The sequence below is a fragment of the Nelumbo nucifera genome, chromosome 1, assembly GCF_055504915.1.
Source record: "Nelumbo nucifera cultivar China Antique chromosome 1, China Antique-T2T, whole genome shotgun sequence".
NCBI classification, from domain to species: Eukaryota; Viridiplantae; Streptophyta; class Magnoliopsida; order Proteales; family Nelumbonaceae; genus Nelumbo; species Nelumbo nucifera.
Window position 1 is genome coordinate 153,075,186 of NC_142649.1, and position 121,896 is coordinate 153,197,081.

The window sequence follows — 121,896 nt, forward strand, 5'->3', positions numbered from 1 at the left end:
TTTGATTCATGTTCCTGTGGTGTGTTTCTGTGTAATACCCTTAAACTTGACACTTAATGAGACTTGTGTTAGTTTAGAATGTTCACAGCCATTGGGTAAGTCTGGGGAGATTTATCCTGCCAAGGCTGACACTGGTGTGCGACCAACTATTGGGGTGGCTTGTCTCAGCTACCAGGGTGAGACCCGAAGCACATGTAGTGTAGGATTAATAGAACCTTTGAACCGGACCAGATTTCCAGTATTGCCCTGGACCTTGGAGATAGATGGGCAAAACTGAAAAGTTACACCTAACCCCTAGACTCGATTATGATACTACACTAGGTGTCGGATTGGGCTGTCTTTGATGTACCAATCAGTGATATCCTTAGCGGGGGTTAAAACCTAGGTATGTTGGGACAATCTGAGAATTCATCTGAGTGGGTGATCATAGTGACAGGATCAGCCCCTTTGTCGGACAAAGGTAATGATCGGGGATGCACTACCAAGACTGCCGGCATCCGATTTCAATTGTTGAGATTTTGTTTTGCAAAATATATTTATATAAAGATATATATATATATATATATATATATGTTATGGTTTCGAAATGATTTGCAAAAGGTTTTAATTCCCGGGATCCATGTAAGCAGAGAGTGCAACACTATTCCTTACAGTTGGGGGAGAGGTCCTCCCCTATTGGGCAGTGTTTGATCATTATGGGCTGAAAGGTTAAGTGTAAGACCTTTGAGGATAATACCTGATGGGCTAATCTTGCATCTGCCCACAAGTCCCTGGGTGTTACAAGGTGGCTTGGCCCAGGGACCACTTAGGGTAAGTGTTGGGCCCATAGAGCCATAAGATGGGTTTCAGGGGGTGCACTGTCCATAATAGTGTATTCGGCCAGGCCTTGTAACAAAGGCTGGGCTGAACCCATGTGGCTGATGTGTAGATCAATGTTTGGGTCCCACGCCATACAAGGAAGCCCAACTGGGCAGCAGTTTGGAAGGCTAAGTGAGTACATAACCTTAAATGGGCCTTAAGCCCATTTCGAACTGGGCTGATTTGATCAGTCAATTAAAGGGGGCGAATTCTGAGATGGATCAGCTGATAGGATTGGGCCTAGACCCTATCCACTTAGAGAGTCCAAGATCTAAATGAGATTTAGATCTTGAAGCCTCCTAATTAGATTAGGAGATGGCTGATCTAATCTGTAGATAAGATAAGGGTTATCCCTTATCACTTAAAGGGACTTCTAATCCAAATATGATTTGGATTAGCAACTCCTAATGGGATTAGGAGCTGATCCCTTTAAGATTATGAAAGAAAAAAGGGGCGGCAACAGTTAGTGGTTGATGTTCAATTTTCTTCAGAGCTGAAAATCACAAGAAGAGAGATTTCTGCACCCTGCGAATTCTCTCTTGCCGCCTCCTTCCTGCCGCCGCCATCACCTTCAGTTCGATCTCCAGTTCTTGGGAGAAATCAAGATCTGATATTGATTCCAATCTTTTGGGAAAAGATTGGTTGGAGCTGTACACACAAGCCATCCAGTTGATTCTTGCGAAGGGTCAAGTTCTTTTGGAAGAACATTGTTGATTCTGCTCCATCCTGCACTGCGCCATTTTCAGTGGGAGCAGATTTTGGATCCTTCCTTGGGCATGAACACCTCCATTGGGAGATACTGTTTCTCCGTATCAGGTACATCCTCCCTCCTACTCCTTTTGGTTAAGATCTGGTTTGGTTCTTGATTCAAGTTCGATTCCCTGCAAAGATGGGAGAAATTTTTGAAATTTGCCCTATCCATTCCGCAAGACTTGGGCATCCATGTGATGGATATCCCATCCCTTCATCCTCAACCATCGAAACCAGTTCAAATGGAAGATGAAATTGCAGAATTTCTTAGGATCAAGTTTTTAAGGAGTTTTGCAGAGTTCGCACAAACCAGAATTCCCATCAAATCTAGATTTCAAGACTTGGAGGAGGTAGCCAAAAAGCTTCCTGAGATCTCACAATTGTCCATCGAGCGACAGAAACTCAGGAATATACTTTACGATCTCAATGAAGTATTGAGTGAATGTCTTACACTATCAAAGAAACGCGATCGTCTGTCTCTATGGCGAGGGATTATGGTTCCGTCCAAAAGCTAAGACAAGATTGGTTGACATTAAAGCATGACTCCAACAACTAATTGCAACCCAAATACAAGTAAACCCAGATCCCCCTCCTTCTAGTAGCCCACATGATGACAGAGTGAGGTGATCAAAAGACATTGTAATTAAACGGTGGAGCTCTCGATCAATAGACACATCAAAGGTTCATGGCTTTGATGACAAAATGAAGGAGATGGAGGAATTGATGGTGGGTTCAAGGCTGTAGGAATTGTGGGGATGGGTGGTATTGGTAAAACTGCACTTGCCCAAATTCCAATTGATCTTCAACACACAAGAAGTGAAGAACCACTTTTGTCTAGATATGTGTATCTCAAAAGAGTACACAAAGAGAATGGCATGTGATGAGGGCGGATTTGGCCCTCCAATGACATTGTGACACCTGGCACCTCGTGACAAGTAGGTGCAGCCTCATGACAACTAGACAGCTCACCACAGGCAGCTCGCCACTTACAAGCAGCTTGCCACTTACAGGCAACTCGCCACTTACAGGCAACTCGCCACTCACAGGCAGCTCGCCACTAGACAGCTCGCCACCATGCAGCCTGGCACCTTACAGACAGCTTGCCACCAAGCAGCTCGCCACCAGGCAGCTTGCCACGAAGGGCACTTAAAGACAACTCGCCACCAGGCAGCTTGCTACCAAGCAGCTCGGCACCTCACAGGCAACCCACCACCAGGCAGCTCGCTACCTAGTCAGGCCGACCTCTGCGTGACAACCCTGAGGAGCTCACCACCGTACCCCGCATCTTACGGGATCGTACCTTAACGGCTATATTAGCTCACCCACTCCCCGATTTAGGCGGAGATGGGCAACCTTACCGGTTGGTGGCATTATCCCCACCTAACACGAAAGCGGATCCCATCACAATGAGGATCCAGGAATTGCTCCACCAAACCCGCAAGAACTCCAGTATATGAAGACCTCACCCCCCAGGGGCGAAGGTATGATGCGTAATCTTTGCTCTCTAGCTCTCTAACTCTCAGATATCATCTTTAAGCTCTCTAACTCTTATATATCATCTTCAAGCTCTCTACTACTAAGTGCTAACTTAGCCATCGAAGTGTCCCCTCCGGGTAAGCCACCCGAGTATCTCTGACTCCTTTCTTGCAGGAACCTCAGTTCTCGTCATTACTGGTAGCCAGATCGTCTCCAGCAGGGAGCAGCCGGATTATGCCACATCATTTGGCGCTGTCTGTGGGAAACACTACAAAAAGCTAAGTTCTCATCCTACAAAAAGCTAAGTCCTCACTTTTTAGAAATTGAAGCTCTCGCTTTATAGTTTCCATTTCTTATGAACTCAAAAACTATGCAGGGAGCTAACAGACTAAGCAGCTCTACCAACTTTACTTTCAATTCAGATAAAACCTCATCAGTCCTCTTCGCAAGGTCCCCTCTACAAAGATGAGCTCTTCATGGCTTCCGCGGGAGTTGGCGGCCAACAGAATACATGGGCGCCCTTGCTGTTCGAGCCTTCCAAGGCTCCCGTGTGAGTTAGTGACCTAAAGTTAGTAGTGCTGCCCCCAAAGGTCGAGCTCCTAGTAGCTTCTTGTAGGAGTGGGTGACCGACGTTACGAGGCTGATGCAGCGCAATCTTAGCTCTAAGGCGCCCACCCGGCGGCCCGACGTGGCTTGACGCGACCTGGCGACCTACGCGCAAACTGGCAGCCTAGCACATGCGCCGACCTGGCGCGACCTGGCGCAGGCGCCGACTTGGCGGCCTGGCCTAGGCGCGAACTGATGAACTGATAAAAGACTTCCTCATCGCATAAGTCCCAGTCGCCTCTTCAACATGGGCACCTAAGTCCCAGTCGCCTCTTCGGCATGGGCAAGCTAAGTCTCAGTCGCCTCTTCAGCATGGACACTGATGTGGCGTAAACCGGCTGCTCCCTACTGGAGACGATCTGGCTTCCAGCAACGACGAGAACTGAGGTTCCTGCAAGAAAGGAGTTAGAGATCCCGGGGTGGCTTACCCGACGGGGACACTCCGATGGCTAAGTTAGCACTTAGTAGTAGAGAGCTTGAAGATGATATCAGAGAGTTAGAGAACTAGAGAGCAAAGATTACGCATCCTCTTTTTGGCCCTAGTGGGTGAGGTCTTTATATACCGAAGTCCGCACGGGTTTGGTGGAGCAGTTCCTGGATCCTCGCTGTGATGGGATCCGCTTTTGTGTTAGGTGGGGATAATGTCACCAACCGGTAAGGTTGCCCATCTCTACCTGAATCGAGGAGTGGGTGAGGTAATATAGCCGTTACAAGTCATAATCCCGTAAAATGCGGAGTACGGTGGTGAGCTCCTCGGGGTTGTCACGCGGAGGTCGGCCTGACTAGGTAGCGAGATGCATGTAAAGTGCCGAGCTACTTGGTGGCGAGCTGCCTGAGCTCGTGTTCTTTAGACCCGACCTGCTCTGAAAGTCGAAGTGCCTTAGTACTGAGGTGATCTTACACCGAGGTAGGCTTGTCTCGAGGTGGATTCTTTCCGAGGTGGTCCATTTGTCCGGGTTCGATCTGTAGCAGACTCAATATCGTTATCCTGGTCGCGATCTGATACCGAGGTGACTTTAGTTCGAGGTATCAGGGTACCCGAGGTTGCTTTGTAGCGAACTGATTTGTCACTTGTGTCGAGTCACGTCCACGTGCCGATCTGATCATGTTGAGTTGTCACTTATGCTGAGTCATGTCCACGTGTCTCTCTGTTACGAGATCGGGCCAATTTTTCCTTCATCAATTGCCCCCCGCTCCCCGAGCTAGGGGTCTTGACCTGGTGCGGGGAGTTCACAATGTGACAAGTGGGCTTGGCTCGAAATCTAGGCCGCTCTGTCAGATAGGTCGCGTGCGGTTTACGCGCGGACGTCATGCGATCTATAAATTCCGCGGACGCCAAAAAATGCACTAAACTATTTTCGACCTCGAGGGTCGTGCAACTGGTTTTCTTAGGAGCCATTAGATTGCTTTGATCTCGACAGTTGCTTCTTCGGTACAGTGGCTATAAATAGGGGGGACCCGAGACTCATTTTTCTCGCCACAAATTCACAAGTCTGTTCTGAGGTCGCGCTGGATCCTTCAACTCTCTTTTCTCTTTGTTTTCTGAGGTCAGCCTTCTTTTCGGTGAGTCCGTGTTTTCCCGTTCTTCCTTTGTTTTTTAACCATGTCCAATTCTAGCGAGGCTGAGGATGCCGTGGTGCAATCTGCAGCCCCTACTGGGGAGGTCAACTCGCCGTAGGGTGATTCCCCTCTTTTGTCTTTAGTGGAAGCTTCTGCTCCCGAAGTTGAGCCATCTCGGCTTGGGGAGACCGGAGTTCAAGAAGAGGGTCCATCCCCTAGGATGGAGGCCCCATCTTCTTCCCGGGCTCGGGATCCAAATGACTTCGGTCCTTCCACCCTAACTTCTGATAGGCTAATGTACCTTGTAGCTCGCTATCGTCTTCCCGATAGCTTGGTTTTTAGCCTTCCCTTAGGTCAATACCCTAGGGCTCATGATCACCATGAGCTTCACGGTCTTTAAGGAGCAGCTCGTGACCGGGCTGCGCTTCCCACTTCACCCTTTCATTATAGAGGTAGTTAGGTTTTTTAACATTACCATCAACCAACTACATCCGATCTCTATTTGGAATATAGTTGATACTATCTCTTTGTTCCACACATACAACCAGCCTCTGTCCTTAGATACCTTCAGCTCAATTTGTGCGACCAAGCGAGACTCCACTTATCTGCACGGGGACATTAGACAAAGCTATTACATCTCACCTTGGCCCGGTTTCAAAATCATGTTCGGCTGTCCGAACAAGGTTTCCTCCTGGAAAAAGAGGTATTTCATTGTCCGAAATCCTGAAGGGTGGTCTTTTCCAACCCACTGGAGGGTAGCTATCAAGGATCCCGGGGTGAGCTTGGATACAAAAACTAGGGCAGTCATCAACTCGTGGAGGGACCTCGGCCTCGAGATGAAGGATTTCTTGGCCGAGGAGAAGCTTGTGCGAGGCGGTTTGAGCCCTCCTGGTAGGTTTTCACCTTGGTTCTTTTTTTTTTAGAGTTCCTTTTAATTCACATATAACCTTTTGTTCTTGCAGTTGCCATGCCGGAGGTCGATGCCAGGAATCTCTTAAAAAGTATGCAAAAGGGGAAGAAGAGGAAGGCGAAGAAGCCTCGTCAAGAGGCCAACCCTTCAACCCCTTCCCCGTCCGAGGTCCACACCGCGGAGCCAATCTCCGCCGAGCTCCCCCAGGAGGAAGTTCGCCCTCACCCTCTCGTGGTGGTTCTGGATGAAGAAGAGGGAAGTGCTCGGTAGCAGGAACTAGAGAGCACCCCAGCGCCTGAACCGGAAGTTGCTCAGCCTCCCGAGCTGGCGAACAGTTCCAGACTTCGATACGAGCCTCCGAAAAGGAGTATCCTGACTCATCAGTTCGGGATTCACAAGAGTGAAGAGGCCATCTTCTCCGAGGAGGTCGCGGATTGGGCCGATATGCCTACGACTCGGCTTGGGGGTCGGGCCGCCAGCCACTGCATGGTGGTAGGTGCTTTTACCTTATACTTTTGTTTCTTTGTGAATTTTTCAAAATGTACTTACCTCAGTTTTTTCTTGCCAGGTGAACTCCGTCATTCACGCTCTAATGTGTCAGTCACAGATTCGTTTGAGGCAGCTTCAGGAAGCCAAAGAGGAGGCACAAAAACTGCATCGCGAACTCGATAAAGCTCGGGGCGAGGTGCTCCAGACCAAGAAGGGAGCTTGAAGCCAGAAGGATCTAATTCTGGCTTTAACTAAGGAAAAAGAGAAGCAGCAGGAGCGGATCTCCACATTGACTGAGGAGAACTCGACGCTGATCGAGGAGAGAACAAGGCTTCAACGAGAAGTTGAAGATCTCAAAGCGACAGTTCAAGAGTGAACTCGGATCTTCGACACCGCTATTGAAGAGGCACGAAGCCAGGCTGTTGAACACTTCAAGCAATCCTTGGAGTTCCACGATCTCCAAGTTGAGTATGGTTCGGGCTCCTATCACTTCGGCTTCAAATTGTGCAAGTATGTGATGATAAAGAAGTTCCCCGACCTCAATCTCAAAGCCATTTCCGCATATAAGCCTACTCCCGAGGATGTAAAGGCAATAAACGCAGAGCCCAGCTCATCAGAGGAAGGGAGTGACGACGAGGTCTAGGAGGAGTGCCCCTCGAACCAGGAGAACGTGGAAGATTGTATGGAGACCGACCCCACTGACAAATCTTAAGTGTGATCTTTGAGCTTTCTTTTCTTTTCTTGTATTGAATGTACACCCCGAAGCTGCCGAGCTCGGGTTAGAACAAAATTTTTGTACCTGCACCTTTTTGTGAATGAAATACCAATCTTTTGAGTAATCCTTCATGTAAAAGATATTCTAAGTATAGATAACTTTCGATCTGGGCAACAAATGTGTAGGTTACCCGAATTGTCGAGCTACTGAGCTGGACAATAACTAAGGATAACCGTAATAGAAAATTTCTAAGTGTTTGTCACCCCGAACTATCTACAAAGGCTTAGTAGTGGTAACTCCTCATAACGTACGCTGAGGTGAGCGACATCGCGGGGTATATACTCGTCCTGTCTGCGCATAGGCTACTTATTTGGATGCCGGTTGTCCCTTACGGGTCCGACCTGCTCTTATGTGTCGCAGTGGTCTAGACATTGTAGGGCTTATGCCCGAGCTGTCTATGCCTCAGGTATTCGAAGCAACTTGCCTATGCCTGCGAGGCAACCAGGTGCCGAGGTCCCCGCCAGTTTGGTACTTTAGCCCTTAGGCTCTGGGAGCGACTTGTAGTCCACTCTCCTTGACTTTTCCCATGCTGGTGAGGCGGTTGGGTCTTGTGCAGTATTGTAGTCCTTAGGCTTTGGGAGCGACTCGTAGTCCACTCCTGGACTTTGCCCATGCCGAAGAGGCGATTGGGTCTTATGCAGTATTGTAGTCCTTAGGCTTTGGGAGCGACTCGTAGTCCACTCCTGAACTTTGCCCATGCCGAAGAGGTGACTGGGTCTTAGGTGCCCATGCCGAAGAGGTGACTGGGACTTAGCTCGCCCATGCCGAAGAGGCGGCTGGGACTTAGCTCGCCCATGCTGAAGAGGCGACTAGGACTTAGGTGCCCATGCCGAAGAGGTGACTAGGACTTAGCTCGCCCATGCCGAAGAGGCGACTGGGACTTAGCTGGTGCCGAGGTCATTTGTTAGCTCGACCTTTTAGTCCTTGGATTTCTGGGAGTGACTCACGGTCCATTCTTCAGTTCGGAAATCACAGGTAGTATCGCCTTAGATTGCTGATGTTCCATGCTCGAGGTACTTGCTTTCCTTCTAGGGTTTCGAGCTCATATGTAGCTTCCCCAAGTACCCATTTTACTCGGTAGGGACCTTCCCAGTTCGGCCCGAGCTTACCTACACTGGGCTCAGGTACCATAACTTTTCGAAGGACCAGGTCCCCGACACGAAAGTGTCGCTTCCTGACCCAGGCATTATAATACCGAGCTACTCTTTGCTGGTAGGCTGCGATCCGGATATATGCGAGGTCTCATACTTCTTCCACCAGGTCGAGGTTGGTGCGGAGCTCGTCACCATTTTCTTCTTCGTCTTATGCTTTCAGGCGTAATGTAGGTACCTCAATCTCAGCTGGGATTACCGATTCCATGCTATAGGTGAGGTTGAAGGGGGTTTCACCTGTGGCGGTCTTGACGGTGATTCGGTAAGCCCATAGTATGTTGGGCAGCTCGTCTACCCATAGCCCCTTAGCTCGGGCTAAGCAGCTTTCAGTCCATGGAGTATGGCTCTGTTCGTTACTTCTGTTTGCCCGTTCGCCTGATGGTGTACTACCGAAGTGAAGTTCTGCTGTATCCTCATCTCGACACACCAGTTTTGGAACTTATTATCTTCGAACTGCTTACCATTGTCAGAGATGAGCACTCGAGGTAGTTCGAAGCGGCATACTATGCTCTTCCAAAAGAAGTTCTGTACGGTTCAAGTTGTGATTGTTGCTAGGGGTTCCGCCTCTACCCACTTTGTAAAGTAAATCACTGCTACCACCAAGAATTTCTTTTGTCCTGTCGCTGTCGGGAATGGTCCAAGAATGTTGATTCCTCACTGTGTGAAGGGCCATGGGCTAGTGAGGTACTTCAGGTCGGCAGCAGGTTGGTGAGGGATGTTGGCGTGCCTCTGGCATTTATCGCATTTCTTGACAAGCTCGAGTGCATCTGCCTTCATCGTGGGCCAGTAATATCCTTGTCGTAGCGCTTTCTGGGCGAGAGCCCTACCCCCCAAGTGTCCACCAACGCAAGTAGGGGATCGTGTAGGATCTCCGGTACAGCCATCCATCTATCATGACGTACTTGGTTGTTTGTCGCTCTACCCTTCTGGCTACGTTGCGATCTGTAGGTCGGGTTCCGTAAAGCAGGTAGCTCGCGAGTGGATCAATCCATCTCGACTCTATTTGTGCAACAGGAGCGACCTCTTTTGCCCCCTCCCCCCCGAGAATGCTGGGCCGAGGTAGGTTCTCTATGTACACGGTCCTCATGGTGTTGCTGCTCGTGCTGGCTAACTGGGACAGGGCATCAGCCTCGGTGTTCTCAGACCTTGGAATCTGCATGATGAAGTATGATTGGAATCTCCAGTTTCACCCCGCTTGGCCCGTGCAGAATAGCGCTAGCTCCACTTCCTTGTTGATTGGATGAGTCGTCTACATGGAGGATCCAGGGCTCCTCGTCCCAAGTTGGCCTTGCTCTAACTAGGGCCGTTTCCGCACTGGTCGATCCTCCTTGTGGTCGAGCTCAATCAATTCGAGGGCTGCGGTGCTGAAGGTGCATTCTGCCATGAAGTCGGCCAAGGCTTGGGCCTTAATCGCTGTTCGAGGCTCATACCGAAGGTCGTACTTGCTGAGTTCAATGTTCCACTTCGTTAGTGTGCCAGATACCTCGGGCTTGAGTAAGACTTGCCTCAGAGGTTTGTTTGTGAGGACTACGACTGTGTGAGCTTGAAAATACGGGCAAAGCTTCCGAGCTGATGTGACCAGTGCGTATGCCAACTTCTTGATCTCTGGGTACCTGGTTTCGGCATCCTACAAAACTTTACTCACATAGTAGATAGGTCGTTGGACCCGATCTACTTCCTTTATTAGTACCAAGCTGACCACTTCATCGCTCGCGGAGAGGTACAACTTTAAAACATCACCCTCCTCGGGTCGGGTCAGAACCGAGATACTAAGTAGGTATTTCTTCAGCTCGTCAAAGGCGAGCTGACATTCTTCAGTCCATTCAAAGTCTTTACTTTTCTTAATTGCCTTGTAAAAAGGCAGGCATCGATCTGCTGACTTGGACATGAAGCGACTTAGAGCAGCCATACAGCCATTCAGCCTCTGAACCTCTTTCAACTTGTGAGGTGGTTTCATATCCAGGATAGCCTTTATCTTTTTGGGGTTTGCTTCGATGCCACGACGGTTAACTATGTAACCCAGGAATTTACCTGAGGTGACACCAAAGACACACTTGTTAGGGTTCAATTTCATACTATACTTGCATATAATTTCAAAAACACATTGCAAGTCACTTATTAAACAGTTCAAAAATTGGGTTTTGATGACCATGTCGTCTACATAGCATTCAACCTTATTGCCAATCAACGGCTCAAATAGTTTGTTGACAAGTCTTTGAAAGATCGCCTCGGCATTTTTTAGCCCGAAGGGCATGACATTGTAACAATACAATCCTAGCTCGGTTTTGAATGCTATTTTTTCCTCGTCGGTGGGGTCCATCTTGATCTGGTTATAGCCCAAGTATGCATCCAGAAAACTCAGCAACTCATGCCCTGAGGTCGCATCCACTAGAAGGTCGATCTTAGGGAGTGAGAAACAATCCTTCGGGCAAGCTCGATTCCAGTCGGTATAATCGATGCACATGCGCCATTTACCCTTGGCCTTTTTTACCAGAACGGGGTTAACCACCCAGCTCAGGTAATGGACTTCCCTGATGATCGGCTGCAAGGAGTTTCTCGACCTCCTCATCGACTATCCTCTAGCGCTCCGGGGTGAGCTTGTGTTTTTTCTATCTAACTGCCCTAACTAAAGGATCAGTATTCAATTTGTGAGTTATTATTTTTACATATATACCAGGCATCTCTGCCGTGGACCATGTGAATATATCTAAATTTTTAAGTAAAAATCTTACCAGCCGAGAGAGGAGAGGCTCCTCGATCACTGCTTCGATCTGGAGGGTCCTAGCTGGATCTTCTGTTGAGATCGGGATGTGGATCGTCCCTTCGGTTGGCGTAGCTCGCTCCTCGAAATACTCCACAGGCCGCTCTAGCTCGAGGTCGTCTGCCAGCTTGGCTTTCCCTTTGAGGGTGGCAACATAGCACTTGCGGAACTCGAGCTGGTCACCTCGCACTACCCCAACTCCGAAGTCCGTGGGGAACTTCATAGCCAAGTAGTAGGTGGACACCACTGCGCGAAGCACGTGGGCGATAGGCCGACCTATAATGGCATTGTATGGGGAGGGAGTCGCGACCACCAAGAAGGTGTGCTCGAACCTCGCGATGCTAGGCCAAATGCCAATCTCCACAGGTACTGAGATTCGCCCTAGGGGCCTGACTTCTTCTCCGCTAAAGCCTACCAGGGGAGTGCTTGTTGGCTTGAGGTCACCTTCCTGGAGCTGGAGCTTGTCGAATGCGTCTTTGAACAGGAACAACTTGAACCTTCGGGTTGCGAGGGCCGGGGTGGACTGGCTCTGGTGGATCGAGTATCTTCCGACCTGTTTACTTGCTGCAAGTGAGAGGAACAACTTGCCTTTCCCTCCTGCTATGAGATGAGACCTGGGAAGTCTCTCCCCGGCGAGGAGGACGGCTGTTCTGACGACGTGGCTTGCTTGGTGTGATCGGACACTGGGGCGGGGCTGGCTGTTGATTCTACTATAGCGGTGGAAACTGCTACTGGTAGATTTGGTGCAAAACCTGCTATTGGTAATGCTGGAACTGTTGGACCTGCTGCATTTGGGCTTGAATAGCACGCACACAGTGTACCAGGTCATTTAGTTGGTTCTGTCCGATTCCAGGGGGAACCACAGAGGGTTCAACGAAAGTCGCACCAACTACAGAGGGAAGTGGGGCGTTCACGGGCACAGTAGGTTGAGGCACAGTTAGTGCTGGGATCCCACTCACGGAGAGCGGTATGGTGAACTGACCTATGCAGACAAACAGGAACTAAGGTTGCCCCCCGGAGACGTTCGCTTTGTTGTGTTGTCTGGCATTGCTGGAGGAAGCCATGGATTTGATTTTGAGCTTGAGATTTTGGAAATTGAAACAAGGGCAAAGATTACGCATCCTCTCTTCGCCCCTGGGGGGTGAGGTCTTTATATACTGGAGTCCGCACGGGTTTGGTGGAGCAGTTCCTAGATCCTCGTTGCGATGGGATCCGCTTTCGTGTTAGGTGGGGATAATGCCACCAACCGGTAAGGTTGCCCATCTCCACTTGAATCGGGGAGTGGGTGAGCTAATATAGCCGTTATAAGTCATAATCCAATAAAATGTGGGGTACGGTGGTGAGCTCCTCAAGGTTGTCACGCGGAGGTCAGTCTGACTAGGTAGCAAGCTGCCTGTAAAGTGTCGGGCTACTTGGTGGCGAGCTACCTAGTGGCAAGCTGCCTGAGCTCGGGTTCTTCACACCCGACCTGCTCTGAATGCCGAAGTGCCTTAGTACTGAGGTGATCTTATACTGAGGTAGGCTTGTCTCGAGGTGGATTCTTTCTGAGGTGGTCCATCTGTCCGGCTTCGATCTATAGCGGACTCGATACCGTTATCCTGGTCACGATCTAATACCGGGGTGACTTCAGTTCGGGGTATTAGGGTACCCAGGGTTGCTTTGTAGCGAACTGATCTGTCACTTGTGTCAAGTCACGTCCACGTGCCGATCTGATCATGTTGAGTTGTCAATTATGTCGAATCACGTCCACGTGTCTCCCTGTTACGAGGTCGGGCCAAATTTCCCTTCATCAGGCACCTAAGTCCCAGTCGCCTCTTCGGCATGGGCAAGCTAAGTCCCAGTCGCCTCTTCGGCATGGGCACCAAAGTTCCAGCTGCCTCTTCGGCATGGGTGAGCTAGTTCCAGTTGCCTCCTTGACATGGGCACTTAAGATCCAATCGCCTCTTCGGCATGGGTGAGCTAGTCCCAGTCGCCTCTTTGGCATGGGCACTTAAGACCCAGTCGCCTCTTCGGCATGGGCACCTAAGTCCCAGTCGCCTCTTCGTCATGGGCAAGCTAAGTCCCAGTCACCTTTTCGGCATGGGCACCTAAGTCCCAGTCACCTCTTCGGCATGGGCGAGCTAAGTCTCAGTCACCTCTTCGGCATGGACACTTAAGACCTATTCACCTCTTCGGCATGGGCGAGCTAGTCCCAGTCACCTCCTTGGCATGGACACTTAAGACCCAGTCGCCTCTTCGACATGGGCGAGCTAGTCCCAATCGCCTCCTTGGCATGGGCACTTAAGACACAATCGCCTCTTCGACATGGACAAAATCAACAAGTGGACTATAAGTTGCCCCCAGAGCCTAAGGGCTACAGTACCGAACTGGCAGAGCCCTCGGCACCTTACGGGCAGCTCGCTTCCAAGCATCTCCCAGAGCCTAAGAAACTGAATCAGCGCTTACGAGCTCGTCAAATTACAGGCCAAAAGGAGAAATTTACTCCCTTCGCCGAGTTACTTTCAGCTCGGGAGTGGGGGGCAAATGATGAGGGTGGATTTGGCCCTCCAATGACATTGTGACACCTGGCACCTCGTGACAACTAGGTGCAGCCTCATGACAACTAGACAGCTCGCCACCATGCAGCCTGACACCTTACAGACAGCTCGCCACCAAGCAGCTCGGCCCCTTACAAGCAACTAGCCACCAGGCAGCTCGCCACCAAGGGCACTTACATACAGCTTGCTGATGAACATACAATTAATCTATAATTTATGAGATCTTTGCATGGATTGTTATGCCGGTTTTATTTAATTTTGCCCTAATTTAGCTTAATGCTAAGAAAAGATTTCAGGGGTAATTAATCCAAGAAAAAGAAGACAAAAGGTAAGAAAAGAATGACCAAAAAGACCAAATTCAGCCCGACCCAGTTATGGAAGCAAGAGAGCACACTTCGGCCCAAGAAGTACAAGTTGATTCCTTGAGAAAACCCAAGAAAAGAAAACCTAGCAAAGAGTAAAATTTGGCCCAACAAAGAAGGCCCATTCTCAGCCCAAAAGAGCAGCATAGAGTGTAGCTATCATGTGCTAAGAGGGAACCTAAGTGCAGCCTAAAGAGCTAGGGGCTACAACCCTTAGAAGGCTTTCAAGAGAACTCTAGAAAGTTCAAGAAGGGGGTGTAATACACCCCATTCTAGAGGCTTCAAGAAGGGGCAAGAGCCCCCTTGAAAATTTATATATGAAGGCCTCTAGAAGGGGGGAAGGTGTTTAATTGCTTGAGAGAAAGGCTTTCCCACTCCTATAGGTTTGAACACCTTGAAGAGAAGAGAAGAGAAGAAGGGTTAGGCGCAAGGAGGAGAAGAAGAAGGGCTGAAGGAGTTCAAGTCAAGTTAGCAAGAAGAGAATGTGAGTTCGAAATTGGGGGTTTTTGATTCAGAGATCTATTGTAATAATTCCATTCTAGTTTCATTTTCCTTTGATTCGAATTCAGCTTCCTTGTTGTAATTATTTTTTTCTTTCTCCCTCTTCCATTCTTTCTTGATGTAATTAAATTTGTAAAATTTCAGTTCAACAATCAATTTCGTTTTGATTCATTCGAATGTGTGTGAATTGTTCTTGAAGTTTCTTGAATAGGGGTTAATTGTAGATCAATTCAGCCAATTAAACTTTCAAAACTCATATCTGAATTCTCAGATCTAAGATTGCAAGATCTGAATTGCTTGAAAGAGAATTCAGATCTGCAATTTTTAGATTGGCCGATTTGATCTAAAGCTTGGAATTCTTAGAGTGCTTGAGAAAGACTCTAGGAAGTCAGATCTACTATTCAAGAACTGAATTGCATGCAAGGTTAGAGATAACTTGCACAATTCAGTTGGTGATCAATTCAGATTTGAATTGATGCCTTAGATGTGTTTGAAGAAATGCATGCATGAATGATTAGATTCTTGCTAGAGATAGAAGAACCATTACTTATGCATAGGATGAACATGCGCTTGAGAGAGGCTGTTCATGACCTTGGGGTTATACCAAGCAAAGGCTCAATCACAATCTATTCGAATGATTCAATTTGATTGATTGCTGAATTCTGAAATTAACATTAACTGTTTATTCTTCTAACCTGAATTGAAGGTAATTGGGCCAATAATTTAGATAGATTTTAGTTTAGGATTTTTAGCTTTTGAATAAAGTTTTGATTTATTGTTGATCGAAGTGACCAATTTTGTATTGGTAATTATTTCCTAAATCCTCGTGGGAATGATACTTTATTCACTACTTTACTATTTGAATGGCTAGTGCACTTGCTAGTGTCACAATGAGCCGCACATCACTTGCCACCAGGCAGCTCGCTACCAAGCAGCTCGGCACCTCACAGGTAGCCCGCCACCAGGCAGCTCACCACCAAGCAGCCTGGCACTCATAGGCAGCTCGCTACCTAGTCAGGCCGACCTCCGCGTGACAACCCCGAGGAGCTCACCATCGTACCCCGCATCTTACGGGATCGTACCTTAACGACTATATTAGCTCACCCACTCCCCGATTCAGGCAAAGATGGGCAACCTTACCGGTTGGTGGCATTATCCCCACCTAACACGAAAGCGGATCTCATCACAGCGAGGATCTAGGAACTGCTTCACCAAACCCGCAAGAACTCCAGTATATAAAGACCTCACCCCCTAGGGGCGAAGGTATGATGCGTAATCTTTGCTCTCTAGCTCTCTAACTCTCAGATATCATCTTCAAGCTCTCTAACTCTCAGATATCATCTTCAAGCTCTCTACTACTAAGTGCTAACTTAACCATCAGAGTGTCCCCTCCGGGTAAGCCACCCCGGGATCTCTGACTCCTTTTTTGCAGGAACCTCAGTTCTCGTCGTTGCTGGCAGCCAGATCGTCTCCAGTAGGGAGTAGCCGGATTACGGCACATCAGCATGGAAATCGAAATCAGAAAGGAGATAGTGACGAGGATTCTGATGCATCTAGGGATTGATTGTCTGGACAATAATCTTGCGGAACAACTCTTCATTCTTCATCTACAATTGATGGGGAAGAGATATCTAACTGTTTTTTATGGCGTCTGGGACACAGACGAGTGGTATGATCAATTGTAGTTAGATTTGGGCTTGCCTGAAGGAGTTCAATGGAGTAATAGCATCGGAAATGGATTGCCAAAGGATAGCGACGGCCAAGTTGTGGTCACAAGCAAACTTGAAGTTGCAGTTAAGAAGATGGTTGGGGAGAACAACTTGCTTCACCTTTCGCCTTGGAATGGGGAGACTTGCAGGCCCATCTTCAAGGACACTTCTGAAATTCCTGGAAGCAACTATGATCATCAAAGTGTGGATGCTATGAAGACTGAAAACAAATGAGCAGTGTGCGTTAATGGCGAAGCAGTTGATGAATAGTGTGCGTCTTGAGGAAGAAGATGAATAGTGTTCGAGCACTGAGAGAGGGCTATTTTAGTAAAAACAGATGCACAGTAATTCATAAAAGGGTAAAATGGGTATTTTGAAAAAATATCTATCTCTTTAATGTTTTTCGTCTTGGTCATTTGACGGAAGGTTGGCATTTGTTGAATTTTTTAAAAATAGAGAGGAGGCTTTTGTTGAATTAAAACTATAAGGAAGGTTTTTATGATTATCAAAAACTTTAGAGAGGTTTTTGTATTTTACCATTGCCCTTAATATCAATAAAAATAATAATTTTCATATAATAAGGGTGTATAATACTCTTATTCGTCTTCCTCTGCTAATGAAGAAAGAGTTCCATGTGCGAAAGAAGAGTTTCAATGTTTTAAGAGATGAATCGATATAGCCGCACGATTCCTCACCATGAAAAAGGAAAGGAAAAATTCTGAAATAAAACCGGTAAAAATCATGAAAAATCCCAGGATTTGGACATCGACCTCCCCGAAGGTTCGAAAACACAGTTGAAACAGGTTGAAACCACTCCTGTTTTCAGGAAAATAACTTAAAAAGGATATGGACATCGACCTCCTCTACGAACTACTGTTCCAACGCCGAAAAATTAGGAATTTCTAGTGATAAACCGCCTAAAATGAACTTCCCTGAAACCACTCATGTTTTCTTCTCCTCTCTCCTCTCTCAAAGCAGTCAATGAGATGTAAAACAAAAACCGCACTCCTCACAGTTCATCGATTTAGCTCTTGGCTTCACTTCGCCCAGTCTCTCACTCTCATGGAAACCTCCAAACCCCCACCGCCATTGCGTCCTTCAAGTAACGAAACCACTTTCACCTCATGATTCTCATCGTTTGTGTTTTCGAATCCAGACCCTGAGATTTTTCAGTTTGGCACAGGGAATTCTTTCTTTGTTAGCTAAGGAAGACGAGCAACAGTACTACCTGCCCTTAATTGACATTTTTCCCAAAAAAAAGTTATCTTATTTTAATTATTATATGAAGGGCAAAAGGTTGCCCTTATCGACTAGAAGCCCTTTCATTTACTACAAATACCTCCTTTGTTAGGGATCCGTCAATTAACTTTGGAAAAGACTGTTTAAAATTTATTAAGGGCTCGTCTGGTTTGTAATCGGAATTGGAATCCGAATTGGAATGGCCTATTTCGCTCTTGATTGTTTGGTTCAGACCAGAATCGGAATCGGATTTTGATTTATGCTATTTGGTTCATTAAGAAACCGAAATCAAAATCAGCCATGATTTTCAATTTTACCCTTAATAAAAATAAAAAAGCAGAAAATATATGAAAATACTAAAAATGTAGAAATTTTATAGGAAATGCAGAAATTAAATAACTTTGTAGAAAACTATTTTTTATGCTGTCCTGTTTCATTTTTATTCAACACAGTTGTTATCAAACGCTACACAGTTGACAGAAAACAGAAAATATTCATTTTTATTAAAAGACAAAATTGACAGAAAATATTCAACTTCATCTACACGGTTGTCACAGTTGACAGAAAACAGAAATTACAATAAAAAAATATGGGGGAATATCGTGTTTCATTGCGGGTGTGTATGACATTTTGGTCGCATGAAACACGACATGCGAATGGCACCCCCGGAATGGGAATGACATTCCTTGGGGTGGGGTCAGGAATGAGCATTCCCCCATATGGGGGAATCCCATTCCGCCTAGAATGGGAATGGGATTCCCATTCCGTTTAACTAAACATTTAGAATGGGAATGAACCATTCTGCTTTCGATTTCAGACTCTTATTCTCTTGAACCAAATGGATCATAAATCTTCAAATTACCATTTTCTTATTTATTTGAATGATTTATGATTCAATGAATTCTAAATATAACATCGAAGTCCTCTCAATTTATCCAATAGATGTTTGTAGATTCCTAGCTGAATTAAATATTCAAATAAAATGATAGAGGCTTTTTTTGATATATATATATATATATATATATATATATATATATATATAAATTATTATGATTTTGTTTAGCTTTTATTGATTTACTGGAGAAAGGAGTGAACAACTTTTATATTTTAATATGAAAGGAGACATTCATGTCATTGAAATGAATCAAAAATTTAAAATAACTTTTTTTCTATATCAATGAAATGATTCTTGGTATTTTAGTTGGTTTCGTTTGGAGAAAATGGAGATATTTTTTGTCAATTAGGGTTTAAGAGAAAACAATTGAAAGCAAATAAGAAAAGGTTAGCATTTTGGTAATTTAATGCATTTCATCATATGACTTAATAGTTAGGGGTATTTATTGCAAAGTGAAAATTTAGGGGGCCTTTTGTCACAAATGAAAGTTTAAGGGAGTATTGTCACTAATCCCATATTAGAAGTGGGTCTTTGTAACTCTTTTTTGGTAAATTGCTAAAACCTCTCTTGCACTTTCTAGCAGTTGAAGTTAAATACCCTGGTTTCAGCAATTTACTCTTTTTTATAAACCATTCCAACATGATTTGTCAATTTGTATATGCACAGTTCAGACATGGTGCTGGTGGGTCCCAATCCTATACTGGATCCCAGACTCGTGGCCAGATGTGAATTCAAATATGCTACCAACATATGCTCACAGCATTGTCCCAAGTAGCTATGGCAGTTGCACATCAACAACATCTCTCCATGTCATTACAAGGGAAATTTTCATAGCCAGTTCGAATAGTGTTGGCTGTGTCTAGTTGGTACCAGATCCCTATTCATAAGATGTGTGGACACAAATCATGTTAAAAGCATGTTGGGAGAATATCCAATGTAGGTGGATTGGATCTACTAAACAAGAATTGCATCTCCAATCTTGAATCCTAAGTACTTAAAGTAGGATAGAGCTAGATGGAGCTACCAAAATTATGGTAAACTACAGATTATCACTGTGTACTTTTGGGAGTGGTGACACTTGTTTTATTTGAGACAAAGGTGCTGTTTGGTTCCATTGTGTTGTTTTTAAAAAACAGTAACGCAATGGCTTGTCATTTTCTCAAGAAACAGTAACACATGGTACTAATTGGTTCCATTGTTGTTTTATGAGAAAATGAAGCCATGTTGGTCATCACGCCTTAAAACGTTTTGAGAAAGAAATGCCAAAATGGTGTTTTCTCATATGGGCCGCTTTTTGAGAAAATAATGATGTTTCTTTTTATTTTCGAGAAAAATGACTAACCAAACAGTATATATCAATGCATTTTTTGGCTCCCCCCTGGGCTCATTTTCTCTAAAAATGGCAATGGAACCAAACACCATAAACACCCCTAAACTTTTAGACTCCAAGGTTTTGTCCCCTCGCATTTTATTAGTTGACTTCAAAAAAGATTTTCATGTGATTGTCACATACTTATTATGCATTTTTAAATTCATAAGTTACCCTTTTTCTTAATTTATAAGACCATTTTGCTCTTTCTCTTGAAAACCTTTACTTATGTTTCTCTTCTTCCTCACTTAAAGTGGGCAAGAAAGAGATCATGTGCTTTGTTCTACCCATTTTTGTTATTTTAGAATGTCCTCCTCTCCTCTATACATATCTAGGGATGCTCATAAAAAACCGAAAAAGTGAGCTGAACCGAGCAAACCGAATAAAAAAATGTGGTTAACCAAATTTGGTTCGGTATTTCTAAAAAACTGAGAGATCAGTTCGGTTTTTGGTTAACCTAGAAAAAATTGGCAGTTAATCGAACTGACCGATATGTATATTTATATGTATATTTTATATACATTTTTAATATATCTCATATATTATCTATATATTATATACAAATAATGTATTATATACATCTGTTATATATATTTATAGTATTTATAATATAATATACAAGTTTATAATATATTTAATGTCATTTATTATTTATGATGTAATATTTTATATTTATTTATTTATAGTATATGTTATAAATATAAAAAACCAAAAAGCCAAAGAACCAAACCGGTCAACCAGTTAACCAGTAGTATCGGTTCGGTTTCAATTTGGGGATATGGAAAAACTGGTAGGACCGGTTTGGTTTCAAAAGAACCCTATAGTTCGATTAATCGAATTGTGAGCACCCCTATACGTATCTTGAAAGGTCATTTTAGTAAATAAATATTTTTGTCAATTCATGGGTATTCACTTTGTGGTTCAAAAAAGGGTGGTGTGTTTTAATACCATACCACATCTTTTTTAAAATGAAAATATTGGTTTTTAACCATCATGTGCACTTTGCTAGGTATGGTTGTGGTGCTCAGATTCGCACAAAAAGACAAAACCAAAATTCAGACCCCCAATTTTTTTAATAATAAAAAGCATGCTAAAAGCTTCCCAAAAACCAAAATGTGAAAAAAGAAACTAAAGAAAAAATAAAGTTTCAGTCGTTTCTAAGTACCGATACGATACGACCGAAACTCGTATTGTATCGACTTTGAACCTTGCTCAAGATGTTAATTTTTTGTGATTTGCATGTATAGAAACAAATTATCTATCATCATTTAACTTTGGTTCTACAACTATTTGTTTATCATATATAAAAGATAATAGGGCAAATTAATTTCTTAAACTATCCCTATTGTTTAGTTAATTGACTAACTATACCCTTACTATATATATATATTGTCTTAAACTACCCCTATTATTTCTCACAATTGACATCATCATTAAGTGCTAACGGAAAAAATGAAATGTTAAATTTTCCCTCCACTATTCCTCAAATTTTCAAAATAAAACCCAACTGATGAAAATTTTCAAAAAAAGGAAGTAGATCGTTTCTCTGTCTCCGTCTTCATTTCCGTCTTTGTCTCTGCCTCTGTCTCCGTTTCCGTCTCCATCTATTTTTATGTCTCTCTCTCCATTTCTTGCCTCGATCTCTACCTCTGTCTCTACTTTTCATCTCAAAGTAGAAAAATGAACATCTTAGTTCCCAGTTTGAAGAAACAAAGTCTTAACTAACATGAAAAGAAGAATAGTAATAAAACGGTGATGGCCTAGTAGAGACTGAGATAACTTATTTTGAACTGTGTCGAACCCTGCAACCCATAGCATGATCAAACCCTTCCTCTTCTTCTCTTTCACCTCGTTTGTGATGCCAATGGTTCTAGTTATAGTCCTCTATGTTATCCATTGAATTGTAGCAACGGTCCTACAGTAGGGTACCCATTTTGGAGTGGCGACGTTGTTAATCCCATGATTTGTTGATGCCTAGGCCTTGGTTTCCACTACAATGACTCAAGTACTGGTCCGATGTTTCAACTGCCCAACAAAGTTTTTTACAACCTCGATATTAAGATCGATATGGAAATTGTTGGGATTGTGTCTTATTTTACAACCGTTGGATTAATTTTAATCTAACGGGTGTGGTCCCTTTTTAGGTTAAAGAGGTTTTATATATAAAAGCTTTCTTTTGTATGTAGGGTTAAGGCTTTTGGGGTAGAAAAGGTGTGAGAGAAAAATATAGAGTGCTCTTGGTGTGAGAGTGGGTTTTTTCTCTTGTTTTGTTCTTCGGGTTGAGGAAAGAGAAAACAAGTGCACAAGGGTAAGGGTTGGTTTGGGCAGCAAGCCACAAGGTACTTGTAATGTTCTCAGTTTTCTTTTATAGTGAAGAATAGATTTCGTCTCTCCCGTAGACTTAGGCGGTAAGGCCAAACCATGTAAATTTTTGTGTTCTTTGTGGCATGTGCTTTTATTTGTCTTTGCTTAGATTTCATCTTTTTTGCTTACATTATATTTCTCATACTTGTTATTTCAAATACCTTGTTATTTTATACTGTGGGTGATTGTTGTGAGGCCCCAACAAAGTGGTATCAGAGCTCCCAAGTTAGCGTTTACAAGGTGTTTATAAAATTGCTTGAGAGAAAATGACAACAAAAGGTACAGGTTCTCAGTTCCAAATTGAGAGGTTTGATGGAAAAGGCAATTTCACCCTATGGAAAAGAAGGGTAAAGGGCATCCTAGTTCAACAAGGCTTGGCTAGAGCGTTGAAGGGAAAGGATGGGAAGCTAGAAGACATGAAGGATGCTGATTGGGAGGACATCGAGTCAAGGTGTGTTAGTACAATTTGATTGCTCCTTAATGATAACATCATGTTTAACGTTATGGAGGAAGATTCTACACTGAAATTATGGGATAAGCTGGAGAAGCTTTATTTAGGAAGAAGCTTAACGACAAAGCTATATCTGAAGCGACAGTTATACGGGCTGAAGATGGAAGAAGGTGGGAATCTCCTAGAATACTTAAATGTGTTCAACATTATCTTGGATCAACTAGGGAAAGTTTATGTCAAGATGGAGGAATAAGACAAGGCCCTTTTGCTTCTTACCTCACTTCCTGATTCGTATGAAAACTTGGTGACAGCATTGCTATACGGGAAAGATACAGTGAAGCTAGAAGAAGTTACTACATTTCTTCTATTCAATGAGGTTAGAAGGAAGTCCAAGTATGAGAATAGGCAAGACTCTGCGTTGGTCACGGTGGGAACGGATCAAAAAGGAAGGTTGTCTGACAGGGGATCTAAGAGCTGCAGGTCTAGATCCAAGGCTAGGGAAAAGGGCAGGATATAGTGTTACAGATGCAAGGAATTTGGTCACATGAAGAGAGATTGTCCTGCACGGAAAAGGAATGGGGATGAATCCAGAAGCGTGGCAATTGCATCTGATGATGATGGAGATGTTCTCACAATCTTTGAAGGTATGTGCAATTTTTTCTCGAAATGAAGGGGTTTTAGATTCTGGTTGTTCTATGTATATTTGCTCCAGGAAAGAATATCTTGACACGCTCCAAGAGAGGAAGACAGGTGTTGTCTCCTTGGGTGATGGATCTACATGTAACATCACAGGTGTTGGGACAATGAAAATCAAAATGTTTGATGGAGTGGTTCACACTTTGGGTGGTGTGGCATATGTTCCAAAAATGTGCAGGAATCTAATATCACTTAGTTGGCTAGACTACAAGAGATGCAAGGTTTTTGCTGCAGGTGCAGGGAGAAAAATGCAAGGGGTTGTATCATCTAGTTGGGAGTACAGTGGTTCTCAAGACCTTGATGGGATGTTGGAAATGGAATACACAAGGTAATGTGGCCACACAGAGGGTCTCTTTTGCAGATAGAGTGGAGACAAATGTTGCAAGTTTCCAAGGTATAGATGATGGTGAGAGGAAGATTCCTGTTGGAAGAGAGGAAGGATCAAGGTCCCTCTCTGAAGTTAACTAGGATTATTATCTTGGGTACAGTTACACAAGTACATTGTCCGTCTTGTTTGATTTAGGTGGTTTTAGGACCGAATTATTCAGGTTATGTGTGTAGATGGTGGTGTTTACAAGGCCAATAGAGGTTTACGGTATTTGCAAACAAGTGGAGACATAAACAGTATATCTCCAAGGTGGTTGAAAAATAAGCCAAGGTGGGGATTGTGTCTTATTTTAGAACTGATGGATTAATTTTAATCTAATGGGTGTGGTCCCTCTTTAGGTTAAAGAGGTTTTACATATAAAAGCTTTCTTTTGTATGTAGGGTTAAGGCTTTTGGGGGAGAAAAGGTGTGAGAGAAAAATACAGAGTGCTCTTGGTATGAGAGTGGAATTTTTTCTCTTGTTTTGTTCTTCGGGTTGAGAGGAAAGGGAGAATGGGTGTACAAGGGTAAGGGTTGGTTTGGGCTGCAAGCCACAAGGTACTTGTATTGTTCTTAGTTTTCTTTCATAGTGAAGAATAGATTTCGTCTCTCCCATGGACATAGGCGGTAAGGCCAAACCACGTAAATCTTTGTATTCTTTATGGCACATGCTTTTATTTGTCTTTGCTTGGATTTCATCTTTTTTGCTTATATTATATTTCTTAAACTTGCTATTTCAAATACCTTGTTATTTTATACTGCGGGTGATTGTTGTGAGGCCCCAACAACAATTACACTTTCAGAGTTACTATATAAAACAGTGTGCCTAATTGCAATCTTGTCATTGGTGTAATTGACAGGTGAAAAAAATCCAATGGAGATGCTAAGCTCGTCCATACCATCTCCAATAGCATAGTGAATCGCAACGAGTATCCTTGGTTCCATGCAGATGTTACCCTCTGAGCTTTGAAGGGTCCTTGCCTGGAATTAGTGAACACACCTTTGTACATGTCCAGACATGCAAGTGGGGGGCTCAACCAGACGTTGTGCCTTAGTCGAAACCATTGAGAATTGAGACTGATAGATCTTCTTTCTAAGGCAAGAAAATAGCCTGTAATTTTATTTGATTTCAACGCATACCTGGTTCTGTACAACCCCAGGTTTAAATACAAAAGCCATTCAACAATTTTTCCTAAACTCAAGGCCTCAACGTCTAGTGCTTCCTTAAGTTTAGCAACTCACTATCCTATACTTTAGCAACACTCCTAGCCTATTCAACAGCAACTAACGCAACTATTGTGAGATATTTTCTCACTTATTTGACTACTTCTTATGCACCAACAGCTAACAAATATGCATATGCCACATGTTCTGCTAACAAATATGCATATGCCACACATCCTGCAAGTCATGCAACGTCCTGCTAACAACAACTAACAGCTAACAGCTAACAAATATGCATATGCCACACGTCCTGCAAGTCATGCAACGTAATTTCGATATCGTGGGTTCTTGACATGGGTCCTTGCTGACCTTCTCAACATATCATTACCCTCCCCTTGAAGTGGAACCTTGTCCTCAAGGTTCAGATTAATGAATTGGTCCTTCAACTGCTGAGTATTTTCCCATGTCGCATCTTCCCTTGGAAGATTCTTTCATTGCACCAAGCTTTCCTCTACCAAGCCAGACCCTTTTCGAACCTAGTGTGTATCCAGGATAGCCTCAGGTACCACCACTACATCACCATCATCATTCATTGGTGGCAATTCAAAACCAACAGAGTTGTCATCTCCCACATATTTCTTGAGCATTGAGACGTGGAAAACAGGATGAATACAAGCATCCTCCGACAACTTAAGCTTGTATGCAACTCTACCAATCTTCTCTTCCACTCGATATGGCCCGAAATACTTGCTGGCTAGCTTTTGATGGGCTCTTTTATAAGTAGTGTGCTGATGATATGGCTGAAGCTTAAGCAATACCAAATCACCCTCTTGATAATCGACTTCCCTTCTCTTTGAATCTGCCATTTACTTCATTTGATTAACAACAACATGCAAGTGAGACTTTAGTTGCTTGAGGATGTTGTCTCTTGTCTCCAAAGCCTTGTCTACCTCATCAATAGGTGATGTGCCAATTGAGTAATATGGAATTGCCGGTGGAGTCCTCCCATAGAATGCTTGGAAGGGAGTCATTCCAATTGAGCTATGGTAAGTAGTATTGTACTAGAAATCGGCCCAAGGCAGGTAAGTGCTCCATCTTTTCTGCTGCTGGGATATAAAGCAACGCAAATACTGCTCCAAACATCGGTTGACCACTTCGGATTGTCCATCCGTTTGGGGATGGTAGGACGTACTCATGTGTAGCTTGGTCCCTGACAACTTGAAGAATTCATGCCAAAAATGGCTAACAAAGATGGGATCTCTATCACTGATAATAGATTTTGGCATCCCGTGAAGTTTAACCATTCCTTCTATAAATCTGTCAGCAACCTTTTTAGCCGTATATGGGTGGGATAGAGGCAAGAAATGAGCAAACTTACTCAAGCGATCTACAACGACCATGATTGTGCTTTTCCCTTGTGAAAGTGGAAGCCCTTCCACGAAGTCCATGGTTATGACGTCCCACACTTGACAAGGAACGGGCAATGGTTGCATGAGTCCGGCTAGGGAGAGGGTTTCCGACTTATTTTTCTGGTACACTGCACAAGCGGCGACATACTTTTGAATCGATTGGTGCATGGATGGCCAATAGAATTGCTGCGCCAAGCGTTTGTACGTTCACAGTACTCCAGAGTGACCTCCATAGGGGGTGTCGTGGAATGCATGGAGATGTTTTGGTATGATTGGAGAGTCCGATGGAATAACTACCCTGTTCTTATAACAAATCAGCCCGTTGCGTCACATGTATGGAGCTCCAGGTTTGTTTGTAGCTTGCTAGCTGATCCGCACCATATAAGGGTGCTGTTGTGTCTCTCTTTTAATCTCGTCCCATAGAGACGCATGAGAAATATATAATGTGTGTAAGCTAGGACTCTCTAACCTTCTTGACAAAGCATCTGCGGCTGAATTTTCTTTTCCCGGCTTGTATGAAATCTCATAGTCATATCCTAGCAACTTGGACACCCATTTTTGTTGTTCAGGCGTGGTGATGCGCTGCTCAATCAAATACTTAAGGCTTCGTTGGTCTGTTTGGATATAGAATTTGTGTCCCAGAAGATATGGCCGCCATGTTTTGATTGCTTGTACGATGGCTAGCATTTCCTTAGCGTAAGTGGACCAAGCTTGCTTTGCAACTCCTAAGGCTCGACTCATATAGGCTATGGGCTTCCCTTGTTGGCTTAGGACTGCTCCAATACCTTCCCCTGACGCATCCGTCTCTATGACAAATGGTTCATCAAAATTAGGCATGGCCAAGGTTGGGGTCGACGACATGGCTTGTTTTAAAGCTTCAAATGCATCTTTGGCTTTTGCCCCATGTGAACTGGCCTTTCTTAAGTAGATTAGTGAGAGGCCGGGCTATAATTCTATAGTTTTGCACGAACTTTCGGTAGTAACCTGTAAGGCCTAAGAAACCATGCAATTCAGACACAATAGTAGGCTCAGGTCATTCAATCATAGCTCTCACCTTTCCAGGGTCCACTTTTACCCCTTGTACAGAGACAATGTGACCCAAATATTCGATCTCTTGTTGTCCAAAGGCACAATTGTGAAGTTTAATAAAGAATTGATGGTGTCTCAATACATCGAAAACCTTTCGAACATGCTCAAGATGTGTTACCCAATTCGAACTATAAATGAGAATGTCATCAAAGAAAACTAGCACAAATTTTCTTAAGAATGGCCAAAAAATTGAATTCATAAGAGATTGAAAAGTTGAGGGGGCATTACATAGTCCGAAGGACATGACCAAATATTCATAATGGCCATTGTGTGTGCAGAAAGCCGTCTTGTGAGTGTTAGCAGGGTGGACTCACACCTGGTGATAACCGGATACCAGATCAAGCTTAGTAAAATAAGTTGCTCCATATAGCTCGTCTAGCATGTCTTCCACAGTTGATATTGGGAATCTGCCCTTGATAGTGACGGCATTAAGGGCCATGTAATCTGTGCAGAATCGCCACGTCCCATCTTTTTTCTTTACCAACAAGACGGGCGAAGAAAAGGGGCTGGTGCTAGTCTTGACTATTCCCATGTTGAGCATGTCTTGTACTTGTTTCTCTATCTCGGCTTTTTGAAAATGAGCATACCGATAGGGCCATACATTAACCAGCTCGGTCCCTTCCTTGAGGTTGATTTGGTGGTCACTCATGAAGGAGGTAGCTGCTTTGGTTCCTGGCACAAATCCTCAAATTCTTGCAATAGTGGTCGCATCTCTATAGGAATTCCCTCATCTGCAATCATCTGTAAACAAACAACAAATAAAGAATTCCCTTGCTTCACTTCTTTTGATATGGTTCTGAGTTTGGAAGGTTGGATTGGCTTATGATCAATTCCTTCTAGGCGATGGTGACGTCCTTCCCACGTGAAATCCATTGTCATTCTTTTCTAGTCACACATAATCGTGCCTAATTGTTCGAGCCAATGGACCCCTAGCACCATATCCAATCCGATTAGTGGTAAGGAATAAAGAGTTAGGGTGAATGGGATACCTTGTAGCCACAATCTAACATTCTTGAACCTCCCCTGACATTTGAGGGGTGCACCATTGGCCACCTTCACATTAAAAGGTTTGGTTGGGATTGCTGGAAGTTGCAATAGCTCTGCAACTCTATCGTTAATAAAATTGTGTGTCGACCCACTATCAATGAGCACAACTAGCTCGTGGGAGCCGACTCTAGCCATAATTCTCATGGTGCGAGCAGTGGACCATCCCGTGAGAGCATGAAGTGAAAATTCGAGGCCTTCTTGTACCTCCTCATCCTCCTCTAGGTTTCCTTCTAACAGCAGCAACTATGGAGCTTTACACTTGTGTCCAGGAATGAATTTCTCATCACAGTTGAAGCAGAGTCCTTGTCCATGTCGTCTTTGCATCTCTTCCCATGATATCTGCTTCATTGATGAGGCTGGCTTAGGGTTGGTCGAAGTCGAACTCACCATAGCGGTAGCAGGAAGCCTAGTCACCTTCTTTTGCCGACATAATTGATCATCCTTCATCCTGGCTAGGCTAATGGCTTCTTTAAGGGTCTTTGGCTTAAACATTCTAATCCCATCAGCAATTTCTGTCTTGAGGCCGCCCATAAACGTACCTACAAGTGCCTTTTGAATCCAACCACGAACCCTGTTTCCCAATCTTTCAAATTCTCGCTGGTAATCCCGCAAGAACCTGTCTGTCGAATCTTGGATAAAGATTCATCGAAATCTTCGCAATCTGTTGATCCAAATCGCGACCACAGCTCCTCTACAAAGACGTCCCACGTAACTTATTTTCCTTCCTCTTGGTAAGCTCGATACAACCACTGCCGCCATTGATCTACTTCGTTTTCAAGATGGAAGGAGGCCAAGGGCACTTTCTGTAGCTCTATAGTGTCTTGAAAACTGAAAAATTGCTCTGCCTTATTGAGCCATTCAATGGGATCTTCTCTCGCAAACTTGGGAAATTCCAGCCTTGCGAGTTTTGAAGAAAACATGGGGCGGTCTCCTCCTGCGTGCTCACGACCTCGATCACTTGAACAATATCCACTTCGCTTAGAAACTTGGTTGGACTTGGGTTCCGGTTGTATCACGACAACTTCAGTGAGATTGCTGATCGCAGCCTCAAGTCGCTGCAACTTCTCACCAAATCCCAGCTCCAAACGGGTGAAACTTTCTTGCAAACTTCCAACACTTGACTCTAGACTCTCTATTCGCTCCTTATGGGTTCCCATCGTAAACCTGGCTCTGATACCAATCTGATAGATTTTCTTTTCAAGGCAAGATCTAGTGCTCCCCAGGTTTAAATACAAAAGCCATTCAACAATTTTTCCTAAACTCAAGGCCTCAACGTCTAGTGCTTCCTTAAGTTTAGCAACTCCCTATCCTATACTTTAGCAACACTCCTAGCCTATTCAAAAGCAACTAACGCAACTATTGTGAGATATTTCCTCACTTATTTAACTACTTCTTATGCACCAACAGCTAACAAATATGCATATGCCACACGTCATGCTAACAAATATGCATATGCCACACGTCCTGCTAACAACAACTAACAGCTAACAAATATGCATATGCCACACGTCCTGCTAACAAATATGCATATGCCACACGTCCTGCAAGTCATGCAACGTAATCTTGATATCATGGGTTCTTGACATGGGTCCTTGCTGACCTTCTCAATGTATCAGAGACCTTGCAACCCTTACAACCTCTAAGATACATTCAAAATTCCAAAAAGAAACTAACTCAAAATTTTCACCTCGTAGCAAAGGGAACAAAGTAATTAGAGAAGACTACACAAATCGGACACTAAAGCCATCAAATTGTCTTCACTCTCAACACCATCAACACCAAGAACAAGAAAAATTAAAATACCAAAGTAACAAACAATCCGGAAGAACAAAACAAAATATATAGAACTATTCATGAGTTTGCACTGTAATAGTGAGTAGATTGATTTTGAGATCAGCCATTTCAAAGTCTTGATTAGCATTCCTAGACTGTTTGATTTCACCTAATCTGATTAAATTAATAGAAGAAGCTCCGTAAATTCTTTAGATAGTTCGAAAGCACGTAGGATTAGACTATTATAACTGTAGCCCGAGGATTTTAGATGGTGAGAACTCAAAATGTTGGTAGAAATGCCTAAGCTGAGAGAGAGAGAGAGGAGGCAATGCAATTAAGAACCAAACCTATGGTTCAATGATCCAATTATCAAATGTCTTCTTCCTACGCTGCACTTTTGATCTCTAAGCTCAAATGCTACATTAGATTTCGCGGTGGAAGATTATGACAAGAGCACACCAAGAAGCCGGCTAGAGAAAAGTTGATACTTTAGTGCTGAGTGCCCGACATTGCATGCATTGGATCTGCACCGCTGCATGGATCTCTCGTTATGTGGGATCACTACTAAACAATAAGTGGACCCCATAACAGTGGTGGTAACAGTCTCGCCCATGGGCGGTGATTCTTACCTGACTTACAGAAGAGGGATGGAAGGCAATATTGGACTTTAGAAAACTTTAATACATCACGTGATATCACATATGTATGGATTTTGACGAAACATTAACAGTGCTAATGGCAGAGGTAAAGCTAGTCAATCATCAAAAAACTTAAGTGTACTTTAAGACAATATATAAATAGTAAGGGTAGTTTAAGAAATTTGCTCAAAATAACATATAGTATATATATATATATATATATCAACATACTATATATATATGGCCCAAGATACATAGAATCACTTGGGCAGTGTTTGGTATGGCTTCCGTTTATTTGATAAACGGTGCCATGTCATTGCCATGTGGGCATTTGTCCGATATTTCGTATGCCTATTTATCTTGTAAATGTTTGTCTTGATTCACATGAAAGCCAACTGTTGGGGGAAGCTTCATTTTAACGTTTCCCCCAACACAAAGGTGTTTATTTACTATTCTACTTATGTGGTGTCTAATGGTACCTAGTGGCGTCTAACTATTAACAAATACTAGAAAAACATTTATCAACCACTTTTTCTCGATTTTAAAGACAGATCAAGTAGAAACATTTATTTCATAAACCAAACATATACTTGGTCACATGAGCCTTCTTTTTTGAACAATGTGGTTGTGTTAAAAAAATGGGGATTTTACTAATTCATGAAGCAACAACAAAATAAAAATGCCTTCCAAAACATTGATTGTATTTATAAACCACAAAAAGAATACTCCTTACTTAATGGGTAGGAGTCAATGTTTTGGAATTGTAAGTTTAGGAGATAAATGCCACAAATGAAAGTTCAAGGGCACTTCGTCATTACCCCAAAGCACAAGATGGTAATCTGTAATTTACCCAACCATTGATTGTCTCAATTCATATAAAACATTTCGATACAATTCTATTGTTATATATTCACCATATTAAACAAAAATAAATGTAAAAATAAGAATTACTTTTATCAATGATGAAAATGGAATACATGATTTAAAATCAACCGAAAAAGCAAATGGTTTTTCCATCCAAGGGGTGGGTTTGCAGTTAAACTATCCATGTCAAATGGATTAACACATGATGTTATTATTAAATAATAACATACATAAAATTCTAGAAAATGTAGAAATTTGTCGATAATTTTAGGTACATTCTATAATATTATATATTCATCATATAAAAATGTGTGATTAATGAGAATTATTTTCATTAACGTTAGAAATGGGATAAAAATTAGGATAAAAAAATAAAGGGCATTAATGTCTTACACATGACCCGACTAACCATGTCAAATGGTTCAATAATTTAATTAGCTAGGTCATTATAGGCAAGTGGTTTGGTAGGGATGCAAACAGATCTGATCATATTTGAATCAAGGTATACTAAAATTTGATCTAATCTGAAGATTAGGCCGGATCTCATAAATATTGATTTGAATTTGAATCTGACCAAGATGTCAATTATTCGGATCTGATACAATCCAATTTAATTTAAAAAATAATAAATTATTAAAAGAAAAAGAAAATACAATAGTTGAAATAAAAAACAAAAAATATAAGTATTTTTTCAACTATTTCCATCATTAATAAGTTTACAAAAATTCAATACAAATAACATATTTATAAATAAGTAACAAATAATATGTATATTATATATAAATAATATATATAAACAATATATATATATATTATTTATATATATATAAATAATATATATACTATATATATAAATAATTTATTTGACCACAATATTAAAAATCAATGTTCAAACAATATATTGGAATTGCATTTCACCTTGGTAAATAAGTAATTTTTAGTATCTCATAAATTAAATAATAAAAAACAAAAATATAGAACTTTATATAAATTTTATAATAAAGAATTTGGCATCCCATTCAATTCTGATGAGAATTTGGCATCACATTCACAATGTGAGATATCAGATTAGCTTCAGGGATCAAAGGGTAGAAAGGAATGAAAAATATTTGAAAGAATGATATCTAAGCCTTCAGATTTGAGCTCAGCTAGTTGTAGATCTGAATGCATGTGGGTTCAGGTTTGAGTTCAGATGAATTCGGGGAGTAACAGCACCATTTGATGCATCTGACTTGCCTCATTGATGAAATATAAGCCATAAATGGTAAAATCAGATCTGAATTACATGAGAATCTGAGGCAGTATGAGTACATGATCTGAAATTTCTTTGAACTTGATGTTTTGTTATCTTTTAAATCTCTTGCACCCGATCTGAATTGATGTTTGGATTAGATTAGGACTGATGTTTAAATCTCTTGCAGCAGTTAATAATTCCAAACATTGCAGATCTGATTTTTCAGGTCTTAGCAAGTGTTTGATATGCATAAGCTATACAGGTTTGGGCTTCAAATGTAGAGCTTAAAATCCTTAAACCAAGCCTAACTCTGATATCAGCCCTAACGCATCACAGATTTGATAGATGTATATTGCAGTGTATACCAATGAGTGTGTATGAGATATACAGCTCAGATCTGAATTATTATTTGTTAATTTCTCTGGACTAACAATACCAAAGACTTGCAGATCTGAACTCAACTAAATTGGATCTGAATTCAGATGTTGCAATCGATGGATGTAGATAAAGGAACCTTGAATAAGATGTTGGTTTAAATATGCTTTTAGTATAATCGGTTTCATTTATTCATGATAGGATGTAGGTTTTTGTATTCCAATAATTCACTTTACATTTTCAGTTGTGATAGGATTAGTTATTTATTTTCTTTTGTGAATATTGGCCTTTTTATTGCTTTGACCTTAACAGTTTATGACAAGCAGACCTGAACTGGAAGAGATCCTTTACGACCCGGAGATTGAACGGACTCTCCGTGTCCGTTTGAGAGCTGCTAGGCAAGTCAGACAAGAAGCACAAGAAGTTCAAGAAGCTCAAGAAATGGCTGAGCAGAGGACTATGATGGACTATGCCAAACCCACTCTCATTGGAGCTGCCTCCAGCATTATCAGGCCCAATATTGCTGCTAACAACTTTGAGATCAAACCTGCCATCATACAAATGATTCAAAACACGATGCAATTCTGTGGATTGGCCCACGAAGATCCCAATGCACACATTTCTAACTTTTTAGAAATTTGTGACACCTTCAAACACAATGGGGTAAGTGACGACGCCATTAGGTTGAGGTTATTCCCATTTTCTTTGAAGGATAAAGCCAAAGCATGGCTGAATTCATTACCGGCAGGATCAATAGCTACATGGGATGAAATGGCCAGCCGTTTTCTCTCTAAATATTTTCCCCCTTCTAAAACTGCTAAAATGAGGAATGACATCACTACTTTTTTCCAGCAAGAGGGGGAATCTTTATATGAGTCATGGGAACGATACAAGGAGCTATTAAGAAGAGTTCCTCACCATGGCCTCCCCATTTGGCTGCAAGTGCAGACTTTCTATAATGGTCTTACTGACTCAAATAAGACCATATTAGATGCTGCAGCCGAAGGATCCATAAATAATAAAACTCCTGAGGTTGCCCATGCACTTATTGAGGAAATGGCAGCCAACAACTATCAATGGCATTCGGAAAGAACTCAAACTAGGAAGCAGCAAGGCTTGCATAATGTTGACACTTATACAACACTATCTGCACAAATAGGAGCACTCAGTAAGAAAATAGATGAAATGCAGATAGCTGCCATGCATGTGCAGCCTCTTAATTGTGAATTGTGTGGGGGAGGCCACATCAGTACAGACTACCAAGTTGGAAATCAGTTCAGACCATCTACTGAACAAGTTGACTATGTCAGCAATTCGTCAAGACAGCAGAGTTACCAAAGTCACCATACTTTTCATCCAGGATGGAGGGGGCATTCAAACCAGTCCTGGCCAAATCAACATACTTCCAAGCCGTTCCACCAGACTTATCATCAGCCTGAACCAAAATCCAATTTGGAGGAACTGATGACAAAATTTATAGCGGGTGCAGAAACTAGGTTCCAGAACCAGGAAGCCTCAATCAAAAACCTGGAAAACCAAGTGGGGCAATTGGCACAATTAATCTCTTCCAGACTGTCGGGAACTCTTCCAAGCAACACTAAAGTGAATCCACGAGAGCAGGTGCAAGATATTACCTTAAGGAGTGAAAAAGAGTTGCCCGAGGTAGAAAAGAAGAATTGGGCTGAACCCAAGGCAGAAACAAGCCTTGGGACCAGACAACAGAAGACGAAACAACCAGAAGCACAACAAGGGATGCACCAACAGCCACAAGTTCCATTCCCTAACAGGCTGAAGCAACAAAAATTGGAGAAGGAATTTGGTAAGTTTCTTGAAATATTTAAAAGTTTACATATTAATATTCCTTTTGCTGATGCTTTAGCCCAGATGCCACACTATGCAAGGTTTTTGAAGGAATTATTGGCAAACAAAAGGAAACTGGGAGATGTGGCTACAGTTGCGTTAAATGAGGAATGTTCTGCTATCCTTCTGAACAAGCTGCCTCAAAAACTCAAAGATCCAGGGAGTTTCACTATTCCTTGTACCATTGGCAGTTTAAAAATTGAAAAAGCTTTATGTGACCTGGGAGCTAGCATCAATTTAATGCCATATTCTATCTTCAAGAAATTGGGGTTGAATGAACCCCAACCCACTAGAGTGGCATTACAATTGGCTGATAGATCCATTAGACATCCTAGGGGATCATAGAAGATGTGTTAGTTAAAGTTGAAAAATTCATTTTTCCAGTTGATTTCATTGTGTTAGACATGCAAGAAGATGTGGAGGTCCCGCTTATCCTAGGGAGACCTTTCCTGGCTACCGGGAAAGCAATGATTGATGTCCAACAAGGACAACTCAGCCTTAGGATACAAGATGAGGAGATAATTTTTAAAATGTCTGATGCGATGAAACATGCACCCTCTAGTGATGATTCTTGTTTTATGATTGATGCCATTGAATTGACAATTGATGAATGCTTCCAGGTAAGTAGAATAATTGATCCTCTTGAACTCTGCCTCCAGCAGGGAGAACTTGAAGAAGGAGAAAATGAAAAAATAAACCTCATGATAGCATACCTGAACGATAAGCCTCAATTCAAGGGAAAGGGGTTTTCTTAAATTAGAGAACTTAGGCAAATTGCCTGGACCATCAGGTAAGCCATCACCCCAAGAACCCTCCACCCTTGAACTGAAGCAATTACCATCCCATTTAGAGTATGCTTTCCTTGAGGAACCATCAGATCTCCCCGTGATAATTTCCGTAGCGCTGAATCCCTTACAAAGAGAAAAATTATTAAGAGTGCTGCGGGAACACAAAAATGCTATAGCTTGGAAGGTAGAAGATATAAAAGGCATTAATTCATCAATCTACACTCACAGAATTTTGATGGAAGAGGATAGCAAGCCTTCCGTTCAGCCCCAAAGGCGCCTGAACCCCAACATGAAAGAAGTGGTAAAGGCTGAAATAATTAAGTTGTTAGATGCTGGGATCATTTATCCTATTTCTGATAGTTCTTGGGTAAGCCCTGTGCAAGTTGTGCCCAAGAAAGGGGGTATGACTGTTGTTCCAAATGAGAAAAATGAACTCATCCCTACTAGAACCGTCACCGGATGGCGTGTGTGTATTGACTATAGAAAATTAAATGAAGCCACCCGGAAGGACCATTTCCCTCTCCCATTTATGGACCAAATGTTAGAGAGGCTAGCCGGGCATGAGTATTATTGTTTCTTGGATGGATATTCAGGGCATAACCAGATACCAATTGCACCAGAAGATCAAGAAAATACCACTTTTACTTGCCCATATGGAACCTTTGCATACCGAAGGATGCCCTTTGGGTTATGCAATGCCCCAGCAACCTTTCAGCGATGTATGATGTCTATATTTTCTGATATGGTTGAAAAGTTTATTGAGATCTTTATGAATGATTTTTCAGTTTTTGGCTCTTCGTTTGATGCATGTTTGAATAATCTGGAACAGGTGCTTACTAGATGTAAAGAAACACATCTTGTGTTGAATTGGGAGAAATGTCATTTTATGGTGCAAGAAGGCATAGTGCTTGGACACAAGATCTCTCAAAGAGGTATAGAAGTCGACAAGGCCAAGGTGGAGGCAATTGAAAAATTGCCAACCCCAACATCTGTTCGTTCTTTGAGAAGTTTCTTAGGACATGTCGGATTCTTAGGAGGTTTATTAAGGATTTCTCAAAACTTTCCAAGCCATTATCTACCTTGCTTCAGAAACAAGTGACTTTTGAATTTTCAATTGAATGCCTGCATGCTTTCAACATCTTGAAAGACAAATTGATCCATGCACCTATCATGGTAGCACCAGATTGGACCCTCCCATTTGAATTAATGTGTGATGCGAGTGATTTTGCTATAAGAGCTGTTTTAGGACAAAGAATGAACAAACATTTTCAGCCAATTTACTATGCTAGCAGAACCTTGACTAGACCCCAACTCAATTACACCACCACAGAAAAGGAGCTGTTAGCAGTAATATTTGCACTTGATAAGTTTCGTTCATATCTGATATTATCCAAGGTTGTTGTCTACACAGATCACTCGGCATTAAGGCAGTTGCTTACCAAGCAAAACTCAAAACCAAGACTGATCAGGTGGATCCTTTTATTGCAAGAGTTTGACATTGAGATTAGAGACATGAAGGGTGCTGCAAACCTGGCTGCTGACCATCTCTCCCGGTTGAACACGGTAAGCTCAAAAGAGGAGATAACCAGCAACATTTGAGAAGAATTTTCGGATGAGCAGTTGTACTCAATACAGAAATACTCATATCCTTGGTATGCTGATTTTGCTAATTATCTAGCTGCACAAGTCCTTCCTCCTAACCTTTCATATCAACAGAAAAAGAAATTCCTTTCTGATGTAAAATACTATCTGTGGGAGGAACCCTTTTTGTATAAATTGTGTGTAGATCAGATCATAAGGAGATGTGTCCCCGAGGAGGAGATGGAGTCGGTACTCTAATTTTGCCATGATAAAGAAGCAGGAGGTCATTTTGGAGCTAGTCGCACTGCAGAGAAGGTTTTGCAATCAGGTTTTTATTGGCCCACACTTTTCAAAGATGCCCATAGGTATGTGTCCACATGTGACAAATGCCAAAGATCGGGAAACATTTCCCGACGGAATGAAATGCCCCTTTCCAATATTTTAATTTGTGAAATTTTTTATGTTTGGGGTATAGATTTCATGGGACCTTTCCCGAATTCTTTTGGAAATAAGTACATCCTCGTTGCAGTTGACTATGTATCCAAATGGGTAGAAGCCATGGCTTTACCCACAAATGACTCAAGAAGGGTGGTACACTTCCTAAAGAAGCTATTCTCCCGATTTGGCACTCCGCGAGCTATAATTAGTGATAGGGGAACTCACTTCTGCAATAGCCAATTTGAGAGGTTAATGCAGAAATATGGAATTACACATAAATTAGCTACCCCTTATCACCCTCAAACCAGTGGCCAAGTGGAGTTGGCTAATAGGGAACTCAAAAGAATTCTGGAAAAGACCGTAGCATCTGCCAGAAAAGATTGGTCCATCAAATTAGATGATGCATTATGGGCATACAGAACTGCATTTAAGACACCCATTGGCATGTCCCTCTACAGATTGGTCTTTGGTAAAGCATGCCATTTACCAGTTGAATTAGAACACAAGGCCTATTGGGCTCTTAAATTCTTAAATTTTGACATGCAGGCTACAGGGGCTAAAAGGCGGTTGCAATTGAATGAATTGGATGAATTCAGACTTGCCGCCTATGAGAATGCCAAAGTTTATAAAGAAAGAATAAAAAACCGGCATGATAAGAACTTGCTGAGACGAGACTTTTATGTAGGCCAACAGGTATTGTTATATAATTCCCGTCTCCGCTTGTTTCCAGGTAAGCTGAGATCCAGGTGGTCTGGACCCTTTACCATTTCACAAGTTTTTCCCCATGGGGCTATAGAACTCACCCACCCGGTTCAGGGCACGTTTAAAGTAAATGGTCAGCACCTGAAACCATATTTAATGGGTGGTACTGTACCCCCTCCATCCACTGTTTATCTTGATAACCAATAATCTTTTATGCTTGCTCATGAACAGGTTAAGGAATCTTTTTGTCATTTATCTTTTTAGAATATTAGTTAGTAAAATAAAGATCTTTTTCTCAAAATTCCAATTCTTTAAGGACTCAGTTCATCCTTTTCTTTTCTTCAGTTTGCTCTAGCAAGTGTGATTCCCTAACACTACGAACATTGAGGACAATGTTCATCTTAAGTGTGGGGGAGTGAGCCCGAGGCTAGGGTATGGGGGCTGAAACCATGCACCTCATTCACCCCAACACACATATGCAGGCAATGACATAACCAAAAAAGACTGGAACCCCTCAAGTTCATTACTATTTATTTGATGATTTTTAAGAAGGAATTCAATGAGTTGAGGGAAACTGATGTACTTGTTAAGTTTTTATTCTTGTGAATGACCCAATTTGATATATGCATGAGAAAAGAGGAGCTAAATATGCTTTTCAGCATGACTAGCCCTAACTATCTTCATGTGTATGGAAGCCCTTGATTTCATGGTTAATGGTCAAGAGAGCTAGTGCACATCTGAAGTGCTGATTCTTGAGGTTCAATAATTGCAAAGAAGGACAAAAGCCCAAATTGACTCCGCTATTCTGAGCTGAATAGTAAAACTAGCAGCTTAGAACATGAGTCCTATTTACCTACCTCAAGCAAGTGACCAGTGTGAGATGGAGCATAAGATGCACTCACACCAAAAAAAAAAAAAAAGAGAGAAAAGGAGAGAGAAAAGTGTGTGAGATGGAGCATAAAATGCACTCACACTGAAAAAAAAATAGAAGAAAAGGGTGAGATGGAGCATAAGATGCACTCACCCCTAGAATTAAGAAATTGTGGTGATAGCTAAGGTTCAAAGGGGCACTCTAAAGTTGAACTCTCATTAAGATTTAGTTACAGATGTGAAACTTAGTGAAATTTGATTATTAACCTTGACAATTAAGGAGCTGATTTATATATGAATTAGGAGTGAAGGCTAGACTATGATGAAATTCATATTCTCCTTTCCTTTGATCTTATACATATCTTAAATAGTAATTTACAAGAATAAGAGTTGAGCACTTACAAAAGTTCCCCAACTACTCAATGAATTTCTATCTTGAAAAGTTCACCAGGTAAATGGTGAGAACAAAAGGGGGGAATGTTCAGTTTATGGCTGATGTCTTTGCTTGAGAACAAGCAAAAGCTTAAGTGTGGGGGTATTTGATGAACTTACAATTTATCTATAATTTTTGAGGACTTTAGCATGGATTTTTATGCCAGTTTTATTAATTTTTGCCTTAATTTAGCTTAATGGTAAGAATAAGTTTCAGGGATAATTAATCCAAGAAAAGGAAGGAAAAAGGCAAGAAAAGAAGGTTCAAAAAGACCAATTTCAGTCCAGCCCGGTCGTGGAAGCAAGAGAGAGCACTTCGGCCCAAGAAAAGCAAGTGAATTCCTTGAGAAAACCCAAGAAAAGAAAGCCTAGCTATGAGTAGAATTCGGCCCAGCAAGGAAGGCCCATTCTCAGCCCAAAATAGCAGTTCAATGTATAGCTATCATGTGCTAAGAGAGAGCCTAAGTGCAGCCCAAATAGCAGCCCTTAGGAGGCTTTCAAAAGAGCTCTAGAAAGTTCAAGAAAGGGGTGTAATACACCCCATTCTAGAGGCTTCAAGAAGGGGCAAGAGCCCCCTTGAAAAACTATATAAGGAGGCCTCTAGGAGGGGGGAGAGGTGTTCAATTGTTTGAGAGGAAGGCTCTCCCACTCTTAGAGGTTCGGCCACCTTGAGAGAAGAGAAGAGAAGAAGGCTAGGCGCAAGGAAGAGGAAGAAGAAGGGCTGAAGGAAGTTCAAGACAAGCAAGCTAGAAGAGAAGGTGAGTTTGAATTGAGGGCTTGTGATTCAAAGATCTTTTGTAATAAATCAATTGTAGTTTCATTCTCTTTTGATTTGAATTCAGTTTCTTTGTTATATTTTCTTTCTTCTTTCTCCTTTTTTCCATTCTTCCTTGATGTATTTCAGCTTGTAAAATTTCAGTTCAATAATCTAATTCTTTTTTATTCATTCAAATGGTCATGAATTGTACTTGAAGTTTCTTGAATAAGGGTGTTATTGTAGATTAATTCAGCCAACTAACCTTCAAAACTCAGATCTGAGATTGCAAGATCTGAATTGCTTGAAAGAGAATTCAGATCTGCATTTTTCAGATTGGCCGAATGGATCTAACGCTTGGAATTCCTAGAGTGCTTGAGAGAGACTCTAGGAATTCAGGTCTACTATTCAAGAACTGAATTGAGTGCAAGGTTAGAGATAACTTGCACAATTCAGTTGGTGATCAATTCAAATTTGAATTGATGCCTTAGAAGTGTTTGAAGAAATGCATGCATGGGGATTAGATTCTTTCTAGAGATAGAAGAACCGTCACTCATGCATAGGATGAACATGCGCTTGAGAGAGGTTGTTCATGACCTTGGGGTTTCACCAAACCAAGGCTCAATCATGATTTATTCGAATGATCCAAATTGATAGATTGTTGAATTCTGATATTGACATTTACTGCTTACTCTTCTAACCTGATTTGAAGGCAATTGGGCCAATATTTTAGATAGATTTTAGTTTATAATTTTTAGCTTTCATTAAAGTTTTGATTTATTGTTGATCAGATAAGAAGTGCCCAATTTAGTATTGGTAATTGTTTTCTAAATCCTCATGGGAACGATACTTCACTCACTACTTTATTACTTGAGCGGCTAGTGCACTTGCTAGTGTCACAATGAGCCACACACCAAGAAGAGAGAAGAGAGGTGAGTCGTGTGACTGAGAGCCCTCTTGAACATAGGGGGCGAAAGAATGATTTTATTATTTATACTAGTACAGTCGAACAATATAAGCAGAGGAGAAATTCCAACAATACCCTTATGGTACTAAACCTGAATACATAAACAACTGTCAACAAACTTCTCAAGATCAGCCTTCCTTCTTACTTGGGTGAATTGACCAACCCCTTCTACAGGGCCCCTGCGACCTTTTTTATAGAGAAGGGTGGACACAACTGGGAATAGGGAGAAAGATGGGGGCGATAGCTAGGTTTTAGCAAAGTTAGGGATGCCCTAGGGTTTCTAATGGATGACTAAGATGGTTTTGGGGTGATCCTATGGCTGAAGAATAAGTGGTGCCCTATATTGAATGGTTGGGATATAAGATGGAGGGAGTGGCTGAGATTTGGAGGTGAGGGTCTAAATGGTGAGGATTAGCGTAATAGGTGGCACCCTAGGGTTTAAAAGCTATAAAGGAGAGCCCTAAAATGAGTGGTTGAGATTAAAAGAGGTGAAGGGTGGAGATTAAACACCTAGGGGCGGCTAGGGTTTGCTAAGAGTGAAAAGATTAGGTTAAAAATGCTCCCTAGGGTTTACTAAGGAGAGGGGAGCATGGTAATATAATAGGATGGGCGCCAACTGGGTTTAGCAAATAGGAGGCGCCTTCCTGTTCTCAGTTCTTTACAAAAACACCCCTCCCAAAAATTGCACTTTAGCCTAGAAAACTTCCCAATTTTCTACATAATTTGCATAGAGACCCTCAGAGGTCACATAATTGATTTTAACTGGGAAAATGGTACACTTAAACTACGCTAAGGCCAAAAATACCCCTGAATTGATGCCCCTAAGGCATCAAAATGCAGGGTTATCACATACGAACTTGAGACACCTGAAGGCAAAATGGTTCCCTAGGCATGGAACATAGACAACTTGCGCCGGTATTATGCCTAAAAGAGGCTTTCAAATAGCTCGCCAACACCAGATAACAGCTTGCCCAATGGTAAGCATAAAGCAATAGATAAACCCAAAACCACACAACACAGCTAAGTCACACGAAACAGCCAAGCATAGGACATTAAAAGAAACAAACCCCTTTATTTCTGAGAAAAAGAAAAAAGGGGGAACCAGAACCCCCGACAAGAGGCAGGCCAAGTGGCCGCCTATAAAAAAAATGGTTTCATAAGTTCGGACAATACAGGGCATGCAGACCCCAAGATCTTAACAGGAGCATAAAGCCCCCAGAACAACTGAGAGAATCACCAAAGACCACCACAAATTCCTCGACCGAGCTGAGAAGCAGGCTACTCGTCACTGCCAGCATCATCCTGAGCCTCCTCGCCATCTTCCCCTTCAAACCCCTCTTCGTTGTCTTCCTCCTCCTATTCCTGGGTCAGTGGCTCATTGCCACCTAGGTGACGAGCTCGAGCGACACCTTCTGTGAAGTAATGGAGCTGACATCAAGGTCGGGGAAAAGAGACTTAAGATAGTGGTGACACAGCTTGAAACCCCTCTTCATCAAAGGGATACCATCCAATGCCCGCTGGTTCTCATACACAGGGGACTCCAAGTAAGAAGCAACTGCCTCTGCCCTAGCCTGCTCAGCCCATGGGCATTCCTTCTTGGAACACTTCGACCTCACCTCAAACAGCTCACGCTGCAAACGTTGACACTCCACATGCTCCTCCTCCGAGTCCAACTTGAGCTTCTAAACCTCGGCATTAAGCAAACTAACGTTGGTCTGCAAGCTAGCTTGCTCCTTCTGGCTAGAGTAAGCACGATCCAGCAAGGCCTGGCCATAAGAGTTCGCCTACAAAAAGAAAGACAGGAGTAAGGCACCTCAAAAAAAAAAAAAAAAGAAAAGAAAAACAGAAGGCACTTGCACTAGGTCATCCAAGCCCCAGCCTCCTCAAGGTCCATCTCGGTGATCCGCTGCATATCCGTCGGAAGAAGAATGCCCCTACCAATCTGAAATGCCACTCGGGTATCACTCAACCAATCAATCACTTTCACATCAAGAACACAGGGAATAAAAGGAGGGACATTGGAGAGATAAGGGCCCGCCTCTCGTGTAGGCTGAGGGCTAGAAGAATCCTGCTCTATAAGCATCGGGTCCCCCTCCCCTTCCAGGTCGACAATGGGAGGAGTCCCAGAAGAAGAAGCTCTACCCCTCGAAAGCTTGCACTCAGCTCGGCGCTTCTTATAGGAAAAACTCCGCTCAGCATCAGCAGACATCATGGACGCCAAGCTCACCATACCTACAAGTATCAAAGAGTATCAGTTACCAAATCAAAAGGAAGAAATAAATAGATAAGCGACCTGAACTGAATGTGCAATAAGTGGCCATACATCCGATCCACCTATTCGGTTCAGGCCCGTCTGCACGAGCATCGGCTCAATCAAAAAATCCTCAATTCTAACACGTTCTCAGATGAGCTGCTGAAAAATGGCCCGCCACTTGTCATCCTTGCACTCAGGAACCTTTTGAGGACTACTATACCAGGCAGTACCATAGCCCTAGCCACCTTCCTTCTCAAGAAAAAAGAATCGCTGCCTCCAATTCCTAACCTTGTTCGGGAAGTTAAAAATTTTTCTCCCACTTTAGAAGGGATGATAGAAACAGAAGGGACCCGAAACTCGCTTCATGTGCACCAAAGCCAAGAAGGCCTCGATGCTTAGAGGAAAGCCACGAAGATGGAATAAACTGATCAACCCAATCAGTGTCCTAACCCCATTAAGGGCGAGTTGGCCTAAAGACACCCGATAACGCCTCAGGATTGCAACAATGAAAGGATGAAGGGGAAAGAGAAAACCAATCGCTAAGGACTCCTCATAGACACATAGCCCCTCGTGGCCATGTTCCCAAGGATAGTTACCAGGACCAGGCACGATCTATTGGTACTCGTTTGGGACCTCATACCTATGACACAACTCTACTATATCTTCCTCTGACAATTGGGTCCCCCCAAACAAACTCGTTGCAGCCCCAACTTCTTCCCTCTTCTCAAAACACTCTTTATTGGAGGAGCTAGACTCCTCTGACCCACTACAACAAACTCTACTCTCAGAAGAATTGTGAGACATGTCGAGAATGAAGTACTCACCAGAAAATGCTAGGAGGGACTCGAAATGACAGCTGTCAAACTTGGCAAAGGAAGAAAATACAACTTGCCCACAGAGAACAAAGCTTGCCTTAGCAGTTCAACCACAAAAAACTCAAAACTCTGGCCATACGCCTATCCTCAGAAAAGTTCAAAGAACAATGACAAAGTGGGGACCTCGAGGGCCCCTATATTTAAAGCTTGCAGGAAGAAAGTCAACGGCCCGGATTTGGAAGCAATGTAACAAGAGAACACCTCCCATGATCGAGTGGTGCTTGTGCCTGATAGGCTATTGGCAGTTGTGAAGGGATGAGAGATCCATCCCATGGACGCCGAAAGATTGCAGAATAAGGGGCGAATTTCAAAAATTTTTCTCTCCCTTCAACTGGGAATCACATTCCCTATTTAGAAAATCATATTTTCAAGGATCATTCTTGAACCTTAAACTGAACCAGATCTGAACCAAAAGGAGTAGGAGAGAATTATACCTGATACGGAGAAGTAATATCTCCCAACAAAGGTGTTCACGCCCAAGGAAAGATCCAAAGACTGCTCCCACTGAAGATGGCGCAGTGCAGGATGGAGCAGAATCAGTAGTGTTCTTCCCCAAGAACTCTGTCTTTCGCAAGAATCAGTAGAATGGTACGTAAACACAGCTTCCTTTCAATCCTTTCTCAAAGAACTGATGTCAAGATCCAATCTTGACTTCTCCCACAACTGGAGATCAAACTGGCAAACAGGGCGGCAAGAACAGGGAGGCGGCGAGAGAGTATTCGCAGGGTGCAGAATTCTCTCTTCTTGATTTCAGCACTAAAGAAAATCTGATGTGTTGTTTCTTAGGCTGCCGCTCCCTTCTTTTGTTAACCTAAAAGATCAGCTCCTAATCTAATTAGGAGCAGCTTATCCAAATCATATTTGGATGAGATTTCTCTTTAAGTGATAGGGATAAACCCTTATCTTATCTGCAGATTAGATTAGCTTTCTCCTAATCTCATTAGGAGGTTTCTAAATCTGAATCACATTCAGATCTGGACTCTTTGAGTGGATAGGGTGAAGACCCTATCCTATCTGCTAATCCATCTCAGAATTCGCCCATTTAACTAACTAAATGAATAGCCCAGTTCGAAATGGGCTTTAGGCCCATTAAGCTTATGTGCTCACTTAACCTTCCTAACTACTACCCAGTTGGGCTTCCTTGTATGGTGTGGGACCCAAGCATTGATCTACACATCAGCCACATGAGTTCGGCCCAGCCTTTGTTACAAGGCCTGGCCGAATACACTATTAAAGACAGTGCACCCCCTGAAACCCATCGAATGGGCTCTATGGGCCCAACACTTACCCTAAGTGGTCCCTGGGCCAAGCCACCTTGTAACACCCAGGGACTATGGGCAGATGCAAGATAGCCCATCAGGTATTATACTCAATGGTCTTATACTCAACCTCTTAGACCATAATGATCACACACTACCCGACAAGAGAGGACCTCTCCCTCGGCTGCAAGGAACAGTGTTGCACTCTCCACTTATATGGATCCCGGGAATTAAAACCTTTTTGCAAACATTTGAGAAACCATAATATATATATATATACCTTTATATCTCATATAAAATATACTTTACAAAAACAAATCTTCACGGTTGAAATCGGCTGCCGGCAGTCTTGGTTTCCATCAGTGAGAGTGCATCCCCGATCATTACCTTTGTCCGACAAAGGGGCTGATCCTGTCACTATGATCACCCACTCAGATGAATTCTCGAACTGTCCCAACATACCCAGGTTTTGACCCCCGCTGAGGATCTCACTGATTGGTACATCAAAGACAGCCCAATCTGACACCTAGTGCAGTATCAAAATCGAGTCTAGGGGTCGGGTGTAACTTTCCAGTTTTGCCCATCAATCTCCAAGGTCTAAGGCAATACTGAAAATCTGGTCCAGTACAAAGATTCAATTAATCCTACACTGTATGTGCCTAGGGTCTCACCCTGGCAGCTGAGACAGGCCACCCCAACCGACTTGGTGGCACCACAGTGTCAGCCTTGTCAGGATAGGTCTGCCCAGACTGACCCACTGGCTGTAAACATTCTAAACTAACACGAGTCTCATTAAGTGTTCAGTTTAAGGGTAATACTCAGAAACATACCAAGGGAACATGAATCAAATATGCACTTTTATTCATTTACAATAAACTCATAAAGTACATCATTCTGATTGAAGCTAAGGGCATACAAAACTATCTAACAAGTTGTAGATAGGCACCCACCAAACTTGTCAATGTGCCAATCTCGAAAATTAAAAAAAAAAAGGAGGGGGCGCGCGTTTTCAAAATTTAAAAAGCCCGCTATTTCGCGCTAGAAGACTTCACCAACCGCGCTAGACGAACGAGCTGAATCGACAACAGTGACTTGAACCAGGCCGGCTGAAAAGGCGAACTGAACCTGAGAACAAAGCAAGTCAAACCAAAACGCCCCAGAAACTTCTACTCTCTTTGCCTACTAGGTAGTCACTCGAGAGTGAGGGCAATTAATGAGGGGCATTTTGGTCAACCCACTTGATGGTGGACACGTGGACGTTGTAAGCAACATAGCGTCCAACTCAACATGACATCTCACCACCTCAGCACGTGGCAGTTTATAATAGGTGCATGGCCGAGCTACCAAACTACAAGAACAGCTTGCCAAACTATGCACCACGAGACCTGTAGGCAACCTGTAACCGCCGTAAAAATTTTGAAGGGATGAGAGATCCATCATATGGATGGCCGAACCCTACAGGAAGGTTGGGTGAAATTTCAAAAATTTCTTTCTCTTTCATTTGGGAATCACATTCCCTATTTTAGAAAACTGCCTTTTCAAGGATCAATCTTGAACCAAATCGGACCAAATCTAAAACCAAAAGGGAGGAGAGGGATATACCTGATACAAAGTAATACTAACTCCCAATGAAGGTGTTCATGCCCAAGGAGAAAACCAAAAACTGCTCCCACTAAAGATGGCACAGTGTGAGGTGAAGCAGAATCAATAGGATGGCTCTTCAGCAAAAACAAAATTCTTTAGCAAGAATGTAGTGGATGGCTAGTGAGCATAACTTCAGATTGCCTCTTCTAGCAAGAAGCATTATCAAGAACGGTTCTTGATCACTCCCACGAGTAGAGATCGAACTGGGTAGGGGCGACAAGAGTAAGAGAGAAAAGAGCATAAGACAAAAGCAATCAAACTGTGTAGTCTTCTCTCTGTATTCAACGAACTGTGAATGTGTCTCTAGAGGTCCACCCTGCTCTCCTATTTATAGCCTTAAAGAGAGAATCTCCTAATCCCATTAGGAGTTTCCTAATCCAAATCTTTTATTTGGATCTGGACTCTCTTTAAGTGATAAGGATAATCTCTTATCTTATCTACATATAAAGATCAGCCTTCATAATCAAATTAGGAGTTCCTTTTGTTGGACAATGTATGCCCTTAGCTCCAATCAGAATGATGTACATTATGACATTTAATGTAAATGAATAAAGTACATATTTCATTCATGTTATTATGGTGTGTTTCTGTATAATACCCTTAAACTGGACACATATGAGACTCGTGTTAGTTTAGAATCTTCATAGCCGTTGGATAGATTAGGGGAGATTTATCCTGCCAAGGCTGACACTGATGTGCCGCCAAGTTGGTTGGGGTGGCTTGTCACAGCTGCCAGGGTGAGACCTAAAGTACATGCAGTGTGGGTTTTTTATGCGTGCAGAATTTATACATAAAATTCTAATGTTTATGATTAGTTTTTGTGCTGATTTGTGTCAAGTTTTCCCCAATTCAACCTAATTTTAGGAAATCCTCAAGGGAAACCAGCTTAGAAGAAAAAGAGCATAAAACAAAGGAAAAAGGAACTGATTTGAAGGAAATCCAGCCCAGCTAGAACAAGAACCCAGCTGAGAAGTCAAGAGAGGGTCATTCGGCCCATGAAGCCCATGCTGCACTCTTGGGGAGAGCCCAAGGAGAGAGCCTAGCCTTAGCCTTCCAAGGAGCCTATTCGGCCCAGCAAGGAGGAGGCCCATGTGCAACCCATTTGCAGCTCCTAAGTAGCCCAAATTGCAGCCCAAGAGAAGCTAGGGGCAGCAACTTCTAGAATGCTCAAGAGCAGCCCAATGTGCAGCCCAAAGAAGCTAGGGGCAACAAATTCTATAGAATTCAAGAAGAGGCTAGGAGCAGCTACTTCTAAAATGGTCAAGAGAAGTTAGGGGCAACAAACTCTAGAAGGTTCAAGAGAAGCTAGGGGCGACAGCTTGTAGAGAGTTCTTGGAGAGCTATTTAAGGAGGTCTCTAGGAAGGGAGAAGGGGTCCAACACTTGATCTCAAACTCTCCTTGAGTCCTTGAGTTTGAATTCTAAGAGAGTAGAAGAGAGAGATAGGCGCAAGAGAAGGAGAAGAGAGGAGAAACGAGCAGCTTCAAGAGAAGAAGAATCTGAATTCGAAGGGGGAGAAAGCAATTGGAGATCAAGGTTTCATTCTCACTTGATTTCTGCACAACTTGGTAATCGAATTCAGCCAAGATCTATGTACTCCATCAAATTTTCTTTTCTTGCTGTGATTAAAGCATCTGTTATGTAATTTCAAATCTGTAATTTGTTTTCTAAGATCATTTGAATAGATTGGATTCATTCTTGTAGCTTCTTGCTTGGAATTTTAATTGTGGAACTATTGGCCGAACTGATATTCTGAGATCTCATATCTAAAATTTCAGATCATGAATTTACAAGATCTGAATTGCTATTTTGCAAGCTTAGATCTGTAAACTCAGATCATGAAATAGTGATATCCGAACTGATATTTTATAAAATCAGATCTGTGATTTCAGATCATGATCTTGTAATATTTGAATTACTTGAGAGAGAATTCAGGTAGCTTCAATTCAGTCTAACCGATTTGTTCCTCCCTGGAAATCCTAGAGTGCTTGAGAAAGGCTCTAAGATTTCAAATCTGCCAATCAAGAGCCGAATTGAGTGCAAGGTTAGAGATAACTCGCACAATTCGATTGGTGTTCATTCAGCTGAGTTGATGATCATCCAGTTGAAATGAAGTCCTAGAATTAGTAGATCTGAATGCATGTATGGTGATTAGATCGTTGATAGAGATATAAGGATCATCACTCATGCATAGATTGAATATGCACTTGAGAGAGGCTATTTATTGCTTTGGGGTTTCACCAAACCAAGGCTGAATCCTATTCTACTCGAATTGCCTAGAAAACTAGTTGCTGAATTTATTTTTCTATGCATCTTTAGCATGTCTCCTCACTTGCATACAAGGTGTTTGGTCCTGTTAGAGATAGCTTTGTAGTTAGAATTTCAGATTTTCATTAGTATTACATATCAACTGATCAGATAATAGTAGACTGATTTATTACTATTAGTTGCTACATAAGTCATCATGGGAACAATACTCTACTCACTACTCTATTACTTGAGCAGCTAGTGCACTTGCTAGTGTAAGCAAATACGCATCAAGTTTTTGGCACCGCTGTCGAGGACTTATTGCAGCAATATTAGGAACTATAGCCATTGTTAATCTGATTTTTAATTCTGTGCATTATAGTTCAGATTAGTATGCATGAAACTCCATTGCTGATCTAGTTGTTTTTCTTTCCCATTGATGATCTACTTCATCTTTGATTGTTGATTTAGTCTCAATAGTAGAGCTGCATTCTAGTGTGTATATTTCATAAAAATAGTGTGGTTCAGATCTGCATACATTAACTGTCATTGCTGAAATCATAATGCATATCTGAGCACACAAGAAAAAAAAATTTTAAGACTATTGTTTTAGTTTTAGTAGTGTAGTTGTGTTCTAGTTCTGCATATTTTATAAAAGAGTGTGGTTCAGATCTGTAATCAGAGTTCAGATCTGAGTACATAGAAAAAAAAAATATAGATAAAAATAGTATGAATCAGATCTGTATACATTCACTGTCATGGCTGAAATCAAAAAAATCAGATATGAGCACACCGAGAAAAGAAAAGAAAATATAGCAATTCTAGTAGTTTTAGTAGTGTAGTTGTGTTCTAGTTCTGCATATTTTATAAAAGAGTATGGTTCAGATTCTGTAATCAGAGTTCAGATCTGAATACAGAGAAAACAAATACAGATAAAAGTAGTATGAATCAGATCTGTATACATTCACTATCACGGCTGAAATCAAAAAAATCAGATCTGAGCACACCAAGAAAAGAAAAGAAAATATAGCAATTCTAGTTTCAGTAGTTAACTAATTTCAGTTCTGTATTTTGACTTTTAGTAGTGCAGTTTCAGTAGTTCAGACCTATATACATTGTTTTATGCCTTTCTAACTTCAGGCCTGAGTTGATAGATTGCTGATTTGATAGAACTTTATAGGTTGCTTTTCTCTTTAGACTTTGATTGCTGTTTTGGCCTTGGTAGTATAGCTGATTTGTAGTTCAGTATACTTTATAAAATTCTTATAGTTCAGATCTATGTAAATTATTCTTCATTGCTGAAATCAGAAATCTTAGGCTGCTATTCTAAGTTTCAATCTTGTATATTAGTTTGGTAGTGTGCAGTTTTCTTGATTTCAGTCTTGAATATCAGATTTCAGATCTGTCTGTAGTACTCTTCAACTTGCTAATTGTTATTGTGCTTGAAGCTTTGTATTCTTAGATAGCATTCAGTCTTTGCCTTGTAAATTGCTGCTAGATTAGGATTACTGATTGTTTAAATTATTTACATTTTTGACTTGTGTACATTAGTCTTTTTATTGCTTTGACTTGTACAGTTTATGACAAGCAGACCTGAACCAGAGGAAATCCCTTACGATCCGGAGATTGAAAGAACCCTCCGCATCCACCTAAGAGCTATTAGACAAGTTAGAGCTGAAATTGAAGAGATGGCTGAACCAAGGACTATGATGGACTATGCCAAACCAACCCTAATCAGGGCTGCCTCAAGCATTGCAAGACTAGCCATTGCTGCTAATAAATTTGAAATCAAGCCAGCCATAATTCAAATGATCCAAAATATAGTTCAGTTTTGTGGTATGGCTCATGAATATCCAAATTCTCATATAGCCAATTTCTTGGAGATTTGTGACACTTTCAAACATAATGGGGTAAGTGATGATGCTGTTAGGCTGAGGTTATTCCCATTCTCCTTGAAAGATAAGGCCAAGGCTTGGCTGAATTCATTATCGGCTGGATCTACAGCCACTTTGGATGAAATGGCTAGCCGATTCCTCTCTAAGTATTTCCCTCCATCCAAGATAGCAAAAATGAGAAATGACATCACCACTTTCTTCCAATAAGATGGAAAATCTTTATATGAGTCATGGGAACGTTATAAGGAGCTATTAAGGAAGGTCCCTCACCATGGACTTCCTATATTGCTGCAAGTGCAAACCTTCTACAATGGCCTAACCGAAGCCAACAAGACCATCCTAGATGCGGTAGCCAGGGGCTCCATCAACAATAAGACCCCTGAAGTGGCCCATGCACTCATAGAGGAGATGGCAGCCAACAATTACCATTGGCATTCAGAAAGAACACAAGAGAGAAAGCAGCATGGCCTTCACAATGTGGACACATACACAACCTTATCTGCTCAAATAGGTGCACTTAGCAAAAAAAAATTGATGAGATGCAGATAGCAGCTATGCATGTGCATCCCTTGACATGTGATTGGTGTGGGGGAGGCCACATCAGCACTGAATGCCAAGTTGACAATCAGTTTAGGCAGTCCATAGAACTGGTTGATTTTGTTGGCAACTTTCCAAGGCAGCAAGGAAATCAGTGCCATCATGCAGATGGAGGGGCCCGAATCAGTCATGGCCCAATCAGCAAGGGCCGAAGCCCTTTCCCCAAAATTTCCATCAGTCGAAAAGGAAATCTAACCTAGAGGTGTTGATGACCAAGTTCATAGCCAATGCTGAAACTAGATTCCAAAACCAAGAGGCTTCAATAAAGAACTTGGAAAATCAGGTTGGGCAGTTGGCACAAATGATTTATGCAAGAATGTCAGGTACTCTACCAAGCAATACAGAAGTTAATCCACGAGAACAAGTGCAGGTTATCACTTTAAAAAGTGGTAAGGAGTTGCCGGAAGTAGAGAAGAAGGCAAGAGATGAAAAAAAGGCAGATGCAACCCTTGAAACCAAAAACAAGAAGGAGGAGCAATCTGAACCGCAACAAGAAAGACACCTACAGCCGCAAGTTCCCTTTCCCAATAGGTTGAAGCAACACAAGTTGGAAAAGGAGTTCGGTAAGTTTCTTGAAGTGTTTAAAAGTTTACATATTAATATTCCTTTTGCTAATCCTTTAGCCCAGATGCCACACTATGCAAAGTTTTTAAAGGAGATATTGAAAAACAAAAGGAAATTGGGAGATGTGACTACGGTTGCTCTAAATGAAGAATGCTCGGCAATCCTTCTTAACAAGCTGCCCCAAAAGCTTAAAGATCCAGGGAGTTTCACTATCCCTTGTACTATAGGTAGTTTAAAAATTAAAAAGGCATTATGTGACTTAGGAGCTAGCATAAATTTAATGCCATATTCGGCTTTTAAGAAATTGGGACTGGGAGAACCCCAACCCACTAGAGTTGCATTGCAATTGGTTGATAGGTCCATCAAGAATCCTAGGGGGATTATAGAAGATGTGCTTGTTAAAGTAGATAAATTCATCTTTCCAGTTGATTTCATTGTATTAGACATGCAAGAAGATGTTGACGTTCCCCTAATCCTATGGAGACATTTCCTAGCTACGGGGAAGGCAATGATTGATGTCCAACAAAGACAACTCAGCCTTAGGATTCAAGATAAGGAAATAATTTTTAAAATGTTTGATGCTATGAAACATGCACCCTCTAGTGATGATTCTTGTTACAAGATCGATGTTATTGATTATGCAGTTGATGATTGCTTTCAGGTGAGAAGATTGGCCGATCCTCTTGAACTTTGCCTACAAAAGGGAAGTTCTAAAAAGGGAGAAAGTGAAGAGATAAACCGCATGGCAGCATACCTGAATGCCAAGCCACAATTCCATGGGAAGGGATTTCTCAAGTTGGAGAATTTGGGCAGACCACCAATACCAACAAACAAGCCTTCAACTCAAGAACCTCCCACCCTTGAACTGAAGCAACTACCACCGCATTTGGAGTATGCTTTCTTAGAAGCATCATCAGCTCTACCAGTAATTATATCAGCAGCCTTGAGCCCATTGCAGAAAGAAAAATTGTTAATAGTGTTACGGGAACACAAAACAGCATTGTCTTGGAATGTAGCCGACATCAAGGGCATCAACCCATCAATTTGCATGCATAGAATTCTGATGGAAGATGATAGCAAGCCCTCTATTCAGCCCCAAAGATGCCTCAACCCAAACATAAAGGAGGTGGTGAAGGCTGAAATCATCAAGCTCTAAGATGCCTGAATTATTTATCCTATCTCTAATAGTTCTTGGGTGAGCCCCATGCAAGTAGTTCCCAAGAAAGGTGGCATGACCATTGTCCCAAATAAAAAAAAATGAACTCATACCAACTAGAACCATCACCGGGTGGCGAGTATGCATTGACTATAAAAAGTTGAATGGATCCACATGCAAGGATCACTTTCCTCACCCATTCATAGACCAAATGTTAGAGAGGTTGGCCGGGCATGAGTACTATTGTTTCTTGGATGGTTATTCGGGTTACAATCAGATCCCAATTGCACCGGAAGACCAAGAGAAGACCACTTTCACTTGCCCTTAAGGTACCTTTGCCTATAGGAGAAAGCCATTTGAGTTGTGTAATGCTCCTGCAACTTTTCAGAGGTGTATGATGTCGATATTTTCTGATATGGTTGAAAATTTCATGGAAGTTTTCATGGATGATTTTTCAGTTTTTGGCTCTTCATTTGATACATGTTTGAACAATTTGGAAAAGGTGCTCAGGCGGTGCAAATAGACACGTCTAGTGTTAAATTGGGAGAAGTGTCATTTCATGGTGCAAGAAGGCATAGTGCTTGGGCATAAGATTTCACAAAAAGGTATAGAGGTTGATAGAGCTAAGGTGGAGACAATTGAGAAGTTGCCACCACCATCATCCATCTGTTCTGTGAGAAGTTTCTTGGGACATGTCAGGTTCTATAGAAGGTTTATCAAGGATTTCTCCAAGATAGCCAAGCCATTGTCTACGTTACTTCAGAAAGATGTGGACTTTGATTTCACAGCCGAATGCCTACGAGCATTCAACACCTTGAAGGACAAGCTAATCAATGCACCCATCATGATAGCACCAGATTGGACACTTCCATTTGAACTAATGTGTGATGCGAGTGATACAGCCGTAGGTGCTGTTCTAGGACAAAGAGTGAACAAACACTTTCAGCCGATTTACTATGCTAGTAGAACCTTGAGTGGAGCTCAACTGAATTACACCACTACAGAAAAGGAACTACTAGCAGTAATATTTTCTTTTGATAAGTTTCGTTCATATCTAATTTTGTCCAAAGTAATTGTATATACAGATCACTCGGCATTGAGGCACTTACTCACCAAAAAGGATGCAAACCGAGGCTGATTAGGTGGATTCTACTGCTGCAAGAATTTGATATTGAGATTCATCACACGAAAGGTACCGCAAAGCTAGCTGCTGATCATCTCTCCCGGTTAGACAAGGTAGACTCAGAAGAGAAGACAATCAGCACCATCCGAGAGGAATTTCTGGATGAACAGCTCTACTCCATTCAGGAAGATTCATCACCTTGGTATGCTGATTTTGCAAACTATCTTGTTGCACACGTTATCCTTCCTAACCTTTCATATCAGCAGAAGAAGAAATTCTTTTCTGATGTGAAATACTATTTGTGGGAGAAACCATTTTTGTACAAGTTATGTGCAGGTCAAATCATAAGGAGGTGTGTCCCCGAGGAGGAGATGGAATCGGTGCTCAGATATTGTCATGATAGAGAAGCAGGAGGCCACTTCGGGACCAACCGCACTGCAACCAAGGTCTTGCAATCAGGTTTTTATTGGCCAACATTATTCAAAGATGCCCATAGGTATGTATCCGCCTATGATCAATGTCAGAGAACTGGTAACATTTCCTGACAGAATGAAATGCCCCTCACTAATATCTTAATCTGTGAAATTTTTTATGTATGGGGTATAGACTTCATGGGACCTTTTCCGAATTCTTTTGTGAATAAGTACATCCTCGTTGCTGTTGATTATGTATCTAAATGGGTGGAAGCCACGGCTTTACCCAAAAATGACTCTAGGAGGGTAGTACAATTCTTGAAAAAGCTATTCACCCAATTTGGCACACCCCAAGCTATAATTAGTGATAGGGGAACTCATTTCTGCAATACTTGATTTGAACGCCTGATGCAGAAATATGGGGTTACGCACAAATTGGCTACCCCTTATCACCCTCAAACCAGTGGCCAAATCGAGCTAGCTAACAGGGAGCTCAAAAGAATTTTAGAGAAGACAATAGCCTCTGCTAAGACAGATTGGGCAATCAAGTTAATAATGCATTATGGGCTTATAGAACTGCATATAAAACACCCCTTGGCATGTCTCCATACAGGCTAGTTTTTGGCAAAGCATGTCATTTACTAGTTGAGTTGGAGCATAAGGCATATTGGGCACTAAAATTTTTAAACTTTGATTTACAGGCCACAGGAGAAAAGAGGCGGTTTGACGGGTTGTCGAAGCCCTCAAAATTAATTCTAGTCCCACCTTAAAACAAAATTGTAGTAACAGTGGTACCAGGTCAAATCCCACAATGAGCTAGTAATTAATTTCTCAGCCGAATGCGCAATTTAAACAGTGGGAAATTTGAATAATTAAAATTTTAAAATAACAAAAGAGCAAATAACAACTAACAAGGAATATTCAGTCTTACCAACTCTGATCCAAGGGTTTGAATTGAGTCAACTGGTCATCAATCATAGGTAAACTTCAACAGTCTTGCAATTCAAATATTTAACCTTAAGATTTATTAGGATAGCCATAATAAACCTTGTGTTTTCCTAAATTAGTTGACCAAGCCCAGCATTCAATCAACACTTATCATTAACCGACTGGGTACGATAGCGTTCCATATCAATTAATGATAGCAATAACCTTTGTGAAAATAATTAAACCAAAATAACAATAATTGAGATAGCTACAATTATCGAATCGTGTTTCGTTGATTCCCCTTAGGTTAAAACATACCCATACATTAGTCAAAGGCTGTCACGAATAATTGACCCATGTAGGATAATAACCTAATTGCTACTTGTACCACTATTCGTGACGATTACGGATCATCGAACCATGGAAAGCAGTAGGAAGATCAACATTAATTAATTTGTCAGACTAATTAACATTAACATCCATAAGAACATGCACAAGAATCAACGAATACTTGAATTAAAAGCAAGAATTTAAATTAAACACATAACCTCCTGATGACACAATCGAATCAACAATCCCCCTTGAATCAGAAAAGAAAAGCTTAGCTGCTCAGGGTTGTCAACTCCCTCTTGCTCTGCTTCCCAGATGGATGGACTGATCTTTTGAATTGATTGAGTGATTCAGTGATTGAGTGATGCGTAAAGCTGGTCCCCCCCCCCCCTTTATATAGCTTTAGGAGGAGGGGTTCTCTCCAACTCCTCTTAGGAGATTATCCTCAAAAATAGAAAGTCCTAACCAGTTTTGATCTAATCCAATCCTATCTCTTATCTAGTAATCTAATATCAATCATCTTATCCTTCTAGGATTACATTTGAAATTTGAATCTGATGGGACTCTTTATTCTTGAATTCAAGTTGGGCTCTTTAATAACTTGGGCCGCTACAAGGCTTTCCTGTGAATTGGGCTTCAGCTGTGAACTGGGCTTTACTACGAATTTGTTTCGACTTCGGGCCAGATTTTGACCATGATGCAGACCGAATCTATCAAAACCCAAAACATGAGAGTTATGAAGTTCTCCCTCATCTTTCTAGTGCTTCTTGAATCATCCCAATCGGAGTCTGGAGTTGAGAGTTATGCCCCGATTACTTAACGGTTCCAAAACTATGCAAAATCATCCGATTAGCCTTGTTTTCCTCCATTTGCCTTCTTGCTTGCCCTGAATCGAAATACAAGAGTAATGAGTCCAATTAAGTGCTAATTTAATGTAAAAGAATAAATATTTGGGGATAAAAATATGATACTTTTTATTCCCATCAATGTTGCAGCTGAATGAGTTGGAAGAATTCAGGCTGGTCGCCTATGAGAATGCCAAGGTTTACAAAGAGAGAATTAAAAGATGGCATGATAAGTACTTGTTGAGACGTGACTATCATGTGGGCCAGCAAGTGTTGCTATATAATTCCTGTCTCCGATTGTTCCCGGGCAAACTGAAATCTAGATGGTCTAGGCCTTTCACCATTACATAGGTTTTTCCCCATGGAGCTGTAGAGGTCACCCACCCAACACAAGGCACATTTAAAGTGAACGATCAGCGCCTGAAGCCATACAGAGTGGGTGGAATAGTGCCCCCTCCATCCACTATTTATCTAGACGACCGATGACCTCCCTAAACAGTCAAGCTTTAGATGCTTAGTCATATACTATCTTAATTGGTTCTGCTTTTATCATTCCTAACATTTTCGTTTAGTTTAGTTTTCTTTTAGAATGTAAATTGAATAAAGTTGCTAATCTCTCCTCCTAGTTTGAAGTGATTTCTAGCAGAAGAGGCTTCCCACCAAAAGAACTATTGCAGAATTTACGAATAATCCTCAGGAAAGTCCTCTAAACCCCTCGTATTACTTGATATTGCTCTCCATGTAATGCTGGATTTATTGTTACTCTCTCACACCAGGAACATTGAGGACAATGTTCATCTTAAGTGTGGGGGTGTGAGGCTGGAGCCATGCACCTCAACCATCCCAATACACACATACAGGCAATGACATAACCAATTAGACTAAAATCCCCCAAGTTCATTATTGTTTATTAGGTGAATTTAAAAGGGGGATACAAAGAGTTAAGGGAGACCAATGAATGTGTCAGTCTTTATTCTTGTGAATGACCCAACTTAGCACATGCATGAGGATAAGGGAGCTGAATATGAATTTCATCATGACCAGCCCTAACTACCTTCGTGTGTATGAGGCACTCGATGGCATTATTAATGGTCAGTCGAGCTAATTCACATCTGAACTGCTAATGCATGAGCTATTCCGAGCTGAATAGTAAAATTAGCAACTTGAAATATGAGTATTGTTATCTACCTCAAGCTTGTGACCAGTGTGAGATGGAGCATAAAATGCACTCACACTAAAAAATTGAGAGAAAGAAAAGAAAAGAATTCGGTGACGGCTGAGGTTCAAAAGGAAAAAATACAGTTGAACACTCAATGAGGTGTAGTTATAGAATTGAGACCTAGTTCAAAGTGATGGTTAATTTTGGCGGTCAAAGAGCTGATCTACATATTGAACGGGAGTGAAAGCTGGAACTTGAGAAGAAGAAGAGAGGAGAAACGAGCAGCTTCAAGAGAAGAAGAAGCTGAATTCGAAGGGGGAGAAAGCAATTGGAGATCAAGGTTTCATTCTCACTTGATTTCTGCACAACTTGGTAATCGAATTCAGCCAAGATCTCCGTAATTTCTCCATCAAATTTTCTTTTCTTGCTGTGATTAAAGCATCTATTATGTAATTTCAATTCTATAATTTGTTTTCTAAGATCATTCGAATAGATTGGATTCATTCTTGTAGCTTCTTGCTTGGAATTTTAATTGTGGAACTGTTGGCCGAACTGATATTCTGAGATCTCAGATCTAAAATTTCAGATCATGAATTTACAAGATCTGAATTGCTATTTTGCAAACTCAAATCTGTAAACTCAGATCATGAAATAGTGATATCCGAACTGATATTTTATAAAATCAGATCTATGATTTCAAATAATGATCTTGTAATACTTGAATTACTTGAGAGAGAATTCAGGTAGCTTCAATTCAGTCTGGCTGATTTGTTCCTCCTTCTTGGAAATCCTAAAGTGTTTGAGAAAGGCTCTAAGATTTCAGATCTGCCAATCAAGAGCTGAATTGAGTGCAATGTTAGAGATAACTCGCATAATTTGGTTGGTGTTCATTCAGCTGAGTTGATGATCATCCATCTGAAACGAAGTCCTAGAATTACTAGATCTGTATGCATGTATAGTGATTAGATCCTTGATAGAGATATAAGGATCATTACTCATGCATAGATTCAACATGCGCTCGAGAGAGGTTGTTCATTGTTTTGGGGTTTCACCAAATCAAGGCTGAATCCTATTCTACTCGAATTGCCTAGAAAACTATTTGTTGAATTTATTTTTCTATGCATCTTTAGCTTGTCTCCTCACTTGCATACAAGGTGTTTGGTCCAATGTGTTAGAGATAGCTTCGTAATTAGAATTTTAGATTTTCATTAGTTTTACATTTCGGCTTATCAGATAACAGTAGACTGATTTATTACTAGTAGTTGCTACATAAGTCCTCATGGGAACGATACTCTACTCACTACTCTATTACTTGAGTGGTTAGTGCACTTGCTAGTGTAAGCAAATACACATTAGTTTTCTTGAAACCCTAAACCGAACAAAAATTCCAAAATTACCCTGGACCTTAGAGATAGATGGGCAAAACTAGAATGTTACACCTGACCCCTAGACTCGATTCTGATACTACACTAGGTGTCGGATTGTGTTGTCTTTGATATGCCAATCGGTGAGATCCTTAGAGAGGATCAAAACCTGGGTATGTTGGGATAGTCTGAGAATTCATTTGAGTGGGTGATCATAGTGACAGGATCAGCCCCTTTGTCGGATAAAGTGAATAATCGGGGATGCACTCTCTCTGATGGAAACCAAAACTTCTGGCAGTCGATTTCAACCGTTAAAATTTGTTTAGAAAAATATATTTATATAGAGATATACATATATGTATTATGGCTTCAAAATGTTTGCAAAAGGTTTTAATTCCCGAGATCCATGTGATCATTATGGGCTGAGAGGTTAAGTGTAAGACCATTGAGGGTAATACCTGATGGGCTAATCTTGCATCTGCCCATAGTCCTTGGGTTTTTATAAGGTGGCTTGACCCAGGGACCATTTAGTGTAAATGTTGGGCCCAATAAGAGCCCATGGTGATGGGCTCAGGGGTTCACTGTCTCTTATAGTGAATTCAGCCAGGCCTTGTAACAAAGGTTGGGCTGAACCCATGTGGCTGATGTGTAGATCAATATTTGGGTCCCACGCAATATAAGGATATCCAACTGGGCAGCAGTTTGAAGGATAAGTGAGCACATAGACTTAATGGGTCTAAAGCCCAATTCGAACTGGCTTAATGAGATTAATTAAAGAGGGGCGGTTCTGAGATTTAGATCAGCAGATAAGATAAGGGATTGTCCTTATCCACTCAAAGAGTTCAGATCCAAATAGAGATTTAGATCTAGAAACTCCTAATTAGAGGAGCAGGGTGAACCTCCAGTTCATCCTTCAGTCTTATTGATTCAAGAGAGAAGACAACATATAGTTGGACTGACGCCATCTTCTGCTCTTGCCTTCTCCTGCTATTGCCACCATTACTAGTTCGATCTCCACCTGTAGAAGTGATCAAGAAGAGCTCTTGATACTATCTTTTGGGAGAAAAAATAATCAGAAGTCGTGCTCACCTACCCTCCATCGCGTTCTTGTTGAAGAATTCAGTTCTTGCTGAAGAACCATCCTACTGATTCTACTCCACCCTACGCTGTGTCATCTTCAGTGGGAGCAGTCTTTGGTATTCTCCTTGGGCGTGAACACCTTCGTTGGGGGATACAATTACTCCGTATCAGCTATATTCCTTTGCCCGACAAGAGATGACCTTTCCCTCGACTACAAGGTACAGTGTTGCACTCTCTACTCACATGGATCTCGGGAATTAAAACCTTTTGCAAACATTTTGAAACCATAATATATATATATGTATATATATATATGTATGTATATCTTTATATAAATATATTTTGCAAAAACAAATTTCAACGGTTGAAATCAACTGCTAGCAATTTAGGTTTCCATCAGAGAGAGTGCATCCCCGATCGTTCACTTTGTCCAAAAAAGGGGTTGATCCTATCACTATGATCACCCACTCAGATGAATTCTCATACTATCCCAACATAACCAGGTTTTGACCCCCTCTAAGGATCTCAATGATTAGCATATCAAAGACAGCCCAATCCGACACCTAGTGCAGTACCATAATCGAGCCTAGGGGTTAGGTGTAACATTCCAGTTTTGCCCATTTATCTCCAAGGTCCAGGGCAATACTAGAATTTTGGTCTGGTTCAGGGTTTCAAGAAAACTCACATTGCATATACCTCAGGTCTCACCCTGTTAGCTGAGATAATCCACCCTAACCAACTTGATGGTACATCAGTGCCAGCCTTGGCAGGATAAATCTCCCCAGATCTATCCAATGGCTGTGAAGATTCTAAACTAACACGAGTATTATAAGTGTCCAGTTTAAGGGTATTACACAGAAACACATCACAATGACATGAATCAATTATGTACTTTATTCATTTACAATAAATTTCAAAAGGCACATCAATCTGATTGGAGCTAAGGGCATAACTGTCTAATAGCTCCCACTTGCACTTAGGTTCAAAAGGCGCATCAATCTTCCGCTAATGCTACTTTCTTAATCAAGACGTCCCCTCTTCCAACCATCTCCCGTAGTACATGGTACTTCCTCTCGATGTGCTTCGACTTCGAGTGGGCTCATGGCTCCTTAGCCTGAGCAATGGCTCCAGTGTTGTCACACAACAATGGAATGGGTGATGTGCTGGATGGAACTACTCCTAATTCCTAAATGAACTTCTTCATCCAAGCGGCTTTCTTGGAAGCTTCACTTGCGCCATTGTATTTGGCCTCGGTTGTGGAATCTACGGTGGACCCCTATTTGCTGCTTTTCCAGAAAATAGCACACAATCCTATCATAAAGATATAACCAGATGTAGACTTTCTATCATCTGGATCTGACTGGAAATCGGCATTAGAATACCCTTGGATCAGTAGTGAACTACCATCGAATACCAGACCAAACTCTATTGTCCTTCGAAGGTATTTTAGTATGTTTTTCACAGCGGTCCAATGCTCCTGCCCTAGGTTAGATTGGTATCTAATTACCACACTCACTGCCTGAGAAATGTTAGGACGAGTGCACAGCATGGCGTACATGATGCTCCCTACGGCTGAGGCATAGAGAACCTCTTTCATGCCCTCAATCTCTTCGGGAGTCTTGGGAGACATACCTTTGGAGAGAGTGATTCCATGCTTCAAAGGAACATTTCATTTCTTGGAGTTCTCCATGTTGTATTTCTTGACTATTTTGTCTATGTAAGTAGACAGGGATAATCTATTATCCTCTTCGATCTATCTCTATAGAGTCGAAGACCCAGTATGTAGGAGGCTTCTCCAAGATCTTTCATGGAGAATTGTTGTGAAAGCCACACTTTCACCGTAGTTAACATTCCTACATCATTCTCAATGAGTAGAATGTCATCTACATACAGAACCAAGAACGTAACATTATCCCCACTGGTCTTCCTGTAAACGTAGAGCTCATCTGGATTTTGCTCAAAGTCAAACTGTTTGACAGTAGAGTCAAACCGGATGTTCCAACTCCTAGAAATTTGCTTAAGTCCATATATGGATCAGTTGATTTTACATACCATGTGTTCCTGACATGCAGCTATGAAACCTTGCAGTTGCCACATATAGATATCTTTAGTAAGATCTCCATTCAAGAACGTGGTTTTGACATCCATTTGTCAAATCTCATAGTCATGGTAAGCTACTATAGCTAGCAGGATCCTAATGGATTTAAGCATGGCCACATGCGAAAAGGTTTCCTCATAATCGATTCCCTCTTTCTAAGTGTACCCTTTCGCCACTAGATGAGCCTTGTAGGTCTCAACTTTACCATTGGGGCCCTTCTTCCTCTTATAGATCCATTTGCAACCAATTGCCTTTACCCCAAGGGGCAGATCTACTAGAGCCCAGATTTCATTGGTCTCCATGAGTTCATCTCAGCTCTCATGGCATCTACCCACATCAAGGAATCTATGTCCAACATAGCTTCCGTATAAGTCACGGAATCCTCCTCACTGGTCGTGGCTTCCACCAAGTAACTTTCTTGGTCATAGCCGAAACGAATTGGAGGCCTAGAAACCCGGGTAGATCTCCTAGGTTGGTTATTTTCAAGAGCTGGTGGGACATCTCCCAATATCCCTGGGCTCTCCTCATCAAGAACAACTTCCTAATGATGATTATCCAGGATGTAATCTTCTTCTAAGAAGTGGCATTTCGACTGCATAACACCTTTTGCTCTTTTAGATCATAGAATAACTAACCCACAGAGCCTTTGGGGTAGCCTATAAATAGGCAACGGCTAGTCTTGGATTCCAATTTGTTAGCACTCATTCTTTTAACATGTGTCGGATAACCCCAAATCTTCAAGTGTCTTACACTTGGTTTCTTACTAGTGATCGGACAATAACCAATAAAGTTTGGTTCCTCCTTTCTGACACACCGTTTAACTATGGTGTAGTAGGAGGAGCTAGTTGTGATACTATCCCATTGTCCTTTAAGTAGTCCTTGAATTCATCAGAGAGATACTCGCCACCTCGATCTGATCAAAGGGTCTTAATTTCTCTCCCTAACTGTTTCTCGACTTCTTGTCTGAATTCTTTAAACTTTTCAAAAGATTCAGACTTATCTCTCATTAGGTACACATAACCATACCGTGAATCATCATCGGTAAATGTTATGAAATAAACGTGCCGGTTACGTGTCCTAACATTCAGGGGGCCACATACATCACTATGTATAAGGTCAAGTGTGCATGTAGATCTTTCAGGCTTACCGATAAATGGCCGCTTCGTCATCTTACCCTAAAGGCAAGGTTCACAGGTTGGAAGATCTTCTACAGTTATAAAATCCAAAGAACCATCATTTACCAACCTTGTGATACAATATTTATTAATGTGGCCAAGTCGGTAATGCCACAGGCACGTGGGATTTATTGTATCATGAGTTCTCTTCTTGGGGATTATTTTAGACATAGTTTCGATAAGGTTTGTTTCCAAAGAAGGATAGAGAACATAGAGACCGTTCTCAAGTTCTCTGTATGCGAGGAATTTGTTATTCCGTTAAATAGTAATCACATTACTGAATAAGATAGAATAACCATTCATGCACAATTTTGAGACAGAAATCAAATTTCTTCTTAAATTAGGTATGAAAAGACAATCTTTAAGTACAATAGTTCATTCTCTGAAAACTAGTTCTATAGTTCATATGGATGTAGCTACAACTGTTGCAGAAGTCCCCAAGTAGAGCATTACTTCTCCATCACTCAGTCTTCTGCTTATCTTGAACCCCTACAGTGAGTTACACGCATGAGTTGAAGCCCTAGAGTCAATACACCAGGAAGCAAAAGTGACCAAAAAATTGGTCTCTATGATAAAAGATTCAAAATTACCTTTCTTCTTAGTCTCTAGAAATTGAGGACAGATCCTCTTCTAGTGGCCGGTTTGTTTGCAGTAGTGATAGACATCCGATGCCTTATCCTTCTTTTTCCTTTTAGCTTTTCTACCTTTCTTCTGAGCCTTCCTTTTAGCCTTCCACTTTTTCTTGCCTGATTTGCCACCTTCAACAAGCATGGCTATCGGCTTATCCTTCTTAATCAATTCTTCAGCCCTATACAACATATTGTTGAGTTCCTGAAGGCTAACATTTAGCTTATTCAAGTTATAGTTAATGATGAACTGATTGAAGGACGGAGGCAAGGAATTGAGGACAACATCAATTTTGGTGTCATGGTCTAGCCCTGACCCGAGAACCTCCAGTTCATTAATATAACTCATCATCTTTAGACAATGGTCATGAACCTGTTGGTTCTCTGTCATCTATGTGGTCATAAACAATTTTAAGACCTTCTGATGAATAGAATGGTTCTGCTCTTCATACATAGTCTTCAGACTATGCAATATATCCTTCGACACTTCAATCTTATCGAATTGTCGATGTATCGAATTATCTAAAGAGGCTATAATATAACACCGGGCAAGAGAGTTTTTCTCTTCCCATTCTTGATACTCTCTTCGTCAGGCCTCAAAAGCCCTATCACCTGGACGATCCAGAGCCGGGTTCTTAGCAATTTTGTCCAATTTGTCAGACGTCAAAACCAGCATAAGGTTTCGGAACCAATCAGCATAATTAAGGCCATTGAGTTTGTTATCATCCAACAATTTAGTGAAGTTTTCGTTTGCCATTTCTGGTAAAGGCAAGGCAGATTTGTAAGTCCACAACCTAATTTATTCATGTTATCACATAGATATGGCTTTTAATCTATGTTTCATTTCCATTTTGGGCATCTCTGAGATTCCCTTCAATCTCAGTGATGGAGACAGTTGTGTCTCTAGAAATGTGGGAAACCACATAGGGTGCACGGAGCCAACTATTTCAGCTGCAAAACCCCATCACCTTCTATGAAGGATCTCATCCACTCATCTTATGAGCTTTTCCTTTGGCCTTTGTCAAACAAGGTTCATAGCCATTTTAGGTTAAACCTTTCTGTCTAGTAAGTGCTCATCCATTATGTTCGCAAACGCCAAGGTACCGTGAGAGAGTCTTCCATTTTAGGATAGGCCCCTCTCACATCGGTCTATGATGCCCCTATCATCTCATGAAGCAATCCAGCCAACTACATTAGCAGATGGATAGCCCAATTTTATGGTGCATCCCCACCCACCAATACAGTCAACCTTCATACTAATGATGGAAGGCCTTTAGAGAATTCATTATATGAAATTCCTTATCACATGCACTTATGCTTAATGGAGGGATCGAAAAAACTCCCTAGATCTAATTTAGGTCAAACCAAAGTGGCTCTCACTGGCTTTCATAAAGCCATATTCAAAGTGGGCCCAAAACGGCTAGGGTTCCGGGGTGTTCCTCTTGGGGAGAAACTGAAGCGAGCCCCACTGAGAAAGGGAGATCATCCAATGATCTTAAGAGCACCATGGCAATGATGTACATTCATCCATGGTGTTCGAAAGAGCCATTTTCGCATTAACATGGGCCAAGCACTTATTGCCCATGTACGCAGCACATCACTATACATCACATGCATGGAATCCACAATTGATCCAATTAATTAAATAACTGTAGAACCCATAATTAGATTTAAAAAACTTTCAGCCCATTTAAAGCCCATAACATTATCAAATAATATTATCTAGGTATATGGACTGAACTACAAAGAGCAGTTCGACCCATATAACTTTTATGTTGAATTGGGCTAAAGCAGTTTTCACAATCCAAAACTGGGTTTTATAGATGTGGGCTGAATTGCATCTTGCGATTAATCATCAACTCCTTGACCCATATAGGAAATTTTAGGGTTGAGAACAGCCCCCATTGAACCATAGATTCGGTCCAACCAGTTTGGTCCAATCTGGTTCAAATGGGTCTAGGGTTTCATGTTTAATTCAAGATTCAATTCAAGAAGATGATATGAAATTAAACAACTGATGCAAGACAGTCAAGAATGAGTAAGAAGGCTATTCGTATGACTGTTACCCTACAAAACAAAGGTCAGTTCGCAGTATGCAATTTCCAAAACTGCAAATCACAGATTGCTAAACCCGAATCTGCAAAATTCTCTCCTGTGCATTTTTTGCTTCGTTCTTGAATGAAATAAAATAGAAAACCTAATTTTCTATTAATATTACATCAGATTTTTAATGCCTATACATTCTGTCCAAAATTAAAAATAATAAAATTAATTACAGACCAAGAATGAATAGAACAAATCAGCAAGTGCGCAAATTTCTTGCGCTAATTAAAGAATTCGATCTCCACCATACGATCAGCCCAAAATCCAAGAAATATATATAGAACAATTCTAAATATAAATCAGATTAATAAATATTTAATTTCAGATCATTCACCCAAAAACTTGGAACCGATTTCCCAGAAAAATGTTAACTACGCAAATCGGGTAGAATGCCTTCTACCCATTCGTGCAGATCCAGATATGGTTTAATTTGGTTCAAGATTTGAACCTGGCTCTGATACCACTGAAGGGATGAGAGATCCATCATATGGATGGCTGAACCTTATAGGAAGGTTGGGCGAAATTTCAAAAATTTCTCTCTCTCTCCCAATGGACCGGATCTGAAACCAAAAGGAAGGAGAGGGATAAAACTGATACGGAGTAACAGTAACTCCCAATGAAGGTATTCACGCCCAAGGAGAAAACCAAAAACTTCTCCCACTAAAGATGACACAGTGTGAGGTGAAGCAAAATCAGTAGGATGGTTCTTCAACAAGAACCAAATTCTTTAACAAGAATGTAGTGGAGGGTTGGTGAGCACAACTTCAAATTGCCTCTTCTAGCAAAAAGCAATATCAAGAACGGTTCTTGATCACTCCCACAAGTGGAGATCGAACTAGGTAGGGGCGGCAAGAGCAAGAGAGAAAAGAGCAAAAGACAAAAGCAGTCAAACTGTGTAGTCTTCTCTCTGTATTCAGCGAACTGTGAATGTGTCTTCGGAGGTCCACCCTGCTCTCCTATTTATAGCCTTAAAGAGAGAATCTCCTAATCCCATTAGGAGTTTCGTAATCCAAATCTTTTATTTGGATCTAGACTATCTTTAAGTGATAAGGATAATCCCTTATCTTATCTACAGATAAAGATCAGCCTTCCTAATCAAATTAGGAGTTCCTTTTATCCAAATCTTTCTTTAGATCTGGACTCTTTAAGTGGATAAGAATAATCCATTATCTTATCTACTGATCCAAATCCCAGATCCGCCCCTATTTAATTAATCTTATTAACCCAGTTCGAATTGGGCTTTAGGCCCATTAAGTTTATGTGCTCACTTAACCTCTTAACCTGTTGCCCAGTTGGCTCTCCTTATATGACGTGGGACCCAAACATTGATCTACACATCAACCACATGGGTTTAGCCCAGCCTTTTTTACAAGGCCTGGCTGAATTCACAGTAGGAGACAGTGAACCCCTGAGTCCATCACCATGGGCTCTTAATGGGCCCAACATTTACACTAAATGGTCCTTGGGTGCAGCCACCTTATGAAAACCCAAGGACTGTGGGCATATGCAGGATTAGCCCATCAGGTATTACCCTTAATGGTCTTATACTTAACCTCTCAGCCCATAATGATCAAACACTGCCCGACAAGAGAGGACCTCTCCCTCGACTGCAAGGTAAAGTGCTGCACTCTCTACCCACACTACATATACCTCAGGTCTCACCCTAGCAGCTAAGACAAGCCACCCCAACCAACTTGGTGGTACATCAATGTCAGCCTTAGCAAGATAAATCTCCCCAGATTATGTACTTTATGAAGGAATTATGTATCAATTATGTACTTTAAGAAGGAATGAGAGATCCATCATATGGAGATCCGAACCCTGCAAGAAGGTTAGGTGAAATTTCAAAAATTTCCTCTCCCTTCATCTGGGAATCACATTCTCTTTTTTAGAAAATCTGCATTTTCAAGTATCAACCTTGAACCCTAAATCAAACCAAATCTGAAACCAGAAGTAGGAGAGAGAAATACCTGATATGGAGAAACAATATCTCCCAACGAAGGTGTTCACACCCAAAGAAAAACTCCAAAGGCCGCTCCCACTAAAGATGACATAGTGAATGTTGGAGCAGAATCAGCAGTGTTCGTCCAACGAACCGAACCCTTCATAAGAATTCGCTGGAGGCTGTGAGCACAACTTCATATCAGCCTTTCTCCAAAGGCTGATATCAAGATCCAATCTTGATTGTTCCTGCTTGAAAGAGGAGATCGAACTGGTAGTGTGGCAGCGATAGCAGGAAGGAGGCGCTAGAGAGAAAATAGAGTAGTGATGCTATGTTCTCTCTTCGGTAACTCTTGCTCTGAAAGTGAGGATCTGATTATCCAAGAGGTTGTCGCCCCCTTCTCCTTTTATAACCTTAAAGGGATCAGCTCCTAATCCCATTAGGAGTTGTTGATCCAAATCATATTTGGATCTGAATTCCCTTTAAGTGATAATGATAGACCCTTATCTTATTTGTAGATTAGATCAGCCCTCTCCTAATCTTATTAGGAGGTTTCCAGATCTAAATAAGATTTAGATCTAGACTCTCTCAGTGGATAGGGTTAAGACCCTATCCTACCTGCTATTCTAATCTCAGATCCGCCCCTTTATTTAACTGATCAAATCAGCCCAGTTTGAAATGGGCTTTTAGGCCCATGAAGTCTAAGTGCTCGAACTGCTTCCAAACTGCTGCCCAGTTAGGCTTCTTTGTATGGCGTGGGACCCAAACATTGATCTACACATCAGCAACATGGGTTCAGCCTAGCCTCTATTACAAGGCCTGGCCGAATTCACTGAAAAGACAGTGAACCCCTTGAAGCCCACCACATGGACTCCTAATGGGCCCAACACTTACACAAAGGGGTCCCTGGGCCAAGCCACCTTATAAAAACCTAGGGATTGTGGGCAGATATGCAAGATTAGCCCATTAGGTATTACCCTCAATGGTCTTACACTTTACCTGTAAGCCCATAATGATCATGCACTGCCCGACAAGAGAGGACCTCTCACTCGGCTACAAGGAACAGTGTTGCACTCTCTACTCACATGGATCCTGGGAATTAAAACCTTTTGCAAACATTTTGAAACCATAATATATATATAATATATATATATATATATATATATATATATATAAAATATATTTTGCAAAACAAATTTCAACGATTGAAATCAGCTGCCGGCAGTCTTGGTTTCCATCAGAGAGAGTGCATCCCCGATCATTACCTTTGTCCGACAAAGGGGCTGATCCTGTCACTATGATCACCTACTCAGATGAATTCTCAGACTGCCCCAACATACCCAGGTTTTGACCCCCGCTAAGGATCTCACTGATTGGCATATCAATGACAGTCCAATCCGACACCTAGTGCAGTATCATAATCGAGTCTAGGGGTCAGGTGTAACTTTCCAATTTTGCCCACTAATCACCAAGGTCCAGGGCAATACTAGAAATCTAGTATGGTTTAGGGTTTCAAGTAAACCTACACTGCATGTACCTCGGGTCTCACCCTGGCAGCTGAGACAGGTCACCCCAACACTTGGCGGCACACTAGTGTTAGCCTTAGCAGGATAAATCTTCCCAGACTTATCCAACGGCTGTGAACATTCTAAACTAACACGAGTCTCATTAGTGTCCAGTTTAAGAGTATTACACAGAAGCACACCACAATAACATGAACCAAATATCTACTTTATTCATTTACAATAAATGTCATAATGTACATCAATCTGATTGGAGCTAAGGGCATACACTGTCTAACACTTTATTCATTTACAATAAATGTCAAAAGGTACATCAATCTGATTGGAGCTAAGGGCATAACTGTCTAACAAATTTAGCCACTAACGACCCAACACTCCCTCAAACTGTGGAAACAACTCCGTAGAAAGCTCAAAGACGTTGGTCAATGACACCTGAACACCTAGTAACTATAAAAAGAACCCAGGGACATTCAGAAAGGTATGTGCACTAGAGCTCTTGAACTCTCTCAAAGATTCTCATTAAATCCCCTCTCTAACTTAAGCATCGGAGTGTTTTCTTGGGTAAAATATACCCAGGCACTCTAACCTATCTCTCTTTACAGAATCTCTCGGCTCGGTCTTCCAGCTCAGCATCACAGCTCGCCGCTGACAGGTCTGGAATCGGTTCGAGCCACATCATCAGACATAAGGGAGTGAGCAAATTGTGCATCATCAACTACTATAATTGATAAATTGGTATATATACTACTATAAAAAGCATGAATGAGATTGTGAAACTTTTTAATTAAAATGCCCATATTTTTAATTTTGTCCCTCTCTAATTATAAAGATAGAAAATATAATTTGAACTACTACTTTTACCTCATTTAATTTCCTCCCACTAAAACTTATATTTATTGTACTAAATCTAATTCTCTCTCATTAAATCCTATATTTAAATTAAATTTATCTCTAATAAATTCTATTAATTGTTTTTCCCAACAAGACAACTCCATTACAAGAGATCCCACCATCACTCATCCACTCCATTGGTATTTCCATTAACGCAAGCTTATATATATAAAACAAAAAAAACTACATCCTCCCCCCTTCAACTAGTTTGGTTCCTCAACCTCCAATGTCCTTCTTTTTTGCATTGGAAGGGCCCTTAGTGGTTATTCCCTTGGAGGTAGGGGTGTTCACGGGTTAGTCCGATTTGGTTATAGAGTGTTTGGCCAACCAAATCGACCTGGTTGGGTTAGGGAGTTGGTCAATCAAAGCCGACTGACTAATAGTGAAAACTGACCAACTCTATATCAGTTTGGGTTAGTTTTCTATTTGATTGATCGGTTCAAAAGATTTAAACTTAAAAAAAAAATTAAAATTAATTTTAACTTTTAAGGATTATAATAATATTTTTAAAAAACAAATTAAAAAATTTAAATTTGCAATATAAAATATTTTAAACTAGGAAATATGGAAAAATTTCCACTTTCTTGTATTAAAAAATTATATTTAATTGGTTTTGGTTGATTTACAAATGGCCAAACCAAAACCGACCCGACCTGATCAGGTTGGAAAATTAATGAACTGAAGCCGATTGAAAATATTGAAAAACCGACCAACTTGGATCGAGTTAGCTCAAGTTGGTTGGTTTCATCAGTTTGATGAACAACCCTATTTGGAGGTTATCTTTGCTCGTTAACTTCAACGTAGGCATATCCTTCAAAGCATTCAACTGAGAGACATGTAATTAGGTTGAATTAGCTTGCTTCAACACAATATTGGGTATGTATCCATTAGTAGGGTATTTTGGAAGACATTTGTGTCCTTAGTTCAAAGCGAAAAATGTCCCATTAACTTAACATACCAAATATTAGCTATGTTTGGTTCCATGGGCATTTATTGAAAAAATGCCGCCACATCAGCACAATATAGGCGTTGGCATTTATTGTTTATGAAACCATTGTTTGGTTTCAACATTTATCAATTAAACACTGAAAAACAAAAATACTTTGATTTAATATTTATGTGCATTAGGTGTTCTTGTTTCCCCCAACGCCTAGGCATTTATTGAAATGAAGTGCTTATGTGACACACTTTAAAAGTAACTTTATGGGGTGTTACTTGAAATGCCCATAAAAACCAAACAACAAAAGCAATAAACGTTCAAAGCAATGTTTTTTCAAATACATGTTTATTTGACAAACACCTTGTCACTAAAACGCCATGGAACCAAACACATACATTGCTCCATTGATCCCTTGTATTTCAATGAAACATAGGGGCACATGCACTAGGAATAGGAAAGGCCTAGGTGGCCAAGTAAACTTTGAATCAAGATTTGCTCCTTACAGAGCACATCTCACACTGACCTCAAAATACACCCCATTGTGTATTGGGAACATCTTCCCATGAATAAAAAACACATAAGTATGAGAGATGTTTCTGATGTGCAGCTGAAACATGTGTGAGGTTGATGTGAGGAGCATATTTGAACTCGTAAAATTCAAGCCAATCCACTTGACATGGACTTGGTGAATTGGGATCTGCTCCTCATAGAGTGCACCTCACATGGACCTCACAATCCCATCTTACCGTGTATTAGGAACATCTCCCCATGAATAACAAAACAAAGGATGGAAGATATTCCCAATACACGATGGGATGAGGCTGTGAGATGCACTTTGTGAGGAAAAGGTTCGGTCTTGGACTTGGTCATAAGGTGGAATCAGGATTTGCTCCTCACAAAGTTCACTTGACACCGACCTCACACCACTATCCCATCTTGTACGGGAACATCTCCCTATGAATAACAACACTAAGGGAAATGTTCCCAATGTGTGTCTGAAACGCATAGTGAGATTGGTGTGAAGAACGCTCTGTGAGGAGCAGATCAGGACTCCATAAGGTGCCAATGGAACCCATGTGCAGCACCTGGGTGCTGTTACATTTTTATTTTTTTACTATTTTGAAGGAATTGTTACAATTTTGGTGTGGCTGCCATTAGTGAACAAGAATTTTCTTTTAATATTCGGTGATAAAAAAACGAGAGGGAGAGAGCGGAGGGTGAGAGGGGAATTATGCTGGGGGCTAATCATGGGCCAGGCCCAGGCCTCGCTTATCGCCTAGCAAAAGGGCTTATATGCAAGCCAAGCCCATTTTAACCCACAAACAGGCCTAAAGTATAGTCCCAACTCTCAAGCTGATATTGCCCAACACAAAGCCCAATCATATATGTGTTTAGGGTGGACAGGACCGGGCTGGGTTTAGATGAAAAACCTTGGCCCAAGTTGAAAATTGCGGGCCTGACTAAAGATTATTATCCCTACTCCCTAGGTTTTGCAATGTGCAACTGGTCATACGTGCAGCACCACACGTGGACGTGTTCAAAGGAAATGGCACACACCACTTGTGTTGACTGCAGATTCAGACTTCATCAGATAGTCATTCGGATCAAAGTTGACATGATAGCCATCACCAGAATTCGATTTGCTCGGAGCAAATTGCTCCTCATGGAGTGCGTCTCATACCAACCTTACAGAGAGTCTGAATCAGCTGCTAACAATTTAAGTTCCAACACCTTACCAACTACATCTGACACTCTACGTTTCCTATATAACGGGTCCCACTTTTTATGGTGGTTCTAGTTTTATAGCCAGATCAGATGTACGGTATCAGTTCAAAGTTGATAGAGTGTTGGAACTTATTTTGTTGATAGTTGATAGGTGATTTCAACTCAGAATTGGATTTCTTACCAACAAATACGTAACAACACCCTCCCAACAGGCATCTCACCTTGAGATTGGGACCTATAGAATGTATGGTGTCAGATCGTGTTGTTCACGAAGTAAAAGATTGTGATAGATACGTACTATTTATCAACTAAATGGTGGATACGTAGTGTACATGATGAGAGTGAGCACACTGAATCATGTCTTTTCCACATTATCTGTCTCTAACACGTGGCATCTTACAGAAGCTCCATCCTCGGCACTGAAAGGCGAACCTCGATCGCAACTCGCTGATGTTCAAGCTTCTAGCAGGTACCATTCAATCGGTACCTTTCTCCTTGTGCTGGAGCTTCAGAAATCAGAGGTAGAGCAATAAGAACAGTCTGTGTCTGTCTGGTTATATTTAAACAGCAGTAATACACATGGAGAGGAATCTGTGACAGAGGAAAGCTTGAGAAAAATGCAGGGTCTCGTTCTCCAGTCTCCAGTTGTTTCAAGAGGGAAACTCCCCTTATTGGCTTCCGTCGACTCCTTGCCACACTCCACCAGTCTACCCACAAGAAGAGCTTCACGTTCTTGTAAGTTCTTTTTTCTGCTCATAGGTAGATGTTTAGTTTGTTGTTTTCAAACAAGTGGAGTTCTGAGATGCATTCGGATTCTCAATTGGAGAACTCCGAGGTTACTCTCGATTGAATCGTAGCACCAAATTCTATATTATCCCATTTGCTCAATTGGGTGTTAGAAAAGTTATAATTTCATAGGATTTTCCGTTTATATATAATTTTATAGTGAAACAAGTATGATTGGTACTGTAACAAAACAAGAATCCATCAGATAAGTAGTTAAAACTCAAATAAAACATTTGAATGTTATTGTCAATTAGAATCAATTGAAGTAGGAAATGGGTGCCCCGCTCATTCTGCTGCTGCTTCAGTGGCGTATTTATTCAAGTTTCATTGGGAACTTTGGTCTTAAATATTCAGCTAAAAGGACAAGAAATAAACAGAAGTGTTGATTTTCAGCCTTTTAGTCTTGAAGACATGCCCCGCTGCTCAAGGTTTGGGCCATGAAGTTGAACTGTTAATGGGATGGGTGTGATTCCAATACAACCTCTAAAGGAATTCACTAATTGAAGACTAATCATTGGATATTACTAAATGACACGATACTTCAACCAGTCTAATCCAGTTTATATTCGTGTAATCGGATCTTAATAATTTGGACTTATAATCATAATTTCTAGTTTTCTCTTATTCTAATTTTCTTTAAATAAAACCTACTTTACTAATAGATTTCCTACTTGATGTGGTCAGAAGAGCTGTCACATCTGTAAACCATCGCAGAGAAAGATGACTTGATCTCTTACAGGATATCAGAGGCACGGGTTATCCTGGCTCTGATGAAAGTAAAATTTCCATAGTAAATATCCCTAGCAGATACATATTTCCATAGTAAAATTTCCAATTGTAGTGCCAGTCTTTGATAATGTCCTGTGGCATTAGTTGATTTTAGTTCGAATTTACAGACACATATTTACGATAGATTTGACACATCAATTTTGCCTCTGAATGATGCAAAATTAGAAGGAAACATGTAAGAAAAAATGTTATCATCATCATCCAAGCCTTATCCCAACTATATGGGGTTGGCTACATGAATCCTGTTTTGCCATTCCATTCTGTTTAAAGCCATATCCATTGTCCATTGTTAAATGGTAGCAGCTCTAATAGGTGATGGAATAAAGGTGGCTCTTTGAAATGGTTGTCTTGATGAAAGGCCATTAATTTGAGGAATAAGAAGCAACACATTACATTAGTTGAAGGCCGTTAAAAGAGGTTAATCCTGAAAAAGCATGATAATGTTGAATGGAATACCTGCTAATGGAGGATGCAACCCTTGACAGTTGAATGATGAATTGTGATTTACATACTGATGGGGCTTGGGCCAAGTCTCTTGGATGATGATGATGATTTGCAGGATGCAACCCATATGTCAACTGCAGCACAACAGGGATGATTTTTTTTAATAAGCAACAGAGATATTTCATTAAAGATACTGCTCATAAAACAGAACAGCGGGCCAAAACTTTATGAGGGAATCTAAAATAATACAAATTTAGCCCATAGAAAGGTATTACAACAAACAGAAAGATATTACAAATTACAAGCCGGCCCTGGACATCCCCATTCAAGTTGATTCCTTGCCACTCTTGCCTTGGCTAACAAATCTGCAAGTCCTTAGCACATCTAGGCACCCAGTTGAATGAATTATTCAATATAGAGCTAAAAATTGTGCCTTTCTTTCCAAGGAACCATAACTTGATTTCTCAAACAACAAATTATAGTTTGACAGTCTCCCTCAATCTCCAAATTCTTCAAACCTTTCAAACTCATCAAATTTAAGTTGATGGTGCTACCCAAACACAATTGGCCAAGGAAGAGAAATGTTTCCACACCTGGGATGCAAAGGTACAATGCACAAAAAGGATGCATTTTGAATGAACAGAAATTGTGAACTGCATCGTGATATTCTTCATAAATCATTAGATTTGAAACAGCTTTTTAAAACGTCATCTTCAGATTGTTTGACATGCAACACAAAATTTGTTATCTTGTTTGTTTAGCAAGAGTGGTCCGTAATTCAGGCACATTGGAACATTTCCAAATCTCTAGTTACATCTTTTCCATCTGCTTATGCCTATCCTTCCAAAATAGGCAACTATTTGCCTAGGCAATCCATTTTGAGAGTGAGAGATTGGATTCTAGCTAGCTCTGCTAAATTTGTTAGATGATTCTACTTTTAATTTTCTTTTCTTTAAATTTTAGAGACTGATTAGGGGAAAATCTCTGGTTTGATAGTATTTGAAAAGATTCCATGGTAGAGTGAGAGTGAGTCCTATGGTGAGAGACACTCCACACTCCATTCCATGGATTAGAGGTGGCTAGTCATGTTCCACCCTTTCTTTTCCTTATTATTGATTCATTTTTTTAAATAACCATTACAGTTTTGGCAGTTCTTATTCCTTGTCTTTGGGTTATATTATACTGCACTACTGTAACCAAGTTTGTTTCTAATTACATTCTTTTATCAGTGATAGAATTCAGGTATATAGTGTTCTTATATTTCGAAATAATAAGGAGAAGAGGAACCTGTAGAAACAGTAGAGAGAAGAGAAGAGAGGAGAAGAAGAGAAGAAGAGAAAACAGGTCTAGTCGAACTAGAGAACTGCTTTCTCTAGTCGATCAGGTTTTATTTATACCTTTCTAAAAAACAATCAGAATTACTCTTGTGCCCTCACTTAAGTGAGAGACACATCAGCTAACTTAGGACCTACTTGTAATTACATCCAACATATAACTTAATGTAAATTGCCTATACTACCCCTCTACAGCTGACTCTAACACTCCCCCTCAAGCTGGTGAGTATATGTCATATAGCCCCAGCTTGTTACATATATAGTCCACTCTTCCTTGACTCAACCCTTAGGTAAACAAATTTGCCCATTGATTTCCTGTGTTCACATTATTGTACTTATTATTCCACTAAGCATCTTCTCTCGTACAAATAGGCAATCAACTTCTATATGCTTTGTTCTTTCATGAAACACTAGATTAGAGAAGATATGAACTGTAGCTTGATTATCACAAATATAGCTTCATAGGAGTGTCAATTGAGTTTCCCATTTCCTCTAGGAGATGCTTCAACCACACTAGTTCACATGTTGTGTGTGCCATGGCTCTATATTCAGTCTCTACACTGCTTCTTGCTACCACTGTCTACTTTTTGCTCTTCCATGTGACTAGATTGCCACCAAGAAAAGTGCAATACCATGTAGTGGACCTTCTGTTAGATATGGAACCGGCCCAGTCATCCCTCTATCTCAAGACTTCCTCCTCTCTTATATAACAAACCACGACCTGGAGCTCCCTTCAAGTACCGTACAATCCTTAGAACCGCCTCCTAATGTGGAATTCGAGGATTCTGCATAAACTGACTCACTACACTAACTGCAAATGAAATATCAAGCTGACTGATGGTTAGGTAAATCAACTTACCTACCAACCTTCTATACCTTCCAAGATCTTCAAACTCCTCACTTGCATCCAAGGTTCAAAGTATCGATATGTATCGGCCGATACGTATCGTGCTGATGGCTTCCCGATATGCCTCTACAGGGGGTGTATCGGGGTTCTGACTGGTTCAGGGGGTGGAGGAGCCTTAAACCGGACCCCCTGAACCGGTTTTGAAAAAAAAAAGCCTACAAAACACTATTGATATCGCCCGATACGCTCCTACTAGCGTATCGATATTTTGAACCTTGCGTGCATCACTACTCAACTTGACATTCAGTTCCATGGTTTCAGCTAGTCTGGCACCTAACAACCCTGTCTCCTCTAGTAGATCAAGAACATATTTCCTTTGGCACAAATTAATACCATGCTTGGACCTCATTACTTATGTCCCTAAGAAGTATCTTAGTTTGCAAGATCCTTTGTCTGTAAGTGATCATGCAAGTAAGTTTTCAACCTATCAATCCTTGGTTTATCACTGTCGGTGATAACAATATCATCTACATATACCACCAATAAAATCTTCCCAGCACTAAACTGATAACTAAATATGGAATGGTCAACCTGACACTGTTTCATGCCAAATTTTTTCACCACTACATTGAATATGCCAAACCATGCACGGGGAGATTGTTTAAGCCCATAAATAGCCTTCTTAAGTCTACATACCACCACCCTCCCCCTGAGCAACAAATCCCGGTGGTTGCTCCATGTACACTTCCTCAAGGAGATCACCATGTAAAAAAAACATTCTTGATGTCAAGTTGAAATAAGGGCCAATCATGCATAGTAACAAGGGAGATCAAAACACGAACGGAGCCAATTTGGCAACAGGGGAGAAGGTGTCTGTGTAATCAATACCATATAACTGTGAATAACCTTTGGCAACCAATCGAGCTTTCAACCGCTTAACACTCTCATCAAGTAAATACTTAGCAGTGTACACCCACTTACAACCTACAACATGCTTTCCAGGTGGAAGAGTGGTGAGGTTCCACGTATGAGTATGAGTTAGGGCCGAGAGTTTTTCCTCCATTGCTTGGCACCACCCTAGAAAGTAGAGAAGTAAGAGCTTCTTAAACATCCTTGGGAATAGAGACAGAGGATAACATAGACATAAATTGGGATGGGAAGCTGAAAGGTGAGATACAAAAACATAATTGGAAATGGGGTGAAGAGTGCAAATATGTTTACCTTTCCGTAAAGCAATAGGAAGATTAAGGTCAGAAACAGGGGTGGGGCTAGGATGGGAATAACTACTACATCTGTCGATGGTGACGAAGCTGGGGGAGGAGCCAATACCTAATGATGCATATACACTTGCCGGATGGGTGGTCGTTCAATAGGAAGTTGCATTGGAGGTGAAGACTTAGTCACAACTAGAACAAGAGGAATGGGGTCCTCAACAAAAACTGGAAGACGAGGTGATGAAAGAGAAGAAACATCCGACCCGGAGAGAAAAGCAACAGACTCAAAGAACGTAACATCGGGACACACAAAAAAACGCCGGGAACTGGGGTTATAACACTTGTACCCTTTTTGAGTCATGGAATAGCCAAGGAAGATACATTTAGTGGATCGAGCATCTAACTTGTCCATTCCAGGCCCAAGATTATGGAAAAAACACACACACCCAAAAAGCCTGGGAGTAAGAGGAAAAGGAGACAAAGTAGGAAATAAAATCAAGAATGGAGAATGACCTTCAAGGATGGACATGGGCATGCGGCTAATAAGGAAGCAAGATGTAAGTACAACATCACTCCAAAAGTGTTTGGGAACATTCATATGATGCAAGAGGGACCGAGCAATTTCTAAAAGATGATGGTTCTTTCTCTCAGCCACCCCATTTTGCTGAGGGGTGTAGGAACACAAGGTTTAATGGATAATGCCATGTTGTTCCAAATATTCCTAAAATGGTGTGTAAAATACTCATGGCCATTATCAGAACGAAGAATTTTAATGTGTACACCAAATTGATTGTGAATCTCAACATAAAATTTTTGGAAGATAGAAAACAATTCACTCCTTTCTTTCATAATGTAAAGCTGTGTCATCCTTGAATAATCATCAACAAAAATTACAAAGTACTTGTAACCATTATAAGACACTACTCTGTTTGGACCCCAGATGTCCGAATGGACTAGAGAAAAAGGACTCGACATATGACTATTAATTCTAGGACTAAAGGGAACACGATGATATTTTCCAAATTGGCACGACTCACAATCCAAAGTAGAAAGACGACTCAACGACGGAACAAGTAACTTAAGAGCTTTAAGAGACGAATGACCAAGTCTGCAGTGCCACTGAAGAGGAGAAAGAGATGTCTGAAGGGTTGTTGTCAAACCACCTCCATCAAGATAATATAGTCCACCAGTTTCATGCCCTCCACCAATCTTCATCCTCGTCTTGAGATCCTGAAACACACAAAAAAAAGGGTAAAAAATGATAGAGCAATTAAGAGACTTAACCAATTTACTAACAGACATCATGTTAAAGGAAAATTTGGGAACATATAAAACTGAGGATAGGGATAATGAGTCTATGTCAACATTATCAACACTACATATGGAAGATGTAGAACCATTAGCAAGAGTAACAGATTGTGATGTGGAGGATGGAGAAAGGGAGGAAAACACACCTGGAGTTCCAGCCATATGATCGGAAGCTCTAGAATCGATAATCCAATGGGAAGGTTTTGATACCAGACAAGTCATACCTGAGTGTTCAAGGGTAGCCATGTTCTACTAAGATGTAGCTTGAGTGAACCATTCATACTCATCACGCGGAACACTCATCATCTCCTTTGTGGAGGCATCTGTAGATGTAGAAGGTATCTGATCAGTTTGTTGAGATTCCTATCTTGAACCACCACCAGTTACCGTTGCATTATTTGTCCAGGTCGAAGGTGGGTCGTGTAGATCATAACAAAAGTTGATGGTATGTCCCTCCATACCACAATGTGTACACCTCCTCTGACCATTACTACATCCTCTGCCACGGGCTCCCCTTGAGTCTCAACCTCCAACACGATCACCACCACAACTGTACATGCCACCACCACGACCAGGCTGACCTTCCCGAACTCCTCCTCTAACTCCACGGCCTCCCCCTCTCGTTGCTGCAAACGCAGACCTATCTGATATAGTGGAGTTCTCCGTGGGTCCAACTAAGATCCTCTGGAGACAGGAAACACCTCCTCAAGAGAGGGAAGAGCAGACCCACCTAGTATTTGTGCTCTTACCGGTTCATATTCAGACTTCAACCCTACTAAAAATCTGGTCTCATCCAACTGCTCCTTCTGTTGTTGCTGAATTTTGACATTAGATGTAAGAGGATGATACACATTCAACTCATTTTGCAGATTTCTCATACTAGCATAATATTCCTCAAGACTTTGATTCCCTTGTTGTAGATTGAAATACTCTTCGTATAGTTGGTAAACCCTAGTAGTGTTGTCTTGTCCAAAATAAAGCTTCTTTGCATGACCCCAAACCTCCTTGGCTGTATCTAAAAACATGAAGTTCATGCTGATTTTGGGCTCCATACTATTCCATAGCCATGTCATAATTTGCGCATCATCTTGCTCCCACTCATAATATCCCCTTGAGAATCAGTTGGGGGTTTATCTTCCCTCACATGCTTCACTTTCTTCTTAGCTTTTAGAAAAACTTCAACAGATTTAGCCCAAGGCACATAATTCTGACCATTCAGTTTGGTAGATATCATCTGCACATTCAAATAATCAGAAGGGACCATCACACTAGGCTTGCATTCATTGCTGTCTCCCATGACTGCACAAGGAAAAGGAAAGAAATTCTACCACTAGTCTGTCACTCCACTTCACTAATTAGTCACCACACTACACACCACCGACTGATTACTACTAGGGTACTTACTATCATAGGTTTCAGCAACAACACTCACTGTTGTTCACCACTGCTGTCTTCCACTTTCAGCACCATAAACCATCACAATACACCTCATGAATAGGGAATTAGATTCTGCAACACATCACAATCTGTTCCTTACTGCTACACCCATGAAGCCTACCTATCTGAACCCCCGCCAACCAGTCTCGCACTGTCACTCAACTTCACACCTGAAACCTGCCCTCTTCGAACCGCCAAGTAGAGGGTTTTCTACCAACCACACAAAACAGCAACAACTCTACCCATTGGAAGCATGAAAACCTCCAGAACAAAAAAAAAAAAAAAAAAAAAAAAAAAACGACCAGTCCTTTTTAGTCCCTTTGTGAAACTCCTATTGACTAATGAGAAATCTGCAAAACCTTATCGTGGCTTTGATACCATGATAGAAGTCAGGTATATAGTGTTCTTATATTTCAAAATAATAAGGAGAAGAGGAACCTATAGAAACAGTCGAGAGAAGAGAAGAGAGGAGAAGAAGAGAAGAGAACACTAGTCAAACTAGAGAACTGCTCTCTCTAGTCGGCCAGGTTTTATTTATACCTTTCTAAAAAACAAATCAGAATTACTCTTGTGCCCTCACTTAAGTGAGAGACACATCAGCTAACTTAAGACCTACTTGTAATTACATCCAACATATAACTTAATATAAATTGCCTATACTACCCCTCTACAGCTGACTCTAACAATCAGCAAACAAGGAATTTTTCAATAATATGAACATAATTATACAATTTAAGTTTTTTAATCACATTAAAGATTTTGAAAAGAAATTAGCCAATATTTTAATTATTTTCATGTGTCCCAGCTTTCCATTGTATGCCACCTTCTGGGTCAAGGCTTTAGGAAAATAGAGACAGGAATTACCAAACAGGTAAGTTAAACTAAATTATAGGAACTTGAGAAGTTGGGCTGGCCAATTTAATTAATGAAAGGAAAAACGGTGAAAGAGCTTGGGCTTACTTGAGGATCAATTTATCCACCTGTGATGGTTTATCTTCCAGTTGTTGCCATTGGGATTTTCCTTTTATTCTTTTTGATGGATGACTTGTTTTGAGCATTGAAGAAGTCTTTTGTACAAAGGTTTCTTCTTTGCAGTTTTTGACATTATTAATTGCCTTATTTTTACTGTAATACCTTGGCATCATAAGTTCTTGTAATTTTCTTTAAATGGTAAAAAGTGAATAACACTTTTCCTAACTATCTTTTCCTTTTCTTTTCGTTTTTGATAGTGACATATAGAGAGATACAAAGGTTGAACTCAGCTTATGGCACAATCAGAGCTCAAGCATCTAATGTTAGTATTGGATCCGGAGACTTTGATAGGAGAGAAGAAAATGACAACCACAAAAATTTTGTCAATAATCCACAAAGTGCAAATCCACCTGAATCGTGAGTTGGAGAAAATCAGTTTTTGACCTTATGGTGTATCTAAGGGTGTTATTACTTATTACTATGAAATCCTGTAATATATATCATTTGTTTGTGGAACAAGTCCTATGATTGCTCTTGCTTGTCTTGCATAGACATAATCTGGGTTTTGTGGTGTCATAATAATTTCCTAATGGAAGCATGGATAATTGTTGAAACTCAAAATCTTTATGGTATCTTGCATGATGCTTCTATGGGGTTGGAGTTGGTGGAACAGATCTTTTTAAATGTCGCCCTGTGCTCTTCTTTTCTTTTATTTTCTTTTGTCTGGCTAGGCTGCATGGCCATAGGTTATAGCATCTTTGCAATTTCTCTTTCTATTTAATACATATTTTGCATTTTATTTAAAACAATAAAAAAAGTCATTACCTAATGTTGGTCCTAGCCATCTGGGGTCTTGGGAGGGGTAGACTGGATACAGTCCTAACCTTTGGCATTTTTGTACAAAGTGGCTGCTGCTCTCAGATTCTAACCTGCATTCTCACGCTTGCCAGTCCAAGATTTTACCATTATGCTAAGTGATGGCCCCTATTTAATATATATATATATATATATATATATATCCTTAACCTTAGAAAATGGGATTCATTCATGGTAAACCTAGCATGAATTTTTAATTTGGTGTTATGTTTCACATTTTTTTAGAAAAATAAGGTAATTATTAAAGATCTGGAGATTTTACTGAAATTTCAGGATATACCAAAAAGCATATTTACATGCCAATAATCAGAGCACAAAATCCATTATCATAATTCATGTCCTGGTTTTCTAATTCTTGGTTCTTTCTATAGATTTACTGATAGTGTAAATCCATTGGTTGGAGATTATGATATAGTCTGGTGCTATAGACATCAATTGCCCCGATTTAAATCAAGCTTATACATATATTTCATGATTTGACAGTGTGAAGCCCCCTAAGAAGATTCCTTATCCAGTATCTATAGCAATTGTTCTGCTTGCATGTGCCTTAGCCTTTTCACTGATTGCCTTTGTGAGTGGAGGACCTTCATCACTCTTAGCAGCAATTGCAAAGTCAGGCTTCACTGCTGCATTCTCATTGATCTTTGTTTCTGAGATTGGGGACAAGGTGATTTACTTGTTTTTCTTGGAAGGTTTTATGTTTCCCTTATTTATCTAAGTTAAGTGTTTATAGGACCTCCTATATTTTGATCTTTTTGTTTTTATCTCATTGAATAGATTCATCTGTCTTGTTTATCTGGGGTTTGCTGCAAACACTAAGCTATGAGTAGTTGCTTACTTGACCTTGTCAGGAATTATTAGCCCTGTGGTTTACCACCAGTAGTTTTCTGCTTTCTCTAATCTGTATGCCAGAATACAATTAAACAATGATTCACATTCCAAAATTGTAGGTTAGTAAGAGGTGGCTTGTGTAAAAAGGAAATGATATCAAATAGTCTTTAGGGCATAATTTGGGTCAAAGGTGATACTTGAGCAATTCCTTTTGAAGGAATCAAACATGGTTAGACTATCTCCTTGAACAGATCAAGAAAACTAGGTTTTTTTCTTTATCTGGATAATTAGGATAGTAGGGTTTAGTTGCTGAAATCGAATTGTAATTTTTCCTCATCCTTACCAAGGTATTATGCAACTGTTTTCTAACTCTCTAACTTGGAGGTTTTTTTTGTTATTTTTGGGTGGGGGTGGAGGAGGGCTTCCTGATTGTTGTTCTTTGGAAAATTCTGTTCCTTCTGTCCATCTGAATAGGAGGTAGTCTCTTGTCAATCAAGGTCTGTCCTTGATGATTTTGTAGGGCAACTCCTGAGTTGTGATTGCATGGATGTTGAGGACTTTTATGAGTTCTTGGTATTCAGCCAGATACAAAACAAAAGATGATCCTTAGCTGCTTAGCTGAACATCTCTTTTGATAGGGTGTGAAGATTAGTGTTCATCTGGTTCTTGACAATCTTGGTTGGAGGGGTGTAACCCATGGTTCTTCCCAGAGCTCCTTGCATTTCTAGCTAGGTAGACTTGTTTCCTGTTTTCTAATTTCTGTCTATTTTCTGCTTGTTCTACTTTTTTTTTTCTGGTCTCCTAATAAATCCCTGTTCATTGATACAGAAAGGTTATAAATCCTTTCCAGTCACCACCACAACACCATTACTTTTGATCTTGTGGTTAAAACTTTGATTTTCATCATGGTACAATGAACCAAGGGAAACTACTACAGATAGAGAATTGCAATTTCACTCGAATCATTTGGGCTGATTAGTACTGCAAACTTATCCAGAAAGAAAGTTCAGTAATTAAAGCTACTCATTAAAATAGGAAGGAATAAAAGAATAGTTTTACCATTGCTTTAGTGATGAATGCAATATATGTGACAATTATGGTCTAGATGAAAAGAATGAAATGCTAACATATGTATCATTTATCAAAAAAAAAATGTTAACATATGTAGTCTCATAGCTCAAGTCAAGTGCCTAATAATAAAAACTAGTGGATATCCTCATGGTTTTAGCATACATACCTATGCGTTTTTTTTTTTTTTTTGATAAATAAGATGAGCTTTTATTAGACTTTAAGATAAGACTTTACAAGCATCCCTTAGAGAGGCACGAGATGCTACCTCTTTATAAAAAGCAAAGAGCAAAGAAAATTACAATGGAGCCCAAAACAATACATCCCTATTCACCCCTTGCTTAGCCAAAGCATCAGCCGTCCCATTTGCAGATCTCCTCACCCACTGTATCCTGAGATTCAAGCCACTTAAACCTTTTCATTTCATTTCTGTAGCACCAGGTTATAGAGACTGGGTCCTTTAGCTAGCTCACCACCACTTTTGAATCCCCTTCTATCACCAAATTTTCTAACTGTAACTCATTGGCAATCTGCACCCCTTGTAATGCTGCCAGCAACTCTTCTTTGAGAGAGTCACCCAAGCCCATGGGGCTGGAAAACAAGGCTATAAGTTTACCTTCTGAATCTCTCAATACCCCTCCTATACCCGAGGGGCCTGGATTTCCTTGGCTGCTCTCATTGAAATTCAGTTTGACGAAGCCTTCCATTGGGGGTGACCATTGCATCTCCACACATTCCTTTCTTGAAGAGCTTTTTGCAATTACTTCCCAATTCCTCCAAACATCTTCAACGGAGAAAACAAAGAAGGGTTAAATAGCATATTGACTTCCGTTGGTGAAGTCCACCTGCACCCAAACAAAGAGAAAAAGCAAATCCAAATCTCTGCAACAAAAGGACAAGAGATCAGTAGGTGATAGCAACTCTCATTATTGGATTTACACAGTATGCACCAAGTAGGAGAGAGACAAGAATTAGGCCTTTTCTTTTGTAACATATCCAAAGTATTAATCTTCCCATTCACTACTTCCCAACAAAAAGCTCTTACTTTGCAAGGAATGGGTCTACACCAGAATTCTTTAAAGGGAAAGGACGGAGGATCTGAAGAGATGCACAAAGTCTTAAACAAAGAGGCACAAGAGAGCAAACCCTTAGGATGGGGGTCCAAATACGCTTATCAGGTTTATCAGGGTCTAAACCAATTTGAAGTATTTGTAAAAGGTCTGAACAAGCAGAAACTTCACTGTCTCCTAGACCTCTCCAAAAGCCAAAGTCCCAATTAGGGCCCACAGGGAGTAAGGGAGGAACAAAAAATTTAGACACACATTCATTTTTATACAGGGATACCAAATATAAGGTAGAAAAGAGATCCTTCAGTGGACTACAACCAATCCAAGTATCCTCCCAAAATTTAACAGAAGCCCCAGAGCAAACATCATACCTGACAAACCGAAGTAGAAAAGGCAAAGTGCAATGAATGGCTTTCCACGGAGAGGCCAATGTGGCCCTGTTAGATACTCCTGCATCCCAACCATTTCTCAACCTCCCATGTATGCTCGCTATTATTTTATGCCACAAAATATCTCTTTCCTCCGACCATCTCCAAATCCATTTTCGTAATAGAGCCAAGTTCTTTTTATCTATATTTCCACTGCCTAAGCCACCCTCTTGTAGACTTCTAGACACAACCTTGCATTTAATCAAATGATCTTTCTTTCCATCACCCGACTCCCATAGGAAATCTCTTTCTCAATTTTTTTAGCCTCCTTTTGGGGAATCCTAAATACTGATAGAAAATATATTGGTAGATTGGCAAGAGTGGGTTTAATAAAAGTAATTCTTCCTCCCAAAGGTACATAACTTCTCTTCCAAGCTGCCAAATTTTTTGCACACCTCTCAATAATTGGATTCCAAAACCTGCTTTCTCTAGGGTTTGCTCCTAAAGGGAGGCCAAGGTAGGTCAAGGGCCTGCTAACTATGGAACAATCTAAGGTGTAGGCAACAGAGTTTACTTCCCCTTCCTCCAAGTTGATTCCTGCTACACAACTCTTTTCAAGATTAATTTTCAGATTAGAAGCTAACTCAAATTTCCCCACCACTTCCTTCAAATTCCTCACCACACCTTGCTCACACCCTTCACAGAAAATTATGATATCATCTACAAATTGCAAATGTGTCACTGAGACCAAATCCCTCCCAATCTTCCCCCCTTTTATTACTTTCTCCCTATCAGCCTTTGAGATCATTCTACTAAACACATCAGCTACTAGAGTGAACAAAAAAGGTGAAAGAGGATCACCTTGCCTTAGACCCCGACAGGCTAGAAAAAAGTCTCTCACAACCCCGTTAATCAGAAGAAAGTAGTGACATGAATTAATGCAACCAAAAATCCAATTGCACCATCTCTCCCCAAACCCGCAATTTTTCATTACATCATCAAGGAAATTCCAGTCTACCAAATCATAGGCTTTCTCCATATCCAATTTGCATACGAAACCTTTCTTCCTCGATCTTTTCATATCCTCCACACATTCATTAACAATAAGAATTTGATAAGTTATTTGTCTCCCTTGGATAAAGGCCCCCTGATTTTGACTGATTATGGTTGGAAGTACTACTTTTAATCTCAAAGATAGAACCTTAGTCAAAATCTTATAGATGCCTGTTAATAGGCTAATGGGTCCAAAGTCCTTTGGATGGCTAGCATCAGTCCTCTTTGAATAAGGGCAAAAAAGGTTGCATTCACCCCTCAGCTCACAATAAACCTCTCCACAAATTCATTGAGGACCTCACAAAGACCATCTTTTACAATGTCCCAACAGTCTTGATAGAAAGCCATAGTAAATTCATCTGACCCCGGGGCTTTCGATCTATTCATTGAGAAAACTGCCTTCCTTGTTTCCTCTTCCACAAAGTCTCTCTCCATCCACTGTGTTATTTCAGTCTCCCTTTGGGGCCACTCAAAGTCTTCCAGTCGTAATCTATCATCCAAGGGCCTCCTAAAGATTGCTTTGAAGTGGTCCACGAAGATCCTAGCAATTTCATTCTTGATTTGTTATCTCTTGCCCATCTACCTCCAATCTAGCCACAAAATTTTTCCTCCTCCTCCCATTTGCCGAAGTATGAAAGAATTTGTGTTACCATCACCTTCTTTCAACCACTTGCACATTGACTTTTGTCTCCAACTGATCTCTTCCCCTAATAAAACTTCTTCCAAATCTTTTTTAATCCTAAACCTCAATTCCCTTTCCTCCAATATGTGTTACACAATTGCAAACTTATATGGAAACTTAACCATGTGCATATCAAGTATTAATGGGCATTAGATTTGTAAACCCATTGCCAATTAACAGTTATACTTGAAACCATAGATATTTTATCATCACATTTACTCTTAAAAACTTCAGTTCTTTTTTTTTTTTTTTAATTTCTAGACTATGATAAAAATTCCACCTTTAATCTTTCACTTTATTTTGTTGATTTAGATGATTATTATCTTTATTTTTTGTTACTGCTGCCATTGTTCACTAATATCAAGCCATTTAATATTTGCACCTGTTATGTAGATTGAAACTATTTTGAAGCTTTCTTTCTCATACTTTGTGTGGGTTACGTTGTAACCTCTTATAATCTTTAGTTTACTTTGTAATTTTGTAACACAGATTTATTTGACAATCTTTCTGGTTCCTTGTTCAGACATTTTTTATCGCTGCTCTGTTGGCCATGCAATATGAAAAAGGATTGGTATTACTATAAACTCTCTCTCTCTCTCTCTCTATGTATGTATGTATGTATGGTATTTTTAGTTGCCCCACCTTCTTAAAGTATCTCCTTTGGATTTGATTTGGCTTCTCCAGTGCTTCTTTAAGACCTTTAATTAGAGATACTTGGGGGCCGTTTGATAAGGGATGAAGTTTCTGGACTGAACTGAACAACTTATTACTTTGTCATTAGGGTATAGTAATCTACCCAACTTCCTTCAGCCATTAAGGAGCCCACCACCTCCTTAAGAACTTATTGACTAGAAGCCAATGCCATAAGATTTTCAGTTCAGCCACTTCAGCTGTTATCAAATGGTCCACTGAGAAGTTGGAGGCTGCTTCTTTGATTTAATTATCTCTCTGAAGGAAATGTAATTCTTCTTCTAAGAAGCTAACTGTTTTACTTTTCTACAACATGATCACAAAATGCAATGGCCATGGTCTTAGCACCTAATAGGTGGTCAAGATATTTCAAGTGCTGTTTTCCAGTACTGCAATAATCTAGGGGATTGACATATCTTTTCAGCTTATAGCATTAAGAATAAAACCTAAATCATTTAAGTCCATATTAGGATCAAGTTTTTTTCTTGGTTATTCTTGTAACAGCTGAAACATTTTAATAAAAGTATGCTCCATCCTTCAATTAGAAACTAGTAGTGTGGAGAATATGAGAACTTGTTGATAGTGTCTGGATTTGATGCTTCAAATGAAAAAAGAAAAGATTATTGGGGAGCTAGTCTCAAACATGAGTATTTAAGACAAGCAATATTTTTCTAATAATAGATAAATTCATTGAGATAAAATTAGGATATAGAGTTCTGTATGTTTAAGATGTGCCTAGATCTAATCAAACTAAACCAGATCTCCGTACATAAAAAGAAACATTTGAGAAAGATAATAAAAGGAAAAATATCTAATGATGCCAAGGACATGAATAGCTGTGCAGTGGAAATCTTTTTAGGGATTCACCATACTATGAACCTAGGCATTAAAAAATAAATTGATCATTGTTGAAGCCCAGGTATTTTACAAGGTTGGATAAATAAGAAAAGAAAAAGAGAAGAGAGTAGAATTAAAGAAATTTTCTTATCTAAGCAGCCCAAATTTCATGGACAAGCTTAATATTCAAAATTCATACTACTCTTAACCAACAGTCTATGTATGGACTTGTTTTACTCATCTAAGACTTTCTGTTTGATATACACTAAAATACTTTATTCTATGCTTCAAGTTAAGTATTAACACTGTTGTGGATTTCCTAATTTATCTATGTGATAAAACTTTACAAACACACTTTAATTTAGAAATTCTAATAATCTGGAAATGGAAATATTAGCGACAAAATTTGCACCTTGTCCAGCAACTTCCATAAACCATGTCTGAAACATGCATGTTTCAAAAGGTTAGCTCACCATGTGCTTACTCAGCCATTACTTTGGTTACAGATGCTTATTTGACATCACAGCTATGCTTCTAAAAGTGTAGACATGGTCTCTTTCAACACCTGCCTTTTGGTTCTCTTTAATAACAGATATTTTACTTTTACTATTAACAGGAATGATGGATATTATTAGGCAATATTTTTCATCTAGCTGTTGCATGTTAGCGAAGAAAATATTACAATCAAAATTTCAAGTAGTTTTTGTTAATCTAGGGTTTCCTCACAACTTTTAAGGTTTTAGTCTGTCTTCCTGCTCTCAATGCCTTTGCTCCAATTGTCTATTAATTGTTGAAGATACAGAATTAGTGTAAAATAGTTATATTTTACAGGCATCAATTGTTCTTATATGTTTTTTATTTAATTGACTAGGTCTTACTTGGATCAATGGGTGCTCTTGCACTTATGACAATCCTATCTGTCGTTATAGGACGGGTATTTCAGTCAGTACCAGCACAGTTTCAGACAAGTAAGTTAGTATTTGGCACTTCATAATGAATGAATGGATATAACTCCATGGATGAAATTGATCTTATTTAAGTAGTGATCTTGAAGAGTAGCACAAGAGTCGGGTAAGGGACTCTTGCTCATTTCTTTGCTAAGAAACTGGTCAGTTATAGCACTCTCCTGCCCACCTAGGATTGGCATTATCTTTGAATGATCCTTCCAAGTGAGTTTGCTGTTAGTTTGAACTTTGTCTAGTGATCAAAATCTGGGGCCTTCAGGGATTGAGCTGTTTCAAGGAACAATTGAGTATGGTGTTTCTATCTTATTCAACTCCCATGTAGTTCGTGATGCTTCAAGTTTCTTTCCCTAATCCAAGGCCTCCGGTTATCTTTTGCACTGGGCTTGAGAGGCTTACTACAGAGAGTGACTCTGATTGTTTTTGGCAGGTTGTGGATTTAGGTATGTGAAGACTTAGTTACCCTCATAGATAGGCAAAACCAATGGTGCATAGGTTCTGAGATTTGCCAATTTTATCAGAAATAATTTCATTGTAGAGGTATGAGGGGGAATGGTTTATACTTGGGTTCTACATTTCCACTTTGAATTGTTTACCACTTGTCTTTACTTGGTACTAGATGATTGCATAGAAATGAGATCCTGACCCTTTTTGAGCTCTTCATATTTCTTCTCAATTAATGGGAGAAAGATCATATGGAGTCACTTGAGATATTCATTTTCTTCTCTAACAAAGAGTTATCCCAAGATATTTTCGCAGATATCGTCATTATTGAAGTTGCCCATTGGATTGATGCCAACTAGGATTTTTCTAAGTTCATGTTCAACTGAAGAAAAGATAAGGAATCCCAAGTACAATGACCAATTAGGATCTTGACCCATATATAAAATGACATCTTTTACATCATATGCATCAAAAGAAGAGTTAAAGGTTATTAGAACCTCAGAACATTTTTATCTTTATTCCAGAATCATTGACATTGATTTATGTTCGTTTGAAAATGCACATATACTATTTGAATAATTAAGACAGAGAGAGAGAGAGAGAGAGAGAGAGAATGGGAAATGTCAAACAATTCCTACAAGGATTGAACAAATTTCTGTTATCATTCTCTAACATCTAATAATTTAGCTTACTCTCAAGCTGATGCTCTGTCTAGGGATGCGGTTGGGAAGAGAGTTGCACTACATTCCAGCTCTTCTAGGGTTTTAAATAATTTTTATTGTACTATTGAGGTGTTGTATTCTGTTGGATTGCCTCTTTTGAGATTCTCCTCTTGGGTCTCACCCGGTCCTTTGGGAGCTTGATGCTTGCACTTCTTTTCATCCCCTATATTGGTGATGGTTTTTATTATTTAGGGCAATAGCTTTAATACAGAACAGCTATTTGTAGTGGAAGAAGGCATTGGTGGATGAAATGAGTTTGCTTCACAGGCGACATATGCCATTTCAAGGCTAGGTAGGGAAGAAGGCTCTGTTCACAGAGTACAAGACATTCATCCTAATAGCGAAGAGCTGACACCAATTTCTCAACAAAGACAGGGTGTATGGAGCATGGAAACGGGTTTCTCCATGGGACGGATTAGAGGTATTCCAGTTAGGTTGGTGCAATACTCATAGGATCAAGTAGACGCCTCTGTTGGTTTCAATTTCTGGTTATTAAGGCCTTAGAGACGAGTTCTGGTCCAATCCATCTTAGTGATCTAAGCCCACTTCCTAAGTCTAAGTCTCCAGGTTTGTGTGTCATTCAGGTTGAGGATACTAATACTTTGTTGGTGCCTATTACAGATAGAGGGAAGTACTATGAAGAGGGATGAGGGACTTGAAAGTAGGGAGCAAGGTGAAAGAACATAGAAAATGGTGAACGAGTACTTTGAGGTTGTTGGTATATTGATTGAGGAGCAAGGGCTAGATAGGTCAAGAAAAGAAGAGACCGAGGATAATAGGGTAGGGGGAGGGAACCCAGTTTTAGAAGTAGTGGAGTAGATGGGTTTGAAAGTTAAGGAAGTTGGAAAAGTCAAAGTTTATTCTAGGAAGGAGGAGGGAAAAAGGAAAAAGAAGATAAAGACAGAGAGGCTGAGATTAGGTGTGGAAGGTGACATAGAGTTTAGTGGGAGGAGGGAGAGGAGAAAGGAGCTATTGCAAAGAAAAAGACCTAGTGGGTGCCTTTCCCCACACTGGTTCTCCCTATGCAAAGTTAATGGTGAGAGCATAGTTTTCAAGGCACTAAGGCGAGGCTAGGCAACAGGGGGCACCTTGTCACCTAGTCACCTAGGCAATGGATTTTTTTTTAAGTAAAAACATGTATCCTATGGTAGTTCCCTAGGTTCTATAATCATATTTCCTTAATAAATATCCATAATTTTCATAAGAAAAGTATAAACTTCATGTTGAAGTACAGAAAATCAACATATTCATGAGAAGAAAAAGAAGAAAGAAAAGAAAATTAATATATATATATATATATAGGGGCTAAACCCCTATTATTGTTATAGGAAAAAAATGTGTTGATTGGACAACATTTTATGTTCTTCCTTGCTTATTGGTTCAGGTAATAAAGCATTTAGCAATGTTTGTGTTGATTAAACCCTAACAAATAAGAAAATAATAAAAATAAATTAGTATATAAATACACAAAATGAGTATTTTAGTTTAAAAATGTCTATTTTATAATTATAACCTCAAAAAATTAAGAATATAAAAGTTTTTTATAACACACTATAGAAAACTACATGGAGATTAGGCGAGGCGAGCCTCCAAGGGCACTTTGTCGCCTAGGTGCCCGCCTAGGTGTCACCTTGACAACTATGGGTGAGAATTGTTATCACTTATTAATCTCCTGCCCTTTTTCCTCTTTCATTTGGGAATGGTTCTTTGCTTTGTTTGGGTGCAGGTGGAACCCTGTGCCTAATGTTCACAGCCTGTTTGCTCTTGCTTTCGTAAGCTGGTCAATGAAAAGGGGAAGTATGATATGGAGGTGTACAAGGGGAGCGGTGTTTTGGACAATTTGGGAGGAAAGGAACTAGAGATTTTTTTTTTTTTTTAAAAGAAAAAAGCAGAGAAGCAGTCATTGAAGCTATTACCATCAAGGTGATCCATTGGGTTAAGTCATTGGATCTCTTTAAGGATATTCTTGGCATTGAGATGATGAGAAAGTGGAGCAAGGTAGTTGTTTCTGTTCTTTGTAAGGAGGTGGTCAGGCCTATGTGGTCTCCACCACCTAGAGGTTTTATTAAGGTCAACTTTGATGGTAGTAGTGAAGGCAATCTAGGTCCGTCTAGTATAGGAGGGGTCTTTAGGAATGAGGAGGGAAATATCATTGCATTATACTCAAGTCCAAGTGGAGTCGGGGACTCGCTAAGGGCTGAAATTATGGTGCTATTGAAGAGATTCAAAAGGCTAAAGAGATGAATATCAATAAGTTGTTAATTGAAGACAATTTGAAGCTTGTAATTAGTTGGATTTGAAAGAGGAGGTGGAAAGATGGTGGTAGTATGTAGAGGAAAGTTGTTAATTTGCTTCGAGGGGTAGAGGTGATTTGTAATTGGGCCAGAAGAGATGCAAATGCAGTTGCTGATACACTTTCTAAACAAGGGGTGGGAAGGAATAGTTTATTTTGGGCTGCATTGTAACTTTATTTTCTATTGGGAAGGGCTAATAGTTTTTATCCCTTCCTTTTCCTATTGTACTAAACTTCCTCCTTTTAATGAAATTGAAATTGATTCTGTTATTGATAAAAGAAAAAGATAATGAGGGTTTAGGGATTGGAAATGTTAGATTGAGAAACATAGCATTGCTAGGTAAGTGGTTGTGGAGATATCCCAAGGAGTAGTAAAGCTTATGGCATAGAACAGTTGGAAATATCCATGGATTGGCAGCAAATGTATGGGATGTTGGTATCGATCTTAGGGCTTCTCGTTCCTCCCTGTGGAAAGATATTGTTGGTATATTGCTCATTTTTTCTCCTTTCATTAGGTGTGATGCTTGCTTGGGCAATAAAGTTCTTTTTTGGGAGTACATTTGGATTGGGGACTCTCCTCTTAAGGATAGGTTCTTGATCATATATTCCCTCTCTTTGAACAAGTTTAAAGTCATTTCTTCCTTTTTTGTCTCTGGGGATTCTTGGGATCTAGATTTAAGGAGAGGTTTAAGGGACTTAGAAGTGGGCTTGGTAGATGAACTTTTCTCTCTTCTAATCTCAATGTATCTGGACCAGTATTGTCTTGATAGCAGAATTTGGTCAGAGTCTGGTTGTTTCTCTTGTTTTTCATTTTTCAATGCTTTGTTGAACTCTACTAATACGGTTACCTCTTTTCCTGTTAAAGAAGTGTGGTGTGCTCCTGCATCGCCAAAGGTGAGGGCTTTCTATTGGGAAGTGGTTCTCCAAAAATTAACACTTTGAATGTGCTTCAAAGAAAGAGACCAAGCTGGTGTTGATCCCCACACGTCTGTACCCTTTGCTTAATCATATATTAATCTCCTATCCTTTTGTAACACATATCTGGGAATGGTTCTCCTCTCTCTTTGATTGCAAGTAGGTTCCTCCCTCAAGCGTGGCGAACCTTTTTGACTCTAGCTTTTTTTGACAACCAAAGAAGAGAGGAAGGGTGGTGTGGAGAACAATGAGAGTAGCTATTATTTGGGCAATTTGGGAAGAGAGAAATGACAGGATTTTCCAAGGGCAAGAAAAAACACTACTTGAACTTATAGAAGGGATCACCATCAAGGCCATACATTGGTTGAAAACTATGGATCTCTTCAAGGACGTTTTTGTAGATGACTAGCTTAGAGGATGGAACACAGTAGTGGGTTCCTCCAATTCTTCTCCTACCATTCAAGAGGATTGGTCCCCTCTGTTACAACATAGTGTGAAATTGAACTTTGATGGCAGCTCTATAGGCAACCCTGGTCCCTTTGGAATTGGGGGTGTTTTTAGAGATGTGGAAGGAAGAGTATTGGCCCTTTTCTTTGGCCCAGTAGGGGTGGGTGGCTCACTAAGAGCAGAAGTAATGGTGCTTCTTAAAGGGCTCAGATTGGCTAAACAATTGGGATTTCAACAATTAGAAGTGAAGGGGGATTCAAAATTGGTTGTAGGTTGGATGCAAATAAATAATCTGGGCACTTGGTCCCTTAGACAATATGTAAGGGAAATAATGAACCTGACAATAAAGCATAGAGCATAGTTTAATTGGACTAGGAGGTCAACAAATGGTTTGGCTAACGCTTTAGCAAAGCAAGTGGTTAATAGGGAGACTTTATTTTGGGCATGATTGCAAATTGATTATGTTATTAGGGGTCACCTTATTTTGGAAGGTGACAATTGTAATTCTATTTCTTCAAGTTTAATGAAAGTTACCATTTCCTATAAAAAATAGTTATACGGACAGAGGAGAGATGTGGGAAGAATTGTTTGATATTAGGGGCCTTTGGGATGGACCTTGGTACTTAGGTGGGGATTTCATTGTGGTTAGATTTTCTAATGAGAAAAATAACCCTAATCAAAAAATTCTACCAACATGAGGAAATTCAATGAATTTGTATATACTTGTAACTTAAAAGGAGCTCCCCTCCAACAAGCCTTATTTACATGATATAATCTACAAGCCTCCCCCTATGCTCAAAGCTGGATTGATTTATCTACAATACAGATCGGAAGGATCATTGGGAAGGATTGGTGGCTATAGCACTGCCAAGAGTAACCTCTGATCATTTTCTGATTAGAATAGGATGAGAATTTCTTGAATATCCCTACTCCCTTCTAGGTTTGAAAATATGTGGCTGACTCATCCAGATTTTATCCTAAGGGTGGAGAAATGGTGGAGGGAAGAGCTGAGGGGAGTGGCCTATTTGAGATTTCATAGAAAGATTCAGAGGTTAAAAGGCAAAATCAAGGAATGGAATAGAGTACTTTAGAAGAATTGAGGAGAAAAAACCAAGTGTGCCATCCTAAATTTGGCAATTGGATGATAATGAGAGTTGAGGCTTATTGAGTGAGGAGGATAGGAAACTGAAGTGGACCTTGAAGGAGTTGGAAGAAATACTTCTTAGGGTAGAGATTTGTTAGAGACAAAAATCTAGGCATAAATGGATTAAGGAGGGAGATGGAAATTGCAAATTTTTCCATGCAAATGGTAGGAGAAGAAAGAATTTTGTGGCTAAGTTGGAATCTAGAGGTGGATGAGGTGATCTCTAATCAAGAGGAGATTGCTAAGATTTTTGTGGATCATTTTAAAGTAGTTTATAGGAAGGGTAAGGGGATAATGAATTTAATGTGGAAGGTTTGGATGTGCCAAGTTTGGATGTTGAAGTGTTTAGATCATTAGAAAGGGATTTTTATTTGAAGTTAGTAGGGGTACAAATGGATCGGATCATGATTCGATCCAATTTGAGATTCGATCATATCTGGTCAAATTCGGATCACTCCGATATATTATCCAATTCGATCATATCCAATCCGAGAAGATCCAATCCGATATATATTATATATTTATAAATATAAATATATATAATACATATATATGTTATTTATTTATTTATAAATATATTTTTATATTGTATTTTTATAAATTTGTTATATTATTTATTTTTTTATAAAAACATGTATATATATGATGAAAATAATTAAAAATACTTGTATTTTTGTTTTTACTTTATCTAAATTAGTATATTTTAATTTTCTTTTAATAATTTATTAATTTTTAAAGAAAACAAATCGGATCGGATCAGATCCGAAGATCTGGCTTACCAATAGGATTCGAATTCAAATAGAGTCCTATCAGATCTGATCGGATTGGATCATATCCGACATGAACAGTGTCGGATCGGATTCGAATCCGATTCAATCCGTTTGCATCCCTAGAAGTTAGGTGGGTTGTGTTCTTAATGGATAGATCAAAGGCTCCGGGTCCAGACCTGTCCCACCTAAGGTTGGACTTTCTGTTGGGAAGTTTACCTTGGAAATTTAAATACCTTGGGTAACCTGCAAAGAAAAAGACCCTTTATTTGCATCTCTTCTAACCAGTGTATCCTTTGCAAAGCTAATGGTGAGAGCTGTTACTATCTACTAATCTCTTCTCTTGTCCTTTCATTACAGGTATTTGGGAGAGGCATTTTTCTCTATTTGGGTGCAGCCGTGCAGGTTGACCTTGCCTTTGCAGAGTAGTATCTTATTTGACCTACAACCTTTGTTCGAACCAAGTGGAGGGGTAGAATTATGTGAAAGATGTGCTAGGGAAGCTTTGGTATGGTATGGACAATTTGGGAGGAGAGGAATGCCACAATATTAATAAGAGGGAAAGAAATGCAGAGGCCTTGTTGGATTGTATTGTGAGCAGGGTTATTCATTGGATTAAAACTATGAATATATTTTCCCACCTATCTTTTGATGATATCTGGAGGAATTGGAAAGCTGTAGCTAAGAGTTCAGTCAACAAGAACAGCTCATTGTCAGTTTGGGTACCACCTAAGGAGGGAGCAGGACCTTTTGGAATAGGGGGAAATATTCAGAAACAGAGATGGAAATGTCATTGCAGTAAACTTGGGTCCACCAGGAGTTGGGTATTCCATAAATGCTGAATTCCAAGCAGTTGAACTTTGACAAACTACTCATTGAAGGGGATTTCAAGCTGTTTGGTGGCTGAAGGAGCCTAACTCAGTAACATGGACTTACAGGGAAGCTATAAAGATATTTAAGTGGCTGACCACAAACATGTTATAAGGATTCAATGGGAAAGGATATTGGCAAATGGGATGGCAGATTGTCTAGCTAGGCAAGAGGTGAATAGAGACCATCTGTGCTGGGTTCAATTGTAATTTGTTTGTCGTAATTGAGGCTGCATATCATGCCTCCGGTTGGAAGTCTTGATCGTAAAATCTTTTGCTTTACTTAATTGAATGAAATATATTTTACTTACAAAAAAACTAGTTTCCATTTGAAGCAAAGATTCAAGTAATGTGGAGTAAAAGAAACTTAGGCAAGCAACTAGATGCTTGGAAAGAAAATAAAGAAAAATGTTTTTATGGTAATTCTTTCAATGAATCATACGCTTCTCAACCCCAATAGGGAAGAGGATCTCTCTGGTATGCTAATTCATTGGAAGGAAAATATGTTTACATTTTTATTTTCCAGGGATGCTAATGACCAGGCCATACTTCTTCAGAGTCCGCTCTACAGAGCACTGTAGAGACCATTATGTCATCATATCCTTTAGGTTTCATGAGATGGGAAAGAGTTTTTTGTAGTTTAGCGGATGCTTTTCTAAATTTATCTTAAAACATGGGTTTCTGATTCTTTATTAACGATATTTTTTTAGGCTTATCATTGTTACACTATTTCAGCCGGATGTATTTTCTTGTAATATCCAGCTTTCCTTAAAGTTCATCAACCCACAGATCAACCAGTCTCTTCTAATGATCTTTTAGATATAATGGCTTGGCCTGAGCTTTTGTCTTTTTGTTCTTACTTTTCCCCCTATCTCGCTGTCTCTAAATGTGTTAGTGATTCTGTGGCCATTTGAACAGCATTGCCTATTGGAGAATATGCAGCAGTGACTCTTCTCATGTTCTTTGGTCTTAAATCAATTAAAGATGCATGGGATCTACCATCAAATGTAGTAAAAAATGGTGAAAAAAGCTCAGAACTTGGAGAATTCGTTGAAGCTGAGGTGCTTGTGAAGGAGAAGGTCATTATGCTAATATCTAGTTCATTCTGTATAATGTTTTATTTTTATTGGGTTGCTGTCTTTATTTCCTTATCTTCATATCTTTATCATATGGGAAACCAAATTTAGAGTGGGAAGTGCCTTTTCTGAGGGACTCTTAAATGCAACTCCCACCTTAAAGGTGATTTCCTTGTTTGATTGGAATCAATATTATCATTTATCAACAATATGGTAGTGTTTGGACTTTTATTTTATTTTAATTTATTTTTTATTAGTAGAGATACAGTAGTATTCCATACATCCAATTGGTAGGAACCATTAGTATTACTGTACTTATGCTATCACCTACTTCATAATTTGTTTCTTATTTGACTTTGATCCTTGCTCATTATGTGCTATTTTGACTTTTTCTTCCACCCTTTCTCTGTTTTTCTCTAACTTCTTGATGGTGGGATTATGTTTATTAACCTTTTCAGGTGGCAAAGCGGCTTATGAATCCTCTTGAAGTCATCTGGGAGTCTTTTACTCTTGTATTCTTTGCTGTAAGATACTTCTTAAACCTTCTCGTATTTTAACATGCAAGCATGACCTTCATTTAACGTATTCTTGGCTTGGCTTGGCATATTTTCTATCTAGAACTATTTACAATTTCCTATTAGTGAATCAGTGATAGCACTTGACCATGAGAACTCAAGGCTGCATTTGTTTTTGGTGTAAAGTTTTTATCAATGTAAAAGTACATTGATTGGTTTATATAGTGAACCGTTGTAAAGTGAAAAATGTATGTCAGTGCGTGGAAAAATTTACATCAATAAAATCGATTGTCTTTACATTGATTATCTATGTAAAGCTTACATTGAAAACAAATGTGAGCAAAATCGAACCGGGGTGTACTACACCGAAAACAAACGCAGCCTGAAGTTCTAGAGGAAAACAACAGAAAAAGAGTTAAGTAACAAGATTTTGGTTGCTTCCAGGAATGGGGAGATCGCTCAATGCTTGCGACAATTGCTCTAGGTGCTGCACAGGTACAATATCATGAATTTGACCCTGAAGTAGAATTGCCCCTGAATATCATGCCATCCTAGTCATGATTCCATTATAATTTCTTTCTACAGTCTCCATGGGGTGTGGCTAGTGGCGCCATTGCTGGGCACCTACTGGCAACGTCTATAGCAGTTTTGGGAGGAGCCTTTCTTGCCAACTATATTTCTGAAAAACTGGTATTGTCAGAAAATCTTTTCCGTTTTCTTATTATGTTGTTGGGCATATCTGCACTTGGCATTTATGAAGCACTCTTCAACCAGGTTGGCTATTTGGGTGGAGTACTGTTCCTTGTTTTTGCAGTAGCCACATTTATAGGAGTTTTCTGACAAATCTCTCAGGGATTGTGCAAAAGTGAAGCCCCCGCACATCATAAGTGGGTAAGCCATGACCTTGCAATGATGAAGCAGAATTAGATATTTAAGCAAGGGTCTTGCAGATTCATTCTTTCTGGTTAGCTTTGAAGGCTTGCCTTCTTTAGTCGGATTTTTGTAGGCATGTCATGATGAGTCATTACTAGAAGTTTGTAGGGTTGTAAGTGGAGTTTGTATATTGTGCAATTCGTGTCAAAGCTTCTTGCATCCATACTGAATGGGTTCTTGGGCTTCTGTTTCCAATACTTTTATTAGAACCACATTTTTTTCTAGTGATCATATTGCATGTTTCTTAGGTGCATAAAATTAAATTACATACAAGTTTGCAGAATCAAAACCCAGGTCTCCCATGTGAACTGCAAGAACCTTAACATTATCTACACTATATCACTAGTGTTAAACAGCATGGTTTTTAATATTTGGCTTTTAACTCGATTTTATGAATTTCAGTTTTTTTGATCAATTTTATGAATTTCAGAAATACTGTTTTCAAGTATTAATAAAATGTATATTTGGTTATATTGTGTTTGTATGTTCTGTTAGATGCAGGGGTAGTTTTTGACTTTTCATCTTTTATTATGTTCATCTTAGTATTCTAGCAGAGCGGGCTGCCATCTGCCTCTCAGATTTGTCTTTTCTTGAATATTTCTCTTCCCCATCTCCTCTTATCTATGGCTGTATACAGGTTGTCTTAAATTTTTAATTCTTCCATTTCCCAACATTCTCTAAGCGTATCCAAGTAATTCACAATTCACATAAACCATTAAAGCATGTCTTTTTGGTAACCAAATTATTGAAGTATGTGTTTGTAACTTATTCATAGTCATGTTAGTGTTAGTAATTCTTTTTTTTTTTTGATTTATACAAGTATTTCCAATATATTCATGTATACCCAAATCATTCCACCGTATGCACGTATACTCTTTTTGATGCTGATAATTTAGACCTCGGTTTAGTTACCGTGCACTATGGCTATGTTTTCCTTGAATGTTACTGAAAATATTGCTTCACCCTGGTAAATTATTGTAATACAAGTGGTTTTCAGGGTCACCAAATTAGTTAGGCCTATTAAATACATTGAAATGTTAATGTTCAGCTTCACAAAATATCTGCAAAATGTAATGAATATGAAGTGATTAAACTCTTGACATTGATACTTTGAAGTTTGAACCATTTATCACTGAAGATGGTTCTTTGTACAAACTACAAAGGCCTTTTTTTCTATCTCGTTTGCAAAGTTGTGGAAAGTATACACGGAAAAAGTTCATAGCTCCAAAATGGATCCCAGACGTGTGGCATCCTCCACACTGGCAATCAATGTTCTCTTTCCTGTAAGCAATCTCTGCAATAACATGAATCTTAAAAGTTCAAGTACATTTTGAAGCCATGGCGATGACCTAAAATATAATAACTGTTAATGTTGGTCCGGTGATCAGACTGAATTTGGACATTGTCTTTTGGCATATTTATGCATAAACTGGCTATCTCGGACTAGATCAATGTTTTAAAAACTGACCTGTAACTGAAACCATGTTGGCCACTGGTTTCTGGATCAGTGGTTCAATCATCTGGTCCGAATGGATCAATCTATGATGCTTTAAAAATTAAGGTCCTGTTTGGTTTGCGGGAATAGGGATCTGGAATTGGAATTTCATTCCCATTCCTGATGGAATGGCACTCCTTCATTCGAGTGAATGGCTATTTCCTCCTCTCCCTTGGGAATGAAAATCCATTCCTGCTGATTTCAATTTTCATTCCCATTCCTGTTTAAGCCAGACTGGGAATAGAACATTCTGATTTGATTCTAAAGGATTCCAATTCCAATTTCAACTATGAACCAATCAGACTAATAAAAAATAAAACAAACTGGCCCAAAAACCACTGCCTGGGTCAGGTCACAGACCAATTCAACAGTATTTGGGAAATAAATGTCGATATGACAGAGAATTGGCAAATGATGAAATTGAAATTGGTTACTACTTACAAAAAAAATGTTGCGAGCCCAGAAAGAAACTCGCGATCATTCACTGTAATATACAACGATTACAATCAATGTTCTTAAACCCAGACCATACCTGGAGCTACTAAGTCTCAGTCTGGTAGATCACGGTCCTACCATCTATTTCAATTTTCAACCAATGGATTCTGTGAACTAAAAATAATAAAAACAAATGACGAGATGAAACCTAGCACTAGGAAAAAACTTGGAAAATGTTTGGCCACCCAAAAAGCTAATTATGGAACATTTTAAAATAATTTATACATATAAAATTAATATTTAACTAAATCAAGTGCGCTTTGGGTCTTCAGTTGATCCAACTGAATTTTGGTCTTGGGTGACATTCTGGACACTCTGATTGACCCTTTTGGGTTCATTTAGGGTTTCGTCACATTGATTGGCATGGAATGTACCACTTGAGAGCAATTCAACAATTCGCCTCTCAAGTCTCTTACCTCCTGGACCAGGCCTCAGCACATCAACATCTCCCCAAACCGTACACGAATCATTTTTGGGATCACCTAGACACCAACCTCCAGGGATGACCTTGCCGGCAGTGCGGTTCAACACTTCTTCATCGATGCGGTCAAGAACTGGATCATCTGGGAGGAATCGACTACCAAAGGCTGCTCCGCTCTGAATCATCTCATTGAAGTCCTTCAAAGAAAGTGCACGCGGCTCCCGTTTAGGGGGTGTATCCCATGAGACATGGTGCAAGTTGTGGTTAACTATAGTCTTCTTGAGCTCTGGAGAATTACAGAGAATGGTCTGGAAGTAGTTGGCTTGTGAGGAAGGCATATTTGAGAAATACATCAGTAAAATCCTTGGTAAATTGTCTGAACCCAAGACGCAGAACTCCACAAATTCACGATTCAGAATAGTGGATGCCAATCCTGCAAAATTTTAAGGCATACAGTACCACTAAGGCAGGGTATGGGATTTTCATTAATTTTTTACTCAAAACTCGTGCATTATGCATGATTTGCATGCAAGCAGCTTTGACCCACTGAACTGTCTTTAAACAAATGTCACCACCAATTTTCTTCTCAAAATGGTGATTATAAAATCTATCTTGAGGTTGTATGATTTACATAGGAATTACATGATACATGAAAATGATGCTTCTCCGGTAAAATAGAATGAATAGAGAAGCCCAACCAGCACGAACTCAACCTCTTGTAGAACTATTACTGTTTTTGGATGTGATACTGACATCATGACAATTCATGGATATGGTAAAAGCTATAAAATGGTTGAAAATCATGATCATATACTTGCAGTTAGGAACAGTCTAATTGAACCATGGGCAATCCACCACCATGTTGCTGATCCAAATTGATATTGGTTGAAAAAATGAAAAACAAAAACTAGGGATATAGGAAAAGCCATCACTTGACAGTGTGCATGTATAAGGTTTTCAAAATGAATGAATAAATAAATCTCAGTATTGCATCATATTAATATTATTATTATTTTGAAAATGATTGCTTCATATTAGCTAACAAACAAATGAATTATAAGTTCTAATGTGTACCACAAGAAGGGGGGTCTAACATGAGTCATACAAATTCCTATGAAGGTTCGCTGAAATGAAGACTAAACATTCTTCCAGGTTGTGATCCATTGTGACTGATTCCATTAAAAATACAGTTTAGTCAAGGCGATTTGGCAATTTGGTTTAAATGAGAAAAAGAACAAATAATGCCAAAAAAAATTATGAAAGAACTTACTAGTACATGGAGAATAGTATGACAACTCAAACCACCAAAGACCATAAATATATCCTCTAGGAAGCTGGAAAAAGTTATAAGCCACGTCTACTTAATCCCATCATATTGCTAGCAAGATGGAGTTTATAACAACAATTGATGTACACCAAGGATCAAACCTCAATTATTATTACCCCCTCCCCCCGGGTTCAAGCGTAGTGGATACCTCTTATGGCATTATGCTTGTAGAAAGGCAGGCATCACCAAGACATTACCTTTACCATAAAAAAAAAAAAAGAGACTATTCAACCTTAACAGAATTCCCTGTGGAAAACAAATTGAGATCTGGTTTTGGGAGGTTTGGCACGAGTCCAGATCTGCTCCTCGCAGAGCGTACCTCACATCAACATCACAGCATGTCCTGGCCGTACATTGGGAACATCTCCCGTACTTGTATTTATTATTCATGGGGAGATATCCCAATACAGGGTGGGATGTGGCTGCAAGGTCAGTGTGAGGCGTGCTCTGTGAGGAGCAGATCCCAATTCGTTTGGCACAGGTATCTTCTCTCAGGATCTTTGCCCAAGGCTTTACAAACTTTCCACTCAAGTGGGAAATGGAACTTAGTATTCCACAGACCTCTTTTAAGCAAGAAAAGTTTTGAATGCCTTATCCTTTTCCAGAAGTTAGTACTCCCTCATAGCCTCACCAAGCAAGATCAAAGAGACAAGGTAATTTGAAAAGAGGAATACAAGGTGTACTTCAAGTGAGATCCTTCTACATTGCCCTTCCAAGCAGGGATTTTTGAGCTTGTCTGTCTTGGCTGCATTTGGAGTTGAGAGTTTTCCTCTCCCCATGTTGAAACATTCACGTGTTCTGGTCTCCAAGACAAAAGGCTTACACAATAACCATTTAAATTATTTTTTATAGTTTTTCTCAAAAAGATTATTTTTTATAGTAAAAAATTAATATATTTAAATCATAGAAGAAACAAAATTCAGAAAATTTGTTTTCTGAGTAAATCGACTGGGAGATCAGTGAATCATATCTTCCATCTTTTCCTGGGATAGCAGATTTTTGGAAATTATTCTATGCTCCCATGATGCATGGACATGTCAATCATTCAAAGATCTTATCCAGCTCTGTTTGGGTTGTATATGGTAGGGGTTTTCCTTGAAGGAACACAACCTAGAGGTCAGGTCTATTTTGACATAAAGGAAATGAAATTTTTTTATAACAAATAGTTTTATTAAAATAAGGAAAAAACGGAATAGAAGAGGAGCAACTACAATAGAGCAAGGGGAGGGGTAAAATCTCTTAACCCTCCCCAAGAATAAAACTTATATTACAATATTGCCCAAAAAATATTAGCTCTTCCCACCCCTTGTTTTGCAAGTGCATCCGCAAAGGAGCTTGCACTTCTCTTAATCCACTGAAGCTTGATTTTCATGTCCTGAGTTGGCCTTTTATACATCTTTTTCTCATTTGAAAACTTCCAGAACCCATTCTCTTCCTTTTGAAGCCAGCCAATGACCAACATTGAATCACCTTCTACAACCAATTTTCTGATATTTAATTCCTTTGCTCTCCTTATCCCTTCCAGAACCGCCTAAACCTCAGCTATTAAGGAATCCCCTACTCCAATGTGATCGGAAAACATAGCAAGATTTTTTCCTTTCACATCCCTAAAAACTCCTACACGGGTTGCCTCCACTAATTCCATCAAAATTTAGTTTTGTGAACCCAACAGCTGGAGGGGATCAAAGTAGAATAGTCACAGATTTAAGGGGACCTGAATAAGCCACTTCTTTCCAATTCTTGATAATATCTCCTGCTGAAAAACCTTCAAAGATTTTCATAGTCTTGACCCAATGATAACAGTTATTATTTCAATGATGGCATCCTTCTTTCATTTTCATATTAACTTCTTTGATTTCTTTCTTCCCAAACTGTCCAACAAATGGCTGCTCTTCCACACATCCCCACAGTAATCTACCTCTTTTCCTTAACCCACTAGCAGAAAAGGGAGCAAACAAGCTCTGTACATTTTGTGGGGGGTCCACCTGCAACCAAATAGAGAGAGAAACCAATTCCAAATCACTGAGACAAACCCAAAGGAAACAAACATAAACCTCACTATATATCACCATTGACAATGTCAAGAGTAGTCCAAAAACCAAACCCAAAAAAGATCATTCCACATCTTCCAACTCCAGATGAGGAAGCACCCAGTCCATAATAATATTTCTAACATCAGCAGATAGCATCTTGCAACCTCGTTTCTTCCCATAAAAAATTCTGTTCTTTTTCTCACAATGCCCCAACAGATTGCAAGAACAGATAATGCTCCAAAAATATTTAGACAATGTTGCCATCCACATTTTTTTTAAGGATTGAAGAAGGGCTCTCAATTTTTTTGTGGGTCTCAATTTTTTTAGCTCTTTGGTGGATGTTTTAATGATTTACCAGCAAGGGTTTTTGAGTTTAATTGGAACTTTGTAATAAGGCACTGTAAAGACCAATTTTAGGCTTTGAGGACTTTCTCCATATATCTTTGTAAGTGAATGACAATGAAACACTCTTGATTGCTTATATCCAAGGTTCAAAATTTCGATACGATACGCCCCTGTATCGTATCTTTGGGGTCCCAATACACCTGTTTATAGGTGTTTCGGGATCCCTCTGTTTTTAATAAAAAATATGTATGAAAACCTCTCCAAATTAATACAAAATAATACAAAATACAAAGCTTTGCACTCTACATATTTGTATTTGTACTCCTTCCAAAAGGACCCTTCCAGTTTCTTTTCTTAGCACAATTTCTAATCTTCTCTCATCTGAAAAAAAATAAATCCTTGAGTTTCTTTCTTCCCATATAGTCCAGAAAACAGCAACCCATAAAACAAAAAACAACTACCCACTCCTTACAAAAATCAAACTCAAAAAAGGATCTAGAATGTCTACATCTAAACAGCAGGTGAATAACCATGAGTGGATCATCTCCAGTGCTATTCTCAGCACTTCTTCCTTTGAGGTCTGAGTTCCTTCAAAAATTCTGTTATTTCTTTCACTCCACAGAGCCCATAGTATAGCTGCAAGAAGAATGCTCCATGCCACCTTTCCAGCCTTGCTAGACCTCCCAGACACCAAGCCTCTATGAATCCCTTCACATCAGCTGAGAAACATAGCTTAATTTCAAATAGTTCCAACACTCTTAACCACACCCAGTGAGTAAAGTCGCAATGAATCAGCAAATGGCTAGATGAGTCCTCATTTCCATTACATAGGGGACATCTCCACATAATCCTTCCTCTTTTCATTGGCTAGATGAAGGAAGAGGAAGTAAACAAGCTTTGCACATTCAGTGGGGGATTCCATGTGCACCCAAACAAAGAAGTAAACCATTCCCAAATATTTCTTTTGCAAATTGGCAGGATACTAATAAGTGGTTACTAGACTCGCCATCAGCTTTACAAAGAACACACCAATGAGGAAATAAACATCTATTGGGTCTTTTTCTTTGAAACAAATATCCTTTGTTGACTCTTTCCAAGAAAGCTTCCCAATAAAAACTCCCAACCTTTGGTGGGATAGGCTGACACCAAACTTCTTTAACATGGAATGGCAATCCACTAGGGACACCAAACTTCTTTATCAAATAAAACATTTGATAAACTAAAAGCATGATATAGAAAAACATATTCTCTTGCTAATATAGACTATAAACTTCAAACTTTAAACACTAGAGACTAAAAAAAAAACATATTCCTTTTTAAGTTTACTACAAGATCAGCAAATGGACTGGTTGATGCTCTAGGTCTCTAGCAAAGCAAGGAGTGGCCAGGGAGGAACTGTTTTGGGCTTTAATGTAATTATAGTAAATATGTATATGACAAATATACAACTATGGGTAGGTTTCCAAAAACCCAACTTTTGTTCTCAAAACTCCATCTGAATGGTCCATGAGCACAGTGGAGCTCTACATCTTGGGGAGATGTCCAAAGATGTTAAGTTAATTTGAAGACTGTTGAGGTTAGGGATGCCAGTCTTCTGAGAAATTGGAGAGAATTTTTAGGTAGATTCTTCGTTGACAGTTTTACTAGGGTTGATCCAGAGGAAGAACTGCTCATTGATCGGGATTCACAGGATTGGAGAGTTTGGCACACAATGGATGTCAAAGCCACTAGGGGGGAGAGGCTTTTACATTTCTTTTAGGGGTAAAAAATTAAAGAAAAGCATCCTCTTAGTGTTCTAAGAGGACAGCTAACACTCTTAGCACTAAGCAAAAGCAACTTGCTCAGTGCTAAGAAGCTGATTAAGTAGTGCCAATAAACCTTTCAATGTAGGACACAAAAAAATGACAGATTTTCAAAGCTGGCTTGGATTTTACCAACTGGCATTCCTCTAGATATAAATATGTCCTTCAAATCTGATAGAAAAATACTGATTATAGCAGAAAAGAAAGAGAGAGAAAAGAAGATAACAGAAAAATAGGAGAAGATGGAGAAGAGAAAGGAGAAGAGAGTTCAATTGTTTCTTCTCTCCCTTCACTAATCTTTTATTAATCTGAATTAATTAGGCTAATTACATTTCTGCCCTTAAGTGGGCAGCCATCTAAGTGATAACTTAAAAGAAATTAAAAATCAAGTTAACAACCCATTAACACAAAAATTAAATAAAACACTACTTAAAACATAAAACAAATACTAGGGCCCATTCAGCCCAATCTCTCTACGCTTGCCCTCGAGCTGAGCGTAGATGTCAATCATGCCTATCTTGCTTATATAGTGTGTCAACTTTCCTTTTGGAACACCTTTGGTCAAAACATCAGCCAATTGCTTTTTTGAAGCAATAAATGGCAAGCAAACTTCCCTTGAAGCAACTCTCTCCCGTATAAAATGTCTATCAACCTCTATGTGCTTAGTTCCGTTATACTAAATAGGATTATGTGCAATGTTGATAGTTGCCTAGTTGTCACAATAGAGCATCATTGGCTTTTCATAGTCAATGCCCAACTCTCTCAAAAGTGATCTTAGCCACAATAATTCTGACACTCCATGTGCCATTGCCCTGTACTCATCTTTAGCTAAAGATCTGGCTATTATAGACTATTTCTTACTCCTCCATGAGACAACGTTCCCTGCCATCAAGGCATCTTGAGGTGGATCCCCTATCATCAATACACCCGGCTCAGTCAGTATCAGTGTATGCCTCTAGCTTCATGTGTCCATGCTTGGCAAACAAAACACCTTTCCTTGGAGTGCATTTTAAGTAGCACAAAACTCTTTCTGTAGCTGCTAAATGTGTATATCTGGGAAAATGCATAAACTGACTAATGACACTCATTGCATAAGAAATATCTAGCCGAGTCAAGCAAAGATATAACAACTTCCCAAGCAATCTCTAGAACACTCCCCTATCAAACAATAGTTCACCATCAGTAGCAGAAAGATTGTGTTTTAAGTCTATAGGGGTGGAAGCCGATTTAGCACCAAATTTACCAGTCTCCGCAAGGAGATCAAGAAGATACTTGCATTGAGAAATGAAGATACCATAGTTAGGTCTAGGAAATTCAATTCCTAAGAAACATATGATATCTCTTTGATCTCAAATTAAGTGTTAAGAAACCTTTTAAGCTTAATCATTACTAGTAACCACAATGTCATCAACATAAACAATCAGAAAAGTCACCAAAGAGTAACTTCTCTTCACAAATAAAGTATGGTCAGATTGAGTCTGTGTGTAACCAAAAGAAACAAGGGCAAGTCTGAATCTCTAAAACCAAGCTTTAGGAAATTGTTTGAGGCCATAAAGGGACTTCTTCAATTTACACACCTTCCCTTGCATTTCCTTTTCATACACTCCTGGAGGTAAAGACATATAGACCTCTTCATGTAGGTCTCCATTTAAGAAAGCATTTTTAACATCAAACTAGTAAAGGGGTCAATCAAAAGTAGTAGCTAGAGACAACAAAACTCGAACTAAAGTCATTTTATCCATAGGAGCAAAAGTCTCAAGGTAATCAATACCATACATTTGAGTGTAATCAACTAATCAAGCCTTAAACCTCTCAAATAGTACCATCAGAATGATACTAGATAGTGAATACCCACTTACAACCCATGGGTTCCTTCCCTTCAAGCAAGTCCACAATATCCCAGGTGTGGTTCTTATGCAAAGCATCTAGCTCAATCATCATAGCATCCCTCCATTCAATTTTGGACAAGGCTTATAGTACAAACCTAGTAATCACATGGGTAGAAATAAAGGCAAGAAAAGAATAATAGGTTGGGGAAAGAAGGTTGTAAGATAGGTGTTTAGAGATACAATGTGTTGTACACTTCCGCTTGCCTTTGAAAAGGACAATAGGAAGGTCAAGGTCTAAGAAGGTAGCAAATGGGTCAAAGAAAGGTTGACCTATGACCTCAGTAGTGATGGAAAGTGCAAGGGGCTCTATTAAAAGAGTGGAAGCAACTTGCCCATGCCTGAGTCTTTGTCTTTGGTACCACCTTTGGACAATAGGATGTGAAGGAAACAGGGGAGGATGAGCTAGAGGAAGGGGAGCGAGAACATGTGAAATAGACACAATGGAAGGAAAGGCAACAGAAGTAAATGACTCAACAGAAGACTTAAAAGGAACTGGAAGAGGAATAGCTAAGGACATAACAAATGGCTCCTCAGAATGCTCCCCCTTAGGAGAAATACCAAAGAAAGGAATAGACTTAGCAAATGTAGCATGCCTAGATACAAAGCAGGTTCCATGAATCGGATCAAAACAGCATCCCTTCTGTGTGGAGGCATATCCTAGGAAGACACACTTACGTGCCTTAGGTTCTGTTATCAGGCCTACATTTAATTAAATAAATAAAAAGAAACCTTTGATATGAGCCTAGAAGGGGAAGAGACGGAGAAGAAGAGGTGAAGAAGAAGTCAAACCAAATAGGGCTTCATAGTCTCTAGAGAGAGAGAGAGAAAGAACTGCTGCCCTATATGTTTAATTCATAATGAAAAGTAAAATTACAATACTACCCCTGTATACAGAGACTTGAGAATTAAGACAAAAAACACATATTTAAAGAAGAGAAAAGACTAAAATAACCCTAGAACAAAACTATATTTTAACACTCCCCCTCAAGTTGGAGCATATATATCATACAACTCCAACTTGTTACAAATGTATTTCATCTGAGCACCACTCAAGCCTTTGGTAAACAAATCAGCTAGTTGATCTTCAGACATCACATATGGGGCAATGATTTCTCCACTGACCACCTTTTCTCTAACAATGTGACAATCCACCTCTATGTGTTTGGTCCTCTCATGATACATTGAATTGGAAGAGATATGAATGGCTACCTGGTTGTCACAAAATAGCTTCATGGGGGTTGTGACTGATATTCCCATCTATTGTAATAGTTGCTTCAACCACACCAACTCACATGTAGTGTGGGCCATGGCTTTGTACTCGGCCTCAACACTACTCATGGCCACCACATTCTACTTCTTGCTTTTCCAAGTATAATCAAATTCTTTGCCAAAATTGTGTAGTAACTAGTTGCTGATTTCCTATCAGTAATCGACCTTGCCCAATAAGCATTTGTGTACCCTTCCAAGGAAAGTTCTCTCTTTCTTATACAACAACCCTTTACATGGAGCACGCTTCAAATAGCATAGAACTCTAACAATACCTTCCCAATGGATTGTCCTTAGATTCTGCATGAATTGCCTCAATAATCCAACATTGAAGGAAATGTCTAGTCTTGTAATGGTTAAATAAATCAGTTTTCCAACTACTCTCCTATACCGTCCAGGATCAGCTAGGGGCTCCCCCTCACTAGTAGACATCTTCACATTCAAATCTATAGGGGTATCCATTGGCTTTGCCCCTAAAAGAGTAATTTCTTCCAACAAGTCAAGCACATACTTCCTTTGTGAGAGAGGGAGATTCCTGACTTTGACCTTGCTACTTCTATGCCCAGAAAATATTCCAAGTGCCCCAAGTCCTTAGTTTGGAACTGGCTTTGTAAGAACCGTTTGAGCTTTTCAATGCCATGCTCATCACTTCCTGTGATAATAATGTCATCAATATAGACTGCCAACACAATCTTCTCAGAGGTAGTATCTCTACTGAACATTGAATGATCAACCCTACATTGTGTCATCCCAAACTGTTGTACTACACTACTGAATCTCCCAAACCAGAACCTCGAAGATTGCTTCAACCCATAAATTGCTTTCTTCAACCGACACAGCTTACCTTCCTCCCCCCTGAGCAACGCACCCTGGAGGTTGCTCCATATACACCTCCTCCTCTAGGCCACTGTAAAGAAATGCAATTTTAATATCCAACTGGAACAATGGCCAATCAAAGTGTGCAGCCAGGGGAATAAGCACCCGAAGCGAATCCATTTTAGCTACAGGTGAAAAAGTATCAGTATAATCAACACCATAGGTTTTGTGTATACCCTTTGGCTACTAAGCGTGCTTTATATCTCTCCACACTACCATCAACAAGATGCTTAACCATGTAAACCCACTGATAACCAACTGCTTTCTTCCCTGGAGGCAAAGAAGTGAGGTCCCAAGTATGATTAGATTGAAGAGCATAAAATTCCTCATCCATCGCCCTTTTCCATTCTGGAGAGAGGAGCATCTTGAAGAGATCTAGGAACAAACACAGACGATGGAAGGGATACAAAATTCCAATAGGATGGAGATAAATGGGCACTTGAAACATAACGAGATATAGGATATTCAGTACAAGCACGCTTACCTTTGCAAAGTGTAATGGGCAGATCGAAATGAGATGGATCCATTGACAAAGGAGTTGGTGATGGCTGAGATGGAGCTGGAGAAGGCTGAAACACAATACCATGAGGGTTGTGAGCATACACTCGATGAATCAGTGGTCGTATTGACTCTTGAACAATAGGAGCAGGCACAAACACCTTCACGAGTAAGGGAAGAGGAGGTGGGGATAGAGTATCAAGAGAAATAGGCTCAGTTGAGATAAAGAAATGAACATTTTCAAAGGTCACATAAGGAATAACCAAGGTTTAAAATGTCAATGTCGATGGAAATGTTGCTTACCAAAATATGGGACATATGTCGGAAATGTCGAGGGGAAATATTGTAAAAATTAGAGACATTGTGGAAATATTATGATATATGTGGAAATATGCAATGATATTTTGTAAAATGATAAAAGAAGCATTAATACATATTTCTAAACTATTATCTTATTCCCAACCATTATATAAAGCTAAGAAACTAAGATCAATAACAAATTAGTAAATGACAATTTACTGATTTATTATGCATTTTGATGTTTTTACAAGGTTATCCGATATTTTCTTTTCTTATTTTTAATTCTGATTTATTATAAATTCTAACATATTTATTTCACACTAGTAAATAGAAATACATTTATTCTGATTTTTAAATATTAAAGTTATAATACATTATGTTTTATTATAAATTTAATAAACTGATTCTCCTTTTTGTAGTATTAAGATTATGATAAACTCAGATTTCTTATAAAACTTAATGAATTTATTATGATTTTTAATACTAAATTTATAATAAATTATCATTTAGTATAAAATTTAATAAATTTATTCTCATTTTTTATATTAAATTTAGAATATGATTTATTATAAAATTTAATAAACATTTTCTGATTTTAATAAATATTTTAAAAATACTAACTAGTTAATATTTTATTACTTGAAAAATATTTTATGTTTTATATTATAAAGTAATTAATTTATTCTTTTGTTTTATTTTTTGTTAATTCTTTTTTATAAATATTTTATTTGAAATATTAAATAGAAATTATTAATAGAATAATTTATTTTAATATACTGTATTATATTAATATAATATACTAATATATTAAAACTGTCTTTTTTTTGTTATTTGGACCGATTTGGTCAACATTTTCGAAATATAGGAAATGTCGACCGAAATAATGTAATTTTTATATTACCATCCATTTTCATGTCAGTGAGCCTCGACATCGACATATGTCAAGCAACATTAGCGAAATTTCGCAAATAGATGGTGGGCCATGCTAATCATAACAATAGTTCATAGTATGTCCTTCCCGTCCACAATAGTTGCTTTCTTTGATCATTCCTCAACCAGCAACACTGACACCACGACCTCTAAAATTCCCATCTCTACCACCACTGTAACCTCCTCTCACACCACGGTTACCCCCTCTGAGGATAGCTACTTCTACCACATGAGCCACCTCTACCACCTCTGGTTGCGGCTAGGGCAGACTTCTCTAATACTGGAGAGCTATCTGTATGTGGACTCATATCCCTTCTTACTCTGGAGAAAACTTTTGATAGTGTAGTTATGTCACTGCTACCTAAAATCTAGGCACGCATTGGTTCAAATTCAGACCTCAATCAGGAAAGAAAACTCGACACATCCAACTGATCTCTCTATTGTTTTTGCACTTTAAGATCAATCGAAAGAGGCTGATACGAATCCAACTCATTCCGCAGACTCTTCAAGCAAGCATAGTACTCTTCCACACTCCTATCACCTTGTTGTAGTTGAAAATACTCCCGATACAATTGATAGATTCTAGTTACATTGTCTTGTCTAGAATACAACTGCTTGGCATGTTCCCAAATTTCTTTTACAATATCAAAGAACATCAAGTTCACATTGATATGAGGTTCCATATTATTGCAAAGACATGTCATAATCTGTGCATTCTCTTGGATCCAATCATTATACACTACAACTCCTGGGTCTGGTTTGTTTTCTTCAATTTTTAACTTTCCTCTCGCCGTCAAATTTACCTCCACCTACTTTGACCATGGCACGTAGTTGGTACCATTAAGTTTAACCAATGTCTTTTGTACAGCCATGGAATCAGGTTGTACCATCACACTTGTTTTGTATTCACTACCAGAAGTTGCCATCAGTTATTTCTGCACCACTCTCCCAAGACGAAGACCTTCCCGACTCAACAACAGCACTCTCCTCTGAAAGCATGTCAGATGCAGCCTTCATGACTACTGCACACAAAGCTGGCATCATTAGGGAGTCAACAATAGAAATGTTTGATAGAGTTTTAGTATCTATTTGGATGCTGCTTTCAAATACACAAACTAGATGGCCATGCCATCCCATGCTTAACTTTTTTCTACTGCCGAGCAAAAGCATTTGGTTATTCATTTACTCCGCCCAAATCAGAGAACACTGGCATTAAGGAATATCTTACGCATATTTCAACTATCTAAAGCATTTGAAGCATTATTGACAACATTTGAAGCATTATTGACAATATGCTCATAAAACTTTAATCTTACACAGTGGCTAATATATTAATCTCAGAAGGCTCGATGATATCCTACACCTTCCAAACTATGAATATGTATGAATTTGACATCTCAAATTTGTATATGGACTATAAAATACTACAGTTCATTAAAAGTAGATGTATGAACAAATACTAACCTGTGAACAATCTGTAGGCATTTGGGAACTCCCTCTTCTGTGTTGCATAAAATATATCACTCTTAGCTGTGAGATAAAAACCTGGATCAATAATGATTGGTTTCATTCTCCGGGATCTGCAACATCAAGAACATTTCATATCTTTCATATTAGCAGATAGAAACTTCACCTATTTCTTTTCTTTTAAAACCAAAAACAAAACATAACCAATGTTAAAACTTTCAGAAACTGCTCTAATGTCTTACTCTCTCCACCCAATGTGACTGGTGTGATTTACAAAATTGAGATCCTTTGGCAAGAAGGAAAATATGTGGAGAAGATCTACAAAACCCAGATCAGATAAACGATTTCAAACACAACAAAATAAACAATCTTCCACAGATCAAAATCAACCAATAGAAGGGCAGAAATTCTTTCAAAGGCACACACCATCTTGCGTGACAAGGGGATAATCGGCAGCAGAGAGGTTAATGAACCAATCCCAGTCGGAAAAAAAGCGGAGAAGAATGGCAGCACCATGAAGAGTGGAGGCAACAGCGGAGGACCCACGGGAGTAAGCGAAGTCGGCTTTGCCCACGACATTGACGTTCTGAGCGGCACGAAAGACAGGGACGGATTGGACCGATACAGCGAGCTCGTCTCGTTGGGACTGGGGAGCGGTTAGGTCGAGGTGGAGGAGGTATTGGTTTCTTGGGTGATAGATGGCGAAGAGAAGTCTGAGCATGCGCTGAGAGTCCCCATTGGAGCCCGTGATGAAATAAGCGATGGAAGGAGGTTTGGGGGTGAGTGAGCTGTGGTCGGCTTGATTTGGATTAAGCAAAATGAGCTGCTTGTATTGAAAATGATGCCCTGAAAAGGCAAATGGAAAAGACCCAGATGAAGAAGCGGGAGTGGTGGTAGAGGAAGAAGAAAAGGAGAGTATGAAGAGGGGTGATAAGAGAGAGATGGCTAGGAGGCAATACAGAATCCGGGTTTCTTTGCTGGCGGTGGCGCCGGTGGTGGTGAGGGTGGTGGTGGGTAAAGGTGATGTTGGGCTCGGCATTTTTTACGGGGGTTGTCTGTTCTGTTGTCTCTGAGCTTCTCTACATTCCCTCCCGCTCAGTGGTTGAAACTTTTAGAAACTGAAATTTGAGCAGAGAAGCAAGGAATAGAGGAGACGTGGTGGCAGAAACGGGGTTGAGACTGTGTGACTTGGGAAAATGGGAGAGATGATAGTCGGGGGATTCGGCTAAATGTCCGACCAAAATTATTTTGATGTTCAATTCAAAATTTCAAATACTGTGAGTCTGTGACACTGACACTAGATAGATCACAGAAGCACGCCTACAATGGAAATCAAAAAGCATAACACACTATGTTTCGAATCGGCTTATTTTCATTGAATTGGGATCTGCTACTCAAAGGGCGCCTCACACAGGCACATCCCACCGTCCATTAAAAATATTTCTCCTAAATAATAATAACACATAAATACGAAAAATATTTTCAATACACGGTGAAATGTGCCAGTGAAATCGGTGTGAGGCGCCATGTGTTAGGAGCAGATCCGGTCTCATTTTCATTTCCATGATCCATCGCTGACATGTACAGAAACAGAGGTCAGGTCACACACACATACAGAAGTGCTGCCACCGTGGTTGGAGTTGATGTGAATTCATATTCTTTGATTTGTGGGAGTCATTGCTTGATTGGTGTAATTGTAAAATCAACTCATGTGAGTTACAAAACCAAAAATATAAAAAAAAATAAAAACTGTTAGTTGCTGATACATCTGACAACAATATGGGTTGCTGATGTGTTCGCTTCTGATTGGGTTTGGTAGCTGATGTGTTTACAACTGTTGTTTGTAGCAAAACATGAATTCCTTCACAAGGGTAAAATCTATTACCCCAACTTGCCTTGGATTCACATCCAGACCACCATGGAAGAGATCTAATCTCTCTCTCTCCATTTGTGTGTGGGTCCCAATGGCATCATCATCACCCTCACTACCTTCATACTCAATAATAGCTTATAATTGAAGACAACATGTTTAGGTAAGAGGGCCTTTGATTTTGATGTATGAATTGCAAGTAGAGCAAACTTATTCACCAACAAGAAAATAGAAAAGAGAGGCATTGCATTATAGTTGGGATCTTCAATCTTCAACTACCCCAGCTTAATAATTGAGTCTTTAAAAACACGATAGCTATATAAGAGCCTCTTTGGACTTTCTTGATTGGAATAGAATGTTATTACTTAATCTTTACAGGTTATGAAAATAATCAGCTGAAATATTGAATTTAGAGTTTAAGTGCACTGAAATTCAATGAAAAATTTCTCTCTCTCTCTCTTTTATATATATATTCTCATTTCATACATGGTTAGTTACTTTTAAATTAAATCAAAAATATAAAAAAAAATAAAATAAAAAAACCTCTCCCAATCTTAATTGTTTCTAAAAAATCCATTATTAATCCTACCAGTAAGTCTCTCTCTCTCTCTAATAATCAATGTCAATAACATCTTTTCTTGTCCCATTAAATCCCAAATCTATATCTATATATATTAAAACAACTAGCAAGGACCCGTGCGATGCACGGGATTTATCAAGGAAAAGTGAAACAATGTAAACTGATAATTATATTAATAATTTTAGTAATTTGTTATATTATTTTTTTTCATATTATTTGTTAGTGATTTATTTTATTTATTTTACTTTATTAATTATTAAATGTTATAATTAAATTAATCTATAGATTAACTTTTCTAGTCATAATTAAATTAATCTAAGTCCAAACTCAAGGTTTAAGACTGTGAAAAGTTCTCGTCCCTACCAAGTTAATATTCATCCTCAGCCCCACCGGGTCAAGAAAGCTGGGTACCTAATGGGATGGGGAATATTATCATTTCTATTCATATTTGAATAATCCTATTAATTGGTTAATTGTCATAAAACTGTAACTCGAAACATAACAAATAAAATTAAATTTTAGTAAATTTTTATCTAACAACTATTAAAAATTAATAAATTAATAAAAATTAGCAGTTCATAAAATAATAATAAAATGTAAAATATTATTAAAACTGATAAACGAAACCACTTACATTCCATATAAAAACTATAAAATTCAATTAAAATATTAAAACTAATATGACCTAATTATAAATGTCTTTTAAGACTCCTACTTAGGGATGATCACTTATAACTTAGCCTAAACCCGGCTAAACCAACAAATTTGCGAGCTCAAACAACTATTTTCTTCTGAGTTAGGTCTAGCTCAGACCTACACCAACCCCACACAAATGTAGACAATAGGATTGTAAATGGTTTAGATTCAGATCAAAACCAACTACATCCACATTTGCATTCGATTATGAAATCTAGCTCCACATTCGCATCTGCTATTTACATTTGGTTTTATATCATCTTAGAATTTAGTCTACAACCATCTTATTGGGTTTAAAATGACAAAAAATAAAAAAAATAAAAAAACAAATTATTTTTAAAGTATATATGTATAATGAATGTATATAAATATAAAATATTAAATTTATCAACTATAAACTTTATATAGTTATACATAATATATATATATATATACATAATTATTGGATTTCGATTGTTGTTGTTTGGTTCATTTGGAGTTTGAATTGGAGTCAACTAAAAATTTTATTAATATTTTGTTATTTTATTAGTACTTTTTTATTATTATTATTATTTTATTAGTCTTTAATAATTAATATCTTAGTATTTATAATGAATACTTTATATTAATGTTTTATTTTTAATTACTAATATTAATATTTTTATTTTATTATTTATTTATTACTTAGTTAGTAGTAATATTATTATAACTAAAATTATTTTTCCTACCCCAAAATATATTGTATTATACATTATTATAATTAATATCTTTATTTGCTATTATTATTTTAGTAATATTTTATTATAGTACTATTATTTTATTATTATCTTATTATTAATTTAATAATATTTTATTACTTTAAGGGGGCCTAAAATACCTAAATGACCTTACATCACCCCCTCTCTCTTTAATAATATAAATGCTATTTCTCTATTTCTTTCTCTCTCATTAAAACTCTCTCTTTAATAATAGAAATGCAAAAATCCTTCACCTCGTATGAGTTGCCTCTAGGCAAATCAATTGATAGCTTTCCCACTCATACAATAAATCATAAAAAACTTTTGCTCCCAATACATGGCAATATGGCCAGAAGTGCAATAAGCTTGATAACTTATGACCAGACCACCCTATCCTCAAACCAGTCTTAACCATTATTAGGGGCATTAGACTTACTTCAATTTTAATCAAAGTTTTAATGCACAAGTTGTTCAGACTTTAAGGACTTTTGTTACCTATCAAAAGACAACATGCACTATAGCAATCACAGGACCTCTGTCAAAATTGTTTTCTAAAAAGCAAAACCCGTAAAAATTCAAATCAAAAAATAAAAATCCATATTAACTTAGTAAACTTCCATCAAATATTAAAATAAA

General features: G+C 39.8%; 4 protein-coding genes and 2 non-coding genes across 9 annotated transcripts; 2 read left to right on the plus strand and 4 right to left on the minus strand.

Annotated features, from left to right (window-relative positions):
• Positions 1-25,525: 25,525 nt before the first annotated feature.
• Positions 25,526-26,437, minus strand: LOC148804012 (uncharacterized). Its single transcript, XM_088899014.1, has 2 exons — positions 26,182-26,437; positions 25,526-25,848 (listed from the first exon to the last, which is right to left on the minus strand). Exons 1-2 carry the CDS (start codon positions 26,435-26,437, stop codon positions 25,526-25,528), a joined length of 579 nt encoding a protein of 192 aa, XP_088755140.1.
• Positions 26,438-33,256: 6,819 nt separating this feature from the next.
• On the plus strand, positions 33,257-39,714 carry LOC148804013 (uncharacterized). Of its 4 annotated transcripts, XR_016080427.1 has the most exons (3): positions 33,257-35,237; positions 36,896-36,998; positions 37,478-39,714. XR_016080427.1 is itself a non-coding variant. In XM_088894760.1 (2 exons), the coding sequence occupies exons 1-2, from the start codon at positions 33,734-33,736 to the stop codon at positions 37,663-37,665; spliced, it is 1,692 nt and encodes a 563-aa protein (XP_088750886.1). In that variant the 5' UTR covers positions 33,257-33,733; the 3' UTR covers positions 37,666-39,714. The 4 variants fall into 4 exon arrangements, 3 of the variants coding, with proteins under 3 accessions (XP_088750886.1, XP_088750888.1, XP_088750887.1); XM_088894760.1 differs by lacking the exon at positions 36,896-36,998; XM_088894762.1 differs by lacking the exon at positions 37,478-39,714 and having other exon boundaries at positions 36,896-37,091.
• Positions 34,238-34,344, minus strand: LOC148804014 (small nucleolar RNA R71). Its single transcript, XR_016081584.1, has one exon. It is a non-coding gene; the product is annotated as a small nucleolar RNA R71 (small nucleolar RNA).
• Positions 39,715-52,154: 12,440 nt separating the features above from the next.
• On the minus strand, positions 52,155-52,261 carry LOC148804015 (small nucleolar RNA R71). Its single transcript, XR_016081624.1, has one exon. It is a non-coding gene; the product is annotated as a small nucleolar RNA R71 (small nucleolar RNA).
• A 22,704-nt stretch (positions 52,262-74,965) lies between these two features.
• On the plus strand, positions 74,966-102,543 carry LOC104589144 (protein PAM71-homolog, chloroplastic). Its single transcript, XM_010247352.3, has 10 exons — positions 74,966-75,299; positions 83,953-84,112; positions 85,055-85,238; positions 90,164-90,211; positions 92,039-92,135; positions 100,649-100,809; positions 101,265-101,330; positions 101,766-101,816; positions 101,907-102,011; positions 102,096-102,543. The coding sequence occupies exons 1-10, from the start codon at positions 75,182-75,184 to the stop codon at positions 102,159-102,161; spliced, it is 1,056 nt and encodes a 351-aa protein (XP_010245654.1). The 5' UTR covers positions 74,966-75,181; the 3' UTR covers positions 102,162-102,543.
• Positions 102,544-104,144: 1,601 nt separating this feature from the next.
• Positions 104,145-118,806, minus strand: LOC104589143 (beta-glucuronosyltransferase GlcAT14A-like). The gene is made up of 4 exons (XM_010247351.3): positions 117,825-118,806; positions 117,641-117,716; positions 117,396-117,511; positions 104,145-105,098 (listed from the first exon to the last, which is right to left on the minus strand). The coding sequence occupies exons 1-4, from the start codon at positions 118,435-118,437 to the stop codon at positions 104,494-104,496; spliced, it is 1,410 nt and encodes a 469-aa protein (XP_010245653.1). The 5' UTR covers positions 118,438-118,806; the 3' UTR covers positions 104,145-104,493.
• Positions 118,807-121,896: the final 3,090 nt, after the last annotated feature.

Bases quoted from the DNA above. Each gene is read 5' to 3' on its own strand.
- LOC104589144 (XM_010247352.3), top strand. From the start codon at position 75,182: ATGCAGGGTCTCGTTCTCCAGTCTCCAGTTGTTTCAAGAGGGAAACTC. The intron at 84,113-85,054 runs GTGAGTTGGAGA...ATGATTTGACAG, and splicing joins AGTGCAAATCCACCTGAATC to TGTGAAGCCCCCTAAGAAGA. The intron at 85,239-90,163 runs GTGATTTACTTG...TTCCTTGTTCAG, and splicing joins TTTCTGAGATTGGGGACAAG to ACATTTTTTATCGCTGCTCT.
- LOC148804013 (XM_088894760.1), top strand. From the start codon at position 33,734: ATGACAAGCAGACCTGAACTGGAAGAGATCCTTTACGACCCGGAGATT. The intron at 35,238-37,477 runs GTAAGTTTCTTG...TTGTCTACACAG, and splicing joins AAAATTGGAGAAGGAATTTG to ATCACTCGGCATTAAGGCAG.
- LOC104589143 (XM_010247351.3), bottom strand. From the start codon at position 118,437: ATGCCGAGCCCAACATCACCTTTACCCACCACCACCCTCACCACCACC. The intron at 117,717-117,824 runs GTGTGTGCCTTT...TGGGTTTTGTAG, and splicing joins TCCCCTTGTCACGCAAGATG to ATCTTCTCCACATATTTTCC. The intron at 105,099-117,395 runs GTTAGTATTTGT...AAAATTTTGCAG, and splicing joins TGCCTACAGATTGTTCACAG to GATTGGCATCCACTATTCTG.
- LOC148804012 (XM_088899014.1), bottom strand. From the start codon at position 26,437: ATGGACTTCGTGGAAGGGCTTCCACTTTCACAAGGGAAAAGCACAATC. The intron at 25,849-26,181 runs GTACGTCCTACC...AGTAAATGGCAG, and splicing joins AGGGACCAAGCTACACATGA to ATTCAAAGAGAAGGGAAGTC.